The sequence below is a fragment of the Hippopotamus amphibius genome, chromosome 1 (assembly GCF_030028045.1).
Source record: "Hippopotamus amphibius kiboko isolate mHipAmp2 chromosome 1, mHipAmp2.hap2, whole genome shotgun sequence".
In the NCBI taxonomy this organism is placed as follows: Eukaryota; Metazoa; Chordata; class Mammalia; order Artiodactyla; family Hippopotamidae; genus Hippopotamus; species Hippopotamus amphibius.
The window spans coordinates 232,120,485-232,264,663 of record NC_080186.1 but is presented as its reverse complement, the minus strand read 5'-3'; the positions used below and the strand labels follow the sequence as shown (position 1 = coordinate 232,264,663).

General features: G+C 41.7%; 2 long non-coding RNA genes across 3 annotated transcripts; both read right to left on the bottom strand.

The window, feature by feature from the left end:
* Positions 1-83,483: 83,483 nt before the first annotated feature.
* Positions 83,484-87,980, bottom strand: LOC130832252 (uncharacterized). 2 transcript variants are annotated; one of them, XR_009048280.1, is made up of 4 exons: positions 87,867-87,980; positions 85,169-85,251; positions 84,455-84,666; positions 83,484-84,292 (listed from the first exon to the last, which is right to left on the bottom strand). It is a non-coding gene; the product is annotated as an uncharacterized LOC130832252 (long non-coding RNA). The 2 variants fall into 2 exon arrangements; XR_009048279.1 differs by having other exon boundaries at positions 85,169-85,411; positions 87,867-87,920.
* A 17,492-nt stretch (positions 87,981-105,472) lies between these two features.
* Positions 105,473-128,161, bottom strand: LOC130832268 (uncharacterized). Its single transcript, XR_009048281.1, has 3 exons — positions 127,682-128,161; positions 107,015-107,165; positions 105,473-106,194 (listed from the first exon to the last, which is right to left on the bottom strand). It is a non-coding gene; the product is annotated as an uncharacterized LOC130832268 (long non-coding RNA).
* Between the last annotated feature and the right edge of the window lie 16,018 nt (positions 128,162-144,179).

Genomic DNA, 144,179 nt, shown 5'->3' with positions numbered 1-144,179 from the left:
TGGAGTGAGGACAGTCTCTTCAAAAAATAATGTTGGGAAAACTGGACAACCACATGCAAAGGAATGAAACTGGACCACTATCTTACACCATACACAAAAGTTAACTCAAAATGGATTAAATATTTGAATGTAAGACCTAAAACCATAAAATTCCTAGAAGAAAACACAGGTGGTAAGCTCCTTAACATCGGTCTAGGCAATCATTTTTTGGATTTGACATGGAAAACAAAGGTAGCAAAAGCAAAAATAAACAAGTGGGATTATATCAAACTAAAAAGTTTCTGCACAGGAGAGGAAACCATCAACAAAATGAAAAGGAGAAAATATTTGCAAATCACATATTTGATAAGGGGTTAATACCTAAAATGTGTAAAGAACTTATGCAATTCAACAGCAAAAGATCTGAATAGACATTTTTCCAAAGATATTCAGATGGCCAACAGGTACATGAAAAAATGCTCAACATCACTAATCATCAGGGAAATTCAAATCAAAATCACAATGAGATATTACCTGTTAGAAGGGTTATTATCAAAAAGATGAAATAACAAGTGTTGGCCAGGATGTAAAGAAAAGGGAATCCTTGCGTGCAGCTAGTGAGAATCTAAATTGGTACAGCCAGTATGGAAAACAGTATTTTTTTTCCAAAAAAAAAATTAAAAATAGAGCTATAATATGATCCAGCAATTCCATTCCGGGTGTTTATCCAAAGAAAATAAAAACACTAACTCGAAAAGATATATAGATAAATAGATATATAGATATACCCCATGTTTATAGCAGCATTATCTACAATAGCCAAGATATGGAAACAACCTAAGTGTCCATCAACAAATGAATGGGTAAAGAAAATGTGTGCGTGTGTGTGTGTGTGTAAAATGTGTTGAACTCCTGCCATTTGCAAACTCATGGATGGAATTCAAGGGCATTATGCTAAGTGAAATAAATCAGACAGAGTAAGACAAAAACTGTATGATATCACTTACATGTGGAATCTAAAAACAAAAACAAATGAAGCTCATAAAGAATAGATTGGTGGTTGTCAGAGGAGAAAGATAGTGTGTGGGTGAAATGGGTAAAGGAAGGCAAAAGGTACAAACTTCCAGCTATAAAATAAACCCGTCATGGGGATATAATATACAGCATGGCAACTATAGGTAATAAAAACTGCATATTTGAAAGTTGCTAAGAGAATAAATATTAAAAGTTCTCATCACAAAAAAAAATTCTATAACTATGTATGGTGACAGTGTTATCTAGACTTATTGTGGTGATCCTTTTATAATATATGCAAATATCAAATCATTATGTTGTACACCTGAAACTAATGCAAAATTGTATGTCCATTATACCTCAATTAAAAAAAAAAAAAAAGCAGCAGCAGCAGCTGTTGGATAACCAGAACTTCCTGCTGTAGTAACCATCTAGGAAACTGTGTAGAACATTCCTCAGAATGAGGGTAGAGAAATAAAGTTATTTATCCAGCCAGGCCTGTCCATCCTTGGCTCTGGGTGGCTCCTCAGGCAATACTCCTGGTACTTGCAGTCTAACCTGTCTGCTTCCAAGCTCACATTCGTGGCCAGAGAATACCCACAGGCGGAGAGAAGCAGGACTTGCCCACGTGTACAAGCTGGGTCTGCAGTTGAACCCTGCCGCATCTGCTACAAAGACGATTATTGCTATCACTCAGAGCCCCCCTTCTTTGTGTAATCTTTTAGAATTCAATTTAATTTAACATGTATTGAATGCTTATGCTATATAATGTACTACACTACACTCAAGAAATACAAAGATGTGTAAGACTTAGTTCTTTGAACTGCAGATCTGCTGCAGGAGAAAAACAGAACTATAAGTCACCATAGAATAAAGTAGAAGATGAGAAGTGCTGTCCTGGAGCCACAGCTTTGAGAGCTGGAGGAAAATGAGATTAATTTTGACGAGAGGGAAAACGCTATCAGCGCAGTTTTCCAAAGCCAAAATATTTTAAACATATGCTAAATCGACAAACATCCAATTCCCACCAAAAGCCAGAGAAGAAACATTCTTTCACAGGGCCCTAAAGCCAGAAAACAGCAAGAAAATTAGAACCATTTTATCTCAACTCATGGAAGGAAATAAGTCACATATTTCAATATCACCCAGTCTTCATATATTTAAAATGAAATCACAAGAGCAAGATACTCCTTCTGCTTCATATTTAATAGTGCATTTTTAGTCGGTTCTCATCAGCAGAAACAAGGTATTAACAGTGTTTGTGAGACCCTCAAGGAACGTGCCCCTGTCCCGTCTTCCTGGTGACAGGCAGTTCCTTTCCATGCCCCTGCTACTGATGGACAACTCTGGAATGAAGCTGAACCAGACCTCAGCAGTCTTCCAAATCCAGGTGAAGACAGTGGCTGACTTCAGCATAAAAGACAAAGGCTGGGGAGAAGACGGATGGATGAGTCAGCCCCCATTCGCGAAAAGCGGAGGTTTTGTTAGGAAAATCTCAAGCTTTCATTTTGTGGTGTTTGGGAGCTTAATTCCTTGCTTCTAATTAAATGTATAAACTGTAATCACAAAGGTATTTCACAATTAGTTTCTTAGATCTGGAAGAGGTTCTCTGAGCAACTTAAGTAGGAGGAAGAAGGGGAGCAGCGTGGGGCAGGAGTAGAAGGAGGGGTGAGCATCTTGGGTTTCAGGAAGCTGCCTGCTGACTAGGCGTCGAGGATTCCATACCCCAGTTCCAGTACTGGAAGACTGTGGATAGAGAAGAGTGGGATGAAGGCATGGGGTGGGGCCTTCTTGTTCTTTTTGCCCACGGCCTGCTTTCCTGACTCTTCCGGCTTCCCCACTCCAAACCAGAGATTTCAGCTATGCAGCTGAAGTTTGGGGACAGACCCAGACACAGCAATTGCACTATCACAACTCAAGTTCTATGTGGCCATGCCCCTGCCACCGTCTCAGAAGGAGATGCCCGAGGGCAACAACAGGGAGGACGAGGTTGTGTGGGTCTGTGGGAAAATGGCAGACTGAAGCTGCCCTCTCTAGCTGTTACTCCTTCAGCTGTCAGCTGAGAACACTGGGGGATGGTTCCTGGGCTTCTCTCCTTTGGTCCCCTACAGAGAGACGCAACAGCATTATCACGCCCAAACCAGCTACAGCCCAGCCATTGTACAGCCAAGAGGAGATTTTGCCTAATATCACCATGTACTAACCAGGGATGCTGAGGATTGTATGTTTCTGGAGGGAAGAAGGCTGCTATATTCAGAAGTTCAAGTCTGAAAGAAATTGGGGTCCTGAGCATTTCCCCAAGGTTGCTCTGTGACTTGGCTGAACGGTGTTGCTTAAGAACCACAACAGAATAGTCCCTACTAGAGACACGTTCTGGATCGTTGGAGTTTGATCCCCAACCCAGAAAAGTTCTAGATTACTGGAGTTTGAGGTCCAAGGCTTGCCTGTCTCCTTTTCTTTGCTCTCAAAACATGTTCAGGTGAAGAGTAGGAGTAGAAACGATAACAGGTATGATTTTTGAGGGCCTCCATTGTGCCAGCTGCTTCAAAGTCATTACTTCACATCACAACAACCCTGAACAGTAAATATTATTATCTTCTACCTTATCGGTGGCGCAAGAGGTCAAGATTAAGGAACCTGGCTCACATCATACAGCTAAGAAATGGGATAGCCAGCTCAGACACCAGCTCAGAAGCCAGCTCCAACTGACTGCAAAGCTCTTTCTAATCCAACATGCCATCTCTTTCCACCTGGAGCACACCTTATTCAATATCTTGACATTTATATCTGGGAAGAGGGGGTGAGTTGGCTGTCCAGCAGACCTGAATCTGGTTCCACAGTCTGCCATGGGAATTTGGGCAAGTTATTTAGCTCCTCTGGGACTCAGTTTCCTCATCTGTAAAATGGGAAAGAAAATATTCATACTTACCTCCTCAGGTTGTTAAAAGGACTAAATGAGATATTGTTTGTCAGACACTTAGCATAGTGCCTGGCACATGGTCATAGCTGATAAATCTTGGTGGTGATTGTATTTAGCGTCTGGATTCAGAGCTCACCAAAGGACTAATTTTTTTAACTTGGAGACACAGAATGAGATTAGCTACAATCTTTGGTTTATGGCACATCCTCATCATTAGTCCATGAGTGGTCCTCTTTATTAATTAATGTGTATTTACTTTATACTAAATACCCATATGTATACTTACATATAGCCATACCTATATTAGAAATGTATCCGCATAATGAAAGTCCTCGATGTTCATTAAATAAATTATGGAATCAATAAATGTAACATTTTTTCATTGATCTCCTGTACAATGTGACAGAGCATTAAGACAGAAGTCTTTCCGTCTCATTGGACTGAGCGACCAGATAATAGATAACATACTCAAAAACAGACGTGACACTCAAAATAGAGTTTGCAAAGACAGTATCTACAAACCAGTTTATTAAAATTATTAACCACTTATTGCATTAAGGGCACAAACCCACTAAATTAAAAAGTGATTTAAGAGAGGAGGATTTGGGAAGAGAACTATGGATGTGCTCCGGGTCTCAGGCTCATCTCATGGGGGAGAGGTTGGAGGTGATGTCCCTTTACCTGACGTTAAAGAAAGCCATACACGGTCCACTCTAAGAAATGATTCATGTGCCCTGACTATGGCTGTCACAGTGGACAGGTGTCTGGTCAGGGCTGAGACACGTAAAGGGCGAGTAGGAAGAGCTGGCAGGCTGCCGTCACAAGAAATTAAAGAGGATGGCTGCATCACGATGGAACAGTGCTCCCAGACACTCAGAGCAGAAGAGACGTGTTTCTCACGGATCACATATCAGACGCGCAGAAGAGAGAGCCGGCCTGCGATCGTCTCAGATCCTAAACAAGAGGACTGTCTGGACGGGCAAAGTGATGGCATAGGAACGTGGGCCATCAGCGTCCTAAGGTAAGAAACTGTAAGCCACCAGCAAGAAAAGCATAAGCTATCCCCAGAATGAACAAACTACAACTGCAGGACCCACAAAGTTCCCCCGGAAGAGCTGGCTGTAACCACCCGCAGGCTCTGACACACCTCACAGTGTTAGTCAAGTAAGAACTTTCCTGCTTCCTTCTCCCTTCTCTTTCCCCTGCCTCCAACCCAGGAAGAGCCTGACGCAGCCTAGAGAGTGGATGAGAAGGGGTGAGGAACACAAGGCAACAGGGGAGAAGCAACAGTCCTCCTCCAGTGCAGGTCTGCATTTCGGGTGGGGCGGCAGTGATAGGGAGAAGCTTTAACTCTGAAGGAAGTGCACATTTTTCCTTATTACCCTGGACTAGGCATAATAACTACTAAACTGAGACTAGGAATGACCAGAGTACTTGTCTGAGAAGCCCCAGCCTTCAGGATGGGCCTGAAGGGACACTGGAAAGAGATGAAATTAGCTATCTTCTGCATAAACTCTGTAAGTCCCGCTTGCTGAAAGTAATGGTTATAGTTATAGGGGTTCAGCTGAGATTCTCTAGGAATCAACGTACAGGGCTACAGACATACTCTAGGCTCATCAAAAATTCTCAGATCCAAAATGGGATCAGGAGCCCTATCTCAGATCTCTCCCTCTCCATCCAGGGCAATGAGGAGTTTGATGTGCGCCCAGAAAATGCTGGAAGAGCCTCCAGATTTTCTCCATTGTGGTCAGCCCTGAGATACTCATTAACCACTGAAAACAAGTGGCTGTCCTCCTTCTGTGTCAAGGCTGGAGACTTAATGAAAACTGGCAGCCTTTCCCTTAGTGGACCTACCACCTCTCTAAGCTGCCAGGAATAAGCAGAGCACTGGTCCTCCTACTTTGGAGATGCACTCCAATCCCTGTTGCCTTCGTGACTTGAGGGGCTCTCCATCATTTTTCATGCTTCCAAGCATATCTGTTTATTCCTGCCCTTCCAGAACTCCCCTGCTCTATCTCCCCTCCATGAGCCCTCAGGGATACACCTGTCATCTTCCTCCAGGGTCCATGCTTGAAGGAATAAGGTCTATAGCAAATTCTGCTGCACTCCACCTAGAACTACAGCCTTGTCACCCAGCTCTGCAGGCTTCACTCCTACTGCATGTGCTTGCAATCTTCTCCAGAGGCCTACCTTGAACTATCAGTACCACTTGGCCTGGAAGCACCCAGAGCCGAAAGTGTCTGGGAGTTTATATTCCTGCCACCCAGGGCTCATGGCTACCTGATTCAGGAAAGCGAAAGCCCAGCTCTCTTGCCCGGAGCTAGGACAAACTCTGCAATATAATTTAGACTTCAGAACTCCTCTTGGGACCAGGCTAAGGATGGGTCCTCAACTGAAGTTGCACGCCTGCTTAGCTTTTCTACCTGTCCTGCTTCCCACCTCCCTTCCTGCTTTCTCCTTAGAGCACTTTATTACTAAACCATTCACACAGGAATCCTCTTCTCAGGGTCTGCTTCACAAACCCACCTAAGACAAGGGGGTACCCACTCAGTTTTCTCAAACCTGCAAACTTTATGCTTCAAAAAGAACTGATCTCTAAGCAAGAGAAGAATGCAGGTCCCAGGGGGGAGCAGCCTGATGACCCAGAGCACAATCTCAGCCTAAACATCCCCACCTCAATCTCAAACAGAAAATCTCTTAAGAAGTCAGAGTGACTTCTTAAGCACTCTTTGAGAGCCTAAACTCAAAGACATTAGTCACAAACATTTATTCAAATTTGTTTTGACTCTCCCTCTTTGTTTTTAAATCTATTTGGACTGCCAATCTTTCCCTTAGTACCTGAGGAGACTGAATAAACATTCCACTTAAAAGCATGCATTTTAAATGCTGAATACCTATTGAAAGTTAAGAGACCATACGGATCAGGGTCGAGATAAGCCTAAAATGGAAGTCTGAGTGAAATTCAATACCTGTGTCTTTATATGGAATGGTGCAAAGCTAAGTGGATTGAACTGGATGATGGAGCAATAGTCAACAGAAAAACCAATAAAGGCACACTGTGCACCAATTTAAAGGACACTCGGCTGTTAAAAAAAAGACCTACACAACAGAACTCATGGTCCTAGAACAGACAGGGAAAGCACAGCCCCTTAGAAATCTAGAAGTGGAGGCCTCTACCTCCTGGTTGGGAGGTGGGGGTCGCCTCACCAGCGTGGATGCACCTGCTGTTTCCTGATGCCCCACTCAGAACACGGATGACTCACAACCAACTCAACAGGCCCCTCCTTGACCGCCTGGGACAAGTCAGCCCTGATTGTCTTCAGACCGTGCACAAGGACCGTGTGACCCCTCCATCACTCCAAGCAACTTTATAGGGAGAAGAGAGTCAGTGAGAAAAATGATGACCACATTCCCCAGTTCCCCACTTAGACCTGCCCTCCTCCTCCCAAGCTGTTCACCACAATCAGAATCCACATTAGCAAGGACTCAGATTGCTTTGTTTCACCTCTTCCCTGAACCATCTGGGTTAGAATTAGTGGGGTGACAAAGTTGGTGAAGACTTTGTTTCTAAGAGATTAGTGCTGGAGCCACACAGCCAGTTCAAATCCAACAGCAAAGCATATCCGCTGTGCATCCTTGTGCAAAGGTCTTTGACTCTATGTGTCTGTTTCCTCATTTATCAAATTAGAATGATAATATGAGTGCCTACCTCATAACAATAGTAAGCAGCATTGAGTGAGGTAATACTTGAAATGTACTTTGGCAAGTAACTAACACATAGGGAACACTTACTAAATAGAACCTGTGACTGTTGTTGCAATTGCTGTTTATTTCATCTTCATCACCATCACCATCATCATCATCACCACCACCATCATCATCACCATCATCACCATCATCATCATCATCACCAGCATCACCATCACCACCATCATCAGCACCATCGTCATCACCATCACCATCATCACCATCATCACCAGCATCATCACCAGCACCAGCACCATCATCACCATCATCAACACCATCACCATCTTCATCATCATCTTCATCTTCTTCAGCAGCAGCAGCACCATTGTCATCAGTCAACCCTTTGCTAAGAAAATTTACAAACTTGAAGCAATTTCTATTGTCTCTTAATTGAAGATAAAGAAATATCTGCCCTACCACTTAAGTCCTCAGTATCTGAGTCTCTCAGATTTTCTCTATGTGTATCTTGATCTAAAAGACTATTCTGTAGAACTCTTAAGCCAAATATCTCTTGCATTCCATTCTGTGCAACTCCTCTGATAAGGCAGAAATTCAAGGGATTCAGCATAAGTCTCTATACTGGATATTGAACTCGCAGTAAGAAAAGCATAGGTCAAACAAATCAATTCAGTGCTTTTCTCTTCTCCCTATACAGAGACTCACTGCTACAGCCTGTTAAGTTTAAACAAAACCAGGAATTGAGTACTTTTAGTACTTTCCCTCTTTTCATTCCACCAAGCTAAGGTTATTCTGTGTCAACTGATGAATGAGAAAAATGTGTCCCTCTTCTCTCTTTCCTCCTTGCCCCCTCCAGTTGAACCAACATGTAGCCTCAACAGCATCAGTGATCTAACTCTCACTAATCTTCCATACTGGTCTAATACTCAAACTGGTTTAATACTCAACAATACCAATCCTGGTCTAATATTTGAACACTGAAGGAACGTAAGCAATGAGGTAAAACACCTGGTCGGAACAGGCTGCATAACTGGCAGGGCTCAGTACAAAATGAAGATGTTGGGCCCCTTATTCAAAAATTATTAAGAATTTCAAGACAAAGACAGAAGAGCATCAAACCTAAGTGCTGTCTGCAGAGGTCATATGCCCGTGAGGCCAGCCCTGATCCTGGTCACAGAGCCGTCACCACCAGCACGACCACTCCAGCCCAATACTCCTAAAACCGCCCCCATCTCTTGCTTCATTCCAGCTCTCTGCTCCACAAGAAAAGCATTTGCCATTGTCCTCCCGTGAGACTTTAGGTCTCACATGCCATTCACTGCACCTGCCGTGTCCTGCTCACCCAGACCCCAGTGTCTGCAAAGCTCTGCTGAAGGCAACTTAGATGGAGCATGGCAAGGGCTAATGGGGCTACTCTCCCGGCTGGTGTTAGGACACTGGAGGTATGAGGGGAAACGAGGAGGTAGCAGAGGCATGGACTATGCCTCAGGGACTCCCATCACCCCAGTGTTCTCCCTATGTATTTGTACTTCTCACTGCCCGGAAGATCTAGCTCTGTTGTGCGTAGCTCTGAACAGGTTGAGGACATGTAGCTGTGACGGCTTTATTTTCACAAACCTATTTGCATTTCTCCTCCATTTCCTTACCATTGAGACCTCAATAGGTAAGGAGGAAAGACGAAGCTCCGAGTCAGAGCCTTGATTCCTCTTCTTGGCTCTCACTAGCTATGCGACTTAACCTCTCCAGGCTTCAATTTCCTCACCTGTAAAATGGGATAATGAGCACCAGCCCTGCATTCCTCACAGGATTACAGTAATTCTCAAATAAGATACGGTATGTGAGTGACCCCTTGCAGCAGGACCTTTGCCCCACTCACTCTTCTTTATTCTCGTCACTCTAAACACAGCACGGTATAGTCAACAAACGTTGCGTGAATGAATAAAAACCCCAAACCACTATAACATAAGCAAATCAATTTCGTGAGGGCAAAAACCATTAACTTCCATTTCCAATTCCCATATCAAAAGGTTACCAAGTACCTTCCAAAGTGTACTCCATCATTAGCACAAATAATGGTTTCTCTTTTCTTCCCTTGTGTTTCAGAACTGTAATGTGAGTACAGACACTTTAAAATTCTTTCCTGTTTTCCACTCTCTCTAATTACATGGTATCAGGAGCCAAAAGATAGACCGTGAGAGCCTGATGTTGCTACAACTTGCAAGTGACGCAAATTATCATGAGCAAACTGCATCTGAAGCTGAGTTAAAGCACTTCACCCAAAATGATCCCAGGAGAAACAGCTCACTTTCATGACAGTAAAGGCTGAATTCACAGCTTAAGGAACACGTGGTGACCAACCTGTAGCTGTTTTAAAAGTGCTCATTATTGCCACAGCAGGTTGTAGGAAGACTAAACCCACTGCCCTTATCTATAATGATAAAAAAAAGAAAAGAAAAGAAAGAAAACAAGAAAAAAAACCTGCGACCCACGCATTTCACACGTGCTGAAAACTCCAGACCAAATTGGTTGCAAGACATAAGGCCATCAGTGCATTCAAAGAAATAGTCTCTGCAATTATCACTAATTAACCAGCCCTAACAGCTGGGAGCCAGTTGGAGCGGTTTACATTTGAATGTAAATGAGGGAGGAGGAACCTGGGTAGTGAGATGGGGAACATATTTGTTTTGTTTTGACTTCTTTCCAGACATATTTCAGTTTACATAAATATTTGAAGGTTGGATCAGACAGGATTTACAGCACAATGGTATTAGGAATGTCTTTATAAAAACTTTGATATGGTCTAAATTAGGTTTCAAGAAGGAGGGGTAGAGATGGGAGCAGGAGTCTTTTTCAATATTTAACTTAATGCCCTGACCAGCACCTCACACCACTTAATAAATCACAGGTAGCTCTGACTTAGAATGAGTGAGCAGGGTTTCCATGGCTTCAATTTTAGCTATAGATTTCAGAAGGAACAGACACTGCCTGGAGAGCCTGCCAACCTTCTGCCTTAAGCACTGCATGTGTGACCTTTGGTTGACCTTGAGTTCTGGGATTTGAGGGTTAAAGTAGTCTTTTGGCATTTGAGCCTGATTTTTTTTTTCTCTCCAGAAGTGTTTAGAGAAATAAGAGAGGGCCCCACCCTACACAACAGGGCAAGCTGTTTCCTGGAGGAGCAAGAGTTAGTGGCTATCTCAGTGCCTTGCGAAAAACACTTCAGGAGAGGAGCTCTTTCTCAAAGGATCTGTTTCTGTTCTGTTTCTCTTTCAGCATCTAATTTTGCAAAGAGCTCTTTTAGGATTAGTATGTTCTTCCGCCTACAGGCAGATAAAGCAGAGGCAATGCATGAAATGCCAAGTCTGTGTGTTCTCAAGGTAAGAGTTGGACCAAGAGGAATCTGACAGGTTGAACCAAACACAAAGCCATCACCTCTCTGAACATGGGTTTTCTTAGTTCATAGTTTCCTCCTGAAGGCAGATGTTTGAGGGGAAGGTGGCCTATGGGAACCTTAAACTATATAATCATCTCCTTAAGGAACACATTTTTATTGAGCCAGATGTTTGATTACGGGTATACATGAAATGTATTAGCCTATTTCTGAGTGAAGCAGGAAAGCCTTCATAAAAAGGTTTTATTGTTTACAGTCAATGAAAGGAAAAGTCTGACTCGAAGTACTCAGATTTAATCTCTCTCTGAATTAAAACAGTTCTATTATACCATAACTGCTGGCTATTAGGAGAGGTGACTCCAGGATTTTTGCCCAGCCGTGGAATCCCTTTAGGCAAGGGAGCTATACATGTGGCCACAGACAGACAAACATGCCTGGTTTATTGGCAGCTGTCCTCAGTGCAAGAAGAAGCGGAGTTTATTTTCCTTTAGGAACCCACAGTTGAATAATGCTCTGGTGCCCTAGCTGTTTCATAACTCTCCGTGTAATTAAGCAGTTGGCATGACCTTCCGAGGCAAGATAATAACAGGAGTTAAGCAAAGGCAGGGCTTGTACACAAGGACACTTTGGATTGCTCAAGCTCACAAACAGAAGCTTTCAAATACATGCACAACTGTCCTTCAAACTCAAAGTGTTTTCCCAGTGTAGTGACAGCTCCTTCAGCCGCCCCCACACACCGTGCAAGTGAACACGGTGACGTCGTCTGTAACTCGCGAACAGCGAGGTACAATTCAAAAGGGCACTGGGGCTGGGGAAGCAGGGGCAGCAGGTGCTGGCGATCATTTCTCAAATGCCACCTCCACTGTCCAGATGAGTTTAAGGATGACGATAAGAGCCAGTCATCTGCAAAAGGGATAGCCCTACAGATTGCCAGAAGTAAGCTGGTTTTGAAAAAGAAATTATGATTTAAAAAAAAAAAACGGTCAGAGGCACAAATTACATTTAAAGTCTTTTAAACCACTGAACACCACGTGGTGTAAAGCCAAGATCCAACAGAACAGATGTGCACCTTCCTAGCGACAGCAAATCTGAGCCCTGCTGTGCCCTGAGTGGCTCCGTAAGCAGGCAACAGGCAGGCTGGGGACGGCAAATACCCTCCAGAGATGGAAGACGGCTGCCATCACTGCCTTCCCTTCCTACACACACGCTGCTTCTCCCTTCAAGATGTGTGTTCCAGTCCTCTCTCTCCATCTGAACTGGCCTTAGTGACCAGCAGGACCATAAATATGGCAGAAATGAAGCTCTGTGACTTTTGAGGCTAGTTCATCAGAGCCTGGCAGTGTCTATCCCCTGGGTCACGTGGGACACTCACTGGTGGCATGCTTCTTCTTGAAACCAGCCTCCATGCCAAGAGAAGCCCAAACCTCACAAGAAGTCACATGTAGGCACCCTGGTAGACAGCCCCAGCTGGACTCCCAAACAACAGTCACCAGCAGCTGCTGACCACACGGGAGAGCCACCTTGAACGGACAGCCCCAGCCAACATCTACCTGCCACGACATGAAAGACCCCGAGCAAGAATTGCCCAGCTGAGCCCAGTTAGCCCACAGATATAGACAGACTGACAGACAGACATAAATATATATACATATTAACATATATGAAGAATAATAAAATGACACGCATGCCCCCTCCACTATGCTCTGACCTTTGATGCCCCTGTTTTCCCCTTCCTGGCCTGTCCTCCTCAGCGCTGAGGTGATCCTATACTGAATAAGCATTAAACATTCCTTTGCTTTTCTTTATAGTTTTACCACATGTGTATTTTCCTAAACAATATGTAAATATATAATATGTTTAATATAATTATGTTAAATTATGTACAAATTATAATAATTACATAAATCTTCTCCTTTATTGTTAGTTTCTTTTTGTCTTGTATGTGAAATCTTTCCGTACTCTGAAATCAGGAAAAAAAAACTATTTTTATGGAAAGCTTTTAAATTTTGCCTTCTGATTTATGTCATGAATCTATTTGGAATTTATTTTCACATAAGACGTGAAGCAGAAAGCATTTTCTATTTTTTATCCTTCATAAGGACAACCAATTGTCCCCCTACTTTTAATTGAATAGTCCCTCCTTGGCTCATTGATCTTATACCTAATGAAGGTGACTTTTCAGGAGTCCCAAATCTAGGCAGAACTCTTCAATTTACCCTCATCTTGATTAAGCTCCAGTTTTTTCTACTATCCCTTGAGAACGTCTGGCCCATTAAAATCTAGGCACAATCCACCAGGGATCAGTGTAAGGAGATGTTGTACCAGGCAGACACCTCTGCAAGGTCACATCCTCCTGCGGAATCACTCTTCTGTTTCTGGCCTCCAATTGTTCTTCTTACTTTGCCACCAGCTCAATCATAAATATTTATTTCCGGTGTCAGTATAAGAGATTTTCTATACTGTCAATTTAAAATATTGCCCTTACTTTTAGAGCTAAATCAGTTCTATACTTTTTTCCAGTTCTTTTGATTTCACTTATAAATTTGGTTTCTTTTTTTCTTTTTACGCTACTGTTATTATTTTTATTCTGATTGGCTGAGTTAGGTTTTCAAGAAATTTTCCAAGAAGAGTTCGTGAGTAATTTCATTCCTGAGAATATTTTAGTATTGGGCTCATATGAGAATGACACGTTGGCTGGGTGATACTCTTTCCCCCTTAACATTCTACAGATGTTACTCCATTGTCTTCCATCAGAAAATGCTCTGAAGAATCAGAGATCAGTCTGAACTGTTTGGCTGCTTTTGTTTTTGTGGTGAGGAGTTTATGGAGGTGGGCAGAGAACAGGAGTAATAGTGACCTATTCTGTTTGAGGATATCATAGAATTTTTTTTCCTTTACTTAACTTCACCAGAATGTATCTTGAAATGTGAGTTGTTATTTATTAAAATTTCCTGGGCCACCATAAACCCTTTGAATCTGAAGATTCAGATCTTCTTTAATTTTAGGAAAGTTTTCTTTGATTATATCTTTGAATCTTTTAAATTTTTTTTCTCTTTTCTTGTCCATGAATAGCTCTTTTCTGTGCCTTGGATCTCCATATTCTTCATATCCATAATTTCATTTCTAATCTCTTGCAACTCAGGCTTTTCCTCAGCCACTTTTGTGATTTTTCTCACTCCTATCCTTTATCTCACTGAGTTTGGTGCTTCACAGTATCAATATTTACTGTTCTTTTACTGCCTCTAGTGTAATTTAAATTTCTGTAACAAAATGGCCGTGCCAGTCAGGCTGCAGTCATGAATGCTCTACAGTTTATCAGATTTAAGATGGCCTTAATCTCACAATTTTTGAACACTTCTAGCAGGAGTGAAAAGAAAAGGCATAATTGGCTTTATTGTGAAGGGGGAAAAGTGTAAATACAGAGGAATAAATTGGCATTTGAGATGTCTTTACATGCTTATTGTGTCTCTTTTCTGCAAATGTACATTCCATTTTGAGAAATAATTTAGGAAAATATCCAAATATGAGTAAGTCTGGCTACACCCAGAGTGAGCTGACACATTCCCTTCCTATTCTGCAATTCTATAATATAAACTGTTCAGATTGTTTCAAAGGCCTCATCAGCTCTTCTGACATATTGAGGATATATTTGCAAATCTTTTTCTTTTTTAATGAAATAACCACTGTTCACTATCAAAGTCAAGGGCCCTCCGATAGAATCCTGCACAAAGAATCAAAAGAGAGATAAGACAGTCATGGTGCTTTCCATCCTTAGGGTCTAAATGAAACACAAAGAAAGCCCAGACAATAAGAACCTTCTGCATATGCTGAAAGACCCAGACCAGATCACTTCTAACTTACTTTTGGACTATAACAGCGCTTACTTTGGCTATGAAGTAATTTCCCAGATTCTAATTTCAATTCTTATGGTCTTCTTATGACTGGGAAAGCTAAGGTGCTGTGGAAGGAGCTCTGTAAAAACAGCTTGTAAACTGAGAGTTGAATAAAGACCAGACCCCCTTATTCATCTTATTTGTATTTTTCAAAGTGCATATGAGAATGTCTATTCAAGACACTTCTGCCCCTTAAGAGTAGGTGGAACTACTATTGCAAAGTTGTCATTTTCAAGGGAAAATTGTGTGGGCAGCTTCCTTTATGTCTGGACAAATTAGAGCTGTACAGGAATTTTCTAATTAGTATGTGGTGATGGCTCCTTTCAGGAGCCCTGGCACAGAGCTCCGACAGGGATAACACAAGAATTTTTTAAGTCACTTCTCCAAGTATAAGAAAAAAGGAACAGAATTAGAATTATTGAACTTAATGAGAAGGAATTATTTAACTTAAGAGAATGCCAAGGGCTAAACTTGCTATTTTCTAATATCTCAGAAGTACAGCTCTCTGTGGCCCACAAAGAGAAAAATTAGGTAACTATGGGAGAAAGAGCTGGAGTACATGAAAGAATGAACTTTCCAATTATAAAGACTGTGGGAGGAAAGCGCCAAAGAAATTACACAATATAATTACAACAACAGTAGTTATCACTTATTGAGTATGTTATATATGACTTTCTATTTACAGCACTTTATAGATATTATCTTAGTTAATCCTCATAATGGTGCCCTATGACTTTATTATTACCTCCACTGAACATTATTTAACATTTCCACAGGGCCTTCTATGTGCCAGGCACTGTACTAGGCAATAGGATTAGAGATTCATAAGACTAGACAAAGTCCCTATAAGCATGAAGCTTTTATTCTGGGGAGGAGTGGGGAGAGTGACAATAAATAAATAAGCAAGAAAAGTAATTTATGACTTCCCTGGTGGCACAGTGGTTAAGAATCTGCCTGCCAATGCAAGGGACACGGGTTTGATCCCTGGGCTGGGAAGATCCCACTTGCCGCAGAGCAACTAAGCCTGTGAGCCACAACTTTTGAGCCCACGTGCCACAACTACTGAAGCCTGCACGCCTTGAGTCTGTGCTCTGCAACAAGAGACATTGCCACAATGGGAAGCCCATGCACCGCAACAAAGAGTAGCCCCCGCTCTCCGCAACTAGAAAAAGCCCCTGTGCAGCAATGAAGACCCAACGCAGCCAAAATTAATTAATTAATTTTAAGAAAAGTAACTTAGAGTGAAAAGTATTATGCAGAGAATTAAAAAGAGGGATAAGATAATTACCAAGTAAACTAGGCAATCAGAGTAGGTATCTCTGAGGAGGTAAAATCTGATTGAAAGAAGGAGCCAGCTAGGAGAGGGGAAGTAGCAAAAACATTGCTGACAGAAAGAGCAGACAGAGACAAGGACCTAAGTCAGGAACAAATTTAATCACTCTGGAAGCCACAGGAAGGCCACTGAGAACTACGGCATAGCAGATAAAAGGAAACAGCATAAGAAGATGACTGAGGAGAGGTAAAAGAATGGGTCATGGGCTTTCTGGGGGTTAGGGTAAAGACTCTGGATTTTATTCTAAGTATTGTGGGAAGCCCTGGGTAGAGCTCTAGACAGGGGAGTGAAATAATCGGATTTATCTTTCCTAAACCTCACTCTGCCTTCTGTGTAGAGAATGGGCTATAGGAAGGCAAGAATGAAAACAGGGAAATTTCTGCAGGGAGACTATCCAGCCTTTCCTTGGAAGCAGGAAGAAGCTTCCCCCAGGAAATATGGATGTGGGGAACCTGGTCACTTATCTGTTCTGTAATTCAATCACAGCGAGAGCATGTTAAATTCTCCCACGCCACAGTGGTTAGTGACAATTAGAGCACCAATCTGCTCTAAACTCCGCATGGGGATAGACACTGTCTTTTTCTTTTTTAAACTTTTAAGTCTTGGCAGCAATTAACTTACCTGCCAACATACCACAATTCCTACCAAAAAGCAAATAAAGTGAAAAAAAATGCATTTTTGCACTGTGTTAGTCATGTAGAAAGGTCTTCGAATGGAATGTGTCTGATTTGGGCCAACTGTTATCTGAGATACAAGGCTGACTCTACCCAGAAAATTTTCTCCTGTGTCTCTAATAGTGTGTCCTAGAAGAATCAATGTACAGTAATTCTTAAGGGACACTTCAAAGTTATTTAAGAAACAAAACAGGTTTTGAGGAGGTTATTCCTCAAGTTTTATTGCATAAGGGGAAATTAACAATGTGACATACAGGATTCAATCCCTTGATGAAGGGGGAAAAGATCAAAGGAATCAGGATCATCTCCGTGCACCTCTCATCTTCCTCCTCCAATATTCTCAAGTCAAAAGACGGATGTCTAAAGTCTACACCCATCCAGTATACGAAACACCATGGAAACACAGGTTCCTGTTCAAGATAGCGACCTACAAGGACCCTGGGCTCATCTCTCACACACTACATTTTCAGCTAAATATGAAACAACTTCCTCTGGGGGAAAAAACTAAAAACTATGCATCTGGCAAACAAACAAGAGGAAGCCCACATCGAAGGGGTAGAAAAGTCTGGGACACAATCTCACCAGAAACGCCACCCGCTGCAAGGCAACCCACAGTCAGGAGGCAACTTAAAACCCAGAGGTTCTCCCTGAGGAGGGAAGGGTTTCAACCCCACATCAGGCACCCCAACTTTTAAGACAAGCCCCTGAGAGACAAGCCCCCAAAACATCTAGCCTTGAAAACCAAAGGCGGCCTCCAGGCCCAACAGGTACTAACAATCTGAGAAATGACCCTTAAAGGGCTGGCTGTGAACTCACCTGCCCCAGGGCTCCGCGGCTGATGGAGAGGCACCCAGATTGTTGTGAATGAGGCTCAGTTTGCTAATCTTGAACATTGGCCGGAGGGGCAAGCATCATATTCAGCGCACCTCTGGGCCCTGCTGGCTGCAGGCGCCATCTTCAATCCTCGCTCTAGTTAACGGACGCCATCTTTTTTTTTTTTTTTTAACTATAAGGGTTTTTTTTTTTCCCTCTTTTTCTCTTTCTTTTTGTCCTCTTTTTAACTTGGCCGCCATCTGTACCCTCTCCCTCTGCCTCATTCCAGGTTCCAGCGGGTGGGCGCCATCTCTGCAGATCTGCGACGCCAGTAGCTCTGGGAGAGGAGCTTTTGCGGCTTCTGGTGCCCGGGTTCTGCGGCCGAGCAGGGGATGGCCCTGACCCCCTGGCTTTGGTGCGCAGGAGGGCTTGCATTCTTGGGTCCCAGAGGATTGCAACAACTGGAAAGACAGTTCTTGGCAGGCCACCACCCCAGGGCACTGCATAGGCTGGGAATTGAAACACAGCCCAGTCTTTCTGTGAGGGAGGTCCATTTCCTAGGCCTGGGGCCTGGGGCCTGGACCTGGAGGCTCAACCTGGAGCCTCGCCCTGAGGGGCAGGCTTCCGGCTGCCACACAAATACAGGAACGGCTCTCGCAGAGCAGAGGCTGGTGGGCGCCATCTTTGTTCTCCCTCTGCCTCCCTACAGCTCCCTGGGATCTCTCTGAAAGGAGCGTATACACGCCACTCATCTGGAGGTACCTTCCAGATCGGTGGCTCAGGTGGCCAGCAGGGCTTATGCTTGCGAGCCCACAGGACTATATATATTTTCATCCTTTAAAAGCTGCTGCCCAGGGGTTGGCTTTCAATCAGCCTGAGTCTAGGTGCTGACTGAGATCTTTCCGTTTTAGACAGTGACGGGGTCTTGGCACAACCTCAACAACTGGAAGCCATTAAAAATAAAATAGTCCGGGATTTCCGTGGTAGTCCAGAGGGTACGATTTCTCTCTCCCAATGCTGGGGAACTGGGTTCCACCCCTAGTCGAGGAAATAGATCCCACATGCATGCTGCAACTAAAGATCCCACATGCTGCAACGAAGATCCCGTGTGCCACAACTAAGACCCAGTGGATCCAAAATAAATAAATATAAGAAATAAAATAGTTGGCTTGGACGATCACAAAGGTTTGAGAGACGACCAAGAGCTAGGGCAGGGTTGAATGGTAAGGTTCATCCCCTACACCAGGCCACTCCTTCAAGACTAGGAGAGGTGGCTATTTTACCTAATGCATAGAAACCAATACAGAGAGTCAAGTAAAATGAGGAAACAGAGGAATATATTTAAAATGAAAAAACAAGATAAAACCTTACGGGGGGAAAAAACCCCTAATGAAAAGGAGATAATTAATTTATCAGAATCTGGAAAAACAAAGGTAAATAAAACTTGAACTTCAATAATTAAACAAAAAAGTAATGTAGAAACACTTGATCTGTTTCTTGCAACAAATAGGCTATCCAAATTGCATCTACTACAGGACATCATGATGGTCCACAGACACAATGATTTAGTAGTAATAAAAAAATAAAATAAAAATAAAAAAGTTAATAATAACAGTATTTGCTGAGGACCTCCTACAGGTCAGATGCTGTGTTGGTTGCTTCTAGATCTTTCCCTAAAAATGAAAAACGCTTCTAGATCTACTGATGATTTGTGTCTCCAAAAAAAAAAAAAAATTCTCTGCAATATTGGACTCGCCAGAAACATTCGGAAACGGTGTTTCATTATTCTGCTTTTCCACCTAAGAAAGAGTTCAAGGGATTTAGTCTGGACAGAAAAAAGAGCTTCCTAATATTGAAAATATTAAAAGCAAAAACACATACATCATTTAAATCACACAGAATTGGCCTCTAACCAAAGAAGAGAGAGGTAAGACATAAACACCAAAAGCATTTAATTCCTTCTTTGTATATGCAAAAGGTATAAATGGTGTACTTTGACCAAGGCAACAGGGTCCAGTACTGATGACTCATGTGGCTAATGTCATTATGTAAGATAGCTATGAAAACATTTGAAGCAAAAACGGTATGCTTTCTCTCATACTTATACATAAATTAAGGACTTTTGCATGAAGATAATCACTAAACAAGAAAAACTGCCACTTGTTCTAGTCCTTTCTAAGTGTTAAATGTCACACTTACATTATTACCTTTTTTTTCTTTTTCTGAGTTTAAAAGTAATACTTGCTCATTAAAATCTGGGAAATTTAGAAGGTTAAGAAGATAAGAAGGGAAATCACCCATAATCCCACTACCCAAAATTAATGACCTTAATTTTTTGGTAGATTCATTCCACCCTTTTTCTTAAACTTTACCTTTTTTCACAGTTAAGAACCAACTATACATACAGATTTTTGAACTTGCTTTTTTCAATTAATCTTATACGAGTACTTTCCCGTGTCATTAACAATTCTTCACACATATTAATAGGTACAAAATATTACATTTCTAATTAAACCTCTATTTTCAAGCATTTAGGCTGCTTCCAATATTTTCCTATTATGAAAAAGCACTAAAAAATATTAATGACATCATGACACACAGCTCTAAAAAAAAATGTAAAATAGCTCCTATTCCATGAATAGGCAAACAGAGGTGGTATTTTTCCCTACACTTTACTCCCTTAAACTGGATTGTAAAACAATTGAAAGAGGGACAGATTAGAGAGCTCTCCCTGGTTACAGCATATTGATCAACAGGGTAGAAAACCTCATCACCAACATGAAAGATGTTCAGTATCTCTTTTTACCCATCTCACTATCTACTACCATTTCCCTCCTCTCCAAGAAAACTGCAAGTCTATTGGCCAGAGTTCTGTTGATTATCCAGAAAGGTCCCTGTGCACTGCAACCTCCAACCAACTTCCCCAAAATCCCAACATTGAACTAGAATATTCCCTCACCCAGTACCACTAGGTCACACAACTCCAGAGGTACCATTTGTGTTATTTTCTGTGAGTTTTGCAGCATTGCCCTACATTGTTGCTTCACGTTTATACAAGAGCAAAAATGAACAACAAAGACTCTGGCTATTGAAGAAGGCCTTTTGTTGCTCTCACCCCAGTGCTAATGCTGGAATCTCCTTTGGCTTTAGTGCCCAAAACTTCACTTGTTGAGTCAATTTGGACATATTTTCCACATAGAAAAGCTTTTTTTTAAGACCCCCCAAGATACAGGGCCATAGGGCTTTTCTAAGACAAAAACTGAACCAGGACAACAAAGAAATCCCCTGCTCCCCCACCAGGCTAGCAAGCACCAAATAACAAGAAGCAGAGTCTACTGCTAGTTGAGGATCAGAAGCAGAGAGAAAAACCTCTGAGGCACAGGAAAGGCTTAAAGCTGAAGATGTAGCAAGAATATTGGAAAAAGCCTTCCAGTAATTCAACCTCCACCACAAGGTAGTAGAAGAATTTGAAGCCAGTGATATACTGAAAGTAATTATAGCAAAACAAACACAAAATCAACTCCTGATTAGACTGAATCGACACTATCACCCTCTTCCCCCACTAACAAATGGCCCAGCAGAGGAAGGGACATGTCCATTTCTAGACGTAAAAATATTTACCTCAGATCCATTAGATTAGGCAGTCAACTGAAATTAGAAAATACACAAAAAAATCAAGGAAAACAACTTATTTTCAAAAAACAGTGCAGCCAACAGAAGAGACTTAGAGATGAGCCAGATGTTGCAAGTATCAGAGAGGTAATGTAACATAACTAATTAATATCTTTAAAAGTTCTAGTAGAAAAGGTGAACAGCATGCAAAACCAAATGGAAAATTTCAGCAGAGCAATTAATACTATGGGGGAAAAAATGAAAATGCTAAAAATAAAAAATAATAATAACAGAAAAAAAGAATGCCTTCAACTCATGGATCAATAGACTCAGCAAGCCAAGGGAAAAAAATAAGTGGAAGAAAGATTAGTGAACTTGAAAATAGGTCAGTAGAAATTACCCAGATTTATACAATCAAATATTATTCAGCAATTAATAAAGAATGAAATCTTGCCATTTGCAACAATTTGGTTGAAACGTGGGCATTATGCTAACTGAAGTCAGACAGAGAAAGGCAAATATCATATGATCTCTGTTACATGTGAAATCTTAAAAAGAAAATACACACTCACAGATGCAAAACAGACAGCATGTAATTAATAATATTGCTTGTAGTATGGTACTGGCACAAAAACAGACATATAGATCAATGTAACATGATAGAAAGCCCATGAATAAACCCACAGCCTTGTGGTCAATTAATCTACAACAAAGGAGGCAAGAATATACAATGGAGAAAAGATAGTCTCTTCAATATGTGGTGCTGGGAAAACTGGACAGCTACATGTAAAAGAATGAAATTAGAACATTCTCTAACACCGTATATATACAAAAACAAAACAAAACTCAAAATGAATAAAAGATCTAAATATAAGACCAGATACTATAAAACTCCTAGAGGAACATATAGGCAGAACACTCTGTGACAAAAATCACAGCAATGTTTTTTTGGATCCATCTCCTAGAGTAATGGAAATAAAAACAAAAATAAACAAATGGGGCCTTAGTAAATTTAAAAGCTTTTGCACAGCAAAGGAAACCATAAACAAAATGAAAAGACAACCTATGGACTGGTAGAAAATATATGCAAATGAAGCAACCAATGAGATTAATTTCCAAAATATACAAACAGTTCATGCAGCTCAGTATCAAAAAAAACAAACAACCCAATCAAAAAGTCAGCAGAAAATCTAAATAGGCATTTCTCCAAAGAAGACATACAGATGGCCAACAGGCACATGAAAAGATGCTCAACGTCTCTAATTATTGGAGAAATGCAAATCAAAACTACAATGAGGTAGCACCTCACATTGGTCAGAATGGCCATCATAAAAAGTCTATAAACAATAAATGCTGGAGAGAGTATGGAGAAAAGGGAACCTTCATATGCTGTTGGTAGAAATGTAAACTGGTACTGCCATTATGGAGAACAGTATGGAGGTTCCTTAAAAGACTAAAAATAGAGCTACCATATGATCCAGCAGTCCTACTCCTGGGCATATATCCAGAGAAAACCACAGTTCAAAAAGATGCCCGCACCCCAATGTTCATTGCAGCACTATTTACAATAGCCAAGACATGGAAGCAATCTAAATGTACATCAACAGAGGAATGGATAAAGAAGATGTGGTACATATATGCAATGGAATACTACTCAGTCATAAAGAGAATGAAATGCCATTTGCAGCAACATGGATGGACCTAGAGATTGTCATACTAAGTGAAATAAGTCAGAGTAAGACAAATATCATGTATCACTTATATGTGGAATCTAAAAGAATGATACAAATGAAATTATTTACAAAACTGAAGTAGATTCACAGACATAGAAAACAAAGTTAATGGTTACCAAAGGGGATAGCAGGGGTGGGGGGAGGGCTAAATTGGGAGCTTGGGATTAACATGTACACACTACTGTATATAAAATAAGTAACCAACAAGGACCTACTGTATAGCATAGGGAACTATACTCAATATCTTGTAATAACCCATAATGGAAAATAATCTGAAATCTGAAAAAGAATGTATATATAACAATCTGAAAAAGAATATACATATATATATGAATCACTTTGCTGTATACTTGAAACTAACACAACATTGTTAATCAACTATACATCAATTTAAAAAAAAGAAAAAGAAAAAGTAATAATACCACTTACATTGAAAGTTGCAAAGAGAGTAGACCTTAAAAGCTCTCATCACAAGGAAATGAAACACTCTAACAATGTGTGGTGACAGATGCTAACTACACTTATTGTGATCATTATTTCACAATATATACAAATATCAAATCATTATGTTATATACCAGAAACTAATATAATGTTGTATGTGAAGTATACTTCAATTAAAAGAAATTTTTAACTACCCAAACTAAAAAAAAAGAGAAAAAAAAAAAAGTGAAGATAAGCAAAAATTAAACAGAGCCATCAGGACTATGGTTCTAACGTGTAAGATATAAAGGCTGAAAATTTCCCCTTAGATCATGAAATATAGTAAGCCACAGGTCTAAAAGACTCAGAGGATTCCCCCCACCACCAAAAAAACAAAAATATAAACAAAACAAAAAAGATTAATAAAGTAAAGAAGAAGGAGGAGGAGAAGAAAGAGAGAGGAAAACAAAAGCCACCCCACCCACACACATCTAGATCCATCATAGTCAAGTGGATTAAAACTGAAGAGAAAATTTTGAAGACAAAGAGAAAGAAAACATTACCTACAAAGGAACAAAGATAAGAATGAGTGTAGGTTTCTCATCTGAAACTATACAAGCCAGAAGGTAGATACCTTTCAAATACTAGGGGGTCAGGAGGGACTATTAGCCCAGAATTTATGGCCAGTGAAAACTTGTTTCAAAAATGAAAAAGGAAGTCTTTTTCAAAGATACAAAAACTAGATTTGTTATCAGCAGACCGACACTACAGAAAATATTTAGGGAAGTACTACAGATAGAAAGGAGGAAAATGATACTAGATTAAACCTTGGAATATAAAACAGGCAGATCCCCAGACATGGTTAAAAGGAAGGTTTTCCTAGCTTTAGGTGAACGAAATTATCTTTAATATAGACGAGTCAATCTAGTACGCTCTGCTGGTGCTCCCCCCAGACCCCATTTTCTGGGCGGGTGCACCTTCTCCCACTTGCTGGAGGGGGAAGGGCTGCCATCGGCTCACAGCAGCACTCTGTTCCTGAGAATTGCCCTTGACCAGTGGCAGCCACTTGGACATGAACATGTCGGGGGGGGGGGGGGGGGGCAGATTACGCCTTGCCCTGCAGGGAGCTGCAGCCAACGACTAACAGATTCGGGGTCCCAAAGAGACCTGCCTCCTTACCTCAATGTGGGATAACTCTGCAACACTATTCATGTTTCAGAGTTCCCTGTTCACTAGCTGAGGCTGCTTTGGCTGAAAACACATCTTTGCCTAACCTTTCCCCCTGCCCTATCCTGTTTCCTTCTCTGTCTGACAGGTTTCATCTGAAAACTCTCCCTCAAGATTCCCTTTCTCAATCCCTACTTCTGAGGACCCTAACCCAAGACACTCAACGTTTCCCCACAAACGCCATGTTTGCCTTAAGGTTTTGTACACACGGTTTATCAAATTAATGACTTCCCTTCTATTTCTAGTTTCCTAAAGAGTTTATATCACGAATGGTTGCTATTTTTTGTCAGTTTTTCCCACAAGTATGCATCTGGGGTTTTTTTCTCCTTTACTTGGTTAATGTAATTTATGTATAATAAATTAGAATTCTTGGACTAAATGCAACTTGGTCATAACGTTTTAAGAAAGAATTTGCTAATCTATTAATTTAACAGTTTTTAAACTGACTGACAATACGAGGATATTTTTTTTTTCTTTTCCTTTTTTATGTGTTCGCCTATAAAGATGAAAGGGAGGAAAACTCATTGGGACTAAGCAGGGATGAGCAGGAGAAATCCCCAAGACATGCACACCTTCTGAAGTTGCTAACCAGAGAACAACACTGGCATATTTCACAGTAAGTGAGTTGACACCACTGCAGGTCTGCAACAGGAACAGGCCTGCCTGCAGGCAAGGGGGCTCTGAGAAGGGCTGCAAGTACCCGTCAATCTTCTGGCTTCTAAAACCAGCTTATGCTTGAAAAGCCAATACAGCTCTATGCTACAGCTCCTGGGCAGAGCCTTTCTGAGCATCAAAACACATGGCTCAAAAATCTCATAGGATTTTAAGATTAAAGAGTGTAAAAGGAGTCCAATAGCTGGCATAAGCCCTTTCACAGAACGTATTTTCAATAAATACTGGCAGATCAACAGATTTCTGTTACCTATACGTCCCTTTCTCATCTTTATTTGGTCATTTTAGAAGCTGGAGGAAATTGAACCCAGTTGCGAGTCACTTCATCACTAAATCCTTATCTTTATTAAGGAGAAAAGAAATAGCCCTCAACATTCTAAACATGCATGAGTCTTCATGTATGGAATGACGTCACCAAACACCTCCATCCCTCAAATGCACAAGCTCTGGAATGATGATGGGTTTGCTGTGACCCAACCAACCCCTTCTCTTGTGATTTCTGTTTTTGAGATTGCTTATCAGGGCTGGTGACACAGTCTTCCGCTGCAAAATTAAACGGTTTCCAAGTCTGTTATCCACTGTGTGTTTTTGCAGTCTCTTCTAAATTCTACATTCCTCCAAGGCTGTGAATGTATCTTGTCTTTCGTTATGTCTTTCCTGGGAAAGTCCTAAAGACATAGGAGATTTGGTCAGTTATTACTGAATTAGAGATGACTGGCCCATGGAGCTCAACACTGGACCTCAGCTTCACTAACACCACTCTTTAACCAGATGTACCACTGAAGAACGTACACATGATGGCACTGAAGACAGAAATCCTTGTAAACCCTGAAATCATCAGCTTTCTCTAAATTTCTCTCTATGATCCTTTCATTTATTCATGAGATCCAGTGCTTCGTGGATACCTTTAACCTGAAGATCCAGGCTGCTAAGAGTACTTTTCAAATAGTCAGTCAGTTGTAAAAGAAACCCTCCTTGATCACCTGATCGTTGCTGACTTGTGACTTGGTTTTTCAGGGAACTCTCCTATGTCTCAATTTAATCATTTCACCAAAGACGAGCTTGTGCTGTTTGTCAGCTGAAACCACCGTTGTTAGAAGAGACTGACCTCTCCCTTAATTCTCCCAGGCTCAGTCTGTTCTTTCCTACCCTTTATGAAAGTATTTCCCCGAACAATCTTATTGGCGATGCAGTTAGTATTGATTTGCCACCAGGAGCTTCTGTTTCTTCCCATTACCCTGGAATCACTCCAATCTGAGAGGCAACAATCCATGGAAAATGGTCCCTATCCCTTGCATTCTTGGTTTCTAACCTTTCACCAGAATTCTGACCCTAAGCATGTTGGCTTAAATAACATTATGTCAAGTTGTACCAATTAATTTTACTTCAGAGATCTCAGTCGTCGTCAGAGTTTGGGAGTTAGAAGAAACCTCAGTGATTGACTAGTCAACTCCATTTTACCAAAATTGAGCTCCAGAATAAATGCTTTAGCCTACATCTAGAGACTGAACGGAGACAAAACATCAAGTCTGGCCCTCTTGTAGTAAACACACTGTATTATTACCCTATGTGCATGACCAAATCTGAGAAAATAAGCTTGCATGTTCACGCCCAGCAGCATGAAAATGTCCCAACTCTCTGGAAACTATGTGGTAACTTAAGCAAGCAAGATCTCACTCCAGGTTCCCCCCCTCCCCCCAAAATGAGGCAGCAGGGCTGCGCCGAACATTGATGATTCCTAGAGAATTTCCTGCTATATCCCAAGGGTGAAGAGGGTCAGTGACAGATCTTTTTCACATTTCTGATTCACAGACACTCATTAGCGTTCACTGAAAAAGGTCTCAAACACCTTATTTTAACAACATGTTAAAAATCTCTCTGTGCTATCTGTCCAGTCCACCCCAGTCTCATACCCTTTCCTCCAAGGGTGACTCCACAAAGAGGGAAGGGCAGAGACCGGTCACCTCTAGAGTATGGGAAGGGAGCCTGCTAAAAACTGCCCTTCTTCCAATTAGAAATTGTTTTTTCAGACCGCTGTGTGAATAGAACTTGAAAACTTGAACTTTGAGTTGTGATTTGATACCTGAAATTCCTTTCATTCCACAATTAAAGATAAGGCTTTCAGGGTAAACATGGCAGGACTGAGCATTTTCTGGACTCGCTAATGCACATAAATGGATAAATGCCTGATACGGGTTATTTCCTGGAACTTGTTTCAGAAAAAGAGGAGGGAAAGGAGAGGTCAAGGGCGCTGAAGGGAGAAAAAGGAAGGCTGGAGGCAATGAAGAAAAACTCTGACCCCTTCACCGTCTGCCCTGAACAATGTTAATTGCTTTCTGAACTGTTCCTCACTTTTTTTTGGATTAATCAACTTTAACCACAAAGGTAGTTGCTAGTGGTTTTCAAATGGACAAGGATATCTTTGGGTGGCATCTACCCAAATGAATATGAATGGGAAATACTTATAAACAGGAGTACTAGAAAAAGATTTCAAAACATGTGGTACACCTGCATACTGATTATTGTATTACTTAATCAGGATGACATTTTATATTAGTACGGTCCTTTCAACTGGAGAGCTCAAAGTGGAAAAGGAAACATAGATTTATAAAAAAGAAAAAATCAGCTTCCTGTGCATCCACTAGAGTGTCGTGTATGTTAGAAATCACAAAAAAAAAATGAAAGATAAAATCAATACTCATGTTAAAGGAATTTCCATATTGGTATGATTGTTTCCATAAATGGAAAAGTGGAAGCAGTGATGAGGTTGAGAAAGTGGTAGGATGCAGACACTTTTTATTTTCTGGGGGGAAAGAAGGCAGAGAAAGAGAGGGGAAAAAAGGAAGTGGATGGTGCTTCTGTTTACCCACTGCCTGGGTGAATATGTAACTGACAAGATTCATGGCTGCGTGATAACTGCCTCTATTGTTTACCGCCTGGATGGCGGCCAGCCCCCTCACTGCCCTGCCCGCCCGTGGGTTTGGGTTTGTAAGGAATGCAGTGAGTAGATGGGGTCTGGGTGCCAGGTGTAACCTTGCTGAAGAAGATGTTCAGGAAGAACTGCACCGGGAGACTGGTGATGTTCCCTCTGGTGGGGCGTGCCTCTCCGCACTGGGTAGAGTCTCACCTCAAAATTGCCGTATCCATTGTGGCGGAACAGAGCCAGGTGGGCCCAGCCAAACTGCTCCACCTGAGGAAGATGAAGAAAGGAAAACATTCAGGATCCAGAGAAAGGTCTCTTTTCTGTCCTGTCCAAGAGGTAAAATAAACATCAGTGTTCCTCTTGGCTGTTCCTTGCACGGCCCTGGGATGTGCTGGGAGGCACTCGCCTTTCATCTGCAGGTGTACATGGATATGAAAATACATTCCTCTCCCCTCTTTCCAGATCCATGTTCGAAGCTCCCGCTTCTGGCCCTTCTCACTGTGAGATAAGCAAATAGACCGAGACTTTCAGTCGTGAACCGCAGGAAGGCTCTCCATGGAAAGGTACCATGGGTCCACCTGCTTTGCTGCTCATCGTGTCTTGTCTTGCCCCTCACATGGACCGGCATGATTTGATGTACAAAAACAAGGGCTGTCATCCCTCCTCACGTGGCCTCATTCTGGTCTGGGTCACACGTGTTCTCCTTGATTGCCTCAACCTTCATGGGTTTTTTCATTTTCTAACAAATCAAGTTCAGATTCCTGACATCTGAGGAGCCTCTCCTGGGGGCTGGTTCTAACATTTGTCCTACTGTTCACTTCACCCCAACTTACAGTCTTACCGTGTAGTTCCATGCTTTCCTCCTTTCACCTAGGTGTCTCCCTCAACACCGCATCTCAGTGTATTCAAATCTTATTGCTTTGGTGCAAACCCTGTTGTAGCTTCCTATTCTATTATACATCTTGTACTTCTCCTTCATAACAATTATCCTTACTGTCGTTACATACTTACAGTGTCGTCATTGGTGGGGTGACTTTCCTGCTTACTAGATAATGAGTTTTCTGAAGATAGGAGACTGCATGTATTATGTTCTTTGACATATATCTAGCAGTGGGCCAGTAGATTAGTGCTTAGATTAATTGTCACGTTAATAATGATATTAATGAATGTAAAGCCCAGTTCAGATTTTTGCGTCCTTCATTAGCTCAACCTTCAGTCCCCCCAGCTGAGAATATTGTTAGTCCTCATTTGAAGTGACTTGTGAACTTTGTGTGTCCTGCTGGCACTGTCAGTTTCCATCTTTTATCATCATTATCTAGACTTTGGTCTCATCTCTCTTGTTACCCTAGGGTTCCTTGAGAGCAGGGACTTTTCTTTCTTTCTTCCTTTCTTTCTTTCTTTCTTTCTTTCTTTCTTTCTTTCTTTCTTTCTTCTTTCTTCTTTCTTTCTTTTTCTTTCTTTCTTCTTTCTTTTCTTTCTTTCTTTCTTTCTTGGCTGTTCATTGCTGCATGTGGGCTTTCTCTAGTTGCAGTGAGCAGGAGCTATTCTTCATTGCGGTGCATGGGCTTCTCATTGTGGTGGCTTCTCTTGCTGTGGAGCATGGGCTCTATGCACATGCGCTTCAGTAGTTGCAGCATGTGGGCTCAGTAGTTGTGGCTCACAGGCGCTAGAGCACAGGGCTCAGTAGTTGTGATGCACGGGCTTAGTTGCTCTGAGGCACGTAGGATCTTCCCAGACCAGGGATCTAACCCGTGTCCCCTGCATTGGCAGGTGGATTCTTAACCACTGCACCACCATGGAAGCCCTGCATTCATTCCTTTTTTTTTTAAATTTTATTTATTTATTTAGTATTTTGGGGGGGGGTATACCAAGTTCAATCATCTGTTTTTATACACATATCCCCGTATTCCCTCCCTCCCTTGACTCCCCCCCACCCTCCCTCAAGTCCCCCCCACCCTCCCCGTCCCAGTCCTCTAAGGCATCTTCCATCCTCGAGTTGAACTCCCTTTGTTATACAGCAACTTCCCACTGGCTATCTATTTTACAGCTGGTAGTATATATATATGTCTATGCTACTCTCTCACTTTGTCTCGGCTTCCCCTTCATCCCCCGCCCCCCCAAACCTCAAGTTCTCCAGTCCCCCTCATTCATTCTTTAACTTGTTCACAACTCCAAACAAAAGTTTATCTAGCTGGGACTCAAAATCTGTTAGCTGAGTGGTGGATTAATTTTTTGTTTGTCTTCCTGTTTATTTATATAATGCCCATAGTTCCACATTCTGCACACACATTACATTTCCCACGTTAGAGGAAAAAATAAATAGTTAACAAGTCCACAAATCTTTTCAACATTTCAGTTTCAGCCATGCAGCATATGCTCCTTCCAGGGGCATCCCACTCCATTCGGCCAAGTCTTGTGTTTGAAGATATGACAGCAGGTCATGAAGGAGCTCTAAGTTTTTGCCGGAAACAACAGAGGAGGTAAAAGGCTGGAGCAGTGGGAAAAATGAAGACAGCAGGAATGAGTACTTGCAACAGATGGTTTAGGCGGAAAAAACTGAGAGCTCTGAGAAACTCATAGGTGTGATTGATAGGCTTTGAGTTTAAGCCTTTATTCTATACACACTTGAGCCAAAGAGTTTATCCTGTCTGTTCTGTGTTACCTGGGGAAGGTCACTTTTCCCCCTGGATCTGTTTCCGCATGAGTGAAATCGCATGATGATGTCTGTCTTTCAGATTGTTTATGAGATTCATATGCTTATATGAGAAATTGCTCTGGGAGTTCAAAAATGTTTTGCAAGTGGTATTACCTGAATGGTGGCTGAGGACCAAGAACAGGAGTGAGACAGCTTGCAGAGGGTTGGAGAGACCATAGACAGAAGCTTATGTTTCATTTGGATATTAGGGGAGAGCATCAGCCTAAAGCCCATTTGGGGTGATGGGGGGAAGGGAGTACTTGCTACTTCCTGTTTATCTGATCTAATTAGCATAATGTCATCAATATGGTAGCCCAGTGTGACGTTTTGTGGAATTTTAAGATAGAAAGATCAGGTCATAGAGATGGAAAGGAAAGTGGTGGTTGCCAGGGGCTGGGAGGAGGGAGGAATGGGAAGTTATTGTTTAACAATAACTCTGCGTACAGAGTTTGGGTTTTGCAAGATGAAAAAGTTATGGAGATGCATGGTGGTGACAGATGTAACTGGTGACAGTTTAATAAGTAAATAAATACTAAATAAATAAATAAGAAAAAAAGTAAATTAAGGAGAGTCGATTGTACTCTCTCCTGAGAGAATGTAAGAAGGAGAGGAACAGTAAAGGAATCTCTGGAGAAAGGATGAAAAGAAAAGGAGCCACAAAATCAAAGCTAGAGAAAGTTCCTAAGCCAGGCTGTATGATCAGATAACAACCCCATTTCTTCTTCCTGGACATCAACCCACTACATCTCCCTAGACTCCCTTGCAAATAGGTGTGGCCATGTGATCGAATTCTAGCCAAACTAATGGGAAACAGACTGATGTGGGTCATTTCTAGACCAGGCGCCTGAAAACCTTCCACCTGAGTTCCTCCATGCTATTCTCCAATCCAGAGGGTGAGTGCTTGTGCCCAAAGTGACTTTGGAAGCCACATGTTGAAGATGGTGAAGCCACAAGACAAAGTTGCTCGGGTTCCTGCATCGCTGCTTGGAGGATGGAACTCTGTCGATGAGGACATCTGTTTTAGACTTTACATCAGCAAGAGAAAACAAGTCTATTGGGTTCAAGTCAGTATACGATTGGGGGTGAGTTTATTACAGCAGCTATCCTTACCTTAATTAACACAGCATGGATGAGCTGGGGGATAACTGAGCAGCCCTCTGACTGCCTTTTTGAATAATGAAAGTGAGAATTATAAGGAGAGAAAGTGGAAACAGCTGAGAGAAGGAAGAAGCTGGCAGATGGTATCTACGGATAGTCTTTGAAGCCAGGAATAAATAATATCAAAATATGGCTTTTAACAAAGCATGTACTATTGCACCTCGTGACCCAGTCAGTCCGTATCTATCCCTACTTAGTGGCTCCCATCTACTCTATGACCTTGGCCATGACACTTAACATGTCCTTGACTTTCTTATATATAGCCACAAAAGAAAAATACCAATCCAATTTCTCTAAAAGTTTCTCTAAAATTCTAAGTTCCTTCTCTTGCTTTCTCTCTCTTCCCCAACCCCAATTTTTAATCGTTTAATGTGGGAAAATGTTTTATGAGAATTGCATTCCTTTCTGAGCCACTGCCTGGGTCATTTAAAAATAAACAATAGACAAAGGGAAACATTAACCTGGGGGGACTTTATAATAATAACCTCCAGGGCTGATCCAGGATTGGCTAAGAAGATAAAAGGAGCTGGAAGATTTGTGGCCATCCAAGCTACATAAAAAAATATTCAGCTTTTCTCTCTTCTCTTCTCCCCAACAGGTATGCTCTGAATGGGGACGATGTCTAATTAATTCTGTGGTCCTGTCAGTTCCTCTTATTGCTAAAGTGTTCTCAGATGTTCAGATAAGTCATAGGCCAATGAACAAATACAGTTACTAAAGTTTGTAGAGACTCTGAAGCCATTCAAGCAAAGACAAAGTGTAAACAGGATGTATTATAATTACTATTATTATTTTTATTATTTTAAGCACATAGGTCTATCCAGGACTTAGCTTTCGAGTTTGGGCACAAACCTTTGGACACATTTCTAGCCCTTATTACAGCACCAATAAGAGGTTAAACTAGAAAACAGATCTACAAACGAGTAGCTATCTTTTAGTTAGTAAGCACTCTCCTTCATATGAAATTCCATGCCGGTCTCTAACAGCCACACTTAATACTCACCTAGAGCCTTTCATCTGAAAGCTCAAAGCACTTCTCGCTAATACCAGCGCCAGTTCTCTCAAAATTCCTGTAAGCCAGGGAACTAAAATTTCCATCCACAGAGTATTTTGGCCATTGCTGAGGTCTGAGCTCTTTAGTCTCCATCCCATGTAGCTGTGGGTGACACTCCTTCCCAGACCATAGCCTTGCCCCCAGTGCAATGAAAGGGAGAAGGATCCTATCAGGACAGGAAATACTGATTTCAGCCATGTGGGAGGCAATAGGATGGAAAGGAAAGCTCAGCCTTGGGAGTTAGATCTGACGACAAACCCTGGCTTTAAACAAATGATCTTAACCTTTCTGAGCTTCAGTTTGGTCATCTATAATCAAGAATGTAAGTTAATAATACAGTTCTTGGTACACAGTAGACACTCAATAATACTTGGTTAGCTGTATAAGGCCATATCTTCCTTTATATCCCTAATTTCAATAGGCCTTTGAAACTAACCAATATTTGATCTGATTAATACTTGGTTGAGAGTCTGCATGAGAATACTGCCCATAGTAGGCAATCAGTAAATGCTAAAGGAATTGTCTTTCTATGGCAGAAGTCTATATGCAATGCCCACACTACCCAAGCCAACTTGGGTTTTCCATAAGAACAAGTCCAATACTATTTCACATAAATACTAATTTCTGGGTATGAAAGGTCTATTTAAGTGAAGTTATGACTCTTCTTCAGTACACTTGAGTTGATTTTCCAAATCCCATTATATCCTGTATTTATAAACAAAGGAGACTACCAACATGAACTTTATCACTTTGTTAAATACCAAATACTGTTATCAGTTACAGAGATTTATTGAAAGAAAGTCTCATAAAATTGTCTTGCATACACTTGAATGTATTACCATACTTTATGGATTTGTTTGGATTATTATTAGAAGGCAAATGCTTTAGTCCTTTCAACTATTTGAAAACAAAATAGTGTACCTTGGATTATAAATCTTATATTTTCATTAGATTTTTCATAGCCCTACCAAAAATCGAGCCAGACCATTTATCAGTCAGGAGTTATAAAGTCAAAAGGAGTCCCTATTTTCTGGATTTAAAAAAAAAAATTTTTTTTTAATTTAATAAATTTACTTGGAAGGCCACGATAATGTCATTGCATACTGAGAATCTCAACAAATTCAAAAGATGGTGTCCACTGAAAAAACACACAACTTAAAAGTTGAGAATTATGTTTCATTCAGGGACATTGCTGAGGACTATAGCCCGGGAGACAGCCTCTCAGATGGCTCTGAGGAACTGTTCCAAAGAGGTAAGGGGGGAGCCAGGATAGATAGGAGTTTTTGCTGAAACAAACAAACAAACATAGTCAGATATTACTGCTAATCACAAAAGCAGACATCTCAAGTTAATGATGTTAGTGCTTTTCTATGTATGGGAAGCTGCAAGAGTCTGGCTCATTGAAATTATTCCTTTAATATGCATCTCAACTATATAGGACCAGTACTCTGTCTTTCTCTACCCTGGACTCCTCTAACGTCACACTAGTAGGGGCTTAGGGAGGGGGATGGAGGCTGCAATAGCTGATGTCTTGCTGGTGGTCAACATTCATTGTTTACTATGATGGCAGACAACATTCTCTGTCCCCAGTGGTAATGACCAGATAGTAAGAACAGGGGTTGGGGGAGATTGTGAGTAGACATAAAGAGAAATGTTAAACATTTATATGAGTCACAAATTTCATTCATAAGAGATCTTTCAGAATATCACTCAGAGCTAAGATACCCTTACTTGGTCCACAATTCTAATAAGCTTTTTCATCTGATTTCTCCCATTGTCAGTAGGTGAAGAGTGGCAAATCAGAAGTGTACAGACATTAGAAGGAAGAAGAGTTCTTGCAGCCATCAGCCAATAAGTCTGCAAACCAACAAGTTCATTTTGAATGTTAACTACTTTTCTGGCACTTTAGCAGATGTGAAGGGACAAAAAAGTAAAAGCTATTATCCTTGCCCTCCATAGCTTATATTGATAATTTGCTTGGGAGTAGAAAAGAGCTCCACACAAAAAACAAACAGAAACAAATAAATTATGTAGCACTGACCATAAGCTTTGTAAAAATTCAGAGAAGGGAGAAATAAGTAAGAAGAAAGTATAAAAGTTTTCACTGAGGCCAAATCTTTTTAAAAATATTAGAAAAATTAGAGCAGCCCTTTGTCTTAAAGACAAAAACCAAATGTCTGAAAAGTGATGCCGTGAAATCATTGTGAGAGAGATTTAAAGAGTTTTTTAAAAATAGTTTTGCTCAGAAGACAAGATGAACTGGGAGTTTTAGGAAGCTCCAATATCTAAAACACAATTTTTTTTTCTTGCATATGCCTGGAAAACTGAATAAGAAGAAATCAACTTGCAGTATAGAAGGAAAGATTTAGATAAGGCATTGGAACGTATCCTTGAATACGTTTTTTTAAAGTCTTTCTTTTACATGCTGCTCCTTAAATGGTTTCAGTGAAACCGTGTGGAGACACAGTAATGGTTCAGTGACCCCTTCCCCTTTCGTAGTCCTGGGTTGCACGACCACCACCCCCGCCCTGTCCCGCCCCACCAGCTGTGCCAATCCACGGGAGCGCTCACACCTTCCCAGGAGAAGTGCTCTCCTTCAAGGAGGTTCACAGAGATTATCATTTATAATCAGGATCTGAACAAGAACTTCATGAACTGCTCTGCTCAGGATCTAGGCTGGGGAAGAGGGCCAAGTGGAAAACAGTGATGATAAAGGCTGTGGGCCGAAGGTTCTGAAGGAGAGCAAATATGTACACATCAAACTTGCTGTCTGACTCTTTGGAGATAGGTAGACATTGGCTTGGAATTTGGGGGTCACCAAGATAACCCCCAAATCTCTCTTTTACCAGCAAGGAAAGCCATGCAGTTCTAAGAAAAGCATTTAGTTCTAAGGATTAAATGATATTATAAATATATATGATATAAATGAATATATATGCTCATTTATATACATATTCATTTATATCATATATATTGGTAAGGTATTATATATGTGTATAATGGTGTGATTTGAGAGGCACCAAGAGAATCCCCTAAATCTCTCTCCCGCCAACAAGAAAAGCAATGCAGTATGGAGAGAGAATAATGGTTGTCTCTCCCCCAAGTAAAACACAGGCATTAAAAACAATAAAGTTCCTACCAGCCAGACACAACAAATAATATGCATTTAAAGATTGCAGAGAATAGTTTTCAAAAATGGAAAGAATATTTTCTCACTTTTTGGATGCCATTCATGATGTAAAAACTATAGATGTGACATACTTTTCAGTTTAATTTGCATCAACATTTTTTTCCATCACATCCTTAAGGCTGGACTCTAGACAACCGATAAAGCAGTAGATCAAGCCCTGATTTGCAGCATCTATGAATTTCTATGGTATAAATGCTTCTACTGTGGCCAATTTCAAGCTTCCAACAGAAAACCACTGAAAAATAGAGTTGCAAAGTGACGGGCACTAGCACACCATTATGTATGGTTCCCGCTATACAGATACAGTAAAGAATCTCAAAAGGGGAGATAGTAACAAAGTACAGTAAAATAATTAGGAAGGGATGAGTGTTAAGAATTTACTAACTTTGTGTTTAATATAATTTTTACTCATGAGTTTATATAATTTAATCTTTAACCGTGGCTGCGCTTAACAACTGGCTCACAAAATTCCTGAAAATTGAACAATGGGCTCTCAAGAACCAGTAGGGGCCAGATCCAGCGCACCCCAGGTGCCATTCCTTCCTGAGACCCAGCTGCATTTCCACCCTGATTTCAGGAGCTGACAAATGCCCTCATCTGTCCAATCTATATAGAACAAGTTGCTTTCCGGTCACCTGCAACCAAAAGGATCTTGGCTTATTAAAGAGATCCCTGCCAGCTAGAGTGGACTGCTTTGCCAAGGTTTAAGTCATTACCTCTGAAGACCAGTATTCCAGCCCACCTAGATACCTAGATGCTGCTGCTTTTTTTTTTTTTTTTTTTTGAACTGGGCTTCCCACCTCGTTAAATAGAATTTTCAGCTGTGGAAAACCCGGCCCCACCATGCAATGGCCCCTTTAAATGTCTGCACCAGATGAAGAATGTTTCATCAGCTGAGCAGAGCCTGCAGGCCCCACAGGAGCTCAGGAGGATGTTCACAGCTCACAACCGCTCCTGCCCCTTCCTCGGAGCCCCAGTATCACTTTGTGAAACCACACAGGGTGGAGCCCAGGCTTTTCCCGGGAGAGGAAGTGGCTGCCGGAATGCCAGATGTGCCATTCCCACAGCAGCTGGTGGAGGGCCCGTCTCTCCCAGGGTAGGAGCAGCCTCCGCAGAGACCAGGCCCCGGAAGTGTGCAACGTTTCCAGCGGCGAGGGAGAGCCCAAGCTGCGCCGGCCCCGGGCAACACAGGATGAGAAATAGAACATTATTCAGGGCTGATGCTCCCACCCACCTCCTTTGTTTCCTTCCACCAGTGTTTGGAAAACCTGTTTAAAGAGTTATTCCAAGTGTTTTTTCAAGCCTCTAATCTGTCTTCAAAAATATCCTCGAAGAGGAAACAAAGATTGTTTGCTAGCAGGCAACGAGGGTGGACATGGCCAGGAAAAGTCTTTCCAGCACACCTAGGCGAAAGCCACAAATTAGGCCTGGGGAGGGCTTGGACAGCAACCAGCCGGGTGGATCAGTTTGCAGTGCTCTGTGTGTCCTGCAGCTTTTAAAACAAGGGGCAGCTGAAGTGCACGGCTCTCTGTGAAACCTGGGGGAGGGAAGATGAGGGCAGAGGGGAAATGGTGGAGATGCTGTAGATGCCTGGAAGTGGGGAGAGGGCTGGAGGAGGGCAAGACGTAGGGAAATCACGTGTGCAGTGCACCTGAAATCTTGTTTAATGTCCATTTTCTCAGGGCGGTTGAGCTGAACCCTTCAGCTGTGCAGCTGAAGTTGATTAAAAACCTGAAATTTTCCGTAATTGGACCTCATTAAATAAATTCCTCAGGGTTCCAGGAGGCTCTGAAGAGGTAGAAGGAGGGTCGGGAGAGATGAGAGCAACAGGAGGTTGTAAGATCCCAGGCTGTGGAGTTAATTCCATGTAATCAGCTTGGAGAAAGTCTGCACTGACAACAACCCCCAGGACACACTCAGGCCTCCCGCCCTCCTCAGCAGGGCAAGATTTTCTTTCACTCACTTCTCCCTACTTTTTAACCCCCCTAATTCCAGCCTGGGTAACTAGCTGCCCCACACGTTCTGCAAGCCAACTGTTCGGAATTAGTGCTTCTCTTCTCCTTAGGACGCTCATTCTTTCTACGGTAGGTGTGATTCCAGCGGCAGAGCCAGGAAGGCAGACACCTCCCAGCCTCCTCTGTCTACTTCCCATCCACTGCCGCCCACCACCGCCCTGCCCTGCCCCACCCTTCTCCTCCTCTCCCACCTTTATTCCCACCTCCATTCTCGGTTGTTAGCTTGACCCCAAATTCACACGTAATCCCAAACCTTGAAATGAGACATTAGCATTGGCTTGTTGCCATATCAAATCTTGAGTGATTAGTAAGTGGAAAGCCTGCTTCGTTTGTAATGTACCTTCTCTTCTTCCTCTGGTAGAAGTAAGCCTGAGATGGAAAATGTCCAGGGGTCAGATACCTGCGGAAAAATCCAGAAGCAAAGGGTGATGCCCAAGCTGGGAAATCAACTTCTGAATAGGAAAGGACAAAGATCAAGTGCAGGATTTTTGCCAGGGCTCCAAATAGTTCATCCTCATAGCATCTCTGTCTTGCAAACTTTCCTTTCTTTTCTGGGCATTTTAGTGAGAAGTGTCATCTAGTAAAACCAGCATGGAAGAGGCATAGAAATATCAACCTCTATTCCCAAGGATCATCAACTTCCACCCCCAAGGACCCCAAGGTCACTGGTCTTCAGAACAAGACTCACCCCAGGTCAAGGGCAGAGTGTTTTCTATGGGATGTGATTTTTATCATTGTCCAGGCTGTGGTTGAGTTGCAGAGAAAAGGGCGTAGAGATGGAGGGAGCAGAGAGGAAGGGTCAGCTTATTAGAGACAGTGGGATCTGAAGAGGTGGTCAACCCACACCTGCAATTAACCTCCTCACTGCACCCCACCCACTCACACCGCAAATTCAAACTTGGAAGCATGAGAGCAGGCTGCCTCCTTCACTTCCAACTTAGCTTCTATTTGCCTATTCCCTTGCCAGGCTGCATTTGGGCATGTTCCTTCCTTATAACTCTTCACCATCCCTTACTAGAACATCTTCTCTCCCCCACCCCAATACAGGACAAAAAGTTTTCGGCACTGCTCCTTTTCATGATCATAGGGAAATCTCAGGTGACACTATGTTGCCATCATAGTGAACTGATAGCTGAGCTGTATCTCTCCCTCTCCTTGAAGGCCTTCTTTGTGTTCTTCCTCCTATCATGGGGTATTATATTTAGGCAATCATAAAGGAAAAGGCTGATGAACATGCCTATGAAAAAAAATAAATAAATAAAATGAACTTTCATATGGCAGAATGGTTTGCATCATAAACAAAGCCAAAAGACAAATTAAAAAGTGGAGAAAAGTCCTAGCAACATATCTAACTGACAAAGGTCTGGCTTCTCAATAAACAAAGAGTCTTTATAAGTCAAGAAGACAAAAGGGCAAAGAAAATTTACTATCTTCTCGTAAAAAATAGAGCTAAAATAGGTGGACAAGATCACTCAACATTTAAAAGATACAAATCAAAACAAGTCACTGCTTTTCCCTATCAGATTGGAAAATACGACAGGTTTATTCATGCCCAGTGTTGGTAAGGATGGGGAGAAACTGGCAGTCCCATACTGTTGGTGGGAATCCCAGTAAGTGTAGTTTTGTATATATAAATTTGGCAGCATCTAGAAAAGTTTTTTAAATGTGCATACACTGTGACCCAGAAATTATACTCTGAGAGATGTAGTCTCTAGATATAAAAGTACACAAAGATACACATACAAGGATGGAAACTTGGTCAGTGAAACGTTATTTTCAATTAAAAACAAAAAAGAGAGTGCATGTATAGCCTATTACATTGATTTTTAAAATTCCGAGAGGACGTTGGAGACCTTGGTAAAGGTGGGTATCTTAGTTTGCTTGGACGGCTGTACCAAAACACTACAGACTGGGTGGCTTACAGACAACGGAAATGTGTAGCTCACAGCTCTGGAGGCTGGAAGTCTCAGATCAAGGCACCAGCAGGGCCGCCTTCTGGTGAGAGTCCCCCTTCTGCTTCATAGTTGGTGCCTTCTTGCCACGTCCTCAAGTGGTAGAAGGAGCTGGAGGTCTCTCTTCTATAAGGGCACTAATGTAAGGGCTCTGCCCTCACGACCTAAGCACCTTTCAAGGGCCCACCTCCTAATGCCATCACCTTTGGGGTTTAGGATTTCAACATGTGAATTTGGCGGGGCGGGGGGGTTGGGGAGGGACACACATGTGCAGTGGGACTGGGGGGAGGAAAGTGACAGGCTTTTATTTTTTGTCTAAAAATTTTCTGTTTGTCTTGATTTTTTACCAAGTGTATTTTTTAAAAACATTCATTTTTAAATCATTACTTAAACAAGCTAAACTCTGGCCATACCTCTTATGCTGGTTGCTGACACTTTTCTGGTGCCCAAGAATTCCCCAGGACAAACCAGGGGTCACCTCACCAGTCCCAATTGTTCAATCCTTCAAACAGAGCAAAATCTTCAGATATAGAAATATATCCATATAGAGGAAAGCTCAATACCAGAAGAGCTGACAAAATTCAATCTTTTGAAAATCCGTTTCCCAGTGACTCACTCAAAAAGAGCTGAAAAAGGCTGGGCTGAAGGCAATAAAGTGGGGTTCTGGAATAAGCAGCCAGCAGCTGCACCCTGCTTCCTTGAGGTGGGGGCTGGTCTGGGTGGGGCAGGGAGCAGGGCAGCAGGGAGGGAGATGGGCACAGGGACACCTGCCCATCTGACACGAACAGGCCTCTCTCCCTTGGCTGCACCCACTGTGGGCAAGAGACAAGGAAGCTTAGAATCCTGCTCTGGGATATGATTCCAACTAAGTGATGTTCTGGAAAAGGCAAGACTACGGAGACAGTAAAAGGATCCATGGTTGCTAGGGGGAGACAGTGCGGGTAGGGGTGCATAAGTGGGGCAGAGAGGATGTTTAGGGCCGTGAAACTACTCTGTGTGATGCTGTAATGGTAGATACATGCCCTTGTACATTTGTACAAACGCACAGAATCTACAACACCAGGAGTGAACTTAACATAAACTATGGACTATGGGTGATTATGATGTATCAATGGAGGTTCATCTGCTGTAACAAATGTACCACTCTGGGGGGATGGGGTGTTGATAACGGGGGAGCTATGCAGATATGGCGGGGGGGGGGCAGGGGATAGATAAGAAATCTCTGTACCTTCCTCTCAAAAAACAAACAGAAATGTTTTATGAGATAGCAGATAATGCTTAATGTATGCTTGTTAGATGCTAAGTACCAGCCAATCCTGCCCCAGGCATTGCTAGCGCATCCACCGGGAGGAAGGACAGTGCTGTGTACTCATCACTCACCTGCTTCCTGCGGCCTGGGACACTTTTCACCCTCAACTGGACTCCTCAGGGCTTGGCCAGGGTTCACCTGGAATTTCACTCTTAAATATTAGGAGATGGAATGAGGGCTTTCATTTTTTACTCCATATATATTTATAATGTGGAATTCTATAAGAGTACCTTCATGCACTGCTTCTTTAAAAATAAAAAATAGAACTTTCCAATATTGTATTAGTTAAGCCTCTGACTTCAGTTATAAACCAGACGTCTGCTCAAGCCTTCCTTTTCTCTTGGATTTGTTAACCTTGGCCTAAACCTTCCTTCTGAGGCTTGAGATAGGTCCATCCCCTCCCCACAGTCATCCCTCATTCTCCTCTGTCTGTGCCCCATCCCCTCCCTGTGCAATGTCTCCATGGAGCTCCACCCCAGGATGTTCTCACACCCCACCCCCTTCTCTGGTCTCATGATCAACCCAGGCATTTCACAAGGTTAGTAACTCTCTGGTCATGATGAGAAAACACACTTCATGAAAATGGCTCGCCACCATTTTCAGCCCCTGGGGGAGTGGAGTCCACATTCTCTCACTGCCTGCCTTCCTCAGCCCCACTTTTAGGAACTCTGATGAATCCATTTCTTTCCATTTGAACAGAAACTAATTCCAGCTAGCTCAAACCGGAAGGAGAAGTATGTTATAAGGGTACAGGGGGTCTCAGGAAGTTCAGACGGACTGTAAGAAGAACTGACGTCTGGGCAGGACCGTCTCTGTGTCTCCACTCTGCTTACACATGTGCATCCTCTCTCTGCAGTCTCTTTTCTCTGCTTCTCCATTCACACAGCGGGATGTGGCTGCACCTTAGTACCCAGGTGCTACATAGAGAGACACACGGGCTGTCTCAGAACCCCAATCCCAGGTCCCTGGGAAAGGGTGTCGGTTTGGCCCTTGTCTAATTATCTCCAGCCAGAAGCAAGAGGATCTCATAGCAGCAGGTCACATGAAAGGGGAATTGTTCAAGGCTAGGCACCCTTGGGTGTATCTCTGTCTTATAGAATAGACAAGTAACATTCCTCCCAGGATTTGAGATTTGGTTATATTTTCAAAAACGGTATTTGTTCTGTTTTGTTTTATTTTTACTGAAGTGAAACAAAATACAGACTTTGAGATCAGACCCATTTGCTTTTGAGTCTTTGCTTAGTCATTTAATAACTGGACAAGGTTGAGAAAGTCACTTAACCTCTTTGGTCCTTAATGTCCTTGGCTATGAAATGAGGATGATACCCATTCAGAGGGGGATTGTGAGTTGGAAATATCATTTATCTGAAGCACCCACTTCACAGTGGGTTCTCAGTAAATGTTGATTATCTTCTCCCTTTATTTAGGCTCTTAATAGTGCGAGTAATCTCTCTACAACATCATCTGGCCATGTTGCTCCCTTGCTTAAAGCCTTTCTGTGGCTCCCCATGCCCTCAGAATAAAGTCCAGTCTCCTCAAGATAATATAAACAGCCTTTAAAGATCTGTTCTGCACGCTCTTCACTCCCCATCACACCTACGCCTAGCCATACTTGCAGTTCCCAGCACCCATATCGCTCTCTCTCCTTCTCTGTTCCTCTTCCCACCCATACCCCCAACCTTGTCTGCCTAATGTCTACTCCTTCTTGGGAACATTTTCCTGGGGAAAATCTTCATTGGCCATCACTTCTACCCACAAGACGATACTAAGAGTCCCTCCATGTGCTCCTAAACAGGAACTTTCCTCAGCTTCCCTGGGAACCAGCCTGCCCAGCTTTAACAGTTTTAGGGACTTTGCATTGGAAGGTAGTGCATTCCACTACCAATTTCTAGAAAGTTCTACCATTCTCATCCTAACTGGCAATAAAGCTGAAAATGCCTCCCCAGAACTTCCACCCAGTAGTCTTAGCTTTTACCCTGGAACAACCTTCAAATTACTGGAAGCTTGAGTCAGTTACCCTCTCCCACACTTCCCTAAATCTCTCTCTCCATCCCCTTCGCCGGACTGCGGGAGATGTGGTTTGGAGAACAATCATCACCCCCAAACATCCTCTAATCTGTCCCTATACTTCTCAAAGCCTGGTGCTCAAGTGTGAGTCCCGCTACCGCCTCCCTGTTATGGATCCTACAAACCCTACGCAGCCTCGGACTGAGTCACTCAGGTGAGCAACCTACCTACAACCTGTGGAGCTTCTGGTCACCCACACCCCCGCTAAGTCCTTATCCTATGACCTGCTGTCATGCCAAGTCCCATCTCTTCCCACCCCCAGGCTTTGCAAGTGACTGAAGTTACACAACAAGCCGAGGGCAGAGGCCAGGAACCATTTCAAGATTTATGACCTTTAGTCTATCAAGGGTCAGCAATTCATTTGTCCACAATTCTTTGAACTAATGACCTTCTAGAGGGTGATAATAACAGTAAATGTGGCTGATGCTTCCTGAGGGTCTCCTCCATGTCAGGCTCTGGGCTAAGCAATAAACACGCACTTTTCTCATTTAACCCTCATGACAAGGACTTTACAGATGAGGAAACTGAAGTTTAGAGAGATTAAGAAATGTAGTCCATAGAATGGAGGGTTAGGTTAAAGAACAAAGCAATAAGTCTTACAGCATATTAAATATGGCAGCTGGAGATTCCCACATTTCTCCCCTATCATTAGGAGTTTCCTAATTTTAAACCCTTACTACCAAACTCGACTTCATTTAAACATAGGAGAGAGAGCACTCACATCAATCAAATGAAGCCTGAGGGGTCCAGAGGAACGGCCCAGCCCTCAGCTATTCATTTTCTCTGGTGTCCATGTGCCTTCTCACAAGATGTGCAGAAGGCATATGGCTTTTGCCTCACTCATCTACCCCTTTTACTAACCAGAGTGTGGTGTAAGAAACGATCTTGCAGCCTGGCAAAGCTTCTGTAGACATTTTCTATCTCTTTGCACTTTTATAGCAAGGCTGCATCTCTGATTAATTTGATTATTCCCAGGTGATCTGATGTCAGGGCTATAAATTATAGTAAATTATTGTTTGTCTATTTAACGCAATTCCAGAATTTCCTTCTATCCGATTTTTTAAACTCAATAATGATTTATTGTTATAGATAGACCACGAAATCAGAAGTTTGCATTGGTTGTGTTGGTTCCCATGTAAAGAAAAGCTCATAAGCCTTGTGACCTTCTGGTGACACGAACCAGCTTGACTGGCAGGTAGAGAGGTCCTCAATCATATCACTTCCCTTGTAATCACGGTATAATGAAGAGATATTTGTCCACCAAACCTTTCACCCACTTCTGGAACTCAGGGGGACCAGAGGCTGTCAGCCAACATCCTGGGTAAAGGCTCCCAATGGAAATTTCTGCTGATTAAACTCAGATCTTGCCTTGCTTGTTCTGAAGCAGGATCAGACATCTGACTGCTCAATGTGTGGCTTCCCAGAAGATTCAGAAACATGCTTGATGTGGGTATGGGATGGGGACAGGGGAATTCTTGTGGCCTACGGGGCAGAGAAGGGCTCCAAACACAACATTAGGGTTTGGCAAAACCCAAGAACATCACGCCAAGACCTTTTCCCTTCACTTTTAAGCCCATATGCATTTCAAAGGGAACTTAGTCCTCATTTCAGGAGCAAATACACATTAGTCATCAGTGTACAGTGATATTAGCACTAAAGACTGGTTCTAAAATGCCCCACTTTTTTTTCCCTATCCAATTTCTACTTATCCCTCAGAATCCAGTCCCTTTCCATCAAGAGTTCTCCATCAAATTGCCCATGAACACAGTTGCCCAGAGTAACCACTAGCCTATGACAACATAACACTCATTGCTAGAAAGGTGTCTCTTGACCATGTGCAGCCTTACAGCATCTTTTGAATTGTTTAACTATTTGTATATACATTTGTGTGTCTGTATCCATATTACAACTTTTAATGCACATACTCAAAACCTGTTTACTGACAACCTGCTACTGCTAAGCCTTGTGCTTGGTACTAGGGAAGTGATGGAGAACAAGAAAAGGAGGTCTTGGCCCTTTCAGACCTTACTGTGGGGAACTGTATAAATCAGAGTTCAGTGCAGACAACAGAACTCACTCAAGGTATTTCCAACTGAAAGGGATTTAGTATAGGGAATGGAGTGCTTACGAAACTATTGGAAGGGCTGACAAGGAAGTCAAGGGACCACCACTGGGCCATTTCTTTCAAGGTTATACAGTTTTAACTCCGATCTGGAAGTAGGGCAGATGCTGCTGCTACTGACACTGCTATCTCCTCATCACTGACTCACATCCACAAAGCCGGAGACTAGACCTGGGATGCTGAGTTTACCCACCACAACTGACTCTAACATCTCTATGGCCTTGCTCACCAGCAAGAGAATTTTCCATGTATTTTCTGAATTTTTGGAAAGGGAGGAAGGAAGGGATGAGTATGGCCACAGATTACTGCATTCTACACAGCATAATACAGCAGTCAGGCATGTGCTAAACACAGAAAACTGAACTGTCCTCTCTATCCTGCAGGTGGTAGATTTTTAAGTCAAACAACAGTTTACAGTTGACATTTCTCTTTTCGGCCAGATTGGTCTTCCCCGCCTATGCTTTTTTTTTTTTAACCTAAAAAAAAAATCTCTATTCATCTTTGAAGATACAGCTCAAGCATCGCCCCTTCCTTGAAGTCTTTCTTTGTCTTGCTAAGATAAGAACTGGCCACTCCCTCCTTGGGTCCCCCATGGAAGCAGATGAAGATTCTCATCATGGAGGCTGCCCTATTTCTTTGCACTCATACCACCAGTCTCTCTACTTGACCGTGAGCTGTTTGAGACAATTCTTTAGCATGTGGTAGCGACAGAATTAATGATTGCTGAATGCATGGGCAAAGCTGGGGTTCTTTGCCCAAGACACAGTTGGGGTTTCCAGTGGTACCTATTACCCCACCTAGTCAGAGAAGAACTAAGTAAATGAGTCTTTCTGTTTTCATCTAGGCTGAAATTTTGGACAAAGTTAGTGCATCTTAGCACGTGTACAGGTTGGGGCAATTACAAGATACTGTAGCAAATAACTGAGTAAGTAGCCTGAGCAGGGAATAGGAAGGAGAAAAAGGATAGCATCTGTTAGGACTCTTCAAGTCTCAACTAAATGAATTGAGCTACCAGAAACTAGTTAACAGAAATGCAACTCAAATAAGATAAAGGAATAAAAGTGAATGTTCTGACCAGCATAACTGAGAGGTTAGGGCACTGGCTTCAGGCATAGCTGGATCCAGTCTATACCCTATGTTATCTGGGGTCTGTCACTCTGACACAGTCTTCCTCTATGGCCTATATTCTCAAGGTGACTCTTCCCATGTAGTAGCAAAGGTGATCACCATAGCTCCCAACTTAGACTCTAGATAGCACCTCAGTGAAAATGGGGAGTCTCTTTCCAATACTTCCCCCAAATCTTTCTGCTCAGGATTGACTCCAATGTGACCCAGTCTGGGTCCCAACTACCCCCACCCAAAACCAGGAGGATAGAAGATGCAGGCCAGGGTGCTGTGCCCACCCTGAAACCAGGGGTCCTTGTGGTCAAGTCAATCCCTTCAACACCCATGGGCTGAGCATGGCAGGGGGTGGCCCTTAAAGAAAAATCGAGGTGGTGTTATGAAAAAGTGGAGTGTGGATGGTGGGTAGGAAAAACAACATGTGTCCTCCAGTACTTTGGTATCTCCAAAGCCACATGCTTCATTTTGAAAGAGACTTTGAACTATTCTGGGGCTCAAGAGCAATAGCCAGACTGGAGCCATTCTCAAGGTGCTTCTCTGATGGGCTACCCAAGGGGACTGGGACAAAACAGAGAAAATTGACATTATTTCTAAGATTCAGTGGAGCCTAGGGGAAGAAGGGAAAAACCCATCAGTGTGGGGTCTTGAGTAGTAAAACGAGAGTAAGAAGGAAGAGGAAAAATGCTTGAGATGTAAATGTAATGAACAACAGAAAATAATTGAAAAGGAAGTGGCTTCCTCTCGTGTGTCAGTCCAGCCTTGAGGAGAACAAGAGAAGTACCTTTCCTGGAGCCTCAGCTGCTCTGCTGCCTTTCCAGCCGCCTCCTTGGGAAGAATGAGGCTTTCACAACTAGCATGGTGTCAGGGCTGGCTTCCACCCAAGCCTGAACAGTGCCCCCATTGAGGGACCCTGGGGCCAGCCCTGGATGCCTCTTCCTTCTCCTGCTCCCCTCAATGGGCCATTTGTGGGACTAACAAGGACCGGGAGACACACTGCCCATCTCCTACGAGCGCCCAGCAGCTGCAGGATTCCTCAGGGACTCCACAGAGCCCCTGCACATCTCTGCTAAGAGACCAGCAGGAGGAATGCTGGGTTCAGAAAGGGGTCCCTTGGAGCCTCCTGGGTGGGAGAAAAGAATACGCCTCAGTTCTCCTCTCCCTTCCAGGCCTTTCTTCCAGCTCCTGGGATTGTGGCTCTCCACCCCCCCCCCCTAAATATTGGGTATCCTGCCTCCTTTCAGGGCAGACACACTCCCTATTCCACCCTCCTGGATGGCTGGGAGAGATGAGAGAGGAGGAATGAGCTGAGAATTTATGATTGGAGCCATATTCAAATACTTCATCCTTATCGCCCACTTCCAAGACTGAGACAAAGTGACCCAGAGTAAGAAGGTGGCTAAAAAATTCCCATCAAACACCAAGATCATAGCTACTGTTCTTACTGATCTTTTCATCCCACAGCACTGCAAAGGAACAGTAGACAGTAATACTCTACTTCTCCAGCACCCACTAATGACTGCTATTGCCCTGGGGAAACAGACCCGCCTACTGTCCAGAAGAGGCAGGTGAGGATGCCTCGTCCCCAACTTCCTGCTTCCACAGGATAGAGACGTGATTATATGTTCTTATTTAAGAGGTGCAAGTTGAGCCCTGCCAAATATCTCCCTCCAGGAGTGTATTCTTGCACGTGAAAATCTCCCATTCTTGTGAACTTTCCTTTGATTTGGGCTAAAGCAAGTATGGTCTGCATGCATAGAAGCATGCCTATTTGTTGGAAATTTACTGAAGTATAAATTTCTCAAGACCTCAAGCCTTACAACTCATTAATATTGTGGTAGGGTGCAGGGGACCCTGTCATTCCCAGAATAACAGCTGGGGTAAAGGGGACAACTCCAGAGACAAACTTTGCCTTCTTGGCAATGGATGGAATCGGAAGGAGGATCTAGTAGAGCTTCACGCTTCAATCTCCCCAAAACCTTCTTACCAGAAGGTTGATATCTGGCCTCATTCCTCAGGACCAGGGGACTCCCCTCCTCCCAGCCAGCGCATTTCACTTTCGAACAAATCCTATTTGTCAGAGAACTTTTATTTATATCAACCCCCAAAGGATTTCCCTACAATCTTGCCCCAGTGCTAGACACTCAGATTCCAGGAAACCCTCAACCCTTCAGATAAATATTTCCACACAGCAATCATTCAGGCCTCATCCTGAGCTTTTCCTCTTTGGCCTAGACTGTGGCTCATGCAACAGTTTCCTATACGATACAGTTGCTCGATTTTTGTCTTGGACTCTTGTAAAGATACGGAATCCAGCTGAGGTGTGACCAGGGTTAAAATCCAAGACCATCCTTAATAGAAGAATTCTACCTCCAGGAATGTACTCTAAGAGCTGATGCTCAGCGTGTGACCCTGGACTCCCCCTGAACTTCCTAGTGACAACACTCGTGAGACTTTTCCCATGAACTTCTGTTAAGCCAGCCATTTCCAGTCAATTGATCTTTTTTAACCTAAGACCTAATATTCATTTCTTATTAAACTTTATCCCCTTTGTCTCAGTCCATCAATCTAACATGTGGAGGTCTTTTAGGAATATTGATTCAGTTAGTATAATTTATGTAACAGTAGTAGAATTTTTTCCCAAATTTAAGTAATCTATAAACATCCAAATGTGCGTTCTACATTTGCATTCAAATTATTAAGAAAAGAGAAGGCAATGCTGACAAGCTCAGATGAAGAGTCCTGAATCCAGTGTTAGAGACCTTACAATGCCATGTTCAAAACCACGTCAATACAAGAAAAATAGATTCTAGAATGCTGAGAGCTCACTCCTGCTTGCCAGCCCAGAGACACTTCACATAAAAGAATACCATATTTTTGGACAGAAGGAAGTATTTTTATGTTTTTCTTTAGTTGATTTTGGATGGGGTGGTTAGTACTGTTTTTCATACTATGCAAACAGAAGATTCTATGGATACAGCAGAACCAACGACCCTTTAATCCACCTTATACATTAAGTAATGGGTCTCTGATCTTTAAAGATTATTTTTTTATTAAAACAGCCTTCTTGCCAAAATCCTATATGCTTCTTTCTAAGACAGATTCCCGAACCAAAGCCTGTCCAATCGATATGACAATAAAAGCCACATCGAAACCTTACTCCTGTATTTTCTTGGAATTCTCCAAACCCTCCCCAAAGAGGCACTATGTTTTCATTTCCCAGGGAAAAAGAAAACCACTCCATAAATTATTTTCAGAAATTGTCGTGAATTCCACATCCAAGTTCTTGCAAAGCAGATTTGAATGTTCAGTTAAGGCAGTTCTCAGGGTGGAAGCCTCCTAGTCTGAAAGCAGAAACCCCTTTTGGCAAACTCATGTGAAAAAAGTCTTAATCAGATGTTTTTTTCTAAGCCATTTCCCAGCTTCATGTCTAAGGTTGAGGGTGAGCTGAAAAATGGATTGGATAATAACATGAGAATAAATAAGTCAATTTCAGATTTCTAAAGGAAAAAAATTTCCCTGAAAAAGAAATGCACAGCTAAGTTCTGAACTAGTCTAAACACCCAAAGGGAAACCCAAGTAACGCTGTTATTTTTGGAGGTCCAGTCCATCGGAATATTAATCCCTTTCCTATACGGTCCTATTATTAATAAGTTGGATCATAGTTAACTTTGTCACATTTCAGCCTTATAAAGGGAAATTACTTCTCTCTAGAAGGACTTTACCTTTTTTCCGTTCCAAACCCTGTTCAATTTATCATATATTCTTCTCAATCATTTTGTAGCAACTGTTCAGATAAAATATTCCCCCATCCAGTTCTAATGCCTAGCACCTTCCCACACAATGTCACCAAATCTGTCCCTCATAACATCTCTTCATGCATCCCCTCCTTTGTTTCCGTTATTACTTCCTATTGGAAGGACATATAATTTGAGTCCTTCAGACTTTGGGGTTGCCCTTCCTTTTGATATTCAGATGTAATTCTTGGAACTGCAGAAGTGCCAACCCAGTATTTCAGAACATCAGCTACAGGATGCTTCCCCTGGGGAAACTCCAGTCACCTCTCTCCCCAAACCCCTGGTGCAGGCTCCTCCTCCTCAGCTCTGCCCCTCTTGTTCACTCTTTACAGCCCTTTGTCCTTCTCACATTCGCTGTTCTCGCCTCTTCCCTCTGCAAGTCACCGTCAACGTAAGTTTGTGTTGTATGAGACGAACGCTGAAGGTGTGGAAAATTTGGAAAGGAATTACTCAGCACAACGTAAAATCTAACTCAGGCATCAATGCTGTTAATGTCCATCCATAAAGAGTGCTTTCCTGGCCAAGTTACTGGGCCTGCCCTCAGAATGGTGTCCCAGGTACCACATCCTCTCTCCCTCACCCACCAAGGGAAAACTCAATCTTCCTTAATATTATAAAAAAGAAAACAACCAACCAAAACTTTACAATAGTTCAGCCATCCTGAAATACAGATATGTTTGTAGTCAGGTTTTTTTAGTAGAAAGTTTTTAAATGTAGTAAAAATTTTTAATGATATAAAAATGCAAAATTACTGGAGCATTATTTTTTTTTAAATCACAGTACATCTCTATGACATAACAGCATTCAGTTCTTTAAGGTTATTCTGCTACCTCTAAAAGGAGCAGCCTCTGAGCAGATATTTGCAGCTTCTTTCAGTTGAGGGGAAATGGCTTATTATGTATTGTTAAAGAAAACCAGGATCCAAAATGGTGTATAGAGTGTGATTTCAACTTGGTAAAAAGTCTGGAAGAAAGCATGCCATATTATCAACAGGGATTACAGGAATATGGGTGATTGCTATTTTATTGCTTAAGCTTTCCTGTGCTTTTCAAGCCCACTGGAAAATCACTGTCTTTTAAGACCATGCAGACCATTAAGATTTGTGTGCACCAATACCTGCCTGGCAGATGCAAGACTCTTTTCAGGCTGGGGCTTAACTTAATCCCAGGAAAATATCTTATTCCACAAGATTCAGCTCAAACATTACCCATGAAGTCCTCTATGCCCACCCATCTTCCTTTCCACTGGGCACTTGGTTGCTTCCTCCACCTCAAACCTGTAACATTCTGTACAACCCTTTTTAATACCTCTCCCATCTGTATCAGTCAGGGTCTCAGCAAGAGACAACTAGAACCCTTATACTGAAGAGAGTTTATTACAGAGACTCTACAAAGAAGCAGAGTGTAAGGAAGCCACGAAAAACAGTGCATCCCCAGGGAAAAGGAGAGGGGGCTCTGTTAACCACCCCTAGCCTGAAAAGGTAACAGGAGGGAGTAGTTCCCAGAGCCTGGAAAAGGGATGAGAGGGATGCTTGGTGGCAGCTGTACCCATCGGCAGATGGATGCAGCCAGCCTGCAGCAAACCCGCAGGGAAGGAGCCAATTCCCAATTCTGCCTTCTTCCAAATATCTACCAGTGCTCATCACTGGCCAAATCCAGCTGGAAGCCAGGGGGAAAGAGAGCCCTACGATGTGGTCCATAGAGAGCATCCTCCCAAGAAGAAAGCAGAGAGAAGGATGGTGAGTGGACCTGGGTAAGTGAACATGGAGGGGTAAACCAAACCAGTACAGTCACATAATTATTGATTTACAGGCACAACCCCAGTGTCTGTTACCTGAGATTCTCTCTTTCCTTTAATATTGCAAAACACATAGAGCTCAAGGTTGCATCTCATGCACTGCAAAGTCCAGACTCCTCCCATCTTCCCTCCAGAGGATTTCAGGGGGTGAGGTTTCTCCTGAGCTGGGCCTTGCTTCATCCTGCCTGGTTCCTCCATCTGCCCTCCTCTCACTAGACCACTTCCTCCCATGCTGGACACCACCCGTCTTCCTTCCTCTTTCCCCAAGCAGCATGAATCCATGGGTTATTGTATGTATCAGACTTCTAACTGAGGGGCAGGGTCCACAGGCGGTAACTACTGCCCAGTGTAAGCAACAACCTCAAACCCCTTTTTAGGCATCGCTTTCATAAATATTTATCCACCATCCTGCACCATGAAGAATGTCTCAGTTGTGCTCACCACCATCTTCCAGGGACCCCATGTGCTCAAGGGTCTTCTCCTTCTAATGACAAATCTCCAAGACCCTAAACTCTGTTACACTCGTGTCTAAATCTTTAGATATTTTAATGCAATGGTTTAAAAAAAAATCAAATTGAAACATTTTGTAAATAAAGTTTTATTGGAACCAGGGCCAGAATTAGGGTGAGGAAAGTGAGGCAAGATTATACACATGTAGGATCAGATTCTCTCTTCACTTAAAATTTGCATATTTTGTGCATCATGGATTTTTTAAATTTTGATTTTTTAAGTATTACATTATAATAGTATTTTTCTTGAACACTAAGTTTTTTGGCATTCCCTTATTTCTGCAACCAAGGCAAGTGTATCACATCACCATAGTCCTGATTCTGCCAGTTGTGAGGGGGTGGGGTGGGTAGAGGCTCGTCTTTCTACGTTAAATATGCCCAGTAAAGTGCTTTTGCAAACCAAAAGGTAACTTCTTTTCCAAGCAGAATTTTGCATTCAAACTCCCACCAATTTTGAGAATAATTTCTTCCTGCTACCCCTCCCCATTAGACCATGAGATCCTTCAAGATAGAAAATGATGCTTTGCCCGTTTCTATATCCTGAGTGACTAGACTTAGTAGATGAATGACACATATTTACTGAATATAAGTATCTAGTGCAAAAATTTGTAAGTAGGACGTCCCTGGTGGTGCAGTGGTTAAGAATCTACCTGGCAATGCAGGGGACAAGGGTTCGATCCCTGGTCTGGAAAGATCCTACATGCTGTGGAGCAACTAAGCCTGTGTGCCACAACTACTGAGACTGTGCTCTAGAGCCTGCGAACCATACCTACTGAGCTCACGCACAGCAGTTACTGAAGCCCACGCACCTAGAGCCTGTGCTCCACGACAAGAGAAGCCACTGCAATGAGAAGCCCACACACCGCAAAAGCAGCCCCCGCTCGCTGCAACTAGGGAAAGCCTGTACACAGCAATGAAGACCCAATGCAGCCAAAAAAAAAAAAAAAATTGTAAGTAAGGTCAGTTTGTTAATTGTTGAATCTCTCTAGAGCTTTTCTTTTTCATGTTGAAATGCAAAATCTTAGGAAAGTAGCTGGCAGAGTCCTAACGAGGTCATTCAATCTAATCTTTTCATTTTGTGCATTAGGAGACTGAGACATTTCCATGGTTATATTTGCAAGCAATTTGCTCAGGGTTTATGAAGAATCATTAATATTTCCTACTGTCAGGGGGCCATCCCATCTGAATAATTTCAATAGCATCCCAATGAGAAGAAAGGAGTAAAATTTTCCAGGGGGTTCAGGAAGCCTCCCCACATTATTATAACACTATTATTTCTCCTAACAAATCTCAGGGCATAGACAGTGGAGCTCATCATATGAACACACACACGAGATGAGAAGTGGGAAAACTGCTGACACCCAACTTAGTGACCTGGATCAGAAGCACTTGTGTCAGAGTGAGGCACAGAAATACAAACATCAAGGAGAAACTAAACTTTTATATCAAGGCCAGAAAATGTATTTGCCCAAGGTAAAGGCACGAGGGTAAGGGTTACAGAGAGAAGGACAACGCTCATAAGGAAAGCTTGCTTCTTTACAGTGAACTCATTGTGTCAGACTGATGAGGCACCCAGCACGCTGACAAGGGTCCCTTCACCCCTGCATCCAGGAGAGTTTGGCCAAAGGACATTCAGGGTGACAAGCCGCAAACAGTCACCGCTAATCTCTTATCCCGGAATAGCCCAAAGAACCCGTCGAACCTGACTGGCTGCCCTTCAGAAACGCCTTTGGAATTCTTTGTTCAGTCCTGCTTGGCTGACACTGGATTGTCTCTCCTGGGACTTCTCTGGTGACCTGATCTTCAGCCACGACAACATCCCCCAAGAGATCTACCAACTCCCAGATTTGCCCAGCAGGTGACACTAATAAGATCCAATGAGAAGTAAGGCATTCAATACAGACCAGGCAGGCATTCACACACAAGTCAAAGTTGCCGCAAAGTCTCTTCTTCCTCACAACATTCCCCAGGCAGAAAAGCGGTCAAACCGACCCTAAGAAGAAATGGCCTTTTTCCATCGGTTACCATGGCAACACCAGCACCCTCTCTCCCCAGGCCACCTGCCCACTGGGCTGGCACCGGCCAGCTGGTGGCAAGGGTGGCCCAGCAGCCTTAGTTCCCTGACCCCAGGCTCATTTCACCAACAAAGGTGGCAGCAGTGCCAGTTGGCTTCGTGATATGGGTACCTGCCCACTAAGCATTGGCCTCGAGATCAGGGACTTTCACAAAGGCCAGCCAACAGCTGGTAGGCAGGCCCCGCCAGGTTATTGTCATCCTGGGCTGAATTGGAGACAAAAGCTCTGTCTGTAACACGGCATCCCTCCCTCTTCCCTCGGTGTTTTATTTTCAGCTTCATGTCCCTTCCTATGGGAGTGCCATGTGGCTGAAGGTGCCTTTCTTGGCTTTTTTTTTTCCTTTGGCATTAACCTGCCTGTGTACACTGGTACAGAAAAGCTTCCCCTGTCCCGTGTCTCGTTTTATTGCAAATCAGAAAGCTCGCCCTAAGTCACCCTGAGCCAGTGGGTTCAGACTTGGAGCTGGTAACCAGAAGCCGGGTGAGACTCCCTCCCCCCACCCCCAACAAGGTCTCTGAGGATTTCTTGTCACATGAGGTTAGTGGAGTTTCACATCCTCTAAAGCAAATCTCTGTCGAAACTCTCAAGTCTCACATGGCTTCAGCTCAAAACAACCACCCCACTCAGCTGCCTCCCTAACTGTTTCAAGCATCAAGTCAGGAGACCTGGGTTCTAGTTTCAGCTTAGTTTACATGATCCTGAGCAATCACTGGTCCTAGATCACCTGATGTGGAAAATAAGGGCCAATGTATCTGTCACTAGGGTCCCTTTCAATTCTCCTTTAAAAAAGCAAAACCAACAACAACAAAAACCTTTGTTTTCCCTTTTTACCTACTGCTTTCTAAGGACGTTGCTAACCTGAGAATCTCTGAAAATGAATAGAGATTATTTTAGTTTAAAAAATGATATACATAACAATATGGATGAATCTCAAAAACAGAGTGAAAGAAGTCTCACACAAAGTTCTAGAATAGACAAAACTTACCTACAATAAAAGAAATCGGAAAGTGGTTGCCTCTGGGGGTGAGGTGCAAGCAGGGATTTCCTGGGAAGGAGCAGGAAGGAACTTTCTGAGAGGAAGGTTATATTTTATATCTGGATAGGGGTTTAGGTCACACAGGTGAAAGCCTTTGTCAAAATTCATAGAATGCTGCTCTTCAGACAGATTGATAGAGGGATGGAGAGATAGGTAATAAAATCATTCTAGCAAAATGTTCATTGTAGAATCTGAGTGGGTATATGGGTGTTCACTGTGTAATTTCCTCAATTTTTCTGTATGTTTGAAAATCTTCATAATAAAATACTGGGGGTGAGGGGAACATACTATAATAAATTGCAAAATTCCTGTCCTACCCACTCCCTCCCTCTTTCTTGACTGTCATTTTTTTTCCCACTACATGAGTCAGGAAATGGCAATATATACTGACTTGAGCAGACAAGTCATTACAGAGCAGCTCTGTGATGACTAATTCCTTTATCACTGGCTATGGCCTTCAAGGGAGGAGGCCGCAAGTCTTGCACATCCAGAGCCCAGCCTTTGGCCTCACCTTCCTCAGCACAATGAACAGAAATGGGCTTCCTGTGAAGCTGGCCACCTGCCCACATCAGGGGTTGGTCTATCTTCACCCCATGTGCACCTCTGTCCTTTGATTACCAACATGTTAAAGCCTTACAATGAACACATTCCAATGAAGACTTTTAATTGCAAATGAAATGGGGATATACATTTTTATAATCACTCTGAAGGTAAGTCAATTACCAAGGGACAGATTACAAGTGCATCTGCTACTCACTCACTACCCTGCTACCCTATCATAAATAGAAATATCATAAGCATGTCCCTGAAATATTGACTTTCTTGACCACTTCCCTTTAAGACTCCCCAAAACACATTCTTCTTTGTTCCTTCCCAACGTGATTCCTTCTCCCTGTAAATCTTCAAGCCAGACACACACAAAAGATCTTATGTTACTATGGTCTTCACTGGCATCATCAGAGACCTAATTCACAGCTAACTTCTTCTGAGGGAAAGAAATTAAAGGAAACAAACAATTACTAAGAAGGCAGAGTAAATCTGTTTCCTCAGGGTAAATCTATTTCCTCATAATTCATGACTTTCGTCCATTATTCTCACTGGCAAGTTAATCAAATCTAATAGAAACACACATTTACTGAGTACCAGATATGTTCTAGGCCTTGAGTCACCCAAGGAATTGATTTCTTAGCTCCAAACCAGTATATAATCTAATCTAGTGAAGAGGATCAAATATATAAGCTTATGCAACACTGAATAGTAAAATATCTAGCTACTTTTTCCATACAGCAGTGGAAGAGGTGTCCAAGCTCCATCAACAATGAACCAAGGACTGGATGGTGAGAACTCTGGGAGTTTAAGAAAAAACATGACACCTTTGACAGGAGTAGGGGACAGAGGCCTCACAAGAGTGGGATTTCAGCCATGTCTGGAAGAATAGGTAGGGTTTGGGGGATACAGGAAGGGGAGAGACTACCTTGGGAGGGTAAAACCGGATAATTAAAGGGACACTTCTGTTATCAATACTTGAACACCAAAGCATCATTCCAAGTATAAAACACCTCTGTGACACTGAGTTCCTTGAAGGAATGGGTGTCCAAATTCTCCACCCACTGTTTTAGGAGAAATTCTGAAATAAAATCAAATTCTTTGAAAATCAACCTAGTTTAATCTAATGTCTCAAAGGAAACGAGCACAGATTGCATCATCAAACTGGACCACGTAATAGCAGGAGACTTTAACACCCCACTTACATCAATGGACAGATCATCCAAACAGAAAATAAATAAGGAAGCACAAGCTTAAAATGACACATTAGACCATCTTGACTTAATTGATATTTATAGGATATTCCATCCAAAAATTACAGAATACACTTTCTTCTTGAGTGCACATGGAACATTCTCCAGGATAGATCACATCTTGGGTCACAAATCAAGCCTTGGTAAATTCAAGAAAATTGAAATCATATCAAGCATCTTCTCTGACCACAATGCCATGATACTAGATATCAATTACCTGAAAAAAACTGTAAAAAATACAAACACATGAAGGTTAAACAATACGCTATTAAACAACCAAGAAATCAAAGAGGAAATCAAAAAATACCTAGAAACAAATGACAATGAAAACACAACAACCCTATGGGATGCAGCAAAGGCAGTTCTAATGGGGAAGTTTACAGCAATACAAACGTACCTCAAGAAACAAGAAAAATCCCAAATAAACAATCTAACCTTACACCTAAAGAAACTAGAGAAAGAAGAGCAAACAAAACCCAAAGTTAGTAGACGCAGAGAAATCATAAAGATCAGAGCAGAAATAAATGAAATGGAAACAAAGAAAACAATAGCAAAAATTGATAAAACTAAAAGCTGGTTCTTTGAGAAGATAAATAAAATTGATAAACGTCTAGCAAGACTCATCAAGAAAAAGAGGGAGAGGACTCAAATCGATAAAGTTAGAAATGAAACAGGAGAAGTTACAACAGACACCACAGAAATAAAGAGCACCATAAGAGACTACTTCAAGCAACTATATGCCAATAAATTGGATAACCTGGGTGAAATGGACAGATTCTTAGAAAAGTATGATCTTCCAAGACTGAACCAGGAAGAAAGAGAAAATATGAACAGACCAATCGCAAGTATGGAAATTGAGACTGTGATTAAAAATATCCCAACAAACAAAAGCCCAGGGCCAGATGGATTCACAGGAGAATTCTATCAAACATTTAGAGAAGAGCTAACACCTATCCTTCTCAACCTCTTCCAACATAGAGCAGAAGGAGGACACTCCCAAACTCATTCTAAGAGGCCACTGTCACCCAGATACCAAAACCAGGCAAAGATGTCACAAAAAAGGAAATTATAGGCCAACATCACTGATGAATATAGATGTAAAAATCCTCAACAAAATACTAGCTAACAGAATCCAACAGCATATTGAAAAGATCATATGCCATGATCAAGTGGGGTTTATCCCTGGAATGCAAGGATTCTTCATTATATGCAAATCAATCAATGTGATACACCATATTAACAAATTGAAGGATAAAAACTATATGATCATCTCAATAGATGCAGAAAAAGCTTTTGACAAAATTCAGCATCCATTTATAATAAAAACTCTCCAGAAAATGGGCATAGAAGGAAATTACCTCAGCATAATAAAAGCCATATATGAGAAACCAAAAGCCAACATCGTTCCAAATGGTGAAAAACTGAAAGCATTCCCTCTAAGAACAGGAACAAGACAAGGGTGCCCACTCTCACCACTATTATTCAACAGTTTTGGAAGTTTTAGCCACAGCAATCAGAGAAGAAAATTAAATAAAAGGAATCCAAATTGGAGAAGAAGTAAAATTGTCACTCTTTGCAGATGACATGATATTATACATAGAAAACCCTAAAGACTCTACCAAAAAACTGCTAGCACTAATTCATAAATTCAGTAAAGTAGTAGGATACAAAATTAATGCACAGAAATCTCTTGCATTCCTATACACTAACAACAAAAGAGCAGAAAGAGAAATTAAGGAAACTCTCCCATTTACCATTGCAACAAAAAGAATAAAATACCTAGGAATAAACCTGCCTAAGGAGGCAAAAGATCTGTATGCAGAAAACTATAAGACACTGATGAAAGAAATCAAAGACGATACAAACAGATGGAGAGACATACCATATTCTTGGATTGGAAGAATCCAATTGTGAAAATGACTGTACTACCCAAAGCAATTTACAGATTCAATGCAATCCCGATCAAATTACCAACAGCATTTTTCACAAAACTAGAACAAGAAATCTTACGATTTGTATGGAAATGCAAAAGACCCTGAATAGCCAAAGCAATCTTGAGAAGGAAAGATGGAGTTGGTGGAATCAGGCTTCCTGACTTCAAACTATACTACAAGGCCACAGTGATCAAGACAGTATGGTACTAGAACAAAAATAGAAAGGTAGATCAATGGAACAGAATAGAGAACCCAGAAGTAAACCCACGCACACATGGGCACCTTATTTTGACAAAAGGGGCAAGAATATACAATGGAGAAAAGACAGCCTCTTCAATAAGTGGTGCTGGGATAATTGGACAGCAACATGTAAAAGAATGAAATTAGAACACTTCCTAACACCATACACAAAAATAAACTCCAAATGGATTAAAGACCTACATGTAAGGCCAGACACTATAAAACTCCTAAAGGAAAACATAGGTAGAACACTCTATGACATCCATCAAAGCAAGATCCTTTTTGACCTACCTCCTAGAATAATGGTAATAAAATCAAGAATAAACAAATTGGACCTCATGAAACTTAAAAGCTTTTGCACAGAGAAAGAAACCATAAACAAGACAAGAAGACAATCTTCAAAATGGGAGAAAATAATTGCCAATGAAGCAATGGACCAAGGATTAATCTCCAAAATATATAAGCAGCTCATACAGCTTAATACCAAAAAGCAAATAACCCAATCCACAAATGGGTGGAAGATCTAAATAGACATTTCTCCAAAGAAGACATACAGATGGCTAAGAAACACATGAAAAGATGCTCAACGTCACTAATCATTAGAGAAATGCAAGTCAAAACCACAATGAGGTATCACCTCACACCAGTCAGAACAGCCATCATCAAAAACTCTAGAAACAATAAATGCTGGAGAGGGTGTGGAGAAAAGGGAACTCTCCTGTACTGTTGGTGGGAATGTAAGTTGGTACAGCCACTATGGAAAACAGTTTGGAGGTTCCTTATAAAACTAACAATGGAACTACCATATGACCCAGTAATCCCACTACTGGGCATATACCCAGAGAAAACCATAATCCCAAAAGAAACATGTACCATAATGTTCATTGCAGCACTATTTACAACAGCCAGGACATGGAAGCAACCTAAATGCCCATCAACAGAGGAATGGATAAAGAAGATGTGGCACATATATACAAGGGAATATTACTCAGCCATAAAAAGGAATGAAATGGTGCTATATGTAATGAGGTGGAGACTGTCATACAGTGTGAAGTAAGACAGAAAGAGAAAAACAAATACCATATGCTAACTCATATATACAGAATCTTAAAAAAAAAAAAGGTACTGATGAACCCAGTGACAGGGCAAGAATAAAGATGCAGATGCAGAGAATGGACTGGAGGACATGGGGTTGGGGGGGCGGGGATCAAAGGGGAAACTGGGATGAATTGAAAGAGTAGCATAGACACATATAAACTACCAATTGTAAAATAGATAGCTAGTGGGAAGTTGCTATATAACAAAGGGAGATCAACTTGATGGGTGATGCCTTAGAGGGCCAGGACAAGGAGAGTGGGAGGGAGTCATGGGAGGGAGGGGATATGGGGATATATGTATAAATACAGTTGCTTGACTTTGGTGTACCTCAAAAGCTGGTACAAGAGTGTAAGGCAATTATATTCCAATAAAGAGCTTAAAAAAAAAAAAAAACTGGACCACGGAGGCAACATTAGCAGGATCTCATCACTCAGGAGTGACATCTCAATGACGGGAGTACCCCAAAGGACACACATGGGGGAATGTTAGTTCCTCTAGATGAACCCTAAGCCAGCATTAGAAAGTGGCCTAAGGGTTATGGCTCCCTGATCCAGGTCATGGCAGGGAAGGGTGAGGATTAGTGCTCTTCACGGTCACGGTCAACTCTTTTACATTAATGCTTATTTCCAGGTTCATCCTAGATTTCCAAAAGCCACTCCACAGAAAGGAAAAATACAAAACCATTCTAAGCAATCAGAAAGTTTCCATTCCTTTGATTTCTCGCCATTTTAGTTGTGGTAGCAGATGATTTACTCTGGATACAAAGCTAAATTGGATCTGCATGCGTAGAGTCAATGTGTATTCAAATAAATATAATAATTTTCCAGCTTTAGTGAGATACCGTTGACATATAACATTGTGTACATTTAAGGTGCACAAGGTGTTGATTTTAAAAACTGATTATCGTATTTTTTAAATTCACAGCTGTTCCCTCATGTGCCCACTGTACCACACAGCTATTGTAATGGGGAGTAAGCAAAGGAGAAGGAAGGTAGGATATTGGGGTCTAAATCCCAACTTGCTCTATGTGCCCTGAGGCAGATTCACAATGTTCCCAAGCCCCCATGTCTTCCGACACAGGTGGAAAATGTAAGTAGCTATCTCAAAATGCTGGCATGAGGATGAAACAGAACAGTGAGTGTGAAAGGCCTGGGGAGAGGATGCTGGCCCACAGCAGATGCTCTGTATATATGTCTGTCAAACGGAATTGAGAAGAACCAGCTTTATGAGTGAGAATCACGTTAAATTGAACAAGAACCAGATGTAAACCCACAATTAATCAGGTATGCCATTGTTTTTCCCATTCCCATAATTCGTCTCGAAGAGTTTTCACCTATGAGGGTGTGCTAGAAAGGATTTCAGATTTGATAGCCATCTTTCAAGGGCCCTGCCCCACCTCCCACAACACACGCATTTGTTAAAAATTAACATTCAGTCCCTTTTGTGAAGCCTTTTATCAGAAATCTCAAGCATAGTGCTCAAAGGAGGTAGCAGTTTCTACTTTCTCCATTGCTCTGTACCGGTAGAAGCAGAGCCACGAAGGTAAGACACAGGTGCGACCAGGCCCTTTTTGTCATTCAGCTGACTGAAGGGCTTCCCAGCCAGAGTCATCCACCTATATGCCGTAAAATGAGATGCAGGAATGGAGGTAACACAGTGTTAAAATGCGGCACTTTCCAATGTCAACTGACCAGAACTGAGGTTAAAGACATATTTTAGCATTCTTTTGGCAACATTTTCTCCATGGACCATTTCCTGTCCTCTCACTGTCAAGTTTAGAGCATAAAACAAACCACAAGGATACATCTCTGCTCCGTTCTCTGCCAAAAGGCAGAGTTAGTGTTCACCAAGAGCAAAGTATGCACACAACACCTATAAATGTGTGACATGGCCTCACATAGTGTGTGTGTGAGCACAACCTCAATGAAACCGAAAAAGAAAGGAAAAGAAAGAAAAAAAATAAGAGGTTTAATTTTACCAGAGTAAGAAAAAAAAATCCAAAAGCACAATCAAAGCAAAGAATGTTAGACTTGAGAAAAACCTTAGAATCTGTTTTAGCCAAACTTCTTCACTTTACAGAAGAAGAAACTGGACCTCAGAGAGATTTCCAATTTAAATGCAGGTTATATCTGAGTCTGAATCTAAGACTTTCATGATATCACCTAAAGCTAGGGTTGGAATTAACCTTGTACATACTGTATTCCAAGTTCCTCACTTTATTGACAGGGAAACTGAGGCCAAAAGAAACTAAATGACTACTTTGAAGCTATATAGTTACTTAAGACGAAATCCTGTATGTTTATGCTTCTCAGAGAGGGCTTTGGTATCTTCCTCCTCTGTCCCAAACCCCATCCAGCAGACTTCACCACTCCTTCATTCTATGAGCTAGGAATTGATATTTTTCACATTATCTTATAACCACATCAATAAGGTTTGAAGACCCATATCTTCTTTCCAACCAGATTAGCACTCCCTTATAGAAATTCAGGAGACACCAATTAAGCCCAGCTCAGTGCAAATGCAGCCAGGTAGCATCCAGGCAATTTTAAATGTCTCTGTGTGTTTTATAACCATCCAAAGTTGGTCAGCTTCAAGAAGATCAACTGGAAACGCTCAGCATTTTTCCATGTTGTATTCTGTCTCTATTTACCAAAATAAATACATGAGGGTACTGAGAGACTACAGTAAACACAGATACTTTTACTCATGGTTACAGTGGCCGTATTGATCTTCTGCTCTTAAAGGTAAATATACTGAGATAATAAGATTGCTAAAATTAATCCAATTGTAGGACGTTGTATAAATTCTATGTGACCCTGTAGAGAACTAATCCAATAATAACTCAGAAAAACTCAAGCTTTAGAGCCATTTGTTTCGTTCATTTAATAGTTAAGCAAAAATGACTTACTATGTGCCCAGAACATTCCAGATGCTGGAGATACAGCAGGGAACAAAGGTCCCACCCTCTTGAATGTTACATTCTAATAATTAAACAAGGAAAGCCATAAAATGTCAGATGTTGATAAGTGCCATGGAGAAAAAGGAAGTGGCGGAGGCGGGACAGTAGGTGCCCAAAGGAAGAGGTAAGCAGGGTGGCTGCTATGTTTCCTATTTAACATGGCCTCGCTGATAAACAGGGACACAAGAAATGAGAAGGCAAGCTTTGTGTGTATCTGGAGGAAGCACTTTCCAAGCGGAGAGCCAACAAGTGTGAAGACCTGAAGCAGGAGGGGCATGAACTTGGACCAGCAAGAAGACTAGTGTAGGTAGAGAAGAATGACTGAGGGGCAGTGGAAGGAGATGGTGTCCGAAAGGTGGCTGAGGCCAATTGTGGGGGGCCTTTTAGGGCAATGGAGGGGCTTTGACTTGTATGCAAGGTGAGATGGAAAGGCATTGGAAGATGTGGAACAGAGGAGGCACACGGTGTGATTCCCACTTAAAAGAATCACATTATCTATGTGTTGAAAAACAATTGCAGCCTGTTATTGGCTATAACAATAATCCAGGTGAGAGGTGATGGTGGCTTGGACTACGATGCTAGTGGTAGAGGTGGTAAGAAGGAATAAGCTTCTTGGAGGTACAACCCATGGCACTTCTTGGTGCCTTGGATGTGGCGTATGAAGAACAGAGAAGAATCCATGACTTCAAGCTTTTCCTCTTGAGCAACCCTTGGGAGGAACTCCCATTTGCTGAAATGAGAAAGACTATGGGAGGAGTGGGTTTGGTTTGCAGGGGAGGGGATCATGAATCAGGAGTTCAACCCTAACTTTGTTGGGCTGGAGATGCCTCCTAGATATCCAATTAATAGAAACAGCCTATTTCAGACACATCCTATTAGAGTTGTGTCTCAAGAATGCAGTTGAATATACAACAGAGTTCAGAGCTGAAATCCAGCCTGGAGATACAAATGTTGGTATTTTATCTGGATGATATTGAAAGCCATGAGATCAAATGAGATCATAGTCAAGGTGGATTAAAAAAAAAAGAAAAGAGGGACCTTGAGACACTCCAGTGTTTGGAGGTCAGTGAGATGAAGAGGAACCAGCAAAGAAGGTGGAGGAAAGGACCAAGAGAGATACAAAGATCAGAGACGAGTATTCCCAAGTTACATAAGGGATCTGCTGTATCCAAAGCTGCTGGTTCTGGATGCAAGCTGAATTATAATGGGCAAATCAAAAAGTAGCTGCCTGTATCTCCTGCTGTCATGTCTATCTACAACCTACTGTTAATAGTTATAATAGAAGACTACTAACAGTTAGGGACTACCACCTATTAAGTGTCTCTCCAGTGCCAAAGGATTGTGCTTTGTCAAATCTCACATGCCATCTCTGATAGTGGCTCCCCGGAGCATTGCATTGAGGAATCTGAGGCTGCCTCTTAGCTTAAGGGGAAGGATCGAGTTGCAATTTCTGCCATGGACATAGAATGAGGAATTTGGGCATCATATTTGCCAGGCATTCATGCTGCCTGTAATAGGACTCTACATATATTTTCAGTAGGGCTAACAACACTTCAGTGGTGGTATAATGAGCCCCATTTTACAAATGCAGAAACTTAGTTTAGGAATGTTTACTAATTGCCCTGAGTTGCCACAGCCAGATGTGGCAAAGGGGAGACTTGGCCCAGGTCAGCTGGCCTTTGCCCCACACTGCACAGTTTCCCTCTCCATCCCTTCAGAAAAGTGCCCAGAATTTCAGGTCCCCAGGGTAGACCTCTTCCAATTGAAACCTAGAACACAAAAAGCATATAATCAAAGGTATAAACTCTAAAAGTAATGGTTCCTTCATGCTCAAAGAAAATATGGTACGGCTGGATCCATGAACTGATACAGAGAGATATGCTTGCAAACTTAAGTACAAGAGAAAAACAAACAAAACACGACATAAGAGTAATCAAAGTGATTCAAGCAGTTTTTTCAACCTAGGGCAATTGAAGATGACACAGTAAGAGCAATCGTTAAAAATATGACTATTATTTTGCCACCATCATTCCCATAGCAACATAGTAGTATTTCCTGCCAAAAAATAACTCAGTAGGCACCAAGAATTCTCAGCTTCTCTTTTAGCACCAAGCCCTTCCCACAGTCATTTGTATTAACATTTGCAAAAGATTTATTTCCCTTTGATTCAAATAATTCCACATTCCCAAGAATATCTGGACTGGAGCATGGCCAGCTGCCTGCAGGGCCTGCAGCCGTCTCCCTGGTCCTGGGTAGCTCCCTGGGTGCCCATGAATGACTCATTGTTAAAGACAAACCCACTGCAGAAAACGGAGAAAACACAGAAGAGGAATCAGTGTCCTGTTCTGAGGACTGGTCTGGATTTTGAGCATTGAAACTGAGTGGGCGTGGCAAGCACCTAAGGCTGTTGTGAGTCAGTGATTGATGGCTTCTTGGCAGGCATAGGGCTCCTCTGAGATGCTGCCCCAGGTCACCATCAACAATCAACTCACTCCAAGAGATTCTGAACCCAGATCCATCTGTGTGGCCAAGCAGACGCCTAGAGCAGGCCCCAAACTGAAAATCATCTGCATCACCCCCAGGAATCTGTTAAGCACCAGCTCTATGCAGGAGAAAACACTATTCCGAGAAAAGTGGAGGTCACCTTCCAATGGTGTGTATGGCTTGAGCAACTGGCCAAAAAAGCCAAGTGTGACCTTTTACAAATCAACTGGTTTGCAAGGCAGAAATAGAGACACAGATGTAGAGAACAAACTCATGGACACCAAGTGGGGAAAGTGGGGAGGCTTGGGGGGTGGGGGATGAATTGGGAGATTGGGATACCAAATTGTACACCCTAAATATATGCAGTTTATTGTAAAAAATTAAAAATTAAAAAATAAAGTATGACCGTTACACTCTTCCATGGTGGAGACTAGGAACCCATATTTTGCTCTGATTTTTGCTACTGGCTTTCTACATATATTCTGTTTTCTCTATTCCAGCTAATAGGGCACTTTGGAGACAGGTCCAACTGCCCACTTCAACGTCTCTTGAAATCAAAGATTAAAAGTACTATAATTTTAGCGTTTCTCGGAATTAATCAACTTTCACTAAATTCAGTTGCAGAGTGGATTAAATGTTTTCCCGGTGTAGACTTTCTACATTTAGACCATGTTTTTTATTTCAGAGATGTATTGATAAGCCCCACAAATAATGCTTGATGAGTGTCATTTAGCAGCCACAAGCCTATAGGTCAGATATGGCTATTTTCGAAAAGATATACACCTTCTAATACTTATTCAGACCTTTTATTGTCCTCATTTGAGCTTTTTCTTCTTAATAGTCAGAAAACTACCATATATCAAGATAAAATTCTCATACCGCGTTACTTCTCCCGGCTCTCAAAAACATACCAAAACATATCAGGGAGAAACAATGAAGTGATCCAGAAACAATAGACTAATTCAGTTACGGTCATAATTAATCTATTTACAAAAACAATAGCTATATCTGCTCAAATGAAGATATATCTGACTTTATGCCATGGGGAAAAATAAATCTAACTTGCTAAAACATGCCTCTATCTTTCAACGGCCCTGCTTAACTTTCTGCAAATAAGGCAAAAAAGCTATATGGAGTCTGAACTTCTACCCTATGCACACATCTCCATCTTCACTGAGGCCATTAATATATGAAAAACATTGATGAAGGGTTAGTTGTTGGGTAAAGTCATTTTCCCCTTGACATTTATTATCAGCAGAAAAGTTTTTCTGTTTTAATACCCACATTCTGGCATATAATTACTGTAATAAAGTCTATTTCACTCTGGGTGACTGCTGCCAGTATTATGAAATCCTGGCAATGGTTGTAAAAATAAGGGAGGTCACAACCTTTCCACACACACACACACCCACTCTGCAGCTGATATTAAATAGCTTTGGTGGGAACATACAGACCTTTAAACTTTCTCTACCAAACTCAATGCATTCTGTATTTAACTTTTTCTTTACAACGGTTTGTGTTGTAAGAATTCAAAAACTGCATATGGCCATGGGGGGGGGGGGGGAGAAGAAGAAGAAGAAGGACCTTATATTTAATTAATTACTGAGTCCAACTTGGATGAAGCACAGTAACAACCACGTCTTTTAACGCTATGCATTACATGCACTGGCCTGTCACTGCCCAGACTGTTCCAGCCTCAATCCTGCCTTACTGTTATGTTTTTGGCAAAGGACAACATTGGGAAAAGTCTCCATTTCGATATTTTGCCATTTTGATAGGGGTAATAACTCCTAACAGCATGAATTCCCTCTAAACCTTGAACTACCACCATGGCTTCCTGACCATGAGACAGTCAACAACCAAGTACATCAGATGCTATACAAATATTCTCCTTACACTCCCAGCAGAACTCAATAGTTTGATTCATTCTCTCTGAGCTTAACCTGCTCAAATATTTTAATCCAATTGCTTTAAGCTATTCTTACATAACTGCTGGATATAATTTTTCTACTTCCAACCAAGACCCAAGTCAAGCTAATTCAGGATCATTATAAGGATAGACAGGCCCAGGAGTAGTATCTCGTGCGTTTTTTAAAATCTCCTTTATGGAGTAGGAATTTCTTTAGGGAGGGTCTAAGGAAATACCTATTTTTAAAGTAGAATCTTGGGTTTCCAAATTAAAATAATCCTGAGTAGAGATGCTGTTTGGGGGATCAGAAGGTCAGAATCTCTCCTTGCCCTTGGAAGGGAAATCCCTGGAATCCCTTGTCTCCCAAAGCAACAGAGGGAATATAGAAGCAAATAGAATGTTGGACAAGGTGTGTTAGACCCACAAGAAAGCATCAACAAGAGTACCATACAGAGAAAGCCAATCCTGGAACCCCTCCCCGCCCCGCTACCATCAGAGCTCTGCTGTCATCTACTTCATTTCCTGGCCTTACCCATCAGGTTTCGTTTAGGCAGGAAAAGAGCTACTATAACCACACTGAACAACAGTTTGAGGCATGCATACCCTTTGACCAGCAATTCTGTTCCTAGCTACGTATCCGGGAGAAATTTGTACCTATGTGCCCCAAATTGCATGTATATGAATGTTCACAGCACTGTTGTCCATACTGGCTCCAAATCAGAAGCAATTCAAATATCCAGCCTTAGTATGATAAATTGACACATTGTGGTGAATTCGTACAATGGGAAACTATACAGCAGTGGAAACGAATAAGCCAGAGATTTGTGCCACAACACAGAGGGAACTTGCAAACACAACGCTGTATGAAAAACGCAAGACGCAAAAGAAAACATAGAATTATTCCATTTATTTAAAATGTTTCAACCAGGAAAATTAATCTATATTGTTTAGACTGTACATATAGGCAATAAAACTTAGGAAGAAGCAAATAAATGATTATCACAAAAGTCTGAAGAATATTTCCTTTGTGGGGTGAGAGAAGGTTGTAACCAGGACTCAGGATGGGGACTACGGGAAACTTCTGGGATGCTGGTAAAGTTTTGTTTCTCTTCCTTGAACTTTTTTCTATATGGATATTTTATGTTTTACTTCAAAATTGCAAAAACAAAAAGCATCACTCCTAAGAAAGAAAAGTTTGAAAATTCACTGTTTGAATCCAGCTTCTCCATGGCAAAGATAAGGAACTGGAGGCCAGAGAGATTAAGACAATTGCCCATTTCTCTTGTCACCTAAGATGCAGCTCAGTCATGGAGCCTCTTCTCCACTTTTAGGCAGGGGCGGTGTGGGGGGGGAAGCTTCCTACATTCTGGAGGCTCAGAGGGCCTGTCGTTGTCCCATTCGGCTCTTCAGTCCAGCTTGCAAACTGGCTACTCCTTTCCTTCCCTCATCTCAATGCCCCTCCCCTTCATGGCCAACCCCCAGCCTCTCTCCTTGTGGGTCCACAGCCAAGGATCACCTCTGAGCCCACTGGACAGATGTACACGCTATACATGCATTCACAGTACATACACATGTGCACTTGTACCTTGTACCTTCTTTGGGGTCTACCAGACTTGCAGTCCTATATAGACAATATGTCACATTTAATCTATACCCTAAAACCTGCCATACTTTTCATGTTACAGATATCTAAAACCAAAATAAAGTTTGTTAACTACAAATATTAAATTCAATGCTATAGATACTTTTCAAGCATCCCTTCAATGTACAGTGGAAGTGACTGTGAGAGTTGTAGACTTACCACTCGAGGGGTCTCTTCCTGAACTACTACTCCAGAGCTGCATAGAATATATTGCTTTTACAATGGAGTTTTAAAAAATCTTTATTATCCCCTTCGTTTTTAAAAAAAATCAGTTGCTGAGAAAATGTTTAGCCAGAATTTTTTTTAGAAAGTAAAATTGTGAGTTAAGAAAATCTAGGGAAGGCATTGCATACAGATACGAACAATAACATCATTTTCAAAGCTTATACAGGAGACTACTTACTAAATTTCTCCAAGTCAGTGGCATTCTTGGATGTTTTTTCATATTTAAAGACTTCATTTCTTGCAGTAGCAGGAGCAATTTTAGACTCAGAGCAAAATTGAGAGAAAGATGCAGAGATTTCCCCATGTACTTTCTGTCCCTACAAATGCATATCCTCCCCCACTGTCAACATCCTCCAGCAGAGCAGTACACTTGTTACAGCTGATAAACCTCCACTGACAAGTCATTATCACCCAAAGCCCACAGTTTACATTGATTCACTCTTGGTATTGTACGGTCTATGGGTTTGGACAAATGTGTAATAACAGGTAGCCATCATTACAGCATCATAGAGTCTTTTCAGTGCCCTAAAAATCCTTTGTGCTCCACCCATTTATCCCTCCCCTTTCCTTCAACCCCTAGCAACCACTGATCTTTTTATTGTCTCCGTATTTTTGCCTTTTCAGTAACAGTGTATAGTTGGAATCATACAATAGGTAGCCTTTTTCAGATTGGCTTCTTTCACTTAGTTGTATGCATTTCAATTTCTTCCATGTATTTTCATGCTTGATAATTCATTTCTTTTCTTTTCTTAAAGATTTATTTTATTATTTATCTATCTATTTATTTATTTATTTTTATTTTACTTTTTCTTTTTTTGGCTGTCTTGGGTCTTCATTGCTACGCACAGGCTTTCTCTAGTTGTGGAGAGAGGGGGCTACTCTTCATTGCGTTGCGCTGGTTTCTCAATGCGGTGGCTTCTCTTGTTGCGGAGTACGGGCTCTAGGTATACAGGCTTCAGTAGTTGCAGCATGTGGGATCAGTAGTTGTGGTGTGCAGGCTTAGTTGCTCCATGGCATATGGGATCTTCCCAGCCCAGGGATCGAAACTGTGTCCCCTGCATTAGCAGGTGGATTCTTTGTTTTTTTTTTTTTTTTTTTAAGCTCTTTGTTGAAATATAATTGCTTTACACTCTTGTACCAGCTTTTGAGGTACACCAAAGTGAATCAACTGTATTTATACATATATCCCCATATCCCCTCCCTCCCGTGACTCCCTCCCCCCCTCCCTGTCCTGGCCCTCTAAGGCATCACCCATCATCGAATTGATCTCCCTCTGTTATACAGCAACTTCCCACTAGCTATCTATTTTACAGTTGGTAGTGTATATATGTCTATGCTACTCTCTCACTTCATCCCAACTCCCCCTTCACCCCCCCGCCCCCCCCAACCCCGTGTCCTCCAGTCCATTCTCTGGCAGGTGGATTCTTAAGCACTGCACCACCAGGGAAGCCCTCATAACTCATTTCTTTTTAGCACTGAATAATATTCTTTTGTCTGGATGTACTTCAGTTTATTCATTCACTTACTGAGGGACATCTTGGTTGCCTCTAAGTTTTGGCAGTTATGAATAAAGCTGCTATAAACACCCATATGCAGAGTGTTCTGTGGACATATGTTTTCAAATTACGGAGTAAATGCCAAAGAGCACAACTGCTGAATTGTATGGGAAGAACATGTTTTGTTTTGAAAGAAACCACCAAACTGTCTTCCAAAGTGACTGTAGCATTTTGCATTGGACCAGAAACTCCAAATTTGACAAGGTAAAGGCAGAAAAGTGAAGCTATATGTCACACACGAGGAATTCTAAGCTAATTCCCCTAAAAATGGAACTACAGAAGAAACCAAAAATCCAAGATAGCCAACCCCACCAAGCAGAGCAGGAGTACAGGAGGGAAGAACAAGTAAAACCATAGGTAACGAAAGAAAAATGTTACATAAGAAAATCCAAATAAAGGGATAGAGTTCTTAGCCCATGAGCAACTTCCCTCCAAATAAGTCTTTGTTATCATTCTCAAAGAAGCCCTAGGCAAGGAGGAGTTTTCCAGCCGTGGATAAGCAAGAAAGAAGTGTCATTTCAAGAAGAAATGGCCATGGGAAAAAAATGATTTTGTCAGAAAAAAAGGCAGTATTTCCAATCTCCCACATTATCAGTAGAAAGCCAATGTAACCAAAAACATCTGAAGAAGTCCACATCCTCTATGTGTCATGCTGGTATTATGCCAGTAGCAGATAAAGCAAAACAAGAGGGGCGATTGTTTTTTTCTCTGCAAGACCCCATGCACAAAGATTTGGTTTCCTCCTGGAGTGCACCTTCAGTAGGATGAGCTCATTTAGTTACCGTTTCAGACCATATCACTTCTTAAAACATAATTCCCAGGGAATTTGCTCTCTGGTCCTTCTGTCTGTGCCTAACGGTGCTCTACCCATCCCTTCCCGTGCCGCTCCAGCCCCAGCAGCCCAGAGGGAGAGCCTCCTGGCTCTGAATTCCTAGGGCACATCACTCATTTGGACTCAGCTCCACAGAGCACTGCGGAGGGGCTTAACCATGCCCCAACCACGCTATTCCCCCACCTGGATTCAAAGGTCGAGGAAGACAGACCTCTTGTGCTTTCATATGCATCCCCTTCCACAGTGCTGAGCTCAGAGGAAGTGCTCAAACCTCCCCCAGGGGTTCATTCGCTCCATGCAGCCTTCCCCTCTACAGCTCAGGATCATCACCAGAAGTAAATTCCCTTACAGCACCACCCATCACGGCAGCCATGGCTTTCCCCGACCTCTGTTACTTCAGTGCCTTCTCTTTCTCTGTTTTGCTTTAAAAGCAGACAGTGGACAGACACTAAAATCACAGAGAACAAACATATGGACACCAAGGGAGGGGGGGAATGGTGGGATGAATTGGGACATTGGGATTGCCATATACACGTGACTAATAAGAAAAAAATATCAAATTGTACACTTTCAATGTATGCAGTTTATTGTATGTCAATTATATCTCAATAAAAGTCCTAAAAAAAAACAAAAGAAACTGAAATCACACCCAGATCAGTGAATGTGCCTTTTATGGAAAACCATGGCTCTCCACATGAGAATCACGACCAAGTCACCACTAAACTTTAACACACCATGATGGTAATGCAGTTCATAAGATAAACACGGGCAGGATCACTGTGAACAACAAACCAAAACAGGGAACAGATCAAAGCTTTCATAGGAATTGGGAATTAGACTCTCAGAGCTGACAATACTGCTGTTTGTTCTGCTATAATGGGATATGTAGAGTCCTAAAACTAACCTGGTGTGTCAAAAAGTGCGATATTAAAATGCTGGTTTTTATGGATGGGGAAGGTATTAAGGTTAGGATTAAAGTCTCAGTCACAATAACCCACAGCAGAGGAATTTCATAGTTGCAAGTAAATGTTATTATCATAATCTAAAATGTATATATCCATTGATCAAAGATGACAATACACACCCAAATGTGTCTTTCCACACACTCAGGAATTGCGCAATCTTCTGCATGTTCTTTGGCTTTTATTTTGCAATTCTATTTGTTGAGCCCCTAATCTTAAATCAAAGAACAAAGGAATATAAACCAAACAGCAGAACAGCTCACCCAGGAGGCACCCAGCAGCATCTTCCCAGGCTCTGCAGAGCCATAAATTTTCTCCCCCTCCTTGGGGTCCGAGTCCCTCAGTCACCCACCCAAAGGCAGTTGCATAATACAAAAATGCTCCTTAATTAATAAAATATCTCATATCTAATTTCCATTATGAAAACTCCCAGTGTAGGAAAAACCAGTTGAACACCAGGCTCAAAATTAAATTTGGGCTTTTCACATCAATCAGTGGCTTCCTGGGGCCACATCTGTGATGTTTCTGTGAGGGATCTATGGCCATAGAGACATTAGCCTTGCCCGTTCTTAACCAGCCTCTCCAGCTTCACTTTCCCCTACCATTGCAGGAAAATGGTTATTGCACAATAAACAAAACCCAAAAATCTAGTAGAAAAGGCCAGATGTGTTACCTTAAGGTATAGGCATCTCTCCACAGCAAGAATGATTTTGGATGTGAGACAGAAGGGGCCTGTGGCCATTCCTCCAGGACAGCTCTTCATGTCCTATGGCTTTTTGGGATTTGGTTTCGTAAAGGAATGTCATCAACAGCGAAAACTAGCAGATTCCTGAGGAAGGCGGGAATAAAAATCTATATTTTAAAAAAAATCATCTGGTTCAGTCTTCTACAAAATCCACCAAATCCACCCTAGATGAGTGGGTGAAGAGTCTTCCTTCCACATCTTCTAATTAAGACCATCAATCCCTTCTAGCACTAACATACCAGCCTGAGATTATTTGGGATTTTGACTGAAAATCTTACACGTTTTTTTAATTAACTCATTCTAAGTTATTGCGAGGCCCTGGGAAAGTCAAACCTGGCTGCTAAGTACTCTACCTGGATAATATGATCCATCCCCACAACATTTCAAGGGCAATTCCAATAGCCCCACTTCACAGATGAAGAAACCAAGGATTAGAGAGGTTGAGTACCTTGCTCAAGAACATGTGCCCGCTAAACTTAGTGCAGTCAGAATTCAAACCCAGACCCTCTGATACAGCCGCACAACTTTTACCACTATACCACACTGCCTTTCCTATATAAGCCACAAGGACAAAGGGTAGAAAAGATGATTGGTGATTTGTTGGCGCCCACATCACATCCCCTCAGCCCACTTCCGATCTCAGCCACATATTGGCAGAAAGTTCCATGAATCTCAGGCCAAGTTTCTGCTTTCCTGCCTCATGATTTCCTCTGAAAGTACAGGAGCCCATTCAGCCCATGTTCAAGTTGGCTTTGGAAGACCTCAACCAATGGGGCATGGAGACCTGGAGAAATGCTTTCCAAAGGACCATCCTGGAGACACCCCATCTGCGTCTCAGAACACCAGTGTCATCGGTTCCAAATGCCCATAGCAGCAGCCACGATAACACCATCCCCCCCCACCCCCCCCCCCGCCTTCCTGCCCCTCTCTCCCCATTTTCTCATTCATTTCCCACATAAACAACTTGCACCGGAGATCTTCTCACCAGCTTGCTTTGGGGGAACAAAGACAACCCGCCTTTGTGGTGTAATTAACTAGACAGTTTCTTATGGTTCCCTCCCAATCTATTATTCAGTGACTTTTTAAATCACACACAAAATTTCAATGATCTTACAGTCAATTAAGCCTGAATTCATTGGCCCTGAATAAAGTGCATTAAGGCATACATTCTAGAAAGCAGTACTGCTCTTGTAGGAAAGCAGAGACACAGCCATGGGACAGTTCCCCCATGTTACAATGTACTGGGGATGAACAGCTGAATCTGCACTTCCACCTAGATTTTCAGAGAAGTGGCTATTTACCTGGGAAGGCTCACTCTACTCACTCATCTGTACACAAGGCATGGCATAATTTTATATTAAGTTATCCCAAAAGACAGTTCTGGTCCTCATATTATCACTTGCTGTCCTTTTATCCAATCCAGACAAGTCCTGAAGCATAATTGACAAGTTCTTTTCATCCAAGTAAAAATTTCTAAGGCCAGTCCCTTTCTGATTATGTGACCTTAGGGGCGTACTTGTGACTGTATGGGTGACAGTACCCCCAAATCCCTGAGGGTATGTCTACAGAAGGAACAGGGGCACGATGAGAAGACACACAGTGTACACCTACCTAGTCCAACCCTATGTTTTCACAGATGAGAAAAGCAAATTGTCAGAGAGTTGTTGGACTGTACACCATGCCCCCCAGCCACTAAGAACTGGAAGAACAGCCCAGGCCCCCAACCCTGCACTGCCTTCTCCGTGGAAAGCCAGTCGGAGAAAAAACCCAGCCTGAAAAAGGCTTCACGGTCCCCGGCTCCAGTTGCTCTAGAATCAATATGGATACTGCCTTGTGCAGATATTATAAAAACCCCCATCCTGCCTGTATCAACAGTAATGAAAAAGCCATAGTGCCTCAGAAACATACCATGCCGTCAGCAGTATACGCGTTGTATAATAATCACAGGTTTCCAGAATTTTAGTGCTGAGAGAGGTCTGGTGGATAGTTGTTCACTGTTAGGTGTCATTAAATGAGAAATCTATGTATTTCTCATAAAAACTAGCAAATTGGGATGGGTTTTTTTCTTTTTTTTTTTTGCATTTCTCCAAATATTTTATTTTTCAAGAGAGTGATGGCAATAAGATGTATTGTGTGATAACTCTAACTGCCTTAAATGTATTATATATTCCCTATGTTGTAGATACAATTATCATCCCCTTTACCCCCATAGCTGCACCATAAACGCAGAGTAATAAGTTAACATTCAAGAAAAATAACAAAAGGAACGAAATTGGGACATTTGTAGAGTCACGGATGGACCTGGAGACTGTCATATAGAGTGAAGTGAGTCAGAAAGAGAAAAACAAATATCGTATATTAACACATATATGCGGAATACAGAAAAATGGTACAAATCAACCGATTTGCAAGGCAGAAATAGAGACACAGATGTAGAGAACAAACACATGGACACCAAGTGGGGAAAGCGGGGGCGGGGGTGGTGGTGTCTGGGGTGGGATGAATTGGGAGATTGGGACTGCCATATATACATCACTGAGAAAAAAAATATCAAATTGTACACTTTAAATATATGCAGTTTATTGTATGTCAATTGTATCTCAATAAAAGTCCTTAAAGAAAAAAAAAGAAAAATAACAAAATCTACATCTACAATTCCTCACATAACAAGGAACGGTAAATATTTTTTAGAGTTCTGCGGCAGTAATGTTATTTTGGTTTAAGACTTATTTTCAGTATACAAATTGTTTTAGGGGAATGTTATTTGTTTGTTGTGGTAAAATACACATAACATAAAATGTACCATCTTAACAAATTTTAAGTGTACAGTTCAGTATATTCATGCTGTTGTGCAACCCATTCTAGAACTTTTTCATCTTGCAAAACTGAAACTCTGTACCCACTAAACAACTTCCCATCCCCACCCTGCCCCACAGCCCTTGGCAACCACCATTCTACTTTCTGTGTCTATGACTCTGACCACTTTAGATACCTCTGATAAGTGGAATCATGCAGTATTTGTCTTTTTTGTGACTGGCTTGTTTCATGTACCGTCACGTCCTCAAGGTTTATCCACGTTGTAACAATGTCAGGATTTCCTTCTTTTTTATGGCCGAGTAACATTCCATTGTAAGTATGCACCAGCTTTGCTTATCCAGTCACCTGTCATGGATGCTTGGGTTGCTTTACCTCTTGGCTACTATGAATAATGCCGCTGCGGACATGAGTGTACTAGCAAATTGCTCTTAAGTAAAATAAATTGGTTACGTTCTGTCGTGTTCATTCCAGCTCATAGTCTTACATTTGTGTACTCAAGAAAAGCTAACCTCAGTCCCTCTTATCCAGTTATTTATGCTTGGAATAATCTTAGCCTGCTGGCCAGTCATGACCAGGTATGGCTGTTTATCTCATAGCCCAGATGCAGAGGCAACCTGCCTAGGAGGAAACAGGCTCACAGAGGGCTGGCCTCGCAAAACTCACTTTACAAGGTGGTGATAAAGTTCTTTAGTGAGATAATATAAGCATAGTGATGATAAACAGGGGTCTGGCAGCAGAATCCCAGCTCTAGCACTTACCTGCTGTGTGACCTTCAAAAAGTTACTTGACCTCTCTGAGCCTCAGTTCCTAATCTCTAAAACAGAAGCAGTGATAATAATAATACTTACATCCTAGGGTCATGGTAAGAAATAAATGAAATAATCCATATAAAGAACTCAGCATGGTGTCTGGCATACAGTAAGTGCTCAAGAGTTGTCAGTCTTTATTCTGTGGTTATAGGTCACCAGTTCTAGCCCTCTCATTAAAGATGAGGTCCAACAAGATAAAGCAGCGCACACTCCTGCCTTGATAGCCACAGAGCTCTGGATGGGCAGAGACCCCTTGCGTGACATGAGAGTGGTCAGAGATTTACTATCTTTTCACTCACAGAAGTTTGTTTTATTTCAAAACTTTGATTAAAAAAAAATACACCCCTTAACCTTGAGTTTGACCCTTTCAAGTCCACAGGGTTAAAAATAAAGGCTAGGAAACAGGAACTGAAAATGTTAAAAAATAAAATCTGAGCAAAACCAAGTAAACATCACAGACATCTTTCTGCTGAGAAAACCCTCAACCTTCTAAGTGTGTCTTAAATCTTGTTTAAAACGTATTTGATTTGCTTTCGCTTCTGCATCAAATGTGGATCATCACAGCCATCGTGCAAAGACCACCACACTTTAAATAACGATCCATGCTTTTACTTGGCCTTTTCTCGGGCTGTACCTCAGCATTTCTGCTGTTGCAATCCTGACGGACTTAGAATTTAACGCATTTGGGCAGTTCGTTGGACAGCAGTCCAAGGCTTCAGGGCAACTAGGGGCCACATTAGGATAGAATTGAAAACTTTTCCCTCAGTCACCCTGTAACTGAGCAGTTCCTAGTCTCAGAGAGGAGCCTTCTAGCTCCAGCATCCTCTCTAAGCCCCTGGACCACAGCACCTTTCAAGCACATGGTGTCCTTCCTCTAGCAGTCCCAGACATCTTAAGGAACCTACATGGCCCTTCTTTGATCAGATTTACATTCCACAATATTCAGGATTCATGGTGAAAAGTAACACTGAAGACTTCTTTCTTTCCCAGGACTCACGGCTTTGCTCCTGTTCACTGGTGATACCCCCAGGCCAAGAACCACCCAGCATGTAAGTGGTCTGCAACCCTGGCTGTGCATTATAATCCCCTGCAGTGCTTTTTTGTAAAACTGTGAACGCCTGAAGGTCATCTGAAACGGAACTTCTGTGAAAGAGGGCTCAACAGTTTTCAGGAGGTCTGCAGGTGGCTGTGATGGGTGGTGAGGTTGAGAACCTCTGCTCTAACCAAAACAGGAAGTCAGAGTACAGCATCAGGCACCAAGCTGCAAGGCAGGCCAGGCTCAAGCTCAAGGGCAGACTCTTTCAGGCCACATCACAGATTCCAATAAGTTACCCCAATTCATCCCTAAAGGGGAAGAGATCATTCCTCAGCTCATCTAGACATCAAACCTGCACAACTCATTTCTAGCGGGGGCTACTGAAGCCCTGATCCACACTCCAGCCAGCTTCACACCCTGAGTGCTCATCTTATCCAGCCAAACTCTGCTCCCAGTCTGTCTGCAGTAACTACACTTGTACGACTAGATTTTGCTCAGGAGTAGGCAAAGTCAGAGAGAGTCATATTCAGTCATGGCTCTTAGGAGATCTCAGGAGCCACCAGCAGGGTTCTTTGTAAGCAGGTGGTCCAGTAAACATGAAATAGTCAAGACCTAGAAAGCAGCCAGACCACTGAGCTGGGCATCACCAAAGAAAGATGAAGGAGGCAGATGTGCTGAAGGTATTCAATAGCAAGACTGAAAGGAGAAGAACATATAGGAGGCATAACCCGTGCAATCAGAGTGGCAGACAAAGAACCAAGGCAGAGACTGAATATAGAGCAGGGTGGAGAAGCAGGGTGGCACGGTGGATACACAATTGGGCTCCAGTGGTAAACTGCCTGGATGGAACCCTGACTCTGATCCATGACTGGGGGCAAGTAAAAACAAAACAAAACAAATAAACAAAACACTCTAAGCCTCAGTTTTCTCATCTGCAAAGCAGGAATATTACCTTTCTCATAGGGTTTTTAAATATGATAGTGAATATAAGGACTAGCTCAATAGCTGGTACTCAATGTTAACAATATCCAATGTTAACACTCAAATGTTAACAATATCATTATAAGAAAAAGAGGCAGATCCTAGGACTCAAGACATAGGCTTCATCAAAAGGAAATAAGACAAGAGACCACTTACAAATCAGAGCAGACCCTGCAGTAAAAAAAGAAGCCATGTCACCATGATGACAAGAGACTAGAACTCTCAGTCCTAGTTTCTTTGTAAAAACAGGGTTGGCTCAAGAGCCTTGGGCCAGCTGGACAGCTGTGGCCTTAGCTGCAAAGGTTAGAGGCCTGGAGGCAAGGGAGCCAAGCTGACCATTATACAGATTGGCTTGGCACAGGTTCAAAGCTGAGATCACGCCCTGGGACTCCTAGAGGCCATTTTGCTTTCAATCCACAGGTCCCCCATAGTGTGGCCCTTACCTTCAGGAATTACTTTGAAAACAAACAAACAAAGAAAAACTGCTAGTATTTTCTACCTCCACCTGCAGGTTCGCATTCGTGCCCTGGCCAGGGGCCTCTCTCCTGTGCTTCAGCCACAGTTTCTCTAGCACCTCCCCTATTTTGCTCAGTCTCCGCTCCAGCTTTCGTTCTAGGCCCTTTAAACAGGCCCACAGAGTCCCCAGAGTCCAAAAGGAGGCTTTCTTCCCTACCCTTTCTCCCCACCCCCACCCGGACCCACACCCTGCCCACCCCCAACCAGCCCGAGTCTTATTAGCTCCCAACTCTACCCTATAAAGCCTCCATTTAGGAATTCTCATACATATTTCCATGTTAACAACACCCACCATCTTCCCTGGAAAGTTCCCATTCGTTTTTCCTTAAGCCCTCAAAATACAGTGAGACTTCACATTCATGTCTTAACACAGAAACCTCTGTCCTGCTGGCTCTTCGGTTTGCTGTCATTTGGGGGAAGGGAAGCATTTGACAATACTCTGAAAACAAACCAAATCAGGAAGTGGATAAATGGGGACATTTTGCTAATCATGTTTGCTTCTGACCTTCTCCCCTCCACCCCTCAAAGCTGACATACCCAGCAGACTGGACCGGCACTCTGCTGCTTCTCATTGCAGCACAGAGATATTCGGGGTCTCTCCTCAGCACAGACCAGTAGACCTGTTCCCTTCCAGGCCAAAGCCTGAACTTTTAACCCTGTCCAGCCGTTTCACAAATTCATTGTAGAGCAGTTATAGACCTGTGATAAGGGAAACCAAGCAAGAGAGCCCACGTGGAGCCATCTGAGAGCATCAGTGTAGCTCAAGACCACACTTGGCCCCATAGTAGAAGGCCAAGAGGTCATTATCCACCCGGCAGAAAGTACTCCTATCTGTGCCTGCAGGGTTCTATTTTCTGCTTATTTTCTGCACTCACACATAGGAACCGAGGGAAAAAACGTTCAATAATGGTACTGTGGTCAGCTGTACTCTTGAGTTAGGCAGTATCGGAAGAATATTCCCATTTTATAAAAATACCAACTCTTAGACAATTTTCAGAGCTGAAGGGACCTCAGGAATAATCTCTTCCACTGCTTCATTTTAGAGCTGAAGCAACTGAGACCTTGAGAAGGAAATGGACTCCTCCAAGGGTCACCAGAGCAGAACAGGAAGCAGCTTCTCTCTTCCTGTACTCTAGCCATTGCACTACACCATCCCACAAACAGCTTCATCTTGGCTATTTACAAGATGCATTTTTTTTAATGCAAATATATGGCAGGGACTGAAAGAGAACATGAGTGGATTTTTTTTTCCTTGAAAAGTATTTATAATACCACAATGTTTTTACAAGTGATGTTCGTACTTGAATTGTTCTTAGAGAATGAGAAAACACTAAGGATCAAAGAAGTCATCTGATTGCAGAGAAGAAAAAGGGAAGAAAGTCACGGTGGGGGTGGGGGGCTGTGGAAAAAACCAAGATGCGAGGTGTAAGTAGTGTGGAGATGGAATGCAGGTTGAAGGAAGGAAGAATGAGCCTGAAAAAAACACCCATGGAAGAAGGATATAGGAGATCAAGAGAAAAGAAAGACTCCAGAGAAGCCTGAGGAAGTACTTTCAATGGTAAAGTGTGAGAATTCTTAGTGTTACAGATTTAAAATACTGTGAGTAATGGAAAAGGGCAATGGGGAAATGAGCTCTGTTAAGCAGGTGATTTATGTATTTTCTCATTCAATCCTCACAAAATACCATGAGCGGTTACCTTTACATCCATTTTACAGATGAGAAACCATGTCTCAGGAGAAGTTAACTTACCTATGGTCACAAAACTAAAATGTAGTAAAGCCAAGATTTTATTCAGGGTTGACACCAAAATCCATCTAACAATCTAGGTCATGGCTTCCTTTCCATTGGAAACCGTAACACAAGTTACAGTGCAGAGGTAAAACCTCATAGCCACATTTGAAAAACAGCACCCATGTGTCATATTAATGCATCTAACATCACAACCTAGAAATGCTCTATTCTACTAACTTTTACTTTGGGCCATAAGAATTATCTCCAAGCATTGTGGGAACTTGAACTTGGGTTTTGGGCCAAAGAATGATCAGTGTGAGAGGTCCTTTTATTACCTAAGTGATTTTTAAAAAAAATTGTATCAAGGGTTCATGTCCCCATTTCAAAGTAAAACAATGAGTCCTCACCTAGGAACCATAACTTATGTTCCTACCTCACTGCAATTCAGATTAGGTTTCAGAAATCCTAGTACATATTCAGTTTCAATTTCTTCATGCTTATGTATTTGTTAATTAAAATATGATATTTTCAATATAATTTAGCTCCAAAAATTTTAATAGTTCCTCTATTAAGAATATACCACTAGATAACCACATACTGGGAAAATGCCAAAGAATTGATTAAAAGTTCAGATTCCCTTGTTAATTTTAAGGAAAATGATTGGGTATATGATAATTTCTTTGGAAGGTATGTTTTGCTTTCTCTTATTACTACACAACTGGAAATTAATTTAATTTTCATGCTCTCTTGTGCAGTTTCTTGTTTTGTTCTACAGATTTTCCTGATCTTCCCCTCCCCAAAATATTTTAATGTCAAAATAACTGAGCTGATGTTATTTTTTTAGGTCCTAATATAGAAATCTTTTAACAGTTACAAGAAGTTGATTTTAATAGACATTGTTGATTTTAATAGATTAATTATAATTTCAAATGACAGTGAAAAGTTGGGGACGGAATTGAAGAGAACAAGAAGAATGTGAGAAGAAAGGAGTTTCCTCAGTAAGACAACTTTTTTTGTTAATTTTAACCCAAAATTGAACCCATTTTTTATTCATTTCCACATTAAATTATAAACACATTTTGAGGTGTTGTTTTTAGATGTTTTTAATTTGTCTAGTCTAATATATAACCTAAAAATTTTCCACTTAGGGTGTGACAATGCTTAAAAACAAAGCTAAAACAAACCCTTTTTCCTGTTCTGTTTAAGGTGGGTGGATCAAAGACTGTCTGGGCAGATAAGAGAGCTTCAGACTTTGGGCAGCCCCAGTTACTGAGGAGAATAAAAAGCAGGGTTCTTACAATCATGTCTGTAAACAGGTTCTTGCCCAAAAAGGCAAGAGAATTCTCCAAACACTTGTTGGTAAATGCTCAATTCAGTTTGCTACATTTCACATCTTCATCATCTTCAAAGGCTACAAATTTGAAACATTATTGGGCAGGAGGATTTTGAAACTCAAGTTCCATTTATTCTTGGCCAAGTCCAGCAGTCTGGTTCCTAGGATGGGGACAGGGTAGGGTCAAACTGTTAAAGAAATCGTCTCTGATGATTTCCTCATCGCTCAAGCTCCCCAGAGAAGGAGTCAAAAATGTTTGTTATTTTGTTTTGTTTTAAGTATGAGTCTAAAATACAACTGAGAAGAGTGTTTTGCTTTGTGTTTCAGCAGCCAAGATCCAACATGCTCTGATTCTGTAGACCCAGTCCCATTTTTCTTCTTGGGTAACTTCTGCTTGCTTGGTTGGTTGGTTGGTTGGTTGGTTGGTTGGTTGATTGGTTTTTATTCTGGGCACAGTGATGCTTTGAAAGAAATTTGAGACTTGTAAGAAAGGAGAAAAGGAAGAAGAGATTTTGAGTCGGTGTATTAGTTATCTGTTGCTGTATAACAAATTACTTTACACCCTCAAACTTCCAGCTTAAAGTAATAAACATGTATCATCTCACATAATTTCTGAGTAGGAAGAACGGAGCAGCAGCTTACCTGGGCTTCTGGCTTACAGTCGCTCACGGAATTACAGCCAAGCTGTGGGCCAGGGCTGTTGTCCCCTGAAGGCTCAGGATCCACTTCAAGGACACGCACATGGCTGATGACAGGCCTCAGTTCCTTGGTGGCTGTAAACTTCATTTCCTAACCATGTGGGCCTCTGCCTAAGGCTGCTCACAGCAAGGCTTGCTTCCCCCAGAGTGAGTGATCTAAGAGACAGAAAGAGAGAGAGAGGCCAACCGACAGACAAACAGACGCAACATGCCCAAGATGGAAGCCACAGCCTTTTACAACCTAATCTCAGACGTGACATTCCTTCACTTCTGCTGTATCTTATCGCTCAGCAGACCACCCTAGCACGTGGTAGTGGGGGCTTACATGAAGGCACGAGTACCAGGAGATGGGGACTGTTGGGGGCTACCCTGGAGGCTGGCTGTCACAGAAGGCAACTAGCAATATCTGCCAGACGTTGACCACCACCCCGCCACACTTTTTTTTTTCCACACAGTGTGGCTTGTGGGATCTTAGTTCCCCCACCAGGGATTGAACCACGGCCTTTGGCAGTGAGAGCACAGAGCCCTAACCACTGCACCGCCAGGGAATTCCCGACCCTTAATTTATGTTTCATATACCATCATTGAGATTTCACACAGCCAGAGAGGCTGGGACACTCAACACCTATTTATTGAATGGGTGAGTTGAGAAACGTACCTTTCAAGCGGCTGTGCCAGGCCGCTATCTTCTGGCCAACAAACAGCAGCAGAACCATTTTACGAGGACGTCAGCATTTCTTTCTGCAAATAGTTCGTGGGAGTGATTTTCAAATGATGCTCCAAGGGGTCCCAGGTGGAGTCCCCAGCAGGCACTTCCTCGACTCTTCTTGATTCAATCAGAGCAACTCCCCCTGACATCTATTTTTACATGTTGGACTTCCTTTGAAAAACAACTGTTCAGCTAAAAAAAAAGGGGGGGGTGGTGTTTTGAAACTAAACCTTTCTTCTGCATTTTGCCTCTGTTATCTTAAATAAAAATTTTAGAAAATGGATAAATGAAACTGTGGATAGTGTCAAAGAGTATTGTACTCTAAATTTAGAAATCCTCAGGGAGGACTTCGCTGATGGCGGGTTTGATCCCTGGTCTGGGAAGATCCCATATGCCACGGAGCAACTAAGCCCATGCACCACAGCTACTGAACCTGTGCTCTAGAGCCCGCAAGCCACAACTACTGAAGCCTGCGTGCCTAGAGGCCACGCGCCACAAGAGAAACCACCACAACGAGAAGCCCACGCACCACAACGAAGACCCAACACAGCCAATAAATAAATAAATAAACAAATAAATAAATAAGAAATCCTCAGGGAAGCCAAAAGCAGTAAACCCTTAATGTCAATTCAGACATTAGGTTTAAACGTCTTGACTTTGGATTCAAATATACAAAACATACACATGCAGGTACACACAAAAAAGACAGGGAAAATATATATGCAAAAATCTAGAAGTATGCAATTGAAGATTGTGTCTTAAAAGTAAGGTAAAATTAAATTTTTTTGTTTGTTTTTTTTTACTAGCTCTTGAGGAGTGAGGACCTTCTCAGAACATATGAGCCTATCTTTTGACTTTTGTGTCAGACTTTCCTATTAGTTTGGGGGTACAAATTACATAGAGAGGTAGAATCTTGTCTGTATGCCCCTAATTTTTCTGGATTTGTCGTCCCATATCTAAAATTCCCCATATTTCCATGGCTAACCAGACTCTAATCAAACACTGAAAGTGCTTCGAGGGGCCCTTTAAAGCCATTGGGCTTTGACCTCACCTTAAGCCAAACAGAATATTTGGATTTCTATCACAGTAGCTTTTCTTCACCCAAGTTCTCAAAAGTCACAAGTCTCTCAAGTATCTTCTAAATGAGCTCTGTTTTGTGTGCTCTACTTAGCATAAGGCAAAGGGCATTTGCTTTACCAGTAGCTTCATGTCTCAGTTGATTTTAAAGTCCTCAAATATTTACGCATTGACTATAAAGTTTCATTAAGGTGTATCATATCCTCTTAACTATTCCCATAGAAAGGAACAAGGAAAAAATTAATGAATTAACCTCCACTTTTAAGGAAAATAAATAACTTAATTACTGAATTACATTACTTAAAAGTGAATGTTATGGATTGAATTGTGTCCCCAAAAAGATATGTTGAAGTCCTAACCCCCACTATCTCAGTATGTCACCTTATTTGGAAATAGGGGCATTGCAGATGTAAAGATGAGGTCATAATGGAGTAGGGTGGGCCCCTAATCCAATATGACTGGTGTCCTTAGAAGAAAAAAGCCATGTGAAGACTGGGAGAATGCCACGTGAAGACAGAGGGTTAGAGTTTGCATCTACAAGCCAAGGACTGCCTGAAGCTACTAGAACCTAAGAGAGCAATGAACAGATTCTCCCTCAGAGCCCTCAGAAGAAACCAGGCCTACCCACACCTTGATTTTAAGCTTCCATCCTCCAGAACTGTGAGAAAAATCCATTTCTGTTGATTAAGTCACTCAGATTATAGCACTTTGTTTGCAGCCCTAGCAAACCGATACAGTGAACTTGTGTCTTAGTGCTGTAATACAGTTCCCACAACGCCTGTAGGTAAATCAACTCCCGGGCTGCTCTGGGCAGACCCCTGAAAGCTTCTATGTCTCTCCATTGTCCTCAGCAGGGCTCACAGGCTTCTGCCTGCCTTGCAGACAGGTTTTATTTTGCCTATTTATTTTTTTTTAATTTTATTTATTTATTTATTTATTTATTTATTTATTTTTGGCTGCATTGGGTCTTCATTGCTGCAGTGGTTGCAGCAAGCAGGGGCTACTCTTCCTTGCGGTGCACAGGCTTCTCATTGCGGTGGCTTCTCTTGTTGCAGAGCACGGGGCTGCAGGCGCGTGTGCTCAGTAGCTATGGCTCACGGGCTCGAGCACAAGCAGAGTAGTTGGGGCACACAGGCTTAGTTGCTCTGCAGCATGTGGGACCTTCCCGGACCAGGGCTCAAATCCCATGTGCCACAACTACTAATCTAACACTCTAGAGCCACAGAGCAAGCGGCATCTTAACCACTGTGCCACTAGGGAAGACCATCTATTTGATTTTTAACAAATTTATTTTGGCTCCAGTGAGAAAGTTGAGAGATTTCCCATTAAAATCTGGATTCCAGTTTCTCTTGAAAAATCAGAAACTCTGACAGCACACTCAAACTCAATAGGCTTCTAGTCCTTTCTACATCTCATCTGCCTTGAGTTATAGTTATTTTCATACCTGCTTTACCCTCTTCCAAACTTAGTCCCACTTATCTATTCATCCCCTACCACAGTGGTTGTCAAACATCACCAGGCAACAGAATCACCTGGAAGGCTTGTTGAGACAGAGCTCACTGGGACCCACCTCGGCGTTTCTGATGCAGCAGGTTTGGGGTGAAGCCAATGATTTGCACTCCTAGGATTTCCCAGGTGACACTGCAGCTGCTGGGCCAAGGACCACACTTTGAGAACCACTGCCCTACAACACGATATAGGGTCATACACATAAAACGGGCTCAACAAACTGCTGAATTATTATAATTATCGCACAGAGATTAAGAGCACACAAACACCATGTGCAACTTCCAGTTTCGTCACTCACTATGACTTTGTACAAATTAATGTCCTTGTACCTCTGGATCCTTGCTTGATTAGAAAAATGATAGCACCTGTGTACTTCAAAGGGCTACGATCAATATTACGTGGGATACTACAGGTAAAGCCCTGCAGCCGATCGTCGGTGCTCAGTAAACATTAGCTGTTACTACTGCTTATCCTCCTCTTTCCTAGTCTACAAGTTTGAAGCCAGAGTCTTCCTCTCATTTTCCTTTATGTAACCACCCCCTGGATCCTCACCAATATCTAAAGCTGTGCCTCACCCATAACAGGCACTGAATAAATAACTCCCGAATGAATAAATGAAGAAACTAACACACACTCAAACTGCTTGGGCCGAGCTGGAGAGAGACACTTCCCTATGGGTGGGAGAGTGAAGTGAGCCTGGGGCCCAGGTCACCCCCATGAACTCTGCTGCTGGGCTGGCCCCTGCGGCCCCAGGCACCCACACACCCCAACTCCGGCTGGCCCCCGTGGACCAGGGTCCAGTGGACCCACCCCAGCACCCTGAGGCCCCATAGACTCAGGGCCAGGCCCTCCCCATGGGCCCAATGCCAGACCCCCTACCCCCAGGGCTCGGTTAGCCACAAACTCAGGCTCAAGGCCACCCCAGCACCAGGCTGCCCCCAGGGACCAGACAAGGGCTGGAGGAAAAGGGAAGATGCCGGTTAAAGGTACAAGGTTGCAGTTGTGTGGGATGAAGAAGTCTGTAGTTAATAACACTGCAACTGCTGGAAATGCACTAGACTTCAGGGCTCTCACCATAAAGAGGGGGTAGCTGTGAGGATATGCTGTGTTCGTTAGCGTGACTGTGATACTCATTTCACTGTGAATGTGTGCACCAAACCATCAGGATGTACACCTTCAGGATATATGTTTACTTAAAAATAAAACAAATAAATTTTTAAAAAAATTGTGTGGGCCAAACATGTCAACTAGGACAACCAAGCTGAGTCGACACTCTTCGAGAGCCCTTATAATCGGGACGCAAAGCTGAAGTTCAAAGGGTATTCCCACATTAAAGGGTAAACGCAGAGATGGTTGGTAAATATAACAGTTCCCCGAAGGGGCATTAACAGCTAGCTTTCTGCACACGCCCTCGGTGCCAGGCACTGCTCTCCGTCCTGCGTGCTCACTCGCCCCTGGAATCAGGCCTCATTAATGTTAAACCTCAGGTTGATGCAGCAGCTAGCAATTGCGTTTGGCTGCTTGTGACAGAGACACCAAAAATAATGACCCAAACACACAAAGGAATCTTCTCTCATAAGGAAAATCCAGAGGAGGCAGGTCAGGGCAAGGGTGACAGACAACTCAGCAAAATCTTCAGGGACTGAGGCACCTTCTTTCTTCCTGCTCCACACCTCAACCCTCAGCTCTGTCCCCAAGGTCACCTTGGAGTCTAGCGTGGCTAATCGGGGCGCCAGCCTCATATCAGCTTTCCAGTCAGCAGGGAGACGGGAAGGGCAAAAGTGTCCGCCCTCCCTCTGCAGAAGGCTTCCTGGAAGTCCCACAGAATACTCTGCCCTCGTCCAGTCAGCCAAAACCTGGTCACACGGCCACACCTACCCCAGGGGAAACTCGATCTTTGAGCTGAACACGTTGCTGCCCTGGGAAAGCCAGCTTCTGTTAGTAAGGAGAGAGGGAGAGCCCATCGAGAGCATTTGCTGTGTCTGCAACAGCTAAGACATGTACACACCCGTACACACACATACACACACGCGGTCTTCATCCTGGGCTCCCATTGACAAACTAATCACACTTTGAAACACGTTTCAAATTTGTGAAGTAAGCTACTGTGAGTGTAGGTTTCACTCTCACATTTTTGCTCTCACCTTTTCCATGAAGCAAAACAAGAACCTTAACCACATCTCAGCCTTGGGGAGAACAGCCGGCTCAGCAGCAGGGCCACGGACTGCGTCTGCGAGTGTGAATTTGGATCACATACTATGACGATGCTGGCGGTGGGATAAAAATAAATACCTCCGGACACCCTCCGCGCTGTGATTACAGCATTCAAACCTTGAGCCTGAGGGTGCTGAAAGCAAACAGCAACAGGGGAAGAATGAACACACTGTAACACCTCCTTCAGGGAAAGCTGATAGGATCTGAAAAAACAGAAGACATCATGTAGTAGGAAACTCTCCCTCTCCCTCTCTCTCCCTCTCTCTTTTCTCCTCTCCCCCTTTCCACTATCTAAAATGTATCAGGGTTGCAGTTTTAATTAACTTTGTGACTTAAGTTGTAAAGCACCTGTATGCAAACCACCAAAGAGCACCGCCTCCGTTGAAACCCTCTAAGCCATCAGCTAACCTGGATTTGCCGTTCCTCCGTGGCTGGAGCCTCGCAAGGCAGACAAAAACTCTTTTATAAAGAAGCTCGGAAAGAACTGAACTCTGAAACGATAGGGTCTCTGTGTTCTTTGTGTAGGTAGGCAATTTCCCAGCAAGGTTTCGGGTTTTGCAGTTAGCTTTTGTAATTACAATAAAAGAGAGATAGTAACCTTTACAGTGAGTGGCAGTAGCACCCTAACACGAGGCTGTGTGAAAACAGATCACATTACCTGGAGCCTCACATTGCAGCGGGGGGGCGGGGGGGTTATTGTAAAAAACTGGGTTCTGTGGTAGGCATCCAGGTAGCCTTTCTTCATGGAGGCAGGCCATTGCACCTGTGTGAAGCAGATTTTTTTTTCAGTAAGGGGAAAACTCCCCTCCCTGCAATTCAATGGATATTGAAAGTCACTTGCTAAATGGATTTGTGGGGGAGTTTGGGGTGGCGGCGGGGGTGGGCTGTGGTGGACAGAGAGGATGAGCTCTTGCAGGTGGCAGGGGAAGCATCCACAAGCTAAGTAAACTGCTAGGTGAACCACCTCAGGGGTAAGACTGTTTGTGATTCCTTGGGCTGTTGTGTAACTTCTAGAAGAGGTAACTTAGGAGTCTGGCTACCTTGGTTAAGCCACTGGACTAACAGAGTTTGGATACCGCTGGTCATCACCACTTTTGCTTCCCTGTGGTGAGAATTAAATCAAGCATCCTGTGAATGCTGTTAAGAACTGTTTTCAGCGTTGAAGACTTTCTTTTAACTTAGTTCACGGAACATGAGTGTTGCATACAATTATAGCCTACCTAATAAATACCAGCATTAAAAATCACACCTTCCTACACTGTTGGTGGGAATGTAAATTGATATAGCCACTATGGAGAACAGTATGGAGTTTCCTTAAAAAACTAAAAATAGAATTACCAGATGACCCAGCAATCCCTCTACTGGGCATATACCCAGAGAAAACCATAATTCAAAAAGACACATGCACCCCAATGTTCATTGCAGCACTATTTCCAACAGCCAGGACATGCAAGAAACCTAAATGTCCGTTGACAGACGAATGGATAAAGAAGATGTGGTACATATATACAACGGAATATTACTCAGCCATAAAAAGGAATAAAATTGCATCATTTGTAGACATGGATGGACCTAGAGATTGTCATACAGAGTGAAGTGAGTCAGAAAGAGAAAAACAAATATCATATATTAATGCATATATGTGGAATCTAGAAAAATGGTACAGATCAACCTATTTGCAAGGCAGAAATAGAGACACAGATGTAAAGAACAAACATACGGACACTAAGAGGGGAAAGTGGGGGGGGGCAGGTTGGGGTGGGATAAACTGGGAGATTGGGAGTGCCATATATACATTAATATGTATTAAACAGATGACTAAGAAAAAAATATCAAATTGTACACTTTAAATATATGCAATTTATTGTATGTCAAAAAAAATCCTGTTTCCAACTGTGCATTGCTAATACATAGAAATAGGGTTGATTTTTATGACTTCAAAAAAAATCACATTTTCACATAGAGAGTTGTCCTTCGTGCTGAGCTTCTGCTAGTAGAAGAATTTAAAGAGAGTGGTTCTTATCCATCAGTGTTAATTGGCCTTCTCCACACCCCACTAGGGACTGGAACTGTGTGGAAGAAGGGGTGGATGGCGGAAATTCAGTACCAGTAAAGGCTGCTCAATTGATAGCAGATGGGTACTGAGGAGCAGTCATGCAGTCAGTAAATATTTATTGAGTGGGGAGCTTTAACGGGATATTGTCAGAGCTCAAAAGAGGGTATGCATACGAAGTGGTCTGAGATTAATAAACTTACAAGAGCAAAACCAGATTGGCACAAATTTGGAAGTGCGGAGGAGCTGCAGAAGGGAACATGGAACACGCAGAAGGTGAGGCCAACTCAGGAAGGTGGTTTGGGACTAGGCTAACTTTGAATCCGAAGTTTAGGGCTCGTAACCCCAGGTCCCTGCCATGACGTATAAATTCCTCCTGGACCCAACCAGCCACTCACTGGGGGCCAGAACCCATCGAGGACACTTTAAGCATGTGTGTGTGTCATACTCTATCTTTCAGACTTCCTAGAAAAGGAAAGGTATGTACCACAGAGGTCAAAAGTGACCCAAAGAAGTATTCTGTTTGGCCTGCAAAAAAAAAAAAAATTTTTTTTGAGCCAACATTTAAAAATCAATGGAGATAAAAATTAATTAAAAAATAAAACAGAAAACAAACAACAAATCCACAAAGTATCTGTGCCACTAAAATAAAAAAATTTAAAAACAGCCAAAAAAAAAATTCACTGGAGATTTCTGTCTTCTTTAAAAGAAATTAGAAGATATGGCAACCCGGGGCTTTGCACCACCAAAATGTGAGTCCAAAGCTGGTAAACGTGTGACCCCCACCTCACCATCCTTGCCTCCCCTCACACAGTCCCTACCACTTCCTATGGCCTCCTTTACTCTGAAGTCACCCATCAGCTGCCTTATCTCATAAGAGTTACAAGGTTGGTATTTCATAGTAAAGAAATTTCTTCTTCCAATGACACTGTCAAATATGGGGACATGACAGACCTGAAGGACTATATATCAAGGAAAAAAATCATTCTTTGCTTCATTCTACAACTTTCTCTTGAGGACCAACTATGAGCCAGTACTGTTTTAAAACACTAAGGATGTAGGGGTAGGATGGGGCCTGGGGGGAGCGGGGGAATGGGCGTGTTCTTCCCCTTGTCAAGCTGTTTCTTATTTGTGAGAGATAGACAATAAACAAAAATACAGCAGCACTTCAGAGAGTAGTGTGTAATATGAGAAGGAAAAAAAAATGGGTAAGGTAAGGGTGGCGGCTCAGGATGGGGTGAAAGGGCACAGAATATGTTGGTCACAGAAGGCTGCTCCACTGAAGCGACCTTTGAACAGAAATCAGAATGAACTGGAAGAGGGAGCACTGAGAAGATGTATTTCTTTGTAGAAGAGAAAAAAAATCTTTCAATATACTTAATAGGCACAGGGTGTTTGTGTCCAAAGAACTCAAGACACTATTATAAAATAAACCAAGGTAACAATTATGGAATAGCACACAGAAAAATTGAGGCCCAGTCTTCAAGAAGCCTGCTTTTTAAATGATTTTAAATGAAATTATTTAAAAAAAAAAAACCTACATTTTGAATTTTTATACTCATTTCATTAAAGACCAAAATTCAGTTTGATATTAGCAATCTAATTACATTTCAATCTTAGTGACCTTATGGGATAGGGAAGAACATCTCCAGTCTACAGATAGAAAAGCAAGGCTCAGAACCATTAAAAGTCCTTGCTTCTGGCAACACTGTTGCTAAGTAGACAAGAAAAGACAAGGCTATCCTGACTTTGGTCCCAGCATTGGAGGCTAGATCTTTAATACATTCCTCCTTGGAAGCAAGTGTAACAAGAGCAGAGCAAAAGCAGACCTGGGTGGGAAAGTGAGGGGGTACAGAGCTTTAGAGGGCCAGGAAGTGTTTCTGAGCAATCAGCTATAGATACAAAATTTCTTCATGATCTTATGTTACTTCTGAAATACAAACACATTTTACATTTGCTCCATAATGTATCTGTATTCTTTCAATTTCAATCAAATAAACACACTACAAGAAGATGTGCTGTTTTTACTGCTTAACTTTGCCTACCATCAGCCCAAATGCACTAGTACCCCAGTGTAGAAAAGGGGCCAGAAGGCCTGCAGAATTAACTAGCAGAACCAGAGCCACCAAGAACTTGAACACCCACCAGGGCTACAGACCATAATAGTCTACATCAAATGCACAATTATTAAGGTACATAAAGATGATTAAAATACTCTACATTGCAAACATAAGCAAGCATGTATTACAAAAAGGTATTCAAGTACCAAATATTCAGTTTGGTGTAATTTTCAAGATGTTGTGCACATCTGGATATAAAATAACACAATCTAAGAAAACTGGGGGTGGTAAGATCCAAGAATAAAGTTATTGTCATCGAACACAAATCAGTGGATTGCTGAGACAAGTTTTCCTTTACTGCATAATGTCATTATTTCATTAAGGGTAAAATACAACGTTACTGTTCTGGAATGTATCACATAGATGTTTCCAAGGGTTGGTGTCTCTGCATTCTCCCAATCATAAACTGTTACAGATGGGTTTCTGGGGTTCTATTGATCATATGATGAGAATAGCTCTCCCTTGCCTTGTCTTACAGTCTTTGTGTAACTGCAGGGGCTTGTTACTTATCAGTTTCTGGCTCATCTGTAATGAGATCCTCTTCCCTAAATTTTCCCTGAAGGACTCTATCTATATTGCACTTGATATTTTACCCAAAATCCAAGTAGAAGGATGAACTTGGCAAGAGTCTTTCCTCAACCCATTCATCACAACCATTGCAAATGGCTGGCATGAGTCCACATTATTTCCCTCACATTCCAACGCATGTTGTTCCAAGACATCTTTCCATGTACCATGTAGGAAACAGCTCCACACACCAAGGAATCCAATACTCTGTCCAAAGACCTTTGAAGAAGATGCTGATGTTGGTTCACTTGAACTAAGTCTTCTGGAAATAAATTTGGCCTTGAGTTAGTAGTGGATTTTAAAGAAGGATGCAGAAATGTCCTTCTAGGGCCCATTTCAAGTGAGGGGGAAATAAAGACTTGTTTCATCTGCAAACCATTTGAGGAAGAAACTGACCAGGAGGCTCTCTTCAAATGCTTTGCCGTGGCCTCTAACCTTCTGCTGCTTCCTTCCCTTCTCTTCCTCCACCTCCTTATTCCTATCCTTTAAAAGCAAATCACTGCAGCCCCACTTGCTCCATTGCTCTAGGTGATGCTGTCCTTATCTGTCTTCCTGTTGCTGGAAATGCCTGTCTCTAGCATCTCCTCTCTCAGTGCTACCCTTCCCACGGCTGCCAGAGCAAACTTAGCAAAGCACAGATCTAGTCCAGTCCCTCTCCTGATTAAAAGTCTCAGAAGCTCCCCATGCCTGCGGGGGAAGATCCTTCTTACAGGACCCAGATTACCTTTTTCTCCCATCTCCGACAGTTCCCTGCCCCATGTACTCTGGGCCCTGCTCTCCCTCCACCACACCTGTGCACCTGCTGGCCTTTCCAAATGGAACACCTTTCCTTCCCTCTGCCTGTTCCGATTCTGTTTGAATTTCTTCACAATTCAGCTCTCCTCTCTCAAACATCCCCGCTCCACCCCGGCTCCACTTAGAGCACCTCAAACAGAGCTCTAACTTAGCAAGTATATTCTAACTTCATTTGTTTTACCACCTCTACCCAGGCCTCACCATCCCTCAGAGGATAAAGACTGGGTCTTTATTGAATAATGCCTACCCCCCCAGGGAAATTAACTCCCCTGCACATCCAATCTACCCTACCTTAAAGAAACCCCAAGACTGGAAGCTGAGAGATGCTGTAGCACGTGCTTGAGAAGGGCCCCCAGGAGAAACACTGGGACCTGCCCACCACAGCTGCAGCAGAAATCAGGTGGGCTGAGGCCACACAGCTAAGGGCATAAAATATGTCTGCTGCAGGCACACAGATTTGAGTAACCATGGAAACTCAGAGTAGGAGAGCACCTCAGAGGCCCCCTGGCCCAGCTTCTCATGCAGTGCAGGGATGATTTTGCAGATCACTGACAGATGGGCGGCTTCTCCTCCTCTCTTCCCTTGACAAAGCCAAATGTTATCACCAGACAGCTCGCTGCTTGCCATTTCTACCAAATATAAATTGATCTGATTTTAATAATATTTAAAATTAAATAATAACATTATTGAATGCTTATTATATGCCAAGTACTATACTAAGAGCTTGGCATGTACCATTTAATCTTCATAAGTACCTTCTCTGGTGAATACAATCATCATCTCCATTTTCTAGGTAAAGGCTGTAGCAGATGCTGCCTGGGCCCTGACCATCCCCGCTCAGTCCCCTCATTTTAGTGCATTCTGGCAGGATTCTCCCATGCCACACCTGCATCTCTGGGCCAGAGTCCATTTTCCTGCAGTATATTTGGCCAGAAGTGCCAGAGAATTAACACCCCCTTAGAAGCATCCCTCAACCAATGATCAAGAGGACTGCTCCTCAAGTGGGTTGGCTCTGCAGTGTGTGGTCTACACTGGCTCTCAGGTTCTGCAGTGGGTTGAAGCTCTGGTCCTACAATTGTAACGCACTGGATAACTCATCTTTATTGACCACGTTCCCTTCATCTGCTCACTTCCCCACTCCCCTACCAGTGTTTTCTGAGATCACCTCCCCATATTTGCACTTGAAACCTGGTTGCTGGGTCTACCTCTGGAGAACTTAACAAAGACAAGAAGGCACAGAGATCCAGGGACACATTCAGGGTGATGGCTCACTCCAGGGACCTCACTTACCTCCACTACCCTGTGCTGCTTCTTCATCCAGGCTTCCCACTGGACAAAGAAATGCCATCTTCTCCTTCCTCTATAACCAAATACATGAAGACAACTCAAGCAGCTCTGCCGTGACTGATACAAACGTGGTTTCCGTGCCCAACACCCCCTCGTGAGGCACCCTCTCTAGCTTCATATTTTCCACTTACAATTAAACATATGAAATTTTTTCTGCTTTAAACTTTTCGTGATTCCACGCATATGTTTCTTAATCCTGTGTCATTATAGAAACAGAGAATTCAGAACATAGTCTAGTAAGCCATTGAATTTTAACCCTATTTTAATAAGAAAAAAAAATGCCTGGGACTATTTCTATGTTCAAAATAGCATCCATACACACAATGTTGAATTGATTACAGTGAATCTTATTAAATATGGCAATACAAGTGATAATTATGTTAAGTTCTTATCAATTTAGCAAGATGTAAATATTGCACATCTACCATTCATTAAGAAAATAACAATAAACACTCTAATAGACTCCTACTGTATATCTTAATCAACTTCACCCTCATCCAGAAGTCCTGGATTTACCTCTGATACAACCTCTTCTCTAGCATCTTCCAAGTTGGCTATAAATAAAAATTCAGGCCTCATAAATTAGCTCTACAGAAAGTACTCCCAGAAGCAAGCCACTCCACAGTGGCCTGTGTAAAACATCATTGCTGAGTTTAAAGTTCTTGAATGGAAGATGCATTGGGAATGCACGGAAGGATGCAGTAATTCTCACAGAGAACCAGCTGAACACCAGCAGACGGCCTCGGACACCAGATGGGACTGCGGGGAGCCCGACATAGCCGGTAGGGAGGCATCTACGAGGGCTCAGAGAGGGTGAAGCGGCGGAGCTGTGGCAGACGGGAGGGAGGGAGAAACATACGGAGGGGCCGCAGCGCAGCTCAGCGTTCCCGGACCGAGACATCGATCCCCGACCGAACGGAGGGTCCAGGAGCGGGAGCGTGGGAACCGGAGAGCTGGTTCAGTGTGGGAAACATTGTTGCCGGTAGGGTGACGGACCGAGAGGACAGGAGGGAGGAGGCCCGCGGAGAGGAGTGCCCGTTCCTGAGAGCTGCCCAGCCATGATGGCGGCTGGAGGCTGCGGGCTCACTGGCGGCTGGGAGGAGCCACTCGCATAGCCTCTCTCTCTCTTTCCGCGCCTCTGCAACAGGCAGTGGAGAGACGCCCTGCGGGCCACCTAAGGCGCTCAGGGATAACAACCACCCTCAGGCACTCGGGCGGGGCTAGATTAAAACCCCTTGCAACGCCAGCAGCAGGGAGGCTGCCGAGAGAAAAAGAAAAGAAAAGAAAAGAAAAAAACCCCCCAGAGAGGCCCAACTCTAAGACTTTCTGTTTACACCTGAGCCACCGGCGCCCTCTGCAACAGGCACCTCCAAGCCTGACTGAGACATCAGTGCGCCACTGCTCACTCCCTCCCAGGAGAAGGAGCCACTGTTGTACCCTCTCCTTCCCCACACACCGATTCTTACAGACGAACAATAAAGGAACCTCTGCTGGTCACAGAATAACGCAAAAAAACCCAAGGACAAGCAACCCCAAAAGTTTGGACAACCATGAGGAAACAAAGAAACACCATGCAGGCAAAGGAGCAGGAAAAAAACCCACAAGATCAAATAAATGAGGAGGAAATAGGAAAAATGCCTGAAAAGGAATTTAGAGTAATGATAGTAAAAATGATACAAAATCTCGATAACAAAATAGAGAAAGTACAAGAAACAGTTCATAAGAACTCAGAAAAACAAACAGCAATGGATAACAAAATAACTGAAATTAAAAATACTCTAGATGCTATAACCAGCAGAATGACTGAGGCAGAAGAACGAATAAGTGAGTTGGAAGATAGAATGGGGGAAATAACTGCCGCAGAGCAGGAAAAAGAAAAAAGAATAAAAAGATTAGAAGACAGTCTCAGAGACCTCACTGATAACATTAAGCGTACCAACATTCGAATTATAGGCATCCCAGAAGAAGAAGAAAACAAGAAAGGGTCTGAGAAAATATTTGAAGAGGTTATAGTGGAAAACTTCCCCAACATGGGAAAGGAAATAATTAACCAAGTCCAAGAAGCACAGAGAGTCCCATACAGAATAAACCCAAGGAGAAATACACCAAGACACATATTAATCAAACTAACGACAACTAAACACAAAGAAAAAATATTAAAAGCAGCAAGAGAAAAGCAACAAACAACATATAAGGGAAAACCCATCAGGATAACAGCTGACCTTTCCACAGAAACTCTGCAGGCCAGAAGGGAATGGCAGGATATCCTGAAAGTCCTGAAAGAGAGAAACCTACAGCCAAGAATACTCTACCCAGCAAGAATCTCATTCAGATTTGAGGGAGAAATCAAAAGCTTTCCAGACAAGCAAAAGTTAAGAGAATTCAGCACCACCAAACCAGCCTTACAACAACTGCTAAAGGAACTTCTCTAAGTAGGAAACACAAGAAAAGGAAAACACCTACAAATACAAACCCAAAACAATTAAGAAAATGGTAATTGGAACACACATGTCAATAATCACCTTAAATGTAAATGGATTCAATGCTCCAACCAAAAGACACAGACTGGCTGAATGGATACAAAAACAAGACCCTTCTATATGCTGCCTACAAGAAACCCACTTCAGACCAAGGGATACATATAGACTGAAAGTAAAGGGATGGAAAAAGATATTCCATGCAAATGGAAGTCAAAAGAAAGCTGGAGGAGCAATACTCATATCAGACAAATTAGACTTGAAAGTAAAGACTATTAAAAGAGACAAGGAAGGACACTACATAATGATCAAGGGATCCATCCAAGAAGAACATATCACAATGGTAAATATCTATGCCCCCAATATAGGAGCACCTCAATACATAAGGCAAATGCTAACAGCTATAAAAGGGGACATCGACAGGAACACAATAATAGTGGGAGACTTGAACACCCCACTTGCATCAATGGACAGATCATCCAAACAGAAAATAAATAAAGACACACAAGCTTTAAATGACACATTAGACCATCTCAACTTCATTGATATTTATAGGACATTCCATCCAAAAACGACAGAATACACGTTCTTCTCAAGTGCACACGGAACATTTTCCAGGATAGATCACATCTTGGGTCACAAATCAAACCTCAGCAAATTCAAGAAAATTGAAATCATATCAAGCATCTTCTCAGACCACAACGCCATGAGACTAGATATCAATTACAGGAAAAAAACTGCAAAAAAGAAAAACACATGGAGGCTAAACAATTCACTCCTAAACAACCAAGGAATCACTACAGAAATCAAAGAGGAAATCAAAAAATATCTAGAAACAAATGACAACGAAAACACAATAACCCAAAACCTATGGGATGCAGCAAAAGCAGTTCTAAGGGGGAAGTTTATAGCAATACAGTCCTACCTTAAGAAACAAGAAAATGATCGAATAAACAACCTAACCTTACACCTCAAACAACTAGAGAAAGAAGAACAAAGAAACCCTAAAGTGAGCAGAAGGAAAGAAATCATAAAGATCAGAGCAGAAATAAATGAAAAAGAAAGGAAAGAAACCATAAGAAAAATAAATAAAACTAAAAGCTGGTTCTTTGAGAAGATTAACAAAATTGATAAACCATTAGCCAGACTCATCAAGAAAAAAAGGGAGAAGATGCAAATCAACAGAATTAGAAATGAAAAAGGAGAAGTAACAACGGACACCTCAGAAATACAAAAGATCATGAGAGACTACTACAAGCAACTATATGCCAATCAATTGGATAACCTGGAAGAAATGGATACATTTTTAGAAAAATACAATCTTCCAAGACTGAACCAGGAAGAAATAGAAACCATGAACAGACCAATCACAAGTACGGAAATTGAGGCAGTGATTAAAAATATCCCAACACTCAAAAGCCCAGGACCAGATGGGTTCACAGGCGAATTCTATCAAACATTTCGAGAAGAGTTAACACCTATCCTTCTCAAACTCTTCCAAAATATTGCAGAAGGCAGAGCACTCCCAAACTCATTCTACGAGGCTACCATCACCCTGATACCAAAACCAGGCAAAGATGTCACAAAAAAAGAAAACTACAGACCAATATCACTGATGAATATAGATGCAAAAATCCTCAACAAAATACTAGCTAAAAGACTGCAACAGCGCATTAAAAAAATCATACACCATGATCAAGTGGGGTTTATCCCTGGGATGCAAGGATTCTTCAATATACGCAAATCAATCAATGTGATACATCATATCAACCAACTGAAGGATAAAAACCATATGATCATTTCAACAGATGCAGAAAAAGCTTTTGACAAAGTTCAACATCCATTTATGATAAAAGCTCTCCAGAAAATGGGCACAGAAGGAAATTACCTCAACATAATAAAAGCCATATATGCAAAACCAAAAGCCAACATTGTTCTCAATGGAGAAAAACTGGAAGAATTCCCCCTAAAAACAGGAACAAGACAAGGGTGTCCACTCTCACCACTATTATTCAACATAGTTTTGGAAGTTTTAGCCACAGCAATCAGAGAAGAAAAAGAAATAAAAGGAATCCAAATTGGAAAAGAAGAAGTAAAATTGTCACTCTTTGCAGATGACATGATATTATATATAGAAAACCCTAAAGACTCTACCAGAAAACTGCTAGCACTCATTGATGAGTTTAGTCAAGTAGCAGGATACAAAATTAATGCACAGAAATCTCTTGCATTCCTATACACTAACAACGGAAGAGCAGAAAGAGAAATTAAGGAAACTCTCCCATTCACCATTGCAACCAAAAGAATAAAATACCTAGGAATAAACCTGCCTAAGGAGGCAAAAGATCTGTATGCAGAAAACTTTAAGACATTGATGAAAGAAATCAAAGATGACACAAACAGATGGAGGGACATACCATGTTCCTGGATTGGAAGAATCAACATCATGAAAATGTCTGTACTACCCAAAGCAATTTACAGATTCAATGCAATCCCGATCAAATTACCAATGGCATTTTTCACAGAACTAGAGCAAGAAATCTTACGATTTGTATGGAAACGCAAAAGACCCCGAATAGCCAAAGCAATCTTGAGAAGGAAAAATGGAGTTGGTGGAATCAGGCTTCCTGACTTCAAACTATACTACAAGGCCATAGTGATCAAGACAGGATGGTACTGGCACAAAAATAGAAAGGAAGATCAATGGAATAGAATAGAGAACTCACAAGTAAGCCCAAACACATATGGGCACCTTATCTTTGACAAAGGAGGCAAGAATATACAATGGAAAAAAGACAGCCTCTTCCATAAGTGGTGCTGGGAGAACTGGGCAGCAACATGCAAAAGAATGAAATTAGAACACTTCCTAACACCATACACAAAAGTAAACTCCAAATGGATTAAAGACCTACATGTAAGGCCAGACACTATCAAACTCCTAGAGGAAAACATAGGTAGAACACTCTATGACATCCATCAAAGCGCCATCCTTTTTGACCCACCTCCTAGAATCATGGAAATAAAATCAAGAATAAATGAATGGGACCTCATGAAACTTAAAAGCTTTTGCACAGCAAAAGAAACCATAAACAAGACTAAAAGGCAACCCTCAGAGTGGGAAAAAATAATTGCCTATGAAACAACGGACAAAGGATTAACCTCCAAAATATACAAGCAGCTCATGAAGCTTAATACCAAAAAAGCAAATAACCCAATCCACAAATGGGCAGAAGACCTAAATAGACATTTCTCCAAAGAAGACATACCAATGGCCAACAAACACATGAAAAGATGCTCCACATCACTAATCATCAGAGAAATGCAAGTCAAAGCCACAATGAGGTATCACCTCACACCAGTCAGAATGGCCATCATCACAAAGTCTGGAAACAACAAATGTTGGAGAGGGTGTGGAGAAAAAGGAACTCTCCTGCACTGTTGGTGGGACTGTAAATTGGTACAGCCACTATGGAAAACAATTTGGAGGTTCCTTAAAAAACTACAAATAGAACTACCATATGATCCAGTCATCCCACTCCTGGGCATATACCCAAAGAAAACCATAATCCCAAAAGAAACTTGTACCATAATGTTTATTGCAGCACTCTTTACAATAGCCAGGACATGGAAGCAACCGAAATGCCCATCAACAAATGAATGGATACAGAAGATGTGGCATATATATACAATGGAATATTACTCAGCTATAAAAAGGGATGAGATGGAGCTATATGTAATGAGGTGGATAGAACTACAATCTGTCATACAGAGTGAAGTAAGTCAGAAAGAGAAGGACAAATATTGTATGCTAACTCACATATATGGAATCTAAAAATGGTACTGTTGGACTCAGTGACCAGAACAAGGATGCAGATACAGAGAATGGACTGGAGAACTCGAGGTATGGGAGGGGGCGGGGGGTGAAGGGGAAACTGAGACGAAGCGAGAGAGTAGCACAGACATATATATACTACCAACTGTAAAATAGTCAGTGGGAAGTTGTTGTATAACAAAGGGAGTCCAACTTGAGGATGGAAGATGCCTTTGAGGACTGGGGCGGGGAGGGTGGGGGGGGCTTGAGGGGGGGAGTCAAGGAAGGGAGGGAAGATGGGGATATGTGTATAAAAACGGATGATTGAACCTGGTGTACCCCCCCAAAAAATAAATTAATTAATTAATTAATTAATTAAAAAAAAAAAGTTCTTGAACGGCTACAAAGAGGCAATCTAGGTACAACGTAGTCAATGCACAGTAACTGATAATTTTAGGGATCATGTCACAGATTAAGAAATGACAATCTACAGAATAGTAGGGTAAGAGGAACCTTAGAGAACATCTATTTTAATTTCATCTTTCGCAGAAGTAAGACATTACAGATAGGTAGTAAGGTAATCAGAATTAGCACTTAGCTTTCTAAGCTCTCAATTCCGTGCTTAGTCCATTTACCATAATCTGTCACATATTCTGAATAATTCAGTTTCCATCCAATTACAATAGAGTGCCCTTATGTATGGCGTCACTAATTCATCTTCATGATAACCAGCACCTTGTTTGGTAAGTGAAACTAAGCAAATTTATGTCTCAGGAATTTAAAATGAGGACAATGAGAGCCTGAGTCCGCGGAGAAAACTTAAATGGAGAGGTTGTGCTGAATAGTACAGAATTAACACCGGGTGCCACGTGAGCTCTATACGATAGATCCGTGTAAGCTGCCACAGAGTCCCAAAGAGAGAAAGTAGCCTGAGTCTCCCTTTCCCAAAGTTCTTCTGAGGTCTGATGACATTTGCACTTCATGAAGGTTGTTTTTATTTTAATGTAGCATCCCTCAGCCAATTGACTTGAATGAGCTTGTGTAGGCTTCTCGTCCCGGTAAACGAAAGTCCCTGGGTAGAAGGACCTTCCCTCTTCTTGCTCCTAAACTAAGCAACTATCATGATGGGTGTTGAATAATGGGAGAGTAAGAATGGCCTTGGGAATCAGCACGAAGAACTGGAATAAAGCAGGAGGCTAAGTTTAGCCAGATGCCAGCTGTGGTTAGAGAATGTCACTGTGTGGGAAGAAGAGGCTGAGATTCCTAACTTCTTAAGCCAGTGTAGTGCCAGTTCCTTGATATGACAAACGTATGGGATTTGAGTGGTGAGTTTTCTGCCCCCCTCCTCCTCTAGACTTACCCTGGTAATTCCAAAGCAAAGAAACAAAGGAGCCTAATCTGTGAATATGAATTTCCCACAAGCTACTCCTCTGATCATGAACTTATGGTCCTTCCGAGGTCTCTGCTGTTCCCACATTTTAGAGGTGGGTCAGCACCTGAAGTCATAGGGCCTCTTCCAGTTTCATACTGGTCTTATTGGTTTCCTATAGACCTCAGACAGTCAGTATAGTTAAATATTATAAAGCATTTTTTTTATAAAACATTTTACAAGAGCTTCTCCCTTCCAGTATAAACACAGTAGTATTGGCACTATTTGCTCTCCGCCAGCAGCCATTCTCCTACTTCTTTGCTGACTGTCAACACGGTGACCCTTTCCCTAGCTCGCTAGCTCTAAATAAATACATAAATAAATAAATACATATGTTTTTAAACATCCAGATGAATTTAAGACAATCATGAAAACGCCATTCCCTTTGTCAGTGATTGGTGCAGACATGGACTTGTGACATAAATCTAGCCGATGAGATAATGGTAGCTAATATGTATTGAATGCTGGCTATGTGCTCTGTTCCCAGGATTTCACAGGAACTCATTCTTTTTTCTTTCCTTACAATTCTAGAATATAAGGTCTATATTTGTCCCTATATCATATCTTCTTAAAAAGTGAGATAATTCATTTTCTTCATGGTTCAAGTCATCTGGATTTGGATTTTCTATTGCTTGTCACTACAAACACTTGAACTAATACTCCAATTAATTTGTCCTCTTTAGAATCCCATTTAAGCATGTGTACTAAGACAGCAAATTGCAATGCTTTCCTTTCCGGTTCTTGTAAGAGTTTTTTCTTATCATTTACTATGAGTAAAAAAAGAGGAGGTAGAGGAGAAAAAGTCTCATTTTCATCTATTAGATTTATTATTAGGATACATTATTATTGGCTTTATTCATTGTGGGAAGACATTCTGGAACCCTTTTGAAGCATTGAAAGTGTTGAAGTATGTGGGCCGAGCGATGGGATTCAGAATGTCCTGCTTGAGCAGTGGAGGAACTGAGGGTGTGGGGCGTGGAGACTAATATCACCCTGTTTGGTCCTGAGGGATGGCTGGTTAGCCAAAGACGGGTAAGATTCCTCAGAAGAGGAACAACCTAAGACAGGCACAGCCGCAGAGGGGCCAACAGGGGTGGTGCATAGAACCTTCCTTATATCACTGTGTTTGGCCCTGGAGGATGACTGGTTAGCCAGAGACGGGTAAGATTCCTCAAGGGAGGAACAACCTAAGACAGGCACAGTCGCAGAGGGGCCAACACGGGTGGGGCACAGACCCCCAATATCTGAGAGAGGTCTCCTACCCCCAGGGCTGTTTTGCTCTCCACCACCAGCTCAAATCCACACCTGCTCAACTCGGACCCAGGAAGTAAACAAAGATAATTGCCTCAATCATGTGAGGCCTTTGACTGTTTATGAGTGTAACCTGAGAATGTTAGCCCACGAACTCAATAAAAGCAGCCTGGGATGAGTCAGCGGGGCTCTTGATCCGAGAGGTCTTGAGCCCCCCGGTCCCACTTTTCTCTTCAGTCTGTGTCTGTGTCTTCTTCAAGCTTGCGGCACCCGTCACTCACCTCGAGTCGCCGAGCTGGTCTCGGCAATTCATGAAAAAAATCACCTTGTAAATAAATGAATGAAAATATGTTTTCAGTACAAAATATGTTTTCAGTACAAAAAGATTGACAAATAGCCCTTTCCGAGCTTGTATTTTTTCACTTGGGGTATCACTTGCTGAAGCAATGATAGATCCTTCTATTTTTCATCCCAGGACTCTGACTGCATGGTTATTGAGTGAAATCCAGTCTTCTATTATAATTTTCATTTTTATGCTTTTAGTTTTTGGACCATTTAAATCATTGCTAGGTAGCAAACCATTCCCCCATAAAATAACATTCTTGATACATGTTTCCTGGTACTTAGTACCTATTTTTGAAATATAAGAAAAATTTATGTTTAACTTCTTTAGCTGATACATGAAATAGCCATTACATAGGCTCTTAGCTGTTACATTCCTAATATTATATTAATAAATTAGGATTCAGGTGTTTTCTTGTTGCTCTCTGGCCAACATAAGGCAACTCAATCTGACAATTTTTATGTGATTATAAATATTCCAGCTATACTGAAGTAGCTTATATAGGCATAGAAACAGATAACTAGATGTAAATGCTAACTCTGTAATTTACTATGTTTGTAACACCGGGCAAGTTACCAGTTTTGTGCCCCAGTTTCCTCAGATATAAAATAGGAATAATACTAACAACAACGAGGGTTGTTGTGAGGATTGAAGGAACAAATATGCACGAAGCACTTAGAAAGCTCCTGGCGCGTGGTAAGGACCCTGTTATCATTATTACTACTATTACCAGGGTTAACCTGTAATTAACAGAAAACTTGATTAATGTGGCTTAAACCATAAGAACACATTTGTTATTTACTTCACACGAAGTGTGTTGGCCCTGGGGTCGGTTTACAGCTCACAGGTATCTTGAAGGCCGCCGGCTCCTCCCGTCCTTCTGCTTTGCCTTTCTCGCTGATGTGGCAAAACTTCCCTGCATAGGCCCAGGGTGGCTGCTTCAATGCCAAGTTCTTCAGGCAACAGGGTCATAAACAGGAGGTAATAGGATGAGAGCAAAACTCAAAAAAAGGAAAAGAGAAAGAAAAAGGCAGGTGGGGGTGGGGTGGATGAATATTCATTTTTTCAGAAGGAAAACATTTCCCAGAAAGAGTCAACAGATGTCTTACTGGCCATAGCTGTGTCACATGACCACTTTTAGACCAATCACTGGGAAAGAAGGATAGAATTGCTATGATTGACTTAGACCAACCGTGAGTCATTTTTTCCGGGGCTGGGCCTTTGGCCGCCTGATCCAAACCGGGTTTCTGTCACCAAGGGGAGAAAGAGAGTAGCCACTGGATGCACAATCAGTAGTGCACCTTACCAAGAGGCATTCGTGTGTTGCCTAGTGTGTGCTCAGCTTGTGCTCCTAATAAAACTGTAGGAACTACCAAAAGGACAAATGATATTTTCTTTGCCCTTGAGGTCCTATTTACTTGACATCTTTAGACTGAAAGCTATTTCTGCGAAGTCCTGCTCAGTAACTAAACCAGAGCCTTTAAGTCCTCCTTCCTGATCCGCTCACTCTGAGTGGCTTCACCTACGCTCCACAAATGTGTTGTCTTCCTTTTCTTGGTCACTTCCTTGTATCGCATCTTCAAGTGATTCTCCACTTTCAAGTACTGATAACGGAAGGATTGCGCAAAGAGTTAATGATCCGAAATTGCATGTTTAGAAGCTCTGAGTACCCCGGATATCCAGGGGCAGATTCCACTTGTCTTTTTTTTTTCTCCCTCTATTGAGCGCCTACTGTGAGCCAGGCACTTTCATAAAATTCTTTCCATTAATTCTCATCCAAAAAATCCGTGAAATATGATTCAGAGAAAGGAAAGAGAGATTGACATTAAGTGACTTGTGCAAAACCACCAGCTGGAAATAGGAAAAATAATTACCCCTTACACAACATATGCTACATATGAGACAAATACTGTCCTAAATGCCACATGTGAATTCGTCCCTTTAATTCTCTTAACCACCCAGTGAAGTAAGCATTCACTCACAACAGATACTTTCCAAACACCCTCTACATGCCATTACATAGATAAGAAATCTGCAGCTTCAGAAACTAAGTAATTGAAGTTCACCCAGCTAGAAAGTAATGGGTATTACATAATGTTAGGTCTGTCTAATTCCGAACGCTTTGTGTTAAAGTCCCACCCACCCCTATACTGCAGGAATTGGAACCCAGGCCTCCTAACTCCTGTCCTCATTCCAAATTTCCCTAAATCAGGATGGAACACTCTGACGTTTTATTCTACCAGCTTGTTCTGTGAGGTTTTCTCCAAGTAGTTCATAATGGGTCCAGCTGTCTAAAACAAAGCTGGGAATTTATCTGAAAATATTGAGCAAATTAGCAGCTCCATCCTTCCTTTGCGAGAGAGGAGAGGCGAAGCTAGCTGATCTCTACTGAGTTTAAAGAAAGGCTTTTGGGGAGGCAGATTATCAATATTTATCACACTTCTGCTCTGCCCTCGAGCCCCAAATTAGAGGTTAACTCTTGAATTAAGCAAAAATCATGCAGTTATGCATTTTACCTAGTCTGAATTCTGTTAGCAGCTCTGTGTTTTGGAAATAAAATGACTAGGGGCTCTGCTATAGACCATTAAGACTTTTTATTCCCTGTCAGCCCCAGACTAGAGCTTGCCAGGAAAGATTTAACAATCGCTAACTGCTTCAACTTCACCCCTGAAGGAAGCTTTCTGTCCCTGCATATCTGGGTTGTGTGGCCTTGCTCTGGTAGCCTCCTACTCAGAACCAACTGGGGCACTGCCTATAGAAATGCAGAGTTCAAAGGATCATTCCTTGCCTGTTTCCAGTGTAGCTAGAGACTTACAAGAAGTGGGAGGTGGAGAGAGGCCTTTCTTTCTTTGTTCCTTTTTCTTTTAGTTTTGTGTGTTGTTTTGCTTTGGGTACCTAGGTTTTAAATATGCCACAGGCCAAAATATTACCAAACCCTGTCCCCAAATGCATTTATTTTCATGAAAACGTGAGGTTTCAAAAAGCAAAACCTCATATCTGAGCTCTGACACTAATTCCGTATAGCTCTACGTGGCTGGTCCCCAGTAGCTGGGAAATCATGTTTTAGGGAAGCACGTGTGTGCTGATCAACCCAGCTATATAAAAAATCCACCAAGTTAAAAAAAGATGATACGATAATTCCAGAGACCAAGGTATTTCAGAAGATCCAAAGGCCTGTGTAAAATAAATGATTAAAGAAAACAACGTAATAAAGTTATATTTTCAGTTTTTCTTTCATTTGCATCCCAAAACAAACACATACATACACGCCCCAGAATGTCATTTACAAAGTTCATGTGGCTGGGACAGAACGCATGATGTCTATTGTTAAGGTTTTTCACACAAATGAAGGAAGATGTTGAAGTCATCCTAATTCTGGGACCCAATTCTTTCTTTGTGAAACAAGTCTTTCGATAGACCAGAGAATTATCTTTAAAGTTTCTTTTAGGTCATTTCATTTCCCCTGTTCTTTACAGGTCCATCTCTTATGGCACTAATTACATTCCACTGTTCTGTAATTAGCAGGGACATTTTCTTCTGTCTCCTACCATGAGACATGAAAGCAAAGCCAGATGTTAACCCGGGACATGGTTTCCTGTGGAAATGTAGTAAATGTTCATTAAAGTAAGATGGGGGTCTATGAATCTCAATGTATATTCTGAATGCTATGACTGTAAGAAAGTTCTCAAAATCATTATGATTCTAGAAATTCCCAGGAAGCAAACAGCCAACAATTATGAAAAACAATGTTTCCATAATATTTGGGATAAGACTCTTGAACGTTTATCTAATATTTGCTGAATATAATTATAGGATGTGTACAATCTTGCTTGAGTCAGACAGGAGGATTACTTTAAGTGGTTTTTCTGTTAGGTTATAGCAGACCACTCCACAATCATTTCCCAATTATTCTTTGTATATTTCTTGCCCATCAAAACTACCTAAGTCCCAAGCACCACTAAATTATTGTTTCTCCTAGTTCATTCCATGGAGCCCTGTATCTGAAACAGCTAAAGTGTTTGTCATTCGTACAGCTTCCAGGGCCCTCCGGCAGCCCTGCCAAACTAGAGGCAGAGCCTCAGATGCTGTATGTTTAATAAACCACAGGTGATTCTCATGCACAACTCAAGTGGGACAACTACTGCTCAGGACCCACACGTTAAAATTGAAGAGCAAATAGGATGGGACTGGGCGGTCTGTTGAAGCAATTAATTAAGTGGGCTGAAGCTCTATTAGGTTACAAGATTACTGTGAATCCAGCATCTAAGAGAAGCACCTTGATTTGTAAAGCCACTACCATGAGCTTTGACTCAGAGGTCTATCACCATTTGTAACCATATGATCTTCTGGTTTCACCATGCCTGCTTTCCCTGTGAACTGAATCATCTCCTTCTATGTCCATGACAATTCATATACATCTTGTATTTAGCAAACAACATCCTCTCACCTCCCTTCCACATTCCCCCCTGCTTTTATCAAACCTCACGTCTGCCTTTCCTATAAAGAAAAGAGACACCTAAAAGGTTGCCTCTCTTACAGCCATGTCACCCAGGGTTCTGCTCAGTGGTGGGGTACTCTCCTCTGAACCAGAAATAACAAAACCACCATATCTAATAGAAAACAGAAACTTTGTGGCAATGAGAACATGCTGTTACTGAAAAGATGGGTGTTTCTAAAGATTTTTAAGTAACCACACAAATACTCAGAATTATTAGCAAACATAATATTTTTGGTGAAATCAAAAGTATTTTGACAATGACAACAATGGTACCACTTGTGCAAATTCTCCCCCTAGCGAGTACCCCATTCCAATGAGAGAGAACATAGGAGTTCACAGACAATCTGATGGGAAGACCTTCCCAAAAGAAACCATCCACTGTGGAATGTTCACTGGTCTCCTGCACATGCCTTTTCCAGCAATGAGTGGGCATATTCTGAGATACAGAACTAAAGGGTTTTAAAGGAGATGGAATACTTTTGTTCTATATTATTAGAAATAAGGTGCTATCACAGAGTGGATACTCAAAAAAAAAACAAAAAAACAAAAAACAAGCAGGCAATTTAATAAGTGTGTCCCTTCAAAGGAAAAGACAAAACAAAAAATGTACAGAAGGAAGGAGGAAAGGAGGAATGAAGTCCCTAATTCCCTTAGTTTGAGGATACCATTGTAAGAGGAAGTGAGGAAAAGGGACAGATTTCGAGAGCAAGCATGATCTAGTGGGAGAGCCCTAAGAGGAAAGTCTATTCATTTCTCCACTTCTAATGGGATGCAAGAGCCTCCGCGAGCAGATGCCTCACACCCTGGAGGAGAGGCTCAAAGAAGCAAATTTGCCAAGGAAGTATGGTTCTTTGAATTTTTGACTGCCAGATAACAGCCACATTCATAAAGGAACTTACCAAACTTAATCATGTTCATCCCCACCCCCACCACAACCCAGAATGGAATGAGTGTCTTCTTTCCAAGAGAGATAGGCGTCCTCCAATCTTCTCACACTCAGATCCTGCCTGCAGTGGATTGCCTCCAAGTCTCCAGGAGGAAGAGACTTGAGTAAATAACCTACTGAGTGGGAAAGAGGGTTGTTTCTTCAGAAAAAATGCCTGTCTCACCAGGTTATTGGCCACATCCCTCTGGCCATCCAGAAGAGATCTGAATTAAGCCATTAAGTCCATCTCTTAATTAGGAGAAATTTTCTCCAGGTAGTTGTATGATTGAGTCATTCCATGGAGTCAAAAAAAGGGGGGGAGGGTGAAAAAGTAGGATGTGACATGTTAAGTGTCACTGTCCTTCTTTCCCCATTCTTTCAAAAGAAAATGTTATTTACAAAAACAACCCCCAAACAATGAACAGAACGGCAATAAGAACATACATATCAAGAATTACTTTAAATGTGAATTGACTTCAGTGCTCCAATCAACAGACACCAAGTGGCTGCATGGATACAAACCCAAGACCTATATGTATGTGCCTACAAGAGATGCACTTTAGATCTAAAGACACACACAGACTGAACGTGAGGGGATGGGAAAAGGTATCCCATGCAAATGAAAATCAAAAGACAGCCAGGGTAAAAATATTTAGACAAAATAGACGTTAAAACAAAGACTATTACAAGAGACAAAGAAACCATTACATAAGGATCAAGGGATCAATCCAAGAAGATATAATACATGTAGATATACATGTACCCAGCATAGGAGCTTCTAAATACATAAGCAAATATTAACAGACATAAAGGAAGAAATTGACAGTGACCCAAGAGGAAATGTTTTGTGTAAGGAGCTTAAAATGTGAATAACAGAAAAACAGAGGTGAGACAGATTTCTAGTCTAGAAGCAAAAGCACCACTGCCATAATTAAAACTGTCCTCTAAAACAGAGGAACCACAGCCCAGCGCCGGCAGCATACAGCCCTGGTACTTCAGCTCAGCACAGGGAGTTAACTGTTATTGAGTGCTTACTCTGCGGGCTGAGCACCCACATGCATTATCTCTTGAAAATCGTATTCGGAACAAAGATTTACTTTCATGCCTAGAGCACAGAATCTATGCCAGAGACTATCAAGTTCAGAGAAATTATTTCACCAAAATAATTATAGCCACTTCATTAGCTGCTCTGCAAACCCTGATTTAAAAAAAAAAAAAAATCTTGGCTCAGAAACAAGCCAAAAGAGCATAACACAGTCCTCTAAATGCAACCTTGAAGTTGTCCTTGTCTCAATCTCATGCTGTTGTTTGCAAACCCAGCCTTCACATAAAGTCCGACTTCACTGGGTATGGCTGGCAGGCCCAGGCAGGAGAGGTGCACATTTCTTCAAGGGGATCAGCATTTGGGGCAATCGCAGAGCAATGGCACACGGGGCGAGCTTGCAGATCTCAGGATGAATGCTGAGGACCTGAATACGCTGAATAAGGGAATATCTTGGAACCAAAACGGGGGACCTGACCACAGGTTAATGGGAAACCATTGTCAAGACTGGAGGCCAGTTCAAGCTGCAGGGAGGCAGGATGCTAGCAGTGTGACAGCCGTGGATCTGGACAGAATCAGAATCAGTTTTCCAATGTGGCTGTTGGTGCTGGGAGGAAACGGGGAAAGCCTGCGGCGGCACCACACGACACCAGATCAGGAGGCTGCCCCAGAAGCAGCCCACAGAGCCGCTTGTACACGCAGCAACCCTGAAACAAACCCTGCTCACAGATGCAGTGCCAGCTGGGCCACCTCGTCAGGAGCAAACGTGATCTTTCTTTCGATTAGTTCAGAAACTTGCCTTCCAGAGATCAAAGGAAATCAATCAGCTCTGGAGAGGTTGATGCAGTTGTAGAAAGAAAAATGCTCAAGCTTAGTAGAGAAAGTCGTCTGTGCTCCCAACCCAGTGACTACCTTCCTTATTCTTTTTTCCTGCCTATTCAGGAGTCTCTTTCCTTACTTGAAAGTATTTTGTTTTTCTTTGCAATGGGATTTTCATCTTAGGGTTAGATCACATTCATTTTAATTTTCTTTCCTCTTATAATGTTTATTTCTTAAAAAAAAATCTATGAAAATAATTAAAAGTTGTCCATTGTGGAATATACAGGAAAAAAACACAAAGAAAATTAAAAGGTTACCACTGTGAATCTTTGTCTTTATTACTTTCAAGTCTTTTAATTGTTCATTGTGTTTGCATGTATAAATGCATATACATATATTGTATATATGTTGTATGCATAATGTTATTCTACCAAATTGGGATTATTCCAAAATACAGTTTTGTGATCTTTTTTCCACTCAATATAATGTCAGCATATTCTCAAGCCATTAAGTATTCTCTGAGAACACATTTTTTAAGTGACTATAATTACTATTCTTATTCAGGCTTTGACATTGAGCGCAGTACATTAAATGGAATAATATATGGATTTTTCCCCTTTTTAATGTAACTTTGGGCCATTTGTATTTGATTGCACTCATCTTAATGCACTTTCCTATTGTTTTTCAAGATCAGACAATTTAAGTGCAGCCAATTAAATTGAAAACACTAAGACTGAGAACATCAGGAAAGATTTATTGCTGGTATAAACCACCGAGGAAACCTAAGCCAGCTGTATTTCTCAAAACAGCCATATCTACAATTAAATAAAGTTCACCTCCTTTAAATAAGAGATCGCTTTTTCTTATGATTTTAGGTGTTACACTAGGCTGGCTTAATTGTATCATGATCTGGGATGGCACGGTGCCCTTAGCTATCGGATGTTTACTTGCAAACATCTGAAACCTTTCATCCCATTAGATGGTATTTCTTCGCATCACACCATCTGGTCATCTAGAAAAATCTGGATAATTGACTGCATTATCAGTGGTACTTAACTTCTGAACAGCTTTTATTCCCAATGGTTGGTTGCCAATATTTGGCTTCAACCTAGTTGTTTGGAGCGCTCAAAAAACATTCTCCCGAAGAAATAAGCTCTAAGTGGTAGCTAGCTGACAAGGAACCCGAGGCACAATATGCTACGCTAGGGGTACCATGTAACAGTGTAATAAGCATCCTGGGAAAACGTGGATTCAGAGTACTTTGGTGAGATCAGTGACTTTTTTTCTCACCTTTCACCCCAACTGCCCAGCAGCAAGATGAAGAATTCAAGAGAGCAATCCCAGGACACTCAAAGAAGCAAAGTCCTGAAAAGAAGGCTCAAGGGACTCCAGGGAAATGTGCCTCCTTCACAGAGCCTTCTCAGTGTGGGTCACCTTCCAGACGCTCTGCTCCGAGCGCCGCAGGGTGGGTTTGCCTGCTTCCACGTTCCACTGTCACCCTCTGTGGACACCCCTCAAGCTCAGCTCCTTACCCTAGCCCGTGCCCCAAGTTCTTTCAGACCTCCCTTTCCTACAACAAGTTTAAAATCGTTAAGTTGTCTAGGAGTTTGTGTTGCTAAGAACACTAAGAAAGAGGACTTCTCTGGTGGTCCCGTGGTTAAGACGCTGCGCTTCCACTGCAGGGGGCACAGGTTTGGTCCCTGGTCTGGGAATCAAGATCCCACGAGCCGCAAAGTGTGGCCAAAAAAAAGAGGAAAAAAAACAAAACAAAACAAAACAAAAAAAAAAAAACGATTACTAAGAAAGAGAATGTGAAAGGTCCCCCCCAAGTCCAACCATTATTTTAATATTCTATAGAAAGACAAAGGTGGCAGTGGCAGTAAGAGCATAAGGTGAGATTAGAGCACACTGAGGTCTAGAGAAAAACAAGCATCTGCTTTTCAGAGGAACATGCCACTCCAGTGACTCCCCTGAACACTAGGGCCCCCGTAGAGAAGGAAGGGAGAGTGAAAGGGTAAGGTAGAGATGAGGCTTCTTCCACGAGGGACCTCGGGAATATTCAAGGAGAATTAGCTTCCTGTCTCATTTTCCTCCATTTTGCTATAACCTATCACCACTTACGTGGAGAGAAAACAGGATACAATAAGAAGGGAATCAATGTTTCCTAAGTTCTTACCATGGTCCAGGCACTGGGCTTTGACAAATGAGGAAACTGAGCCTCAAGGATGTTAAGTGAGAAACAAGGAGAAAGGGAAGCAGGAAGAGGGTGCAGTTCTTCGCAGGCGCAAAGCCAGGAAAAGCAAGTTGGAGGACAGAAGGAAGCCCCAGACAGTGTCAGCTGGGAAGCAGAAATAGCTCTCTGTTCCCTGACTGCCAATCCCTGATCCCTGTTTAGAATGGGGCTGCCATTCCAAAGACGGTTCCTACATATGGGACCAAAGTGCAACCTGCATCTGCCGATGGGGCTGTATTCTGATTTGGCATCATGTATACACTAACAAGGCCTGTTTCCGTTTCTACCAACAGGCTCAGAAGAGATTATTTACAGTTAAATGTTTCCAACAAGGCAGCCATTCCTCCCTCCCTCCCCATCCTGCACTGTCAAGCTCTGAATTTGGTTTCAAGATCCCACCTGAGTCTACAGTCTTTAATGCTGGAAACAAGTCATGATTGAAACATGAATTCAGTTATTTTCAAAATGGATGGTGCATGTCTTACTTTCAGTTGTTCTTACATGAGCTTAACAGGATCTTTTTTGCTTCTGGGGTATAACCCAATGCTCAGTTTCATTTCTTTTCCCTTTAGCTGGTTACATCAGTTTAAAGTTTTAAGCTTATTTGTTCTAAAGCCATCCAATAAATCTAAATTGTAGAGTCTCTCCCTATGATCTCTACAAAAGTCATCTTTCCTATGATAATTTAGAACTTTCTCATCTCACTTTAATGAATCATTTAGCTTTAGTCTCATCCATAGATAACAACAAAAAAAAAGTTCCTAAGCAAAAGAGACGGACTAGAAAGTTCAGACAAGAATTGATATCCTAACAAATATTCTCCCACTTAGCAAATTTCATATTTCTGCTCAGTTCAGAATTTGGCATTACAAATGGTGTAGAAACAAAAATATGAGCATTGCTGGAAGAGTCTCATTTTTAAAGAGCAGGAAAACACTTGACAGTTGTGCAGAAAAGGTCTAGACCTTTCAGCAGTGAATCAGGAGGAGGCTGAGGTTCTTACCAGGAGCAGCATCAGCAAAAAGGGACATTTCAGAAGAGTCTTTGGACTGTCCATTATAAAGTAAAAACTCCTTGGGCTTCTTCCTGTGCCCAATGTCCCCTAACCATGGAAAATAAGCAACCGCTTCACTAGCACCACCCTCAGTGAGAACTTCTTCGCCATCTAAGCATATTGGACAACTTCGTTGCTGAAGAAAAGCAGGATCTAGCTCCTCAGGCTACAGCCATGCCAAATCCCAGAAGCAAAAGAAGACTGTCTTCATTGTTATGATGGGATGCAAGATGTCTCTAAGGTTTAGAGTTCAACTTTTACAGGCACTTCCTTTTGCCTTCAGAATTACTTTATTACTTACAAGGTATGATCCCTTAATTCCCACAGGCAAATTTATTCCCTAAAAAAGGAGTCAGAAAGTCAAAGAAGATTAAGAGGCTCAAACACTTCAAGTCCAGAGATTTCTGAAGACTTTGGATTTGATTTATATTTTGTGCCTTGGGGTAATTATTTACGTGGATTAGGTTATTGTGGATAAGGAGAATGTGTTCTTTTTAAAAAATTGATCTTAAAGTTAGATGAATGTAAAATCATGACAAGTCAATGCATTTACAGCACATTGGTATGCCTTAACATGCACCATCGCTTTATTTTCACTCTTCAGTCATTAATAAGTATATCTTAAAATAATAAGTCCTATCTTTCATCATGAGTATTTATTTACAAAGCACAATTTCAATAACTGTAATTTTCCTTTTTAAAGGGTTATGTGATATCTTTCAAATGAGCCTGCTCTCTTTAGTATTCTGTTCCATTATTATGATTTCCCCTTCTTTTATTTTAGACATACTTATTTTGTAGTACCCTAATTTTCATATTGCTTTAATAAGTTCCTGGGATATAAATTTTCCTAATTTTTATTCTGTTTCCTTTTGAGGCACATGTGGAGTGTGCGTGTGTGAATTCTGTATGCTGCGAATTGTAGAAATGTACTTAGAGAATGATTTTTATTTTTTTTCTGTAAAGTAAGCCCAGCAATTTCCTTAGTCTACAGTAAGTTCCTATACTAATTTTTCAGCTTGGGATTCCCCAAGAAGCAGGTAGGGTAAATTTGGATTCCACACCCATGCATAGCACACTCATAGAGTTTCAATTTGTCATGGGAAGTATTTTTTCCATCAGGACACTGGGTACTCATGAGCTTCCTTGGAGCTTACTTGGGCCTGTGGGGAGTTTTTAAAGTTTACCTTTTATTGAAAGTGCAGGCATCCATGGCCCTGGCTTCCGGCTAGGATCTCAGCAGCCTGGAGTAGGCCAAGCACAGATCCTCAGGCACTGAAACCCTACCATCTCTCTAGGCATTTGGGGCATATGTCAAAGCCTAATTCTCTTCTGGGCCATGATAACAGCTTCTCATGAGCTTATCATTCTGGTTTTGAGTTCCCTCTTTTTTTCTGATACCTGGAAATTACCCTTTCTTCTTTTTGGGTATAACTTTCTATTTTTAACATTTTATTTGTTTTTTTTTAAATTTTCACTTTATACTGGAGTATAGTTGATTAATAATGTTGTGCTTCAGGTGTACAGCAAAGTGATTCAGTTATACATAGACATGTATCTATTCTTTTTCAAACTCTTTTCCCATTTAGGTTATTACAGAATACTGAGCAAAGTTCCCTGTGCTATACAGTAGGTCCTTGTTGGTTATCTGTTTTAAATATAGCAGTGTGTACGCATCAGTCCCAAACTCCTCATCTATCTCTCCCCCCCGCTTCCCCCTGGGTAATCATAAGTTCTTTCTCTAAGTCTGTGAGTCTGTTTCTGTTTTGTAAATAAGTTCATTTATATCATTTTTTTAATTCTGCATATAAGTGATACCATATGATATTTGTCTTTCTCTGTCTGACTTACTTCACTTAGTATGATAATCTCCAGGTCCATCCATGTTGCTGCGAATAGCATTATTTCATTCTTTTTTTAAAAAATTCTCTATTGTTATGTGTTTGTGTGTGTGTGTGTGTGTGTGTGTATGTGTGTGTACAGAGCTTCCACAATAGTCTGTCATGTTGCTGGGACCAACAATCTAAAGAACTTTTATGTAATTTTCTCATTTACTCATCAGGACGAGGAAGTAAACATATTTTCCCAATTTTAGAGATGAGGGAATAGAAATTCAGACATCTTAAGTCACAGAGCTAATGCATGAGGAAGCAAGGCCAGTGACACCTGGACCTGTATTCTTCCCATTCTGGCACGGCGTTTCAGGTCCACTCTGCTGGAGATTCCTAATCAGGGGGTTCTTCAACCTTTTGACACTAGGAACTGTCTTCAGGCTCAATAAACAATGCCTTAACACATATTCTATTACGTTCCAAATACATCTTAATGAAATGCAACTTCAGTTCAAAGTAAAACTCCCAGCAAGTCTACTTCTTGGTATCTAATTCAGAGATACTGGCCACACAGTCCTAAGGAGATTATATATACACACACACATCCCCCTCCCCACCCCCCACACACAACAAAGGAGGATTGCGCAACACTTTTCATAGTAGCAGCATGTGAGGGAAAATACAAATGACCCACAATAGGGCAATGAATAAGCTACGATATTATGCAAGGGTTAGAATAAGTGGGGCTCTCTATGAACAGACAGGAAACAACTTTCAAGACGCGGTGCTGAGTTGCAGCATAATACAATATGATGTAGGTTGTTCAAAATGCGTATACCACACATAAAAAGCAACACCAACTATTTTTATAGATGCACGTCTGTATATGAACGCAGAGAAAAGTTATGGATGGATACAAGCTATGGTACTAATAGCACTTCCTTCCAGGGAGGGGCCTGGAATTGGAGCACAGGTCATGAGATGGGAAGGAGGCGCCAGCTTTACAAGTTGTATAAATGAAATTAATAAACAGTTGTACATTTAAAAGGAGGCCGTGTCACTGAATTCACAGTAGCTTCTTTTTTTTTTTTTTTTACGTTGTGTTATTTCTCAGTCAACAGATACTAAAAAGACATATGTTAATCCATAAAAATTTCTGAAGCGCAGTGCGCCTCCTAATCAGATCACTGGCGACCTCTGGCCTTAGCCACACGCTCTTTGTGTAGTTGATGGCTATGCTGGTGAGGCTAGGAAAGCAACCTGGCATTACTGTGCATCTGTAAATCCTGGGCACGAAAGTCCATGACTAAGGCTAGCAGATCACATCAAGGTGTACATTAAGAAGGAAAGGGTCATGGAAAACAGAATGTAGTTTCTTCAAAAACACTAAAAATAATGTTGTCATATGATCCAGCAATCTCACTCCTGGGCATATATCTGTACAAAACTCTAATTCAAAAACATGCACGCACTCCAGTGTTCATAGCAGCCCTACTCACAACAGCCAAGACATGGAAGCAACCTGAATGCCCAGTGACAGATGAATGGATAAAGAAGATGTGGTACATAAGTACAGTGGAATCCTACTCAGCCATAAAAAAGAATGAAATAATGCCAGTTGCACCAATATGGATGGACTTAGAGATTATCATAGTAAGTGAAGTAAGTCAGGAAGAGAGAGACAAATACCATATGATATCACTTATATGTGGAATCTAAAATATGACATACGAACCTATCTACGAAACAGAAACAGACTCATTGACATGGAAGTTTGGGGTTAGCAGTTGCAAATTATTATATAGAATGGATAAACAACAAGGTCTTTCTATATAGCACATGGAACTGTATTCAATATTCTTCAATAAACCATAACGGAAAAGAATGTGAAAAAGAAGCTATACATATGTATAATTGAATCACTTTGTTGTACAGCAAAAATTAACACAACATTGTACATCAACTATACTTCAATAAATAAATTTAAGAGAAAAAACAAGAAGGAAAGGTCATATGGACCCACTGCTGCCACAAAAGTTAATATAAGAAAGATAATATACCACAGGCTCTCACTGTGCAAGCCACATCTACTTGTACATCAGACTATGAAATGGACTAGATACAAAGATCAAACAACCAAAAAATTCATATCCTTCTTGTGTCTTTGTCACATTCCATTTCCTTTCTTTGGAAATCTTTGCTACTTGGTATGGGAGGGGGACACTAGGTATTTCTATTACCACTGAAAAAAACAGCTCTTATTTTGTTTTCCCCTTAGATTCTCTAAGTTTTGTTTAAAAAAAAAAAAAAAGTAGCCCAAACATATTGAGACTTCCTTCTGCTACAAATTTCTATAAATACAGACTGAAGGACCTTTAGATTCAAATCACTTTTAGCTACTGAAGACCCTGTGGGGTTCCAGGAGGACTCATGGAGAAGAGGCCAAGGAGAAGATGGTTAGGGGAAATTCAGCTTCAAACAACCGGACACTGACCATGGGTTAGCCAAGTATAAGCCTAGACATGAGCACTGCTGATAAGTGGGTTCAGCCTCTTTCAGTCCAGTAAATTCTTTCAGACCAGCAAAATGCATCTTTGCCAGGAGTGAAAAAAGGAACACCAGCTAATGTGTACCTTTAAAATAAGAAATACCCTTAAAATGAGTAGGTCAAATTCTTCCATAAATACAAATCAATGTGTAGATCCAGAATTAGCCAGAGGAAGGAGTTCTGCAATGCACAGACATAGCAACCAGGTCCAACTCGACTCTTAGATTGATCTGCAAGCTCCTCTCCAGAGTATCCTGAGAAATATGTATATATAACTGAATCATTTTGCTGTACACCTGAAACTAACAGTTTTTAAATTAACTATACTTTAATTAAAAAACAAAAGATACAGCATAACATCCATGAAGAAGTCCAAACACTCATGGATATCAGTGCCTCTCAGTGAGGTTTAGACTCATGTTGTTGACCGAAGTCCTAACCCAGGATTTAGGGAAGGCAGTCTTTATTCAAAAGAGAGAAAGAAACACATTCAAAAGTCTTGGGAGGAATTCTCCAAATGCTTACTTTAGAAGGCATTTTCCCGTTGCTTTTTAAAAAACACATTTCCTGATAAAAGAACATTTTCATACAGATTTAAGCACTTTATTCAACTTTCAAATGCAACAAAATCATTCCTCAGATATTGGCTGAAAAACAAAAAGACTCCAGAACCTTGTGGAACCATGGAAATACAGAAGCACTAGTTTTTAACTTAAGATGCATTAACTTTAGAAATGCCAACCAGGTAAAGCCCTTAACATTTTTTTTTCTTCAGTTTCTTCATAATAAGCACCATTGTACACTTTGCTAAAAATGTAATGTTTTCTGTTTACACTTTCGAGCAAGGGTGCATCTTGTATCCACAGAAACATCCTTATAAATCTGAACAGAACTATCTTAATTTCGCCACCTCCCCCCCTCCCCCCAATAGAATCTTGGTTTAAAGGTTGCAGTGAAAAGTTGCATTGCATAGGAAATTAAACCTTGAGTTCTCATCCTTTGTATATGGCTTAGCTGTTCTCAGCTGTGCCTTAAAATCTCCACCTGATGTCAAATACACTGGCAGTTCTGGCAGATATGCTAAGTATAAACAGGGAGCAAGAATTAGGTCCAAAATTCCATCAAGAACGTGTTATCACACAAGTCAAAGACCAAGCATCACAGGAGTATTACTGCCACAAAGGTCTTTACAAATCTACTTAACTTTTCTATTTGACAGAGGAGGAAACAAATTATAATAACTCTCGCTGTCATCAGTAAAGCACTTGGCTTTAATGCAGCCTCTAATTCTCAATGCTACCTTATGAGGGAGGTACTATCATCATCCCATTTAGGAGGAGGAAACTGAGGCTGAGAAAGGCTAAGGCTTCCTTTAGATCTCCCCTCAAATGTTACCTTATCTGTGAAGTGTTGCCTTCATAAAATAGCAACCCCTCCCTGGCACTCCCTCCTCCCCATCATCTTGCTTTATTTTTTCTCCCTGTCACGTGTTGCCAACATCATACATTTACATTTTTTGTTGTCTATCTCACCCGTCTAGCCTTATAAGCCTCATGGGAAAGGGGCTTTCCTTTGTTCACTGCTATATCCCCAGCACAGAGAGTACTAGGCTCAAGGTTCATACTTGGTGTTTAGTAAATATCTGTTCAATAATGAAATTATTAAAGAAATCTTTCTAAGGCCACTGAGCTAGTATTTGATGGACCCCGTATTTGGATCCAGGACTATACCTCTTGAACACACATTTGTAAATATTTTGCTATTACTTAAGGTCACTACATTTTCTCTAATGTATTGGCTTATTTCACATCAAGATATTTTGTGGGAATTCCAGGCCATCCTTAATTCTCTCCGGTTACCTCCCTTCCTGTGACTATACTACGAGGATACTTATTTGAAGGACTCCCGGATAGGCTGGGAGTCTTAGATGAGAGTCTACACTCAGGTAACTGGTTATCAAATCTCTCTACATCTCACTTCATCAACAATGAGCATTCTTTCTGTTCCAGCTCTGACTCTATTATTGTAAATTCTCAGAACAGATATTTACAACGCGCAAAAGATGCCCCAGTGACTTGCAAATGTTGGTGGAAGCCTCCAAACCAAATTCATTTTAATTGAATTAAATTTTAAAAATAACTGAAACTCGATGATGGGTGATGACTTAGAGGGTTGGGATAGGGAGGGTGGGAGGACGTCACGGGAGGGAGGGGATAAGGGGATATATGTTTAAATACAGTTGATTCACTTTGGTGTACCTCAAAAACTGGCACAGCAGTGTGAAGCAATTATATTCCAATAAAGAGGTTAAAAAAATAAAAATTAAAATTAAAAATAAAAAATAACTGTATTTCCCACTTTCCACCTTCCCAACCCCCATGACCAAGAAAAAAAAACAAAACAAAAACAACCACCTCTTGATAGAAAAGTCTGCAAGAAAATACACAAAAATATTAGCAAAGGGGGTCTGTGAGACCAGGGATAATTTGTTTTTAATTTTTTACTCTATATTTACCATATTACTTTTGCAATGAAAAAAATACACTTTAATTTTAAAATAAATCTAAAAATAGAGATACAGCCAACAGAACTGTTAGGGAAAATAGAGCTTTATTAAGAAAGCAACAATTCATTTGTTCTATTATTTTTTAAGTGCCATTATGTGTTAGGCACTATATTATTCCCCCCAAAAAAGATGATCAGTCTTTATAACGTTTAAAAACAGCAAGAGTCCAGGATAAAAGGTTTTGCTAGATTTTATTTCACTTTAAGAAGGGATTACATTTAATGATAAGATAGGAAGAAGAGAGACCTACTCTGACCCTTTAACACTTATCTTTTCCGTAGACGCCATGTAACTGCCAGGCTTCATTCTAATTCAGGTGAGTGTGAGAGTGAACTTAACATTGACTCAATCCTAGGATGAGCTCTGAGTCTTGATCAGAGCAGGGACACTTTTCTAATGAATATAGGGTGGAATTCTCAGTCTGGAATTCTCCCCCTTTCCTTTGTCTCGCTCTCCTGGTCCCTGGAGGCTCTGCCCACTCTGAGATTTTCTTTATCGACCAGTGTTCTCAGTCCTATTGACAGCCAGCTTCCCGGTGCCCATGGTCTCAGAGTTGCCATAGCAGAACAACACACCTAACAAGAGATGGGACAAGAGGAGAGCAGCCAGGCTCTTCTGTAGCCCCAGTTTATCGACTCATGAATAGCCTTGGTGTTACCTAGTCTTCCAAACACAATAGGGCAGTAATTAGCTTGGCTTGGCCAGTCAGCCAGCCCACAATAAAAGGCAATAAAATGGGAATAAATGGAAAGATAAAAAATAAAATCGGTTTATAAGGAACATACCTTTAAACATTTTATTATCTTTTAAAATGAGAAGGCTTAGACTTTTAATTCCATAATTAATAGCCCACGAAGCTACTTGTCTGGACAGAAGGCATACCAACTTCAAGCACCAGAACAAGAGTGCCTAGGAGCACAGCAAGGTGCAAATTATAAATTCTTTTATAGACAGCAACAATGTCTCAAATCCTCTGATGTTTCTCATGAATCTGCTTCCAGAGAGTACTAAGTGTTCTGCTGTCCCTGAAGGAGCCACCAGAACTGGAAGTCTAGGAACTTCACGGGGCAATTAGCAAGCAGCTCTTTACCTTCAGTGGAAGCGATGAGGTTTAATTTCTGGACTTGGTGCCCACTTTACAAACACCCCAGTATGTTTTCAGTGTGTATACATATGTATATACACACACACACATATGTATTTCAGTATGTATGTATTTTTATAAATATATTTATATACATATGCATACACACACACACGTATACATAAAATGAACCAAGCATAAAGCCAAACATAAATGTCACTTCAGTTTACAGCAATGCTGGACTTCAATTTAGTTACTCAAATTTTTTCCATGGTCATCTTGATTTGCAGTGTTATGATGGAGAAGACTTAGATGTTTCAAACTATTAGTGAGAAAACTGGGATCTTCTCATCACCACTATCTAGTTCATCTCCAAATCTGTTTCCTCTCAGCAAAAAAAAAAAAAAAAAACGTTACCAGTGTTATTAAGATGGTCTTGGTGGCATTGTCCCCATGTCTTGAGTGGGACAGGAGCAGTAATCTCTGCTGAGACCCTAATGGCCAGAGAAAACCAAGAAAGGAAGGAGCCAACGCTAAGGAAACATGGCCAGCAAGAAGTGAGCTCCTAAGGGAAGCAGCCAGAACTATCGCGTTCAAAGGGGTAAGGTGACCTCAGGCTCAGCAAAGACCAGTATGCATGATACCCTGAATTGCTGAGTGGACACAGCACCTGACAACTCCAGAAACATAAGTACCAGCACACTAATTCTAGGATGTCCTGGTTCAGAGCAGGATCTAGCTCAGGGGTAAAGAAAAAAGTCTCTAGAAAGGGTTAAGAAGCACATATTGACTGCAACTACACAGGCTACACTTCAAACCTAGTTCCAAGGGGGCAAAAAGTAAGACATGAGGAGAAAGGCTGCAGCTTCCACCTCAGTGCTCAGACCCACAGCCATCCCAGGGCCAGGGAGAGCCAGGTGTTAGGCAGGAAGAAGAAGCAGAGTTGCTAGTACCCTCCAAGCGTTGACCAAGATTCGCTCAGGATTAGAATCTACTGGCGGAAGATCCTTGATATTACAGCGGAGCTGGATCGGGGGAGTAAATTAAGGGAATCAGGGACTGCCTTGAGATGCAGTGAAATTCACCGGAGAAGGTTCTCAGCACCCTGGCATTAAGTAACTGATAAGGCCCCAGTGGGAAAGAAAATGTGTGGAGATAACTACTATAGTTATTAATATTTGACATCTACCTTGGCCTGAGGGGTGGTGGAAAACTGCTTTTAAATCTTTCAGTTTCATGAAAGTGAGCACGTGCATGAAAAATCAATACTTGGAATTCCTCCGTGTGTTTCTGCTGTGAATAGCCAGGGAATGTGGCTCCTTGGGGCACAGGTCTGGGAACTGTCTCCTTAGGTGTCAAGATTAGCAGCAGGGACAACCGTCTTCCAGGTTCTCCGTGGAGCCACCCTCCAAAGCCGGAAGAGAAGCCTCCAGACTGGGAATTGGAATCAGCTCCTGTCTTGACACTTTCAAGTGAATGAAGTGGGCACATCTGCTCTTGGCCAGGAGCTTCCTAACCAGCTTCCGGATAAATGCTCGTTGGCATTAATTTCACTCTGTCTGGGCCTATGACTAAAAGTTAAGTGGTGTTTTGTTTTACAGTAGGAGGGGAATTTGGTGCCTTGGAAACAGACTGGCTAACTCAGACCAGTGGTTTTCAGGCTGCTCATGGAATCATCTGGAAATAAAAAAAAAAAAAAATACCAGTGTCAGGGCTCCACCCCTAGAGGTTCTGACAATCTGTCGGGGGTAGGCAGTGTGCCAGGGAATGTTTTGAAAGCGCCTCAGGTGATCCTTAGCAGTTCTCAGACTCTAATGTGCAGCTGAATCCCTCGGGATCTTGCACAACTCACAGATCCCAATCTAGTAGGTCTAGGGTAGAGCTTCAGAGTCTGCATTTTTAACTGCCTCCCAGGTGATGCCTAAATTATTTGTCTATAGGCATTGAGATGCCAGGAAATGGTGGGGGAAAGTGTCAGGAAAGAGGATTCCACATTCACTTCCTCCCATGGGTGGGGAGGGGCATGGGTACGTGTGTGCAGGTGAGCCCTCCCTGACCAGGACAGACTCCACCCCTACCCCAGATCCACGGGCTCTTTCTTAAACCATCTGCCAAGTTGAGCAGATGCTCCCAGATCTCAGAGATGACCTTCTGAGTTAGCTACGAAAATAAGCAATTATCCAACCTCCAGGAAGGCCGCAAATCAATCAGGGCGACACTAATGGGAATCCAAGAGTCAAGCAGTAAACTTAAAAAAAAAAAAAAATGAATCTGCCTTTGTTTCGCTTTGGCTCTGGGCTTGTGGGGAAACTCCGTAAGCAGAAGCTGGTGCGGCCCTTGCCCAGTCAGAGGGCGAGCAGGGGCTGCGAGGGAGGAAGAGGGCTCCTTGCAGGCACAGCAGCTCGGTAGGCTCCCCACACCACAAGCCTCTGCAGACTAACTCGTGGCCACCTTGAGACTGGCCCTCCTGCAGTGGGAATCCCTCTCTCCTCCGCCCTCACCTTCCTGGCATACTGCTTTCCTCACCTCCCTTCACCATCAGACGTGTCTAGCAAGATGAACTGCACTCTGTGTGACCTCTAGATCTGTGGGATCCTTCAGCCTTTCTTCCCAGGACATTCTTTTTTCTCCTCCCAAGCTCAGGAGCTGCCTCCTCCTCCAGGGCTCTCAGCATGGAATCCCCCACCTGGAAACTCTCTCCTTCACATTTCCAGGGACTGAAATACTCCCAGTTCCCAAGGCCCCACTTCAGTCCTATCTTTCTTGTCAATCCTTCTCTCACCTACCAGCCCCTATACCTTCCTGGACACTTCTAGAACCTCCCCTTGTCACCCACGGCCGTTGCATGCCCTGTTGCTCCCGACTTACTGTCTCTTCACAAGAAGATGGCGAATCTCCTCACACACATCACAAACTTCTGACTGGCAGGACTGTGCCGATACTTCTTTGTACCACCTGACCCTGGTACAGTTCTTTGTAAATAGATGCTCAGTAAGATTTGTCACCCATTTACCAAAGGGCTCACACAATGGATGAAACGGAGATTCCCAGAAGCAAGACTGTCAGGAAAGTCCACTCACAGACAAGACTTCCCACCACTAACAAAAGTTGATACTGCCTCAACGCCTCAGATCCCTCTCTCATCCAGGTACGTGTGCCATCATGTAGCACTGGGCAGTCCCTCTTCTGGATTCCCTGAAAGCCCTGTGCTTTATAATCCAACAGGCCTCACGTCCAGGCCAACCCTCATCTTGGGAGATACATCCAGTTCAATAACTGAACCTCAGGCCTGTGCAGTTTTCACTCCTTGTAAGGAAGTCAAACATCTTTGCAGGATCAGGCCCTCGGTCTGTTCCTCAGAAGAGAAAAACAATAGGGTGTGGTTGGGAGAAAAGTAGAGACCCAGCCAAACAAATGCGTCCTGGAAAAACCACTCGTACAGCTAGAACAAACAGGTATGGCCACTCCACTAGCCCTGAGCAGAGCTCTGCACCAGTGCAGCTGGCAGATGTGTACGTAGCAACGCCATCCAATGCCCGTCTACCCAGGAACCACCACCAAACTTTTCAACGGTGGGAGCATTTTCCAAAAAAACAAAAAAACAATGGAAACTACCATGTGGGTATTGGAATGCACCATGGGAATACTTGGAAAGCAGCGCCTTACTGGGGGGGTCTCAGAAATGTCCCAGTGTACTGGCAGCCCTTGACTAACAGCAAAAGAGAAATGAGAGGGCTCGGTGCTCAAAGGCCCTGCTCCTCTCTCCCCCAGGACACACGGCCAAAGATGCTGCCTTAAGCTGCACACGTGACTTGCCTTGGCCAGGTTCTGTGCTGGCCTTGGGCACGACAGGCTGCTCTGAATCCTCCCCCGCTGCCCTCAGGCTCCTCTTTTGTTTCAGTCAGGCTTCTCCCAGGACCCAGTCATCAGGCATTACAGAGAGGGAAGAGTGTTAGATTCAGTCAAGGTGGAGGGGGAGAAGACTTTGCAATTAAACTGCTCATTAAGGAAATACCAACCTGAAGAAGCTAATTTGCACTGATCTATTTAAAATATCTAGCAGCAGATCAGGCTTGCATTGAGGTACGGCCCTTTTATGCACCAGCCAACTGGCTTTCTTTCAGAGCAGCGGCTATCAATAATTCCATGCTGAGGACCATCTGATAGGAAATCAACCGCTGGCCCCTGGAATGCCAGCATTCCCCACTGCTCTGTTTTCCCAGTTGTCAGCTCTGTTTATACATTGTCCATTTATAGCCAATCCAGCACCTGCTATGAACACCTCATCCTGCCAAGTGTGGAAGTGCATCTCAGAAAGAGCCACGATAGACTTTTTTCAGTTCCTTTTAACCTTCTCCCAGTCCGGGAGTTTGAATATTTGCATAGGAATTCTGAGGGAGGACATATTCTGTACAGAAAAGGCTAGATGGTCTGTTAAGAGTTAGCATTTTGCTCCACTGAAAAAAAAAGAGAGAGCAAGGGAACACATCCCCCTCCTCTTGAGAGACACAATGCTCTCTTTTTGAACAAGTCTGACACTGGGACGCGTTTAAAATAACCCCTCCAAAAAATTCCGCAGGGTGAAAACGCTCTGGAGAAGACGTAAGGAAGGCTTCCTTTTTCACTCTATTATGTAGCTTTTCAGCTCACTGTCAGGACAGTCGCTTAGCAGATAATGCTGCTTGCCGCTCAGATCCATTATGTAAAATATATTTTAAAACCCCTTCTTTCGTGCTGGAAACCCACCATGTGACCTAGATTAGGGTGGGCTTTTTTTTTTTCTTCCCTTGTTAACTATCCAGTTGCAAAGTGCCTAGAATTAATTCTCAAAATTCCACCCCTCCCCCCAATCCCGATATGCTCCTGTGCGTTTTGCTCTATGCAAAACAAAGTAAAATCAATGGCACACGCAGAATATTCATGAAGCGTGGGTTCATGGTTTCTAGAGGGTTGTGAAGGTCAAACCAGATGCGTGTGGATAACCGGCGGTGGTGGGGCAGCAGGCTCGATGCCCCAGCAAGCCTCCTCGTGCATAAGACTGTCCCCCTTTTAAAGCCCAGAGGGAGGCCCTGAGTAAGACCACGTGGGCAGAGGCAGCTGGGCTGAGGGGGCAGCATTCCTGAGCCCCAGTTCTGCTCTCAGCCGAGTGGGCAGCCCCATCTTTTCATGAGAGGACCCAGGGCTTGATGCTTCTTTTTTCTTGAAAAAAGAGTTGTCATCTGGATATAAAAGACAACCCAGGCAAGGTTGCCATTATTATTTGTCGTCCAGCAAAGCTAGGTGGTTGTGAAATCAGGAAAAGCAGAAGTGATTCAAGAAATAAAATCAGACAGCATGAAATTAAACACCCGTGAAAGTAGAACTGTTGCTCTGACACAACCTGTTTTCCTTGGCACAGGTCGGGGTCCTCAGCATTCCAGAGCATTCCAAAAACATGTAGCTTTTTGTTGCAGTCCATATAGGTTAAGCTAATCTTAGATTACATAGGCAGCAGTTATTTCTTTCCAGAGTGGGATTGTGCTTAATCAGTTACATGTTACTCCAATGCAAATCATCCTTGCTTACTTTTTGGTCATTCAACGGCCATCTGTTTTACCAACCTGGATTCTCTCACTCATCACAGAAGTCAAGCCCCCGTTACTGGAGATGATCTCTGAGATGCCCCGGCTGGAGAAAGGAATGTGCAAATTAGGAGACTACAAATCAGTTTGAAAACTCAATGACTCCTTCCCATAAATCTGTGTCCTTAATATTAAAAATCATTTAGAGGTGCTGAAAAGAAAGAGAACTGATCCCTGGCAGAAAACAGCAGCCCTACTGTCTTCGGGACACGGATTAGTAGTGGAGAGGGGTAACACAGATCTAAATCCATATTCTGCTACCAAAAATAGAAAAGAGGAAAACTTTGAAGCCAAAGAAGGCCTAAGAATAACCGTCAGCAAAGAGTTAGAGCGACGTGGACAGGAAGCAATGCTCAAGTGGCAGTTTTGTGCTGCCTTTTTTTTTTTTCCCCTCCTAGTGGCTTTCACATTCATCCTGTTAAAAAGACAGCTTTCAAAGACTTCCCTTCCCCACAAACACGGAGGCCTTCACAGCCTGACTTTCCACAGCAGCTCAGGGGCCTGGCGCTCCACAGCACTTCCAGGCAGCCCTTGGCTTTGGTGCTACTTCCCCCACGGATCCCTTCAATCTGTTTAAGGCTGAACAGTGAACCCTTCATAGACCACGTTCCACAGAGAGCCCTCAGTAGGAAACGGTTGCCTGAGCAAACATTTGTTTCCTGTTTTGCTTTTGATAATTTGACATTTCAACTCAACCTAGCTTTCCTCTTTTAAATTGTTTTTGAAGTCATGAATATCATCGAACCAGTGAAGTTTATTTTATCTCATGTGCTTTGAATGATGCTATTAAAAATACACTTGAATATATCTTATAAGAGGTATTGGAGTTAGAAGAGGTTCTTTGGAAACAAGAGAGTGAGGGAGCTTTGGAATGGCCTTGGGACAGCTGGAGAGGCGCAAGAGAGTAAGAGAGTTACTAGAAGGAGATCAGGTTGATGGGTGGTAATGAGGCAGCTTAAAGGCCTGAGGATGGAAATTAGGGTATGGGGGAGAATGTAAATAAGACAGACAATAAGATAGTATACCCTAACGCATATATATGGAATCTAAAAAATGGTACTGATGAACCCAGTAGCAGGGCAAGAGTAAAGATGCAGATGCAGAGATCGGACTTGGGGGGCAGGGTGCAAAGTGAGAGAGCAGCACTGACATATACACACTACCAAATGTAAGATAGATAGCTAGTGGGAAGCTGCTGCATAGCACAGGGAGATCAGCTTCATGACTGGGGACGTCCTGGAGGGGTGGGATTGTGAGGGTGGGAGGGAGGCTCAAGAGGGAGGGGATACGGGGATATATGTATAACACAGCTGATTCACTTTGTTGTACAGCAGAAACTGGCACAACAGTGTAAAGTAATTATAGTCCAATAAAGATCTAAAAAAAAAAAAAGACAACAGAGCCTCTGCTAGCCATACAACCTTACGCAATTTAGGAGGAGGCACAGGGCTAGGTTTCAGCCCTCACTCTTCCCTTTAGCCAGGTGCCCTTCTGCTAGGCAGAGCCTGCACATACAATATGTGGGGCTCGGGAAGAATGTGTGCAAGAGTTGAAAGGCCCAAATGGGGAAATTTAGAATTGGAAAGAAAAAAAAAAGAGTCACAGATGCTTCTGGTAGCATACAGGAAATCCTGTGCTGAATCATAGACCTTTGCTGGCGGGTATGGGTGGGGGAGGATGGTTGACAAAATGGATTTCTCCAAACTAGCTATATCAAAACATCCTAGTGGAACGTCTGATCCTTTGTCATGTTTCATGTGATACATGTATTGTTCATTTCACAAGAGCTTTGTGTTCATCGCATCTAATGAATAACGTCCAGGATTAATACAGTTTAATTTGTCAGGATCATAATCCGTGACTCGTTATAGTGTGAGCAGCCGTCAGCCAAGACCTGACACCATGTGGACTTCACAGGATGAAGAGCTGGGGACTTAACTGCCTTTATCTCAAAATTCTTGAATGTCTTATCCAAACAACTGGTTAAACTTCAGCCAAACCAAAAAAAAAAAAAAAAAAACAAACCATAACAACCTCCATTGGTCAGATTATTTTTCCAAGGTCATGGCCCCAATTCGTAATATAATCCCTTATCAATCTGTCTGAGTTAGGTCCATGAATTGCATCATGGTTAGCAAAATTGAAGTAGGCAAAAGTCAAAATCTCAAAGAAAATAAGAGAAGAAACAGAACATGACATTTCATACCTATAACATAATCAACAAGTAACAAACATACTACTCTCGCTCAGGACCTGAGCATTCAGTGACTACTAGGGAATCATTAATGTCTATGTGACAATTTACAGATTTTACCCTCCCTTAACAACAGTTCCATGCACCATCTTGTTGACTCCTTTGAGGTACACATGGTTTTGTCATCACCTTTTGATAGATGAGAAAATTGAGAATTCAGACAAGTTGAGAGACTTGCCCACGATCGTCCAAATAGCAAATGACAGAATCAAGGCTTCAATCCCAGGCCTTCTGGTTCAAACAAGCAATCTTGCTGATATACTGACTCCAGTTCAAACGAGACATCTCCTAATGGCCTTCTGCGTCATGGACAGGTCTACTTATTTCTGGGATGAAAAATAGCCTGATGTGGGATGGGATGAGCAATGATGTATCCTGGCAACTTCAACGACTTTGCTTTTGAACATCTATTTTAGTTTCTAAAGATTTTGTTCTGATTTTTATATATAAAATGATATTTTCTGTTGCAATTGACCCAGGAGTGCAACAATCAAAAGATTCAATAAAATCTATGGAATTGTAAAAGCCAATAGCAATATTATTAAAAATCATGATTTAAACAGAATAGGTCTTTGGGGTTTTTTAAAAATTTTTTTAATTTGTTATTTTTAACAAATAAAATTGTATATACTTAAGGTAAACAAAGTAATGCTTTTATATATTGTGAAATGATTACCACAATCAAACTAATTAACACATCCATCACCTCCCATAGTTATGTTTTTTTTTTTGGGGGGGGAGCTGTTTTTGTATGTGTGTGTGTGTGCTGAGAACACCTGAGATGTACTCTTAACAATGCTGTAAATGAGAAGCCCATGCACCGCAATGAAGACTCAATGCAGCCAAAAATAAAATAAAAATAAAATTTAAAATTTTTTTTAAAAACCAATAATATATACTTAAAAATTGCTAACTACAGTCACCATACTATACATTAGGTTTCCAAAACTTATTCATCTTATAACTGAAAGTTTATATCCTTTGATCAATATCTCCTTTTTCCCCTACTCCCCAGCCTCTGGTAACTACCATTTTCACTCTCCACACAGAACAGGTTTTGTCTGGTTTTATTTTGGTTGCCTTTGGCTGGTTTGGAGTGTTTATTTTAACATGAAAGCATCTAATGAAGTTTAAAGTAGGGCTTGCAAAGAACTCTCCGTTGAGGCCCATTCTAAAGGTTGGTGTATAGTCGATCAGTTCTCATTGTTTGATGACCAGCCATCCAGGTGAGAGGACAGTCTTGTGTGCCAGCCCAGCATCCAGATCAGTGACTTCATGTTAGAGCTAAGAATAAGGTCCTTTATGCAGTCCCTCTGCCAACTGCCAAACACATTTTTGGAAGAGTAAGATGTTAACTGATTTCGGTTAACAACAGCCTCTCAGTTATCTGCTTCTATAATAACCTCTGTATCTTAATTCAGATTCCTGATTAAAAAAACATTTTTCAAAATTGAGGATTCCTTTGTACTTACCATTTCAGGACTCTGAAACCAATTTGATTTGACTTAGAATATCATTATCTCAAGTTGTCTAACAAGTGACAAAATACTTTGGGAAGCTGTAAGGCCAAGGCTGGCAGTGATCCACTGGAAAGCCTGCTTCCTAGAAGATTCAGCCATGTAACCAAATGATGACAAGAGATGGTCAAACTCAGCCATCATCACATCTTCACAATAAAAACAGCAGCCCTTAGAATAAATCCAGTGGAAATGACACATAATCTAACCAAGTAACTAGTGATAGTTTCAATAAGTAGTCCTTTACTGTTTATATCCACTTCGTGCCCAGCTTACATTGTTAAAAGTTATCACTTACCAACCTACTCTATGATACCAATTCCACTTCTAGTTTTCTAACCTAGAAAAATTCTTGTTTGTGTGAGATGCGCGCAAAAATGTTTGTGGCAGTGCTGTTAGCTATTTTTTTGAAACTTCTCACGGGAGAAATGGATTTAATGTTTTGAGTCAATGTGAAGATAGCAGAATGATAAACGGTAAATAAGACGAATGAATTGATGTACACATTTCAGGATGGACAAGTCTCAAAATACTGTTGAAGGAAAGAAAGCAAACTGAAAAAGTCTGTGTTTAGTATGCTAATTGTCACAATTCGTTCAGGCTGCTACAACAAAATACCACAGACCGGGTGGCTTATAAACGCCAAAATGTATTTCTCACAGTTCTGGAGGCTGGAGAGTCCAAGATCATGATGCCCACGTGGTCGGGTTCTGGTAGAGACCCTCTTCCAGGTTGCAGATTGCCAGCTTCTCACTGTGATCTCACATGGAAGGGGCAGGGGACCTCTCTGGAGCCTCTTTAATCCCATTTGGGAGGGCCCTGCCCTCAGGACCCGAATCACTTCCTAAAGCCTGCACTTGCTAATACCATTATCCTGGGGGGGTTAACATTTCCACATGTGGATTTGAGGGAGGTGGCACACAAATACTCAGACCACAGCACTAGTATCTAAGTAAGAAACTTAAAACGTGCAAGATAAGTTACAAATGGTTACATACAAACACGTAATACATGTATGGAAACATTCATGGAAATTATGCATGTCAATATCACAAAGGCTCATCTCTGGGGACAGATAGAAGAGCTGAAGTAAGTCTTTCCTCTTGAGCTAGATTTAAAACTTTTTTCACAGTAATCAAAACGGTATGCTACTGGCATAAAGACAAGCATATAGACCAGTACAATAGAATAGGGACCCAGAAATAAACTCCCCTGTGTATTTGGTCAAATAATTTTTGACAAGAGTGCCAAAATCACTCAATGAAGCAAAAGATAGTCTTTTCAACAAAAGAAAAGGGAAAACTAGTAAAACTGGATATCCACATGCAAAAGAATGATGTTGGACTCACAATTTACACTATATATAAAACTAACTATATAAAATTAACCCCAAATGGATTAAAGACCTAAGCATAAAAATAAAAACTATAAAACTCTCAGAAGAAAGTATGGGAGAAAAGCTTTATGGCATCAAATTTGGCAATGACTCCTTGGATATGACACCAAAAGCATAGGTAACAAAAGAAAAAATAAATTAGACTTCATCCAAATTTTAAATTTTGTGTATCTAATCATTAGAGAAATGCGAGTCAAAGCCACAACCAGGTATCACCTCACACTGGTCAGAACAGCCATCATCAAAAAAATCTAGAAACAATAAATGTTGGAGAGGGTGCAGAGAAAAGGGAACCCTCCTGCACTGTTGGTGGAAATATAAATTGGTACAGCCACTATGGAAAACAGTATGGAGGTTCCTTAAAAAACTAAAAATAGAACTACCATATGACCCAATAATCCCACCAGTGGGCATATACCCTGAGAAAACCATAATCCAAAAAGAAACATGCACCATAATGTTCATTGCAGCACTGTTTACAATAGCCAGGACATGGGAGCAACCAAAATGCCCATCATCAGATGAATGGATAAAGAAGATGTGGCACATATATACAATGGAATATTACTCACCCATAAAAAGGAATGAAATTGAGTTATTTGTAGTGAGGTGGATGGACATAGAGTCTGTCATACAGAGCGAAGTAAGCCAGAAAGAGAAAAACAAATACCATATGCTAACTCATATATATGGAATCTAAAAAAATGGTACTGATAAACCCAGTGACAGGCCAAGAATAAAGATGCAGATGTACAGAACAGACTTGGGGACATGGCGGGTGGTGGGGGGTGAAGGGGAAGCTGGGACAAAGTGAGAGAGTAGCATTGACATATATACACTACCAAATGTAAAATAGATAGCTAGTGGGAAGCTGCTGCATAACACAGGGAGATCAACTTGATGATAGGTGATGACTTAGAGGGGTGGGATAAGGAAGGTGGGAAGGAGTTGAGGGAGGGAGGGGATATGGGGATATATGTATAAATACAGCTGATTCACTTTGTTGTACAGCAAAAACTGGCACAACAGTGTAAAGCAATTATATTCCAATAAAATGTTTTAAAAATTTTTTAAAAATAAGAAAGTAGGATCAGAGAAACTTATGAAATATAAGAAACAAAGTTGAACAAAGTGATAGAAATATGGTTAATAAATCTAACTGTTTAATATAAAAAATTTGTGTATCAAATGACACAAAATGAGAGTGAAAAGGCAGCCCACAGAATGGGAGAAAATATTTGAAACTCATACCTGATAAGAGATTAATACCCAGAATATATAAAGAACTCTTACAAGTCAACACCAAATCCAATTTTAAAATGGGCAAAAGACTTGAATAGATAGTTCTCCAAAGAAGATATACTAATGGGCAATGAGAACATAAAAAGATGTTCAGCATCACTAATCACTAGGGAAATGCACATCAAAAACACAAGATACCACTTCAAATCTACCAGGATGTTTCCTTTTAAAAACAAGACAAAACAATAAGTGTTGGGGAAGATGTAGAGAAGTTGGAACCCTGATGCATTGCTGGTAGAAATGTAAAATGGTGCAGCCACTGTGAAAGACCACATGTTGGTTCCTCAAAAAATTAAACAGAATTATCACGTGATCCAGCAATTCCATTTCTAGGTGTATATACCACCCGGCCACCCACACACACACAAAAGTGAAAGCAAGGACTGAACAGTTATTTGTACACCAACACTCATCACAGCATTACTCACAATAGCCAAGAGGTGGCAACAACCCAAATGTCAATTGGCAGATACACAGATAAACAGAATGTGATACACACACAGAATGGAGTAGTATTTGGCCTTAAAAAGGAATGAAATTCCAATGCATGCTACAACATGGATAACTCTTGAAAACATTATGCTAAGCGAAATAAGCCAGTCACAAAAGGACAAATACTGTATGATTCCAATTATATAAGTTACTTAGATGGGAGAGTTGTGGTTCAGTGGGTACAGAATTTCACTTTGGGATGATAAAAACATTCTGGAGATGGAAAGTGGTGTCACACAATGTGAATGTACTTAGTGTCACTAATTGTACACTCAAAAGGGTTAAAATTATCATTTTGGTGTTATGTATATTGTATCACAACAATTTTTTTTTCTAGTGGAGGAAAGAGAGATGAATCAAATATGGCAAAATACTAAAGTTAAAATCTTTTAAAACCCAGTAGTAGGTTTACAGATAGTCTATTACATTAGTTTCTGTACTTTTCTATATGTTTGAAATGTCTCAGCTGAATTTTGGTTGATTTGTTATAAATTTCGATAGAACGGTTCTCTTAAAATTATTCTGACCCTGTCAGGTAGAATGATGAGAAGCTAGAATAAGGTACTAAAGGCTGAAGGCCAGCTCTCTAATTATTTGATTAGTTTCCTGTGATCTAAAACAGTGCTTCTCAAATTTAGTGTGCATGCAAATTACCTAGAGATCTTATTAAAATGCAAATTCTGGTTCAGTTGGTCTGGGGTGAGTCTCTACTTCTAAGAAGCTCCCAGGTGATGCCTGTGCTGCAGATGCACAGACACACTGTGAGTAGCAGGATGGAAAAAATGATAACATTCTACACATATTATCTTTCACTTGACAGTTTTCTTAATCATGTTCTCCTAGATAAAGGCCTGAAGCCAGCCTTGATTATCTTAACCGAAAAATTCATCACCTTACAATTTGTTTGATAGATTACCATAAACCAAAATTAAACAATTAAACTCAAACCGTTGTTGAAGATACCTCACAAAGACTACGACTTCTTTAAAAAGCCTATATTGGAAACTTTGACTCAGCTGTCAAAGTTCATAATAAATGCATAGTTTTACTAATCCCTCTTCCCCAAAAGAGTTGTGAATTAGGAGTTGCTATTGCACAAATTTCCATTGATGGCAAGTTACTTCACTTAATTACATAGCCCTTAAACTGTCTATTTTGTAAATTCCAGGATAATCCTAGGCTGGGAGCTAATAATTTCACCTACCATGAGATGACTGATTAATTGCGTAAAATTGGAAAAGAAAAAAAAAAAAAAACCAGGAGAAGATTTCTTGCCAGCATTGTTTAGGATCTGTTCTGTCCGGCGGGCCACAAGGTGCCAATCTAGTTAACCAAATTAAAACTTCAGGAGATATAATACTCCCAGAATGGGCACAAATGGGATCCACCCCATTGCCAAAGAGAGAGGTCCTCTATCTCCTCCAGTGTAACACCAGCACACTGGACTCCTCTTCAGAATCAAATGGTAAATTTCTCTAAATGAGAGTAGTTGATCATGAGTAAGCAGATCTCAGGCATAATTATCCCACTGCGGAGCTTGTTTTTTTTTCAGATCCAGGAAAGTTTTAAATAACATAGGGCTATGTGTAGCATTCACTAATTTTTCATCAGCCTATGATTTCGGAGGCATGAACGGTCCTTAGTCCAAACTGAAAATTTTAGACAAATATCCTAGGTCAATTGTTCTTTGGAATCTGTACCCTGCTCTTCCAAACAGGATAATTATAATAATACATGCATACAGCTAACTTTTATGATTCCTTAACTCTGTGCCAAGCTCTGTTCCACAGATGTGTCACGTGGGTTCTCTCATTAAATCCTTACAGCCACCGTGTGAGACAGGTATTACTATCATCAACTCACAGAAAACAGACTCAAATCACTATGCTGTACACCTAAAACTTATATAATATTGTACCTCAACTATACCTCAATAAAAAAAAAAAAAACAGACTCAGAAAATAAAATATGTCCAAAGCCACAAAGTAAGTAGCAGTTTGACTCCAGAATCCTGTTCACCATGATGTTCAATTGCTAGCTTTAATTGTAATTGCTAATCCCAGTCATAAATGGTGTCAAAAAGGGCTGCTCCAAAGAGCTTGACGGAACTACAGTACGTTGGAAGCATGCCCCTTTCTTACAGCAATCATTCTCCTCCTGTCTTTATCCATGCTCATTTGGAGCAGTCCTTAGAAACATATGGGCATGCTACTAATTGCTTTCAAGAAAAAAAATGTTGATATTTGGCAAAGCATCTGCAATGTTTAAGTGAAAGTGCACTAGTGCCTCTATTGAATTACTCAGTTCAGTTTAGCCACTCAGGGTAGTTAATATCAGCAGGGCTAAAATCTAGGGGTGTGCTAAAGTTTCTTTTTGGAGAATAGCTGGCTGTAATGCAGGCCTGAAAATAAAAAGCTGGGGCTTGGAGAGTATCAGCACATTTTCGTTTCTAAGGCAATTGAATTCCCTTCCAAATGACTTAGTTCTCGCCACAAAAACTAGGTTCTTCCTTCCTGGGCTTGATACTTCATCAGCAAGTAGAAGGGCTCTATATACACACAAAATACTAATAGCTCAAAAGGAGGTCACACTGAATCAGGAATCTTCTGTTCACTTGCTGTGCAAATGTCACAGAGCTCATACTCTGGGTGGGTCAACGGAGAAAAGGGCTAAAAAATATTGATAGTGTCAAGTTAGAAAACAGAAAGCCCAATGTATTTCAATCCCATTTGTGGTCTTAAATTACAGCTTTTACTGATCGGAGTCACGAATTCAAAAAGACATTCCTCAATAAAATGTAATTCAGAGGCAATTTGCTTGCCAGAGGCCAATGGCTTATTCACCTGGATTCATATAGCACGTATTTCTCAGGATCTAAAGGCACTAAAGATTTATTTTCTTAAGGTAGGGGAACAAGAGTTTTCCTAACAGTACAGAAAAGTGAATGACAGTTCTTTTAAAATTAGCAATTATACATAAAACACTACCAAAAAATCAAAGAAAAGCAATTACATCATTAATCAATGTGATTAGTTATAAGGGCCTAAAGTACATTTCCTTTCATTTTCTTTATCCTCACAAATATAGAGAGAAAATGGCAAAGATAAAGGTTGCATCCTGAGTAGGGTCAGAGCTGCAGGATGGCCATTAAGTATTGAACATAAGTATACCTATTTATTTACAGATTGAGCCCCCTTGACTACTTCTTTTGGGTTATGCTAAAGGCACAGGTTCATTTATTGAAAAGCAGAGTCAGAAATCACCTGCGGCCGCTCATCGCGGATGCAGGTGGGGAGATCGATGGAAATGCTGGGGTTAATGCACAGGCTCTTTGCAATTTTGCGCAGAGCACTGGACAATGCTTTACTGATGAGGGACAACACAGAAAACACAGATATTGTAATACGAACATCATTTATTATTATACTTGCCATATTTCCAGACTTCACGATTACCTTGTAGAATTCAACTGATTATTCTAATAGACTAGGGCTTCTCAAGTATTTTGCTCTTGGGATCTTTTCATACTCTTAGATTATTGAAGATCCCAAAGAGCTTGTTTTTACGCAAGTTGTGTCTATCAATGTGTACTGTGTTAAAAATTAAAACAGAAAATTTTTAAATATTTATTCATTAAAAAATAAATCCATTACGTTAAAATAAATAACATTATAATAAAAAAAACTCTTTTCCAAGGCAAAAAATAAAATTAGTGAGAAGAGTGGCATTGTTTTACATCTTCGTGTCTTTTTAATGTCTGGCTTAATAGAATACAGCTGAGCACAGAACATAACTGTTCTGACACGTTGTTTTGGTTGAAGTAATGAAAAAGCTCCACCCTCATGCATGCATACAGTTGGAAAAGAGCATTTTAGTAACTTTTGCTGATAATTGTGGATATTCCTTTTTGATATTATACCAAAACTCAATAAATGTTTTTCTGAAGATTAGTTGCAGTGTAAATTTAATACTATCAATAAACTTTTCATATTGTTACATTAAAATTCATTGATCTTATGCACGTTCATGGATCTTTTACCCATGTTATAATGTAACACTGCACATTGTCATTTAGGAAATGTTTGTTTTTAAATTTATTTTTGGCTGAGTTGCGTCTTCATTGCTGCGTGCAGGCTTTCTCTAGTTGTGATGAGCAGGGGCTACTCTTCGTTGAGGAGCATGTGGGCTTCTCATTGTGGTGGCTTCTCCTGTTGCTGAGCACAGGCTCTAGGCACCTGGGCTTCAGTAGTTGTGGCACATGGGCTCAATAGTTGTGGTTCACGGGCTCTAGAGCACAGACTCTGTAGGCGTGGTGCATGGGCTCTGCAGCATGTGGGATCTTCCTGGACCAGGGCTTGAACCCCTGTCCCCTCCAATGGCAGGCAGATTCTTAACCACTGAGCCACCAAGGAAGTCCTAGGAAGGTTAGTTCACTGAAGTTATGGAAATCTTCCAAATTGTTAGTACATTTCTTTACGCAATAACAAAAATTTACACTTGTTAATATATAGTAAAAAATGCTGGCATATAATATTAATATTAATATGACACTGACCTCATAAAATCTCTAGATATTGGGAAGCTATCAAGCGTACAGTGATGGACACAGTATTAGAATTTTAATTTTTGCTTGAAATCTCAGGTTTTGACATCAGCAAAATACCACCGGTTGTTTTCCTAAAAGTGGCACTTCCCCTTTGTTTACTTTTGGAAAACAGTATCAGCCAAATACTCAAATTTGAATATCCATGGTTTGTCTGTCAGTCATTCCTTCAATTAAAAATGGTGTTCCAAAAAAAAAGTTCTAATTCAAACAATTTCAGAAGTTCTTTTTTTCAAGACAACGTACTGTCATTGATGAGAGAAACACTTTAAGAATCAGACTTCCCATATCATCACACAGAATATTAAAAAATTGCACCAACCACATGGTGGTGAAGAATAAATACAACAACCAGTACGATTTAGTGCCACTGTCTTGATCTGTGTTAAGGCGCTAGTACCTTGACCCACCATTGCTTTTGTGTCATCAGTGCAAACGTCAATACAGTCGAAAAGGTAACTTCTTGCTATTATTATAAACATTGCTCTGACCTTGCAGACTCCCTGCGGGTCTAATCTTCAGGTTCTCAGGGACCCGCAGGGGTTCCAGGGTCACACTTTGAGAACCACCAGAGTGGACTACAGCCCACATAAAAACTTGTCATACTTAAAATGTGTTCTTTAGAAATACTGGCTCTGCATTTCTATAGCAGGTGGTTACTGAGCAGATGGCCCACCAGGAGGAAGACTCTTGATCAGGACCAAATGTTTTGTGCTGGAGTGCCGCTTTCATGTGAAAAGTTGTTACTCTGCTTGTGGAGCAGAGAGATGATAGAAACAAAGACTGCTGGGGAGAGGGGAATTGCAGCAGGGGGTCAGGGAGATGAGAGTGGAAGGACCCAGGATTCCCAGAGCTGACCTAGCTGATCTGAGCAGGCACGCAATCCCCACATCAAGCAGGCGGTAGAAATGCCAGGAGCCACTGGGAGGGATGAGAGGCCTGGCATCTGGCATTCCAGAGAGCCTCAGGCAGGAGGGAGTTTGCAGAGAGATGGCTGGAGCTGTGAGTTGGGCATTTCCAAAGAGGACATAGTTAAGCCAGAGGCCCCTGGGGGCCCCTTCCCAGCCCATGTGGCTTAGTTGGCAAGACTTCTTTGTTCAGCATCCTTCTCGATCCCTTTCAACACACACCTCCATGCTCCAGTCTCATATTTACAATGAAGTTTCAAGAGAGGAACTAAGTAGCTCCTCGTCTCCTCACACCCCAAAATTAGGCTCCCATTATGTGAAAGAACATCTCAAGGTTTGGATCCAAGAATTCATTTTTATAGTATAACCTTGCACTTTTTATTTTTGGCATGAATCATTTCCTTTGCAATGTTGTGTTTTTAAAACTCTCACTCATATTTTTCAGAAGTGGCATCTCTTTTTCCAGGGATTCTAATGAGATTTTTGTTGTTTGTGTAACAAGAAGGAACAGCTGAGGTAAGGGGTATATACAATGTCTTTTGTGTACAGAAAATAGTCAAGAGGCACTGTGAAAATTTCTCCCACATAACACTACCTAATTTTATCTGTAAGCAATTCTTCTGATATTGGTTACATCTGTAAGTAATTTATACTTTATAAATGGAGAAATTGAGGCACCCAGGGCTTAGGTGACTTGGTTAAATTCAATCTAAATATAGATGTGAATATTCTCAGCCCAATGGGTTTTCAACTAGGTCAGTGGTTATACCCCCAGCAAAAAACTTCGGTCCAATTTTTTTATCCATATTGTTGACAATATCTGAGACATTAATTAGGAGAGCAATGACAGTGAACACTGAGCATCTGCCAGCAACAAGAAGGGAAGTAAAAGTCTACTAGAAAAGTTTTTCCATGGTGGCTTTTAGTTACAAAAACATGTTCTAAATATGCACTTTTTTAAAAATATCGGGTATTGATTCACTAGCCCATTCTACCGCATCCAGCAGTCTACAGATACCACCTTGAATTAATGCCTGGAAGCAGAACTCTTAACTTCTTTCAGTTTGATTGTTGGGTCTATATTTGTACTATAGCAAGTGCTCTATAATTTAATACTTAGTTTTAAAACGTGCCACTTTGAATTGATTTACGAACCCAGTTGCCTTGTTTCCCCATCGTTGTTCTGTAAAAAAGAGCTTCTGTTGGATTTTGATTTTTAGCACTAAATATACTCTGACAGAACCAAGCCCAAGTCCCAGTGTTCTTAAGGCTT